Genomic DNA, 141,876 nt, shown 5'->3' with positions numbered 1-141,876 from the left:
AGATGATGTTCTCTGACTAAATAATTCAAAATTTGGTAACTATGTTGAACGCATATATCGCATCATACTTGAGATGAAGTACACAGTAGATACAGTTAAGTCTGCCTCATGTTTTGACTTACATCAAGAAATTTACAAAATTGACAATGAGGGTCGATTGAAAACAAAACTTTACGACAAAAGACTTGATTTAACCTTCCAATTCTGAACTTTCAATTTCTATGTTGCAAAATTCCAACAGCTCTTGCATACGGAATATATATATCCAAGTAAGTACGATATTCCCGGGCTTTTATTTCCTATCATGATAAGGATGCTGCTCACAAGAAAGCTATTTAATCAAGAGTTCCAAACGGTAAAGTGGTAATCATCCCTTCGTACATTTTTACGTTCGCCATCACGAGTTGGTTGACCGTTATGGAATAACCGTTTCACAGATGTTATCGGATATGTTCCTAACGTAGTAACTACAATTCCCTTTTCTTTTGATGAATTTGACCTACCGACTATTTACCGGAAATGTGTGTTTAACTTTAAAAATTTTGTAATAACAATGATTTGAACATTTCTCATTTTACAAAAATGAATTTGAGTATCCATGATGCCTCTTACTTATATGTTGGAATATACCCTTTTCTATTATTTCATGATAATGTTTACAAGAGAGCTACATGTATATGTATATTTATATAAACTTACCTCTTGCCATTGTCAAGAGAAATAAACACAAAACATGTATGATAATCATTTCTGTTCTATCTGACGAATCTTGCGTATCACATTGACACTAAACAGGTCTGAGCATGATACGGACTGCATCGGCAACATAAAAAAAACAAAAACGTATTATCAACGTATATTTAAAAGTACTGATCCATTAGTGAAGAATTATTATATAATCAAAAACTGCAATGTATTAATTCATAATAAGACTAATAAATCAAATAGTTTTTCATTACTTTGCAACATGTCAATATAATAGTATTCTATTTCAATATTACTTTCCAATAGCTATAACCTGTATTTAGTAACCTTTTACTTTCCGTAGAATGTCCCAAATGGCATTAGTTTCTAAGCATGTGTTAAAAGATTATTATATTTAAAAGCTAGGACAGCTTTAAAGTACGATGTTGTATTTATAAATGTAAGAGTGCTAAACAATCTACATAAGGTAAAATAGAATATCAATAGCAGCCGTGTCTAATTATGGGCATACGATACAGTTTTGATCCGGTATTTATATTTTGATAACAATTTCGATATATAGACTATTTTTTACCGGATTGAATCAAATATGTAATAAAAAATATACCTTCATGTGCTACTTTTTGAGTAAAATGATGTCGAAATTTTGTATATTTGCTCAAAATTCGGATTTGTGGCCGTATTTTCCCTTTCGAAAGAAAGGCATATTTGTTTTTAAGTTAAACACAAATTGTTTTTATTAAATAATTTGTAATTTCTGTATTTTATAAGTATCCTAAACAATTATACATTTTTTGTTCAGAAATATCTCATATTTATCAAATGTTCATGAATGTAGAAAAAACATATTTTTTATGTACATTTATCACATGCTAAACAAAATTCACTATTTACGTTTTCATGAAAATTGGTACACATAATATTTTTACGTAATCAAACCAAATGGCATTTTGCAAAAGAGTGGTCAATGGACTCGTTTTCAAGTTAAATAAGTTTGAATGATAAACATCAGTCGAAAACTGAATCTTTTTCCAAATAAGTCATACTTTGACGTCGGGAAAATAAAAATTTACGTTAACAACGTCATTACCTCCTCTGTAACTGTATCGTATGATAAGGAATGATAAGCGAAAATGTGCCTTACAAAGCAACCATGAATCTGTGAAGCAGGTTTTCAAAATGCAGACCTCTTATACGTTCAGGTATTTCACATCCATTTTTTTACAGAAATATTCTTTATAAAGCACAAAAATGTCAGTATTCACCTCAGAAACTAACAAGACATTTAAATAGACTTATTAAGAAGGGATATAGTTACGATACTGTTGTCAGGTCATTAAAAATTGCATAATTTGGCGTTAATATTGATTCACTTATAGGGTCTTTACATCGGAACTAAACACATTTATTCAAAAACCAGTTTTTGGCATGAGACGGGTTATGTTCTTCTCATATATGTTATGAATGTATGATACTAAACCAATAACGGGAAGGATTGTGACTGATATTCATATGATGAAATCATAATCTTTCAATTAGTTTAATTGAGGTCTGGAGCTGGCATGTCAGTTTACTGCTAGTAGTCTGTTGTTATTTATGTATTAGTGTCATTTTATTTATTTTCTTTGGTTACATCTTCTGACATCAGACTCGGACTTCTCTTGAACTGAATTTTAAATGTGCGTATTTTTATGCGTTTATTTTTCTACATTGGCTAGAGGTATAGGGGGATGGTTGATATCTCATAAAAATGTGCAACCCCGCCGCATTTTTGCGCCTGTCTTAAGTCTGGAGCCTCTGGCCTGTTTATTTTGTATTATTTTAATTTTAGTTTCTTGTTTACATTTTGGAAATTAGTATGGCATTCATTATCACTGAACTAGTATATATTTGTTTAGGGGCCAGCTGAAGGACGCCTCCGGGTGCGGGAATTTCTTGCTACATTGAAGACCTGTCGGTGACCTTCTGCTGTTGTTTTTTCTATGGTTGGGTTGTTGTCTCTTTGACACATTCCCCATTTCCATTCTCAATTTATTTCACTTCGGATTTTTTCCCCTGTTTTTTTTATTAAAGTTAGTCTCTTAGTAAATAATCTTCTGTTAATGATGGTTAATATTTTGATTTACATTCTTTTATTATAGTTAAATATATATAATATGATTTTCGTTTGTCAAAAATTCACGTTTTAACGATTTGACAGACTTTAGAGTTTACAATTTTACAATCGGCGTCTTCATTTCGATCATTGAGTTGTTATACTTTATTTGTCGAAAGTGACGAACAAATTCCAGATTTTAATACCATTTGACCACGGACATAAAAGTGTGACCAGAATCGATTATGAAATTGAAGCATAATATTTAAAATCAAATAAACATGTTTTCACGAAGGCAATGACATTTGTGACTCTATAACACGTACCATAATTTAAAAGAGAAATTGTATTGTGGAGTTATATTTCGTTAGAGTCAATGATAATATACAATATCAGTTCGGATGAGGGATTGGTTACAACGCTGTATTGCTAGACTTTTTGAGATTGTTTAATTGCAGGAACAGTTTAGAAATGTTTTAGGCACTTGCGATTCAGTTTGCTCTTAAATATGTTTCACGATAACCACTCGATTAACATAGGAGATGATATAATGTTGCAGACAGCTGTTGACTCAAAAATCCAGTTCTACATATATACCGTTTTGGTTCTACTAAGTCACACTTTGTATCTGCATGGGACAATATTTACATCATCAATGTTTGTTCTGTTGATTCATAACGATATGAATACAGTAAGGTTTGTTACTTGGTCGGACAGTTATTTTGAACAACAATTTTCTCGTATCAGTAAACGATATATACGTATTGTTTGCAAGGCAATACAGTTTCACTTATGACGAGGACTTATGCATCCTGCCATTGTGCTATTATCAGTGTTGATAAGTTGCATAGCATTTTGTGCTTTTTTGTTGAAACAATTGTTTTTTTTTTCATAGTGATTATAATACAATGTTGACAGGTGCTTTCCAATGTTTGTCGCTTTTTACGTATTGTGTCTGCTTATTTTGCCCACACATTGTTGTCAATGAATTGAATGTTATGCAACTGTCTAACAAGTAAGAGGATTATCTATTTATAAAACCAATTCTTAACCGCCACATTTTTTTTGACATAAACAAATACCTATATATGGCACGCGGGAACCACATAAATGAGATAATCACAATTTATCGGGGATAATGATAGATTATCGGTCGACCATTATAGATGTACGGCGTAAAGTATACTTTACGGTTGTAAATGCATTTACGAAATTATCGTCGACAATCTATCATTATCGATCATAAATGCATTAACAGTCGACAATCTATAATAAAGGAACGCGGGAACCACATTATTGGATAATTACAGTTTAACGGGCGATTCGTAAATGCATTTACGCCCTGTTTTCGATAGCAATTCATATGTACCCAATCACAATAGGTTATCGACAATGCTAATTAATTTTGTCCAATCATATCCATCGATTCAAATGACAACGCGTTTAAGTCAAATTGATCGTCTAGCTAGATCTCAACAACCGGCAATTAATAGTATTTTAGAATACTGTTTATCTGTAAAAATTGAGACGAAATTATATTACATGCAAGTTTACAGTTATTAATTATTATACTTATAATAATTTTACGGTGACAAAGTTAATAAGTTATAACTGGTACTAATTTCATATACATGGCAAGTCGTTGTAGAATAATTTACTTTCTAATTTCTATATTAATGCATCATTTATCATTTTTAATATAACAAAATATTTTTTTTTATATCAAATATTTTATATTAAAAAATCGTGCATTTTTTTTTATCATTAACAGAGACACACATATATATAATATATATGTACCGTGACATATATTGTTTTTCCGGATTGAATACCATAGTATTGCCCAGTGCTTCTGTTTAAATAAAGTAATTTGTTTAGTTGTAAAAACAATTACCAAGTGATAATCCATTTAGAACTTCACCTCCAGCTTAATTTCAGGTGATTAATTGGAGGGCAATAAATTGCGCAATCGCACACCTGTAAATCCAGTCACAACTCGGGCTACAGAACTAATTAATGGAAAATCGGACACATATAATTTTACTGTGTAATTAAGAAGCAAACCTTAGCAAATAAATGCGGTACAGAAAAGTTTCTTGCAATATCAACTGATCATTACCAGATTTTAATTTTTAAATTAAAAGAAATGCCGAGAAAGTAGCTTTTTATTTGTTTGGTGTATATAATAACCATAAATCCACTTATTCATGGTATGGCATCAATATTTCTGACCTGACACTACGTACTTTATATTGCTTAATTCTATAGAATTTAATATGCAATGTTTTGGGTTCTTTCAGGAATATTCCAAGGTAAACCCTCATCAGAGGCCGACAAATACTGTCTAGTGAATATCTAATTGTACATAATTAAATAAAGTTTATCAAGAGAAACAAAAAAGAATCATATAGACGGTGAAACATTTGTAAAAGAAAGTAAGCCTCACAGGCAGACAGCTTAATCTGAAAGAATCAAAATATTTTAATTTGGCAGAACTATAACCAATGAATATCTATAGACAGAATATATTCAGAAACAAATTTTGTACATGTTGCTATTGTTTCTAATAATTCTCGCAATTTGTAAAAGAATTAAATTCAAATAGTTTTTGTTCACCGTCTTCTTTGAATATATTAAATCCATTATTTCTCGTTCTTTTGTGCAATTTGATATTATTTTTGTAAGATATTGCTTTATTTTATTGTTTATTATTATGGTCATTGTCAAATATAGCAATATAAAATATTTCCAGGAAGGCAACTCCGCCCATTAAAACGCCAACGATCTGTTGTATTATAATAGCATTACTTCCATAGGTAGCTCATTGACAATCATATTATTTGTAATCAGGTTGCATGGTAACTTCTAAGGTTTGATACGATTGGCGAAGAATTATATATTGTTGATTGCTTAAAACCCAGTGGCAAGTATCTCATGTATGTGTAGGATGATGGTATAGTGATGATATAAGGTTGTTTGCTTTTATAGTAGTATAACTTCTATAGTTCACTGACAATCATATTAGTTTCCATGTTACCTTCAATGGTTTGAAATAGTGATGAAATATTGACTGTTGGTTGCTTAACGTTCAGTGGAACATATTTCATGTATGTTTAGGACGATGAAATAGCTATATATATATATAGTGATGACCTAAGGTTATTTGCTAGTATAATAGTATAACATCTATATTTCATCGACAATCATATTAATTTGTATTTATTTTCCATGTTTCCAACTAAGGTTTGACTTGAAATAACGACGAATTATTGATTGTGATTGTTTTAATGCCAGTGACAAATATTTCATGTATGTGTAGGACGATGATATAGTGATGGCCGAAGGTTGTTTGCTAGTATTATAGTATAACTTCCATAGTTCATTGACAGTCATATTGATTTATAACTAGTTTTCATGTTCTGTATAAGGTTTGAAATGATATAGCGATGAAATCTTGATTGTGGTCGCTTAACATCTAGTGGCACATATTTCATGTTTTTTTAGGGCTATAATATAGAGACAAGGCTGTTTGGTAGTATAATAGTATAAGTTTTATGGTTCATTGACAATCATACTAGTTTGTACGTAGTTTCCATGTTACCTTCAATGGTTTGACATATTAATGAATTATCGATTATTGGTTGATTAACGTTCAGAGGCAAATATTTCATATATTCTTAGGACGATGATATAGGCACGGAGATGACATAAGGTTATTTGCTAGAATAATAGTAAAACTTTCATAGTTCATTGACAATCATATTACTTAGGTCTTTCTACCTTTCCGTGGAAAGACCTATTGATTTTGTTCTGATTATTAGGTCTTCCCACCTCTCCGTGGAAAGACCCATTTATTTGGTTTTGATTATTAGGTCTTTAAACTTTTCCGTGGAAAGACCTATTGGTTTTGTTCTGAGATTTATTGTTTTTCTTCCGCCACATTTTGTTCTTACGTAGTATTGTGGTTTCGCAAGATGTCGCCTAGATTTTTTCGCATATAATATCGAACAGTTATTGCGCTTTTGAAACTGACCCTGTTAAACCGTACACTTTACATTGTAAGTGTTATCTCCCCGAACACTGTTTTCCTTGTGTCCACTACTCCTTCACAACCGTAAAAAATTACGACAAATTTATTTTACCAAAGTGCTTGCTATATCTTCAAGATGATGAGTTGGATTGCACCAAAGTTCTTTCCCCTTATGCATTTGATATAAGTGATATGCATATAAACTCATAAACCGTAAGCCGTATAAACATAGAGTCGCTTTATTGAAGGTCCTTGGGTCCCAACTTAGAAAATTAGGTCAAGGACAAGGTCATGTTCAAATTTTGACATTCACTTCAAACTGCTTTTACTCAGAAAAATGTTCGGGGTAAAATTTTAAAAAATGTGAGCAAAATGTTACATACACTGTAAGTCGAGAGTATTCGTCGAAATTATACGCTTAGTATTTTGGGGGGTTTTCATGCCACTGAAATGGAAAAACTAACAAACTAACTAATTATAGCTTCAGTATTTACATCTATCATGATGCGTGCATGCAATTTATCTTTGTAAATCATTCAATGCCCACAAAAACCCATCTAGCCCTCCCTTTTTTTTGGAATCCAATTTCTATTTTATTAAAAAAAAATGCTAATCCTTCTTATTTTATGAATAAATTTCTTTCTGAAATACAAATTTATTCCTGCAAAATAAAATCTGCTCCAAATCATGTACATGTAAATACATTCAAATAAGAGAATTGATGAATATCCTATAGTCAAAGCAGGTACTTGATGAATATCCTGTAGTCAAAGTAGTTACTTGATGAATATTCTATTATCATAGCAGAAACTTCATGAATATCATATAGTCATAGCAGTTAAATGATGAATATCCTATAGTCATAGCAGGTAAATGATGAATATCCTATAGTCATAACAGCTTCTTGTTAAATATCCTACATTCAAATACGAGAATGGATGAATATCCTATAGTCATAGCAGTTACTTGAGTAATATCATATTGTCATATCAGGTACTTCATGAATATCATATAGTCATAGCAGGTACTTGATGAATATCCTGTAGTCAAAGCAGTTACTTGATGAATATTCTATTATCATAGCAGGAACTTCATGAATATCATATAGTCATAGCAGTTAAATAATGAATATCCTATAGTCATAGCAGTTAAATGATGAATATCCTATAGTCATAACAGCTTCTTGTTGAATATCCTACATTCAAATACGAGAATGGATGAATATCCTATAGTCATAGCAGTTACTTGAGTAATATCATATTGTCATATCAGGTACTTCATGAATATCATATAGTCATAGCAGGTACTTGATGAATATCCTGTAGTCAAAGTAGTTACTTGATAAATATTCTATTATCATAGCAGGAACTTCATGAATATCATATAGTCATAGCAGTTAAATGATGAATATCCTATAGTCATAGCAGTTAAATGATGAATATCCTATAGTCATAACAGCTTCTTGTTGAATATCCTACATTCAAATACGAGAATGGATGAATATCCTATAGTCATAGCAGTTACTTGATGAATATCATATTGTCATATCAGGTACTTGATGAATATCCTATAGTCATATCAGTTACTTGATGGATATCCTATCGTCATATCAGGTACTTGATGAATATCCTATAGTCATAGCAGTTACTTGATGAATATCATATTGTCATATCAGGTACTTGATGAATATCCTATAGTCATAGCAGTTACTTGAGGAATATTCTATTGTCATAGCAGGTACTTGTTAATTTTTCTATAGTACTAGCAGTTACTTGATGAATATCCTGCAGTCATAGCAGTTACTTGATAAATATCGTATAATCATATTAGTTTATAGTTGAGAAATACCATATTGTCATGTCAGGAACTTGATGAATATCCTATTGTTATACTAGGTACCTTATAAATATCATACTGTCATAACAGTTAATTGAGAAATGTCCCATAGCAATAGCAGTTACTTGATGCATATCCTATTGTCATAGCAGGTACTTGCTGAATATCGCATAGTCATAGCAGTTACTTGAGAAATATCATATTGTCATAACAGGTAATTGATGAATATCCTATTGTCACAGTGGACACTTCAAGAATATCATACTATAATAGCAGTAACTTGAGGAACGTTCTATAGTACTAGCAGTTACTTGATGAATATCCTGCAGTCATAGCAGTTGCTAGATGAATATCCTATAGTCATAGCAGTTCCTTGATGAATATCCTATTGTTATAGCAGGTACTTGATGACTATCCTATAGTCATAGCAGTTACTTGATGGATATCCTATTGTTATAGCATGTATTTGATGAATATTCTATTGTCATAGTAGTTACTTGTTGAATATCCTATATTCAAATAAGGGAATTGGTGAATATCTGATAGTCATAGAAGTTCCTTGATGGATATCCTATTGTCATAGCAGGTACTTGAAGACTATCCTATAGTCATAGAAGTTCCTTGATGGATATCCTATTGTCATAGCAGGTACTTGAAGACTATCCTATAGTCATAGAAGTTACTTGATGGATATTCTTTTGCCAAAACATGTACTTGATGAATATTATATTGTCAAAGCAGTTACTTGATGAATATCCTATAGTCAAAGAAGTTCATGATGAATATCCTATTGCTATATCAGGTAATTGATAAATATCATATACTAACTCAAAGCAGTTACTTGTTGAATATCCTATATTCAAATAAGGGAATTGATGAATATCCTATAGTCAAAGCAAGGACTTTGTGAATATCCGATCGTCATAGTAGTTCCTTGATGAATATCCTATTGTCATAGCAGGTACTTGATGACTATCATACAGTCATAGAAGTTACTTGATGGATATCCTTTTGTCAAAACATGTACTTGATGAATGTTATATTGTCAAAGCAGTTACTTGATGAATATCCTATAGTCAAAGCAGTTCTTGATGAATATCCTATTGCTATTTCAGGTAATTGATAAATAGCATATACTTACTCAAAGCAGGTACTTGTTGAATATCATATTATCATAGCAGGTACTTGATGACTATCCTATAGTCATAGCAGTTACTTGATGGATATCCTATTGTTATAGCATGTATTTGATGAATATTCTATTGTCATAGTAGTTACTTGTTGAATATCCTATATTCAAATAAGGGAATTGGTGAATATCTGATAGTCATAGAAGTTCCTTGATGGATATCCTATTGTCATAGCAGGTACTTGAAGACTATCCTATAGTCATAGAAGTTCCTTGATGGATATCCTATTGTCATAGCAGGTACTTGAAGACTATCCTATAGTCATAGAAGTTACTTGATGGATATTCTTTTGCCAAAACATGTACTTGATGAATATTATATTGTCAAAGCAGTTACTTGATGAATATCCTATAGTCAAAGAAGTTCATGATGAATATCCTATTGCTATATCAGGTAATTGATAAATATCATATACTAACTCAAAGCAGTTACTTGTTGAATATCCTATATTCAAATAAGGGAATTGATGAATATCCTATAGTCAAAGCAAGGACTTTGTGAATATCCGATCGTCATAGTAGTTCCTTGATGAATATCCTATTGTCATAGCAGGTACTTGATGACTATCATACAGTCATAGAAGTTACTTGATGGATATCCTTTTGTCAAAACATGTACTTGATGAATGTTATATTGTCAAAGCAGTTACTTGATGAATATCCTATAGTCAAAGCATTTCTTGATGAATATCCTATTGCTATATCAGGTAATTGATAAATAGCATATACTTACTCAAAGCAGGTACTTGTTGAATATCATATTATCATAGCAGGTACTTGATGAATATCCTATAGTCATAGCAGTTACTTGATGGATATCCTATTGTCAAAGCATGTACATGATGATATCCTATTGTCATAGCAGTTACCTGTTGAATATCCTATATTCAAATAAGGGAATTGATGAATATCCTATAGTCAAAGCAGGGACTTGGTGAATATCCTATAGTCAAAGCAGGGACTTGGTGAATATCTGATAATCATAGTAGTTCCTTGATGAATATCCTATTGTCATAGCAGGTACTTGATGAATATCCTATAGTCATAGCAGTTACTTGATGGATATCCTATTGTTATAGCATGTATTTGATGAATATCCTATTGGCATAGCAGTTACTTGTTGAATACCCTATATTCAAATAAGGGAATTGGTGGATATCCGATAATCATAGTAGTTCCTTGATGAATATCCTATTGTCATAGCAGGTACTTGAAGACTATCCTATAGTCATAGAAGTTACTTGATGGATATTCTTTTGCCAAAACATGTACTTGATGAATATTATATTGTCAAAGCAGTTACTTGATGAATATCCTATAGTCAAAGAAGTTCATGATAAATATCCTATTGCTATATCAGGTAATTGATAAATATCATATACTAACTCAAAGCAGGTACTTGTTGAATATCATTTTATCATATCATGTACTTGATGAATATCATATAGTCATAGCAGTTACATGATGGATACTATTGTCAAAGCATGTACTTGATGAATATCCTATTGCCATAGCAGTTACTTGTTGAATATCCTATATTCAAATAAGGGAATTGATGAATATCCTATTGTCATAGCAGGTACTTGAAGACTATCCTATAGTCATAGAAGTTCCTTGATGGATATCCTATTGTCATAGCAGGTACTTGAAGACTATCCTATAGTCATAGAAGTTACTTGATGGATATTCTTTTGCCAAAACATGTACTTGATGAATATTATATTGTCAAAGCAGTTACTTGATGAATATCCTATAGTCAAAGAAGTTCATGATGAATATCCTATTGCTATATCAGGTAATTGATAAATATCATATACTAACTCAAAGCAGTTACTTGTTGAATATCCTATATTCAAATAAGGGAATTGATGAATATCCTATAGTCAAAGCAAGGACTTTGTGAATATCCGATCGTCATAGTAGTTCCTTGATGAATATCCTATTGTCATAGCAGGTACTTGATGACTATCATACAGTCATAGAAGTTACTTGATGGATATCCTTTTGTCAAAACATGTACTTGATGAATGTTATATTGTCAAAGCAGTTACTTGATGAATATCCTATAGTCAAAGCAGTTCTTGATGAATATCCTATTGCTATTTCAGGTAATTGATAAATAGCATATACTTACTCAAAGCAGGTACTTGTTGAATATCATATTATCATAGCAGGTACTTGATGACTATCCTATAGTCATAGCAGTTACTTGATGGATATCCTATTGTTATAGCATGTATTTGATGAATATTCTATTGTCATAGTAGTTACTTGTTGAATATCCTATATTCAAATAAGGGAATTGGTGAATATCTGATAGTCATAGAAGTTCCTTGATGGATATCCTATTGTCATAGCAGGTACTTGAAGACTATCCTATAGTCATAGAAGTTCCTTGATGGATATCCTATTGTCATAGCAGGTACTTGAAGACTATCCTATAGTCATAGAAGTTACTTGATGGATATTCTTTTGCCAAAACATGTACTTGATGAATATTATATTGTCAAAGCAGTTACTTGATGAATATCCTATAGTCAAAGAAGTTCATGATGAATATCCTATTGCTATATCAGGTAATTGATAAATATCATATACTAACTCAAAGCAGTTACTTGTTGAATATCCTATATTCAAATAAGGGAATTGATGAATATCCTATAGTCAAAGCAAGGACTTTGTGAATATCCGATCGTCATAGTAGTTCCTTGATGAATATCCTATTGTCATAGCAGGTACTTGATGACTATCATACAGTCATAGAAGTTACTTGATGGATATCCTTTTGTCAAAACATGTACTTGATGAATGTTATATTGTCAAAGCAGTTACTTGATGAATATCCTATAGTCAAAGCAGTTCTTGATGAATATCCTATTGCTATATCAGGTAATTGATAAATAGCATATACTTACTCAAAGCAGGTACTTGTTGAATATCATATTATCATAGCAGGTACTTGATGAATATCCTATAGTCATAGCAGTTACTTGATGGATATCCTATTGTCAAAGCATGTACATGATGATATCCTATTGTCATAGCAGTTACCTGTTGAATATCCTATATTCAAATAAGGGAATTGATGAATATCCTATAGTCAAAGCAGGGACTTGGTGAATATCCTATAGTCAAAGCAGGGACTTGGTGAATATCTGATAATCATAGTAGTTCCTTGATGAATATCCTATTGTCATAGCAGGTACTTGATGAATATCCTATAGTCATAGCAGTTACTTGATGGATATCCTATTGTTATAGCATGTATTTGATGAATATCCTATTGGCATAGCAGTTACTTGTTGAATACCCTATATTCAAATAAGGGAATTGGTGGATATCCGATAATCATAGTAGTTCCTTGATGAATATCCTATTGTCATAGCAGGTACTTGAAGACTATCCTATAGTCATAGAAGTTACTTGATGGATATTCTTTTGCCAAAACATGTACTTGATGAATATTATATTGTCAAAGCAGTTACTTGATGAATATCCTATAGTCAAAGAAGTTCATGATAAATATCCTATTGCTATATCAGGTAATTGATAAATATCATATACTAACTCAAAGCAGGTACTTGTTGAATATCATTTTATCATATCATGTACTTGATGAATATCATATAGTCATAGCAGTTACATGATGGATACTATTGTCAAAGCATGTACTTGATGAATATCCTATTGCCATAGCAGTTACTTGTTGAATATCCTATATTCAAATAAGGGAATTGATGAATATCCTATAGTCAAAGCAGGGACTTTGTGAATATCCGATCGTCATAGTAGTTCCTTGATGAATATCCTATTGTCATAGCAGGTACTTGATGACTATCCTATAGTCATAGCAGTTACTTGATGGATATCATATTGGCAAAGCATATACTTGATGAATATTATATTGTCAAAGCAGTTACTTGATGAATATCCTATAGTCAAAGCAGTTCATGATGCATATCCTATTGCTATATCAGGTACTTGATAAATATCATATACTCACTCAAAGCAGGTATTTGTTGAATATCATATTGTCATAGGAGTAACTTGACGAATATCATATAGGCAAAGCAGTTGCTTGTTGATTATCTTGCAATCATTGCAGTTACTTAATGAATATCCTATTGTGATAGCAGTTACTTGAGAAATATAATATTGCCATAGCACGTACTTTATGAATATCCTATTGTCAAAGTAGGTACTTGATGAATATCATACTGTCATAGCAGTTTAATGACGAATATTCTATAGTCAAAGCAGGTACTTGTTGAATAACCTATAGTCATAACATGTACTGGATGGATATCCGATAGTCATAGAAACTACTTGTTGGATATCCTACCTTAAAATAAGAAAATTGATGAATATCGTATAGTCGAAGCAGGTACATGATGAATATCATGTAGTCATATCAGTTACCTGAAGATATCCTATTGTCATCGCAGATGCTGGATGAATAATCTGCAGTCATAGCAGTTACTTGATGAATATTCTGCAATCATAGCAGTTACTTGATGAATATTCTGCAATCATAGCAGTTACTTGATGAAAGTCCTATTAAGATAGCAGTTACTTGAGAAATATCTTTTTGTCATAGTAGGTACTTTATGAATATCCTATAGTCAAAGTAGGTACTTGATGAATATCATACTGTCATAGCAGTTTAATGAAGAATATTCTATAGTCAAAGCAGGTACTTGTTCAACATCATATTGTCATAGCAGTAACTTGATGAATACCCTTTAGTCATAGCAGGTACTGGATGGATATCCTATATTCTTAGCAGCCACTTGTTGGATATCCTACATTCAAATTAGAGAATTGATGAATATCCTTTAGTCAAAGCAGGTGCTTTTTGAATTTCCTACATTCAAATGCGAGAAAGGATGAATATCCTATAGTCATAGCAGTTACTTGATGAATATCATACTGTCATGTCAGTTTAATGAAGAATATTCTATAGTCAAAGCAGGTACTTGTTCAACATCATATTGTCATAGGAGTAACTTGACGAATATCATAAAGGTAAAGCAGTTGCTTGTTGATTATCATATAGTTATAACAGGTTCTTTTTTAATGTTCTATTGTCATAGCAGTTACTTGATGAATATCCTGCAATCATTGCAGTTACTTAATGAATATCCTATTGTGATAGCAGTTACTTGAGAAATATAATATTGTAATAGCAGGTACTTTATGAATATCCTATTGTCAAAGTAGGTACTTGATGAATATCATACTGTCATAGCAGTTTAATGACGAATATTCTATAGTCAAAGCAGGTACTTCTTGAATAACCTATAGTCATAACAGGTACTGGATGGATATCCGATGGTCATAGCAACTACTTGTTGGATATCCTACATTGAAATAAGAAAATTGATGAATATCGTATAGTCGAAGCAGGTACATGATGAATATCCTATAGTCATATCAGTTACTTGAAGATATCCTATTGTCATCGCAGATGCTGGATGAATAATCTGCAGTCATAGCAGTTACTTGATGAATATCCTGCAATCATAGCAGTTACTTGATGAAAGTCCTCTTAAGATAGCAGTTACTTGAGAAATATCTTTTTGTCATAGTAGGTACTTTATGAATATCCTATAGTCAAAGTAGGTACTTGATGAATATCATACTGTCATAGCAGTTTAATGAAGAATATTCTATAGTCAAAGCAGGTACTTGTTCAACATCATATTGTCATAGCAGTTACTACAGTTTAATGACGAATATTCTATAGTCAAAGCAGGTAATTGTTGAATAACCTATAGTCATAACAGGTACTGGATGGATATCCGATAGTCATAGCAACTACTTGTTGGATATCCTACATTAGAATAAGAAAATTGATGAATATCGTATAGTCGAATCAGGTACATGATGAACATCCTATAGTCATATCAGTTACTTGAAGATATCCTATTGTCATCGCAGATGCTGGATGAATAATCTGCAGTCATAGCAGTTACTTGATGAATATCCTGCAATCATAGCAGTTACTTGATGAAAGTCCTCTTAAGATAGCAGTTACTTGAGAAATATCTTTTTGTCATAGTAAGTACTTTATGAATATCCTATAGTCAAAGTAGGTACTTGGTGAATATCATACTGTCATAGCAGTTTAATGAAGAATATTCTATTGTCAAAGCAGGTACTTGTTCAACATCATATTGTCATAGCAGTAACTTGATGAATACCCTTTAGTCATAGCAGGTACTGGATGGATATCCTATATTCTTAGCAGCTACTTGTTGGATATCCTACATTCAAATTAGGGAATTGATGAATATCCTTTAGTCAAAGCAGGTGCTTTTTGAATCTCTTACATTCAAATACGAGAAAGGATGAATATCCTATAGTCATAGCAGTTACTTGAGGAATATCATATTGTCATATCAAGTTCTTGATGAATATCCTATTGTCATAGAAGTTACTAGATAAATATCTTATAGTCATAGCAGCTTCTTGTTGAATATCCTACATTCAAATACGAGAATGGATGAATATCCTATAGTCATAGCAGTTACTTGATGAATATAATATTGTCATATCAGGTACTTGATGAATATGCTATAGTCATAGCAGTTATTTGATGGATATCCTATTGTCATAGCATGTACTTGATGAATATTCTATTGTCATAGCAGTTACGTGTTGAATATTCTATATTCAAATAAGGGAATTAATAAATATTCTATAGTCAAAGCAGGGACTTGGTAAATATCCGATCGTCATAATAGTTCCTTGATGAATATCCTATTGTCATAGCAGGTACTTGAAGATTATCATATAGTCATAGCAGTTACTTGAAAGAAATCCTATTGCCAAAGCATGTACTTGATGAATATCCTATAGTCGTAGCAGTTACTTGATGGATATCCTATTGTCAGAGCATGTACTTGATGAATATCATATTGTCATAGCAGTTACTTGTTGAATATCCTATATTTTAAATAAGGGAATTGATGAATATTCTATTGTCATAGCAGGTACTTGATGAATATGCTATAGTCATAGCAGTTATTTGATGGATATCCTATTGTCATAGCATGTACTTGATGAATATTCTATTGTCATAGCAGTTACGTGTTAAATATTCTATATTTAAATAAGGGAATTAATAAATATTCTATAGTCAAAGCAGGGACTTGGTAAATTTCCGATCGTCATAATAGTTCCTTGATGAATATCCTATTGTCATAGCAGGTACTTGAAGTTTATCATATAGTCATAGCAGTTACTTGAAAGATATCCTATTGCCAAAGCATGTACTTGATGAATATCCTATAGTCCTAGCAGTTACTTGATGGATATCATATTGGCAAAGCATGTACTTGATGAATATTATATTGTCAAAGCAGTTACTTGATGAATATCCTATAGTCAAAGCAGTTCATGATGAATATCCTATTGCTATATCATGTACTTGATAAATATCATATACTAACTCAAAGCAGGTACTTGTTGAATATCAAATTGTCATAGGAGTTACTTGACGAATATCATATAGGCAAAGCAGTTACTTGTTGATTATCATATAGTCATAACAGGTTCTTTTTGAATGTTCTATCGTCATAGCAATTGCTTGATGAATATCCTGCAATCATTGCAGTTACTTAATGAATATCCTATTGTGATAGCAGTTTCACAAGAAATATAATATTGTCATAGCAGGTACTTTATGAATATCCTATTGTCAAAGAAGGTACTTGATGAATATCGTAGTGTCATAGCAGTTTAATGACGAATATTCTATAGTAACCTATAGTCATAGCAGACACTTAATGAATAACCTATAGTCATAGCATGTACTTAATAAGTAACCTTTAATCATAACAATTACTTTGATTTAAATCATATAGTAGAAACAGTTACTTGATGAATATCATGAATATTCTTTAGTCAAAGCAGTTACGTGAAGAATAACCTACAATCATAGCAGTCACTTGATTAATATCCTATTGTCATAGCACTCTGTGTTTTTTGGTTTGTTAGATGTATTTTTGTTTGTACCCAACTGATGATATAAGCTTTTTTCCACTAAATTTAATAGTTTATTCTTATGTTGTACTGTTTTATCACTGTCACATGATATTAGGTGGGTTAGTGTCTTCGAATAAGTTTTAACCCACCACATTCTATATGTGCCTGTCCCAAGTCAGGATCCATTCAGTGGTTGTCGTTTGTTGCTGTAAAACATATTTGTTTTCATGATTCCGTGCATAAATTGTTTTTACATTTGTCATTTTGGGGCCTTTTATAGCTATGCGGTATGGACTTTGCTCCTTATTGAAGGCCATATGGTAACATACAGTTGTTAATTTCTGTGTCATTTGGTCTATTTTGGAGTTGAATCATTGTTGGATATCCTACATCAAATAAGAGAATTGGTGAATATCGTATAGTCGAAGCAGGTACATGATGAATATCCTATAGTCATAGCAGTTACTTAAAGATATCCTATTGTCATCGCAGATGCTTGATAAATAATCTACAGTCATAGCAGTTACTTGATGGATATCCTATTGTCATAGCATGTACTTGATGAATATCCGATAGCAGTTACTTGTTTAATATCCTATATTCAAATAAGGTAATTAATAAATATCCTATAGTCAAAGCAGGGACTTGGTGAATATCAGATAGTCATATCTGTTCCTTGATGAATATCCTATTGTCATAGCAGGTACCTGGAGACTAACCTATAGTCATAGCAGTTACTTGATGGATATCCTATTGCCAAAACATGTACTTGATGAATATCCTATAGTCGTAGCAGTTACTTGATGGATATCCTATTGTCATAGCATATACTTGATAAATATCATATTGTCATAGCAGTTATTTGTTGAATATCCTATATTTTAAATAAGGGAATTGATGAATATCCTATAGTCAAAGCAGGGACTTGGTGATTATCCGATAGTCATAGTAGTTGCTTGATGAATATTATATTGTCAAAGCAGTTACTTGATCAATATCCTATAGTCAAAGCAGTTCATGATGAACATCCTATTGCTTTATTAGGTATTTGATAAATATCATATACTAACTCAAAGCAGGTACTTGTTGAATATCATATTATCGTATCAAGTACTTGATGAATATCCTATAGACATAGCAGTAACTTGATGGATATCCTATTGTCAAAGCATGTACGTGATGAATATCCTTTTGTCATAGCAGTTACTTGTTGAATATCTTATATTCAAATAAGGGAATTGATGAATATCCTATAGTCAAAGCAGGGACTTGGTGAATATCCGATAGTCATAGTAGTTCCTTGGTGAATATCCTATTGTCATAGTAGGTACTTGATGACTGTCCTATAGTCATAGCAGTTACTTGATGGATATCCTATTGCCAAAGCATGTACTTGATGAATATTATATTGTCAAAGCAGTTACTTTATGAATATCCTATAGTCAACGGAGTTCATGATGAATATCCTATTGCTATATCAGGTATTTGATAAATATCATATACTAACTCAAAGCAGGTACTTGTTGAATATCATATTGTCATTGGAGTAACTTGACAAATATCATATATGCAAAGCAGTTACTTGTTGATTATCATATAGTCATAACAAGTTCTTTTTTAATGTTCTATTGTCATAGCAATCATAGCAGTTACTTAAAGAATATCCTATTGTGGTAGCAGTTACTTGAGAAATATGATATTGTCATAGCAGGTACTTTATGCATATCCTATTGTCAAAGTAGGTATTTGATGAATAACATACTGTCATAGCAGTTTAATGACGAATGTTCTATTGTCATAGCAGTTACTTGATGGATATCCTATTGTCATAGCATGTACTTGATTAATATCCTATTGTCATAGCAGTTACTTGTTGAATATCCTATATTCAAATAAAGGAATTAGTAAATATCCTATAGTCAAAACAGGGACTTGGTGGATATCCGATAGTCATATTAGTTCCTTGATGAATATCCTATTGTCATAGCAGGTACTTGAAGACTATCCTATAGACATAGCAGTTACTTGATGGATATCTTATTGCTAAAGCATGTACTTAAAGAATATCCTATAGTGGTAGCAGTTACTTGATGGATATCCTATTGGCATAGCATGTACTTGATGAATATCATATTGTCATAGCAGTTACTAGATAAATATTTTGCAGTCATAGCAGTTAATTGATGAATATCGTATAGTCATAGCAGTTAGCTAAGAAATATCATATTGTGATAGCAGGTACTTGATGAATCTCTTACTGTCATAGCAGTTACTTGGTGAGTATCGTATAGTCATAGCAACTACGTGTTGAATATCCTGTATTTTAAATAAGGGAATTGATGAATATCCTATAGTCAAAGCAGGGACTTGGTGAATATCCGATAGTCATAGTAGTTGCTTGATGAATATTCTATTGTCATAGTAGGTATTTGATGGCTATCCTATAGTCGTAGCAGTAACTTGATTGATATCCTATTGCCAAAGCTTGTACTTGATGAATATTATATTGTCATAGCAGGTACTTGATGAATTTCCTATAGTCAAAGCAGTTCATGATGAATATCCTATTGCTATATCAGGTACTTGATAAATATCATATACTAACTCAAAGCAGGTACTTGTTGAATATCAAATTGTCATAGGAGTTGCTTGACGAATATCATATAGGCAAAGCAGTTACTGTTGATTATCATATAGTCATAACAGGTTATTTTTGAATGTTCTATCGTCATAGCAGATACTTGATGAATATCCTGCAATCATAGCAGTTACTTAATGAATATCCTATTGTGATAGCAGTTTCTTGAGAAATATAATATTGTCATAGAAGGTACTTTATGAATATCCTATTGTCAAAGTAGTTACTTGATGAATATCATACTGTCATTGCAGTTTAATGACGAATATTCTATAGTAACCTATAGTCATAGCAATAACTTGATGAATAACCTATAGTCATAGCATGTACTTAATAAGTAACCTATAATCATAGAAATTACTTTGATTTAAATCATATAGTAGAAACAGTTACTTGATGAATATCATGAATATTCTTTAGTCAAAGCAGTTACGTGAAGAATAATCTACAATCATAGCAGTCACTTGATGAATATCCTGTAGTCATAGCACTCTGTGTTTTTTGGTTTGTTAGATGTATTTTTGTTTGTACCCAACTGATGATATAAGCTTTTTTTCACTAAATTTAATAGTTTATTCTTATGTTGTTCTGTTTTATCACTGTCCCAGGATATTAGGAGGGTTTAGTGTCTTCGAATAAGTTTAAACCCACCACATTCTATTTGTGCCTGTCTCAAGTCAGGATCCATTCAGTGGTTGTCGTTTGTTGCTGTAAAACTTATTTGTTTTCCGGTCATGACTCCGTGCAAAAATTGTTTTTACATTTGTCATTTTGGGGCCTTTTATAGCTATGCGGTATGGACTTTGCTCATTATTGAAGGCCATATGGTAACATACAGTTGTTAATTTCTGTGTTAATTGGTCTATTTTGGAGTTGAATCATTGGCGATCATACTACATCTTCTTAATTTTTTTTATGAAAGTCTGGTTCTTCTTTTTAGCTATTGAAGAGTCATGTTAACTGCACAAACAACGGGAATATTGGAAAACAACCTTTAATTCTTATTTTTGGAAAGGCTGATCTGGCATATATCTAGACAACAGCTTCGTGATCAATAAAGCAATTTGTTGGGTTCAGGTGAACCTGACGTTGGATGTTAGCAGTATCCAATATTGCAGAGAATGTTGAATTAAAGTCCTCTGACTTCCCTAGTAAAATTTCAAAGACTAGTGGAAACATCTCGCCATCAACAAGTTTGTTTTGAGTGAAGAATGTAAATGAATTTTCCTTTTTTCTAAATTGCACTCATTATTTCTATATCTATTTAAAAATTTACTGAGAAAAAAGTAATCAAAATTACGGTATATAGCTCTTATAGGCAGCAACCATTTGAATTTCGGGGGAGGGGGCAAGGATTTTTTTTCTGGACAAACTTTTTTTTGGCGAAAAGACGAAAACAATTTTTTTCTTTTAATTTTAGAATTACATATAGTGGCAGCTGAGAGTGAAACACTCTTTTTTTTCTCAGGGTCAAAAACAAATTTTTTTTCCTCCCAAACCTTGAAACAAATTTTTATGGAAAATCAAATGGTTGCTGCCTTATAACATGCTCTCAGATAAGAAAAAGAAAATATGGTCACCGAACTTTTTTTTGCTACATATTTAAATAGGTAAATTCACATCACTTTCTGTAATTGTAAAAATACTTTATCTGAGTTATCTCCACTTATTTGGCAAAGCTGAAAAAAGTTACAGCCGTAAATAAGAGAAAAAACATAATTTTCTGTATTAACATTAAAAGTCTTACACATTTGAATCACATCATAGTAAAATTATACTTCTCTCAAAAATTTGCACTTTACATTAAAGATCAAGATCAATTGTTATCTGCTACATCAAAAAAGTTGGAGGAAACACCCGAATTTTAAGTTCTTATAGGCTAGGGTATAATATGGCAAGCCGTTCTCGTCAAAACTATGTTTAAACCTTTTTTTCGAAAAAAATACACACTGAGATTTAAAAACCTAAAATAACACACTGAGAAATCAAAATTACACACTGAGATTTAAAAAAATAAAAAACACACACTGAGAATTCAAAATTACACACTGAGATTTTAAAAAGATACACTGAGATGAAATAAATTGAAAAACACACACTGAGAATTGTTAATTACACACTGAGAATTGTTAATTACACACTGAGATTTCAAAAATACACACTGAGATTAATATGCAAATTACTAATGAATATTCATAAGATGAATAATTCAACAGATTAATATCTTGATCTGAAGAACTCTTGTCATTATAATATGAAATGCGATTCCTTTAACCAACATTCGTAATAAATTTCAAGACTTAACATCGCTCATATTCATAAGTTTGTTGCCTATAATTCAGATCATTACTACCATTAATTAAACATGTGTCCCTTTTCAAAAGTCTTCCAACTGTTTCCCTGATTTCGCCAGTTAATCTTTTATGTTTTTGTTACGGCTATAATAGACACTTGAGTAAAAATTTCACTGCATTCTTTTGCAGATTGTTCCAATGTGTTCTTATAATTTTGATAAAGTTTTTCACCATTTGGTTATATTTTGTAATAAGAGTAAGTGGGTATCTTTCTTGTTCTTGTATTTCTAAAGTTTTTTTTATTAATAATTTGGAACCAAATCGAAGGACTAACGAGTTCTGTCCCTTTGTTGTTTTAAGCTTGTAATAGATTCAGATTAAGTATGCTAATTAGATATGAGCGCATAAAAAGTGCGCACAAATCTCAGTGTGTAATTTTAAATTCTCAGTGTGTAATTTCAAATTCTCAGTGTGTGTTTTCAGTTTATTTATTCTCAGTGTGTCTTTTTGAAATCTCAGTGTGTAATTTTCAATTCTCAGTGTGTAATTTTTAATTCTCAGTGTGCGTTTTTCATTTTTGTAATCTCAGTGCGTCTTTATGAAATCTCAGTGTGTAATTTTTAATTCTCAGTGTGTAATTTTCAATTCTCAGTGTGTAATTTTCAATTCTCAGTGTTCGTTTTGAAGTTTTTAAATCTCAGTGTGCTTTGTTGTAATTCTCAGTGTGTAAATTTTACGAAAAATGGTTTAAACATAGTTTTGACGAGAAAGGCTTGCCATAGTATAACCCTTCAAACTGAAAACTCAACGGTCTAATCTATACGAAAAACGAGAAACGAGAAGCACTTACATAGCTATTTTTGCATAGGTACTATTTCTGTACCAAAAAATCTGTAGTACTGGAAATCTACTTTTAAAATTCAGTACTTTTTTGTTACTTTAAAATTATTGTAATATTTAGGTACCTGTATTTTATAGTACATGATTTGTACTTGAAATTTTAAGTACTAAAGATTTTTGGTTACACAGTTACATTTTCAGAATTTTGAAAAGACAACAACTGAACAACAAAGGGCAGGTGCAAACAAATGCAGCGGGTTTATACGGGTTCAAAAGCCCTAATATATCAATAATTACCGGGACTTAAGTTACCAGAAAAAAAACTAGATTTTAATTTCCATCAAAACGGCTCACAAAGAGCATAGTACACTATATGACATAAATAAGACAATAACAATAATAGTATAGTCTAGTATACATATAGTTTGAACATCATGAACTACACACATATATAAATACAATTATATTCCTTCCTTCTCAGGTGAACCCTAACAATAAGTTCCTAAATATTAAAATGGCAATGTTCTTAATGTGATTAGAATCGTATGTGTTGATTTGGAGCAAAATATGTAATTCTGTCAGAAAAATATATGAAGTACCAATTTTAATAGCTAAGAAAATATCCTTTTGAAAAATGATGAGAGCATTTCAACATTTGTTAAACCTAATAATTTCTAAAACTACTTCTCGTCTAGAATATGCATGAAATGTTTGCCACTGGACGTTAAGCAACCAACAATCGCTCAAATGTTGCTTTAAAAATGAATTAAACAATACAAGCCACAATTGTATTCAAGACAGCAAGTATGTTGTCTGTTTTTATAGTAAACATTTACTGAATTCGTTTTTGTTCACTGATAATATATTCCTAAGACGAGTTCAAGTATGTCAATTAATTCATAGGGTATCATGTGGTAGTTGAAATTATCCAGTGCAATCATTTTGTGTCCAACGGACGGTGTCTTTAAAACATATCCACTGTCTGCTGTTCCGTAGTCTGTTAGATCGCGTTTTTTTTTAAACTTTAGCCTCCCACTTCGGCAATACCAATTCATAGAGGGGAGAAGGGCGGTTACTCGGGACAATTTTTTTTTTTGTCAATTCATAAAAATATCGTTATAAGTAACAAATTTCTGTATTCTAAGATCTGCTGTGACATCACAACATTGAATTCACCAAGGTATACTTTAGCTTTTATCTATAGATGTCTTATTAAAAATAATAATCACGGAATCTCAAAGTATTTTCTATGTTAAACATATATAATGTCTGAGATATTTTCTTATGCAAATAAGTTTAAAATTTTCATTTTTTAAAGATAATAGAGTAATCAGATATGTAATTTGACACATGTCTTGCGGTTCATCGATTTTCGGTAAAATCACAGAAAAACCGGCAAGTTTAACATTGTTAAATACTTCATTTATTTTTTATTCTGTTTATTTTATTATTTTGAGTTTATGCATTAAATTTCTAACATAACATGGATATTTTTTTAACATGTAATAGTACTCCTTCTTGTCAAGAGTGTCATATTATAAGTCCTTAGTGCACTTAGGAGTCCTAATCAGTGTTAAGATACTAACTTCATAAAATATTATATGAAATGATATATAGATTTTTGTACATAAGAAAAACCCAAATAATTACACAAAAAAAAATAACCATAGAGCATAAATCTTTAAAGATTTCTTGTTTATGAATGTTGAAAATTTGTTTCTTACTGTTGAACAGTCACGAATTAATTTATAATTGATTATAACATTCTTAAAAAAACTTTTACTTCTTTTTCCCTGTTATGTCAACGTTTATTGGGGCCAGTTGTTTTTGAAATTTAACTTCTGACACCTATTAGCAATATAACAGGTAAACATGTGATAATCTAGCCACCTGTAATATGCATTTACCTGTAAAAATCAAACCTTTTAGAGAAAAAAATACAAATATACATGTATATGATAATAAAAGGTATTTTACTGTGTAAACGATAGAGAAAACAAAACTTTATTTATGTGTGGAACTTTTAAATTTTACAAGAAGCTTCAATATTCGTGGATTGAAAATTGGAAACTATGTTCCTCTTGTGTTCATTCTGTTGCACGAATAGTCCGATGCACTTTACCATCATAGTCAATACAAGGATGTCTCAATTTGTGAAGTACGAAATTCATTTTTTAAAACACCTGTTGAACATGTTTAAGAAAGGGTAACTTTTGCTTTAAGGAATTAACTTCAAGGAATAAACTTCCAAAGAAAAAAGTTGACCGCCAATCAAAATCGATTTTACAATTGGCTAGCATTTCCGGTTTTATCTAATATTATCGAATTTACGACTTGTGTTTTAATTCACTTGGTCGAGGTTAACTATCATTGTCGAAACAATTCACCTTGTCGACTGTAAATGCATTATCAAAGAAGTAACTATCATTGTCTACGCGCGAGTCACATTAATTAGACCATCTATGATGGTCGACCGTAAAGTATACTTTACGCCGTACATCTATAATGGTCGACCGATAATCTATCATTGTCGCCGATAAACTGTGATTATCTATTAATGTGCTTTACGCGTTCCATACCTATACCAAGACAGAAATATGACCGTTGTGTTCCATTTGTTTGCTGTTTTTTTTATCTAGTCATTATTAATATGTTTATTTTGATAATTACATCTCATTAAGTCACTAATTGTTAACTTGGTAGAACATAATTGTTTTAAATATCTCAAATAACAATTTATTCACCAGTACGATTTACTGTAACAGACATCTCTTTTATGTTGGGATATTACTCTATTGTTAAAGATAATGGGCGTAGGTTGGTACCTATTTGAACGTTTAAACCCGCGGCACATTTTTACATTATTCGTAATTCAGGAATCTGATGTTCAATAGTTCTCGATTGTTGATGTGGTTTATAAGAGTTACTCGTTTTTCGTTCTTTATATAGAATAAACCGTTGTTATTTCCGTTTGGATTATTTCACTCATTTTTTGGGTCCTTTATGGCTTGCTGTACGTTGTGATCAAAGGCTTCGTGATGAATACTGTAGTTTGACGTTTACGGTTTACGTTTATGAAGTGTGACTTTAATGGAGAAAGAGTTGTCTCATTAGCACTCATACCACATCGTCTTATATCTACAAATCGAACTTATTCGTTGTAAATGTAATAACAAATAATTATTTCCAGAAAAGTAAAATACGTTTCCTCCTAATATATATCTTGCTTTTTCTTTTGCATATTATTCAATATATATAATCAGAAGTAGCCTTTTTAACGTTTGCACAGGAATGTTATATTTGATTCTTATTTATGTATCATAATCATCAACATAAAACGTACAGACAAGCATTTCAGTTCTGTTGGCTCTGGTTTAAGGCTGGAACACATCACCTCGAATGATAGTCGACTCAATGTTTGTCGTTTGTTTATGTGTTAAATATTTGTTTTTCGTTCATGTTTTTTACATAAATAAGGCCGTTAGTGACCTATTATTGTTAATGTCTGTGTCATTTTGGTCTTTAGTGGATAGTTGTTTCATAGGCAGTCATACCACATCTTCTTTTTCATATATCAATGTTACCATATTGTACAATTCAGGAATGTACATTGATAGAGGTAATTATGACGTCGATACGTTTGATAATATTATGAATAGAATCACAGTGACCGTAATCTTCTCTTTCTTTCGTTTTCAAATGTATGCAACCATAAGTTTCGGAAAACCAAAATCGTCGAATATTTGATGATTGATGTCTCAAATTCATTTATTCGAAATACAGACAATAAATTAGAGAGAAAAAAAGATTGCAATATTTTGTTCAAAGTTTACATAAGATAAAGTTAATATTTGATGTCATGTGTGATCATATTATGTAACTTATGTTGCATTGATGGGGGCCATTGATGTTTTGCACATACATGGCTTTCGATATGTTTGGTTTTGAGTGTTGTTGATGACAGTAAATCACAAAAAGCGCTTCAAAAATACAACATGAATAAAGTGTTATTCTTCAACAGTTTTTAGGATTGTTTTCGCCTATAAACAATCAAACACCATCAGTGCTGACCACGTGATATTGTTGCCAAGTATCACTATTGCATTGAACAAAATATATCATTAAAGGAGTAACTCTCGATATACGTTGGCTATTTTGAAATAAAAGGAATTATATTCCATATTTGCAATCTTTATTTGTTATATATACATCGTACTGTATACTAGTATCAGCTCTACGGTATCACTCCACTCTGTTATTTGATCACACACTTGGCATTACCTTTGAAAAAGGAAACAAATAAATGATATTTGACCAATGCATCTAAAAATTTCAACCAACAATAACTCCACGTTTACTTCGCTTGTTTTGGTTTGAACGTTGCTTATATAAAATCAATGATAAAATTGAGAATGGAAATGGGGTATGTGCTAAAGAGACAACAACCCGACCATAGAAAAAAAACCAACAGAAAGTCACCAACAGGTCTTCAATGTAGCGAGAAATTCCCGCATTAGGAGGCGTCCTTCAACTGGCCCCTAAACAAATATATACTAGTTCAGTGATAATGAACGCCATACTAATTTCAAAATTGTACACAAGAAACTAAAATTAAAATAATACAAGACTAACAAAGGCCAGAGGCTCCTGACTTGGGACAGGCGCAAAAATGCGGCGGGGTTAAACATGTTTGTGATATCTCAACCCTCCCCCTATACATCTAGCCAATGTAGAAAAGTAAACGCATAACAATACGCACATTAAAATTCAGTTCAAGAGAAGTCCGAGTCTGATGTAACCAAAGAAAATAAACAAAATGACAATAATACATAAATAACGACATGCCAGCTCCAGACTTCAATTTAACTGACTGAAAGATAATGATTTCATCATATGAACATCAGGCACAATCCTTCCCGATAGGGGTTTAGTATCATATCATCATAACATATATGAGAAGAACATAACCCGTGTCATGCCAACAACTGGTTTTCGAATAAATGTGTTTAGTTCCGATGCAAAGACCCTATAAGTGAATCAATATTAACGCCAAAATATGCAATATTTAATGACCTGACAACAGTATCGTAACTATATCCCTTCTTAATAAGTCTATTCAATGGTTTTGTTAGTTTTTGAGGTGAATACTGACACCTTTGTGCTTTTAAAGAATATTTCCATAAAAAATTGGATGTGAAATACCTGAACGTATAAGAAGTCTGCATGTTGAGCTATATTTACGAATGATGTCCTTATACCGATGATAAAATTTAGTAAATGTTTTGACTAGTTTGTGATATCGAAAACCCTGGTGTAATAATATTTCAGTAATACATAAATTTCTCTCGTTAAAATCTAAAACATTGCGGCCTAGGTGGTGTTTAGACGTACCGTATTGGTATGTCTGGTGTATGTATATCACACATTCAATCTACAATGAACAAAAATGGCACAGCCGGGTATTGTAAAGCTTTTGAGGGACTTTTAATGTCAAATGCATATCCCTGGGCGACGAAATTATCAGTTTGTGAAAAACACCGTGTGTACACTGACTTATAAAAGTGTTTTTAGTCTTTCATGCTGTCTAGTCTGAACAATTTTTGTAGGTTTTAAATAAAAAAGGAAAACCGTCAAAAAATGTATGTAAACGTATAATGGGCTTTGCAAACGTGTCTCTAACGATAAAGAAAATGTAGAATATGTGTTCCATATTGTTGTTTTTTTAATATTGTATTATACAAATTCATGACGATTTAGATCTTGGCATTTCGTGTAGACACCCGTTTCTTGTTGAAACCTAAACATGCGGTCTTTATTTACCAATGGTGTTTTTGTCGTTTGATTGCTGTCAAATTGAAGTATATCCCATATCTCCTATAGTATGTGCTTTAAAATCAGCTTATAAGAATTCATAATTGAAAGGGTTATTTGCATGAGTAAAGATCAATTCCATGAATATACTGATATATTAATCGGTGTGAGCTGTACCACATACATTGTACTTATATATGAACCTAATTAATTGCGATCTAAAAATGTTCCTAAAAAGAAATAGATATTTAGAAAAGTTTTTATAAATTCCAATGAACACAAATCTAATCTAAATCCTATTTTAATTATTTCGTAATACTAAAATAGGGTGGTTTTTTTTGGCACAAGTTTCATTTTTTTTTCATCTAATATGTCTTTGACTTTAAAACACTGATATAAGATATATTATGTTCACAAAGTATTATAATATTCCCAGTTTAAAAAACAAAAGACGTTTTTTCTATTATCTTTTTTACAAAGTTGTTAATTGTTTAATTTTGTCGTAATTTACTAGTCAGTCAGTCAGTGTCGGATTCCAGACGACATTGCGTACGCTTTGCCCTAACATTTGAAAAGATATAATTTAGGCATAATTGTTTTTTTTTATCTTTGCTACACTCGATATTATTGCTTCCGCTGTATCAAAGCTAATGAATAAGTCCGAACAATGTATAGTAATATTTCTTTTCATGACTTGTTTATTCTCTAATATAAACTATTTTTATCTGACAAGTCAACACATGGACTTTTTATTAGTCTAGAAAATTCGCGATAGTGTTGAGTTCCATCATGTTAGTGCAGGTTCGAGAGCTTAGTGCACCAAAGCGGCCTATGTGGTTTTTAGACTTACTGGCAAGTCCCTGGACCACAACCGTCCTTTCGATGATCAATTTGTTAAATTGCTGGGACTATCATACTAATAGTATTCCCCGTTAAATCAGAGCTCTACCGTGAAATAGTAATTGTTATTAATATTATTATTTTACTTTTACGCTGTCTTAATTTGTAAATAGTTATTAAGTATAATATTGTGTCTTGTAAGTCAATTTCGGGCAGGATATTGTTTGTTCTATAGTGTATGAATAATTTTATTTGCAATCAATTTATAATTCATTATAAAAAAAACTTAACTATATGGACCATATGTCATCGCATACAAGACAGCTGATTGGATAAATGTGATAGGTTGTTACGCCTACATTGAGACTGATGTCCAATCGAATACCAGCAGACACATGTCAGTAAAAACAAATTGCAAAAGCGTGGATAAATTAGAAATTTGTTTGTGTATTCGATATTTGAAAAATAAGTTAGATAGTCACTATTCGTTTTTTTTAGGTGAATTTCAATAACTATTTTTTTCACTTTCTTATTAAAACAGAAAGGTATTTAAATATGAGCGTACCACATGTTACGAAATTTTACAAGCATTTTATATAAATGTCATACCACCAATTAAAAGTCCCTTTTTGTTCAACCAATTTTTACAATTTTCACAGCTTTCTAAATATTTTATCTTAAGTTTCACTTCATAGAAACCAGGTATATCATGAATCGTACATGTATCAGCTTTCTACATGCCATTTTTCAACAGATAATTAAAATCACATAAAAAAGAAAAGGTCTTCCGAATAGAGGTACCACTAAAAATAACCCCAGGTTTTCTGGAAATCTTAAATTAGTATACCATGGAGTGCATTAATCCTCAATTTTGAATGCAAACTCATAAACAAGTAAATTTTAGCTCAAAATGGTCTTAATATATTTCTCTTACACCAAAAGTTTCATTTCTGCCAATTTGTTTGTTAGTTTAAGTAAACAATGTCATCAAATGCACTATTTTGCTTTCGAGTAGGCCTACTTTCGTTCTAAATTTGAGGGAGTAATTGGTGGTATGACACCTATAGCGACTTATTTTTTCCGGAACGTCATATTTTCAATATTTCACAGACCTCTGAAAAAGTTAGATCATACAGGTTTTATCTACCATTTGCATAAAAACGCTATCAAATTATATTTAAAAATTGTAAAAGATTAAGAATATTTTATATATGTACTAAATAATCTGAAATAAAATATAACATATTTCTCTCTGCCTGGATGTAATTGTAAGCAATTTCCTTACTTTTTTTTTTATCTATTTGCAAATGACGAAAAATTCTCCTTAAACCATGAATCATTAAACAGACAGACTAACCTTAAAGGACAAAATACTCGCGTGTACTACCATCCAAGGAAATGAGTTTCTATAAAGTCAATAATCTAAGTGGTCATCGATGTGTAATATTTAACACTGGACATTATTTTTAGAGCAATGCAATACATATATTGTATACTATCAATCAAAATTAAAGACTTTTGAATGTAACAATATGATACAAATCCATTTAATTTACTGATTTTTTATATATTGTTTTTTATCTAAATGAAAATGTTATAAATTACTCCCGGTTAATATCATTAAGAAGATGTGGTTTGTGTGCCAAGGAAACTCTCCATCACGTCACATGGTATAATTTAATTAGAGGTCAAAAGTACGGCCTCAACACGGAGCTTTGGCCCTCATCAAACAGCAAGCTATAACGGTCCCTTAAATGACTAGTGCAAACGGTCATTTTGCTACGTTATTCTATAGCTTTGTGGTAAATTCCGAAATAGCAACTAAGCGTCTCACTGTTTTTCAAAATAAGGAGTAACACTGGTGCTTACAAAAATCTGATACGCAACATAAATATAAACCGTACATTACATTTTATCAATCGTGTCTTAACTAACGTTGTTTGATATGTTTCTATGATATGATTTACTCCTGTATTTTGTTCGTGCAAAAAAAAAAATGACGATAAAAAAAATTCAAGAGAGTTATCGACATTGGTATTGATATGTAAATAATGGTCAATATAAACTATCAATTAAATGTTTAAACTATGCGTATATTGTTGTTGCATTAATTTGAAGAAAAAAAAATTGTTTTATTTGTAAATGTATTAATTTAACCCGGTGTAACCTTATACATTTTACATAAAAGATAAAACATGGAACTTAATTCACTTTTCCGTCCACGAATGGGTAATTATTTAGTTAGTTTATGATCATCCGTTTAAATAATCCGTTTATTAAAATGTAAATAACTTTCACAAAGCATCTGTCATCTCTGTAATATTTTAAAATATAAAGTAAATAATATACTTAAAATGTGCGTTTTTTGACAAGTATAGATAAGAACTATAACTCTACATTAGAAAAAATTAAAAAGTTAAAGAACATCTTTGAGATATATTACTGATCATTATATCTTTAGAAGCGGAATGCATACATACACAACAGGACAGGACTACTTTCTGTTAGAAAGCATGACTGCGAAGTTTTTATGACACATTTTCCGGTTACAACAATTAATCTTTTCTCATATAACCAATGAAATGTTAAAGATTCTATCGGAAATAAATGAGTTGTTTTTAAAGCTTGCATACTTTTTTAAATGAAATAATTATACAGTCATATTACAAGACTACAAAAGAATATCAACAAAGATATAGATATTTTATTCATAAAGGGGGAGTAACCCCTGATAAAAACAGATAAAGTGTCTCCCGTTTTATTCAAAATATTTAAAATCTTAACACAACTGAACACGATCTTACAGCAACTAAACAGGATTTCACCTTTGGTCTTATTTGATATGAACGTGATCTAATCAAGTCTTATTTGAATGCTAGATTAATCTGTCTTGTTTATATTGACACGACTTATCTGACTGAACACGATATATCTTAACAGAGTCTGAGTGTCTAAACAGGTCTTAACGTTTTTCTCTAGCGGTAAATTAAGTCGATTAAGACTTGATCAGACCAAAATGACCGTGTCAGACTTAAATCTGGCTACTAATGTAATGAATGATTTTCCATAGAGTTGTTCGATACAGTTCTGATGAGTGTTTTGTAGACAAAAAACTCTCGTTTAGACTACAAAATTGTAATTCTTCTATCTTTCATGAGTTTATTTCTTATGAAACTAGCTTTAAGTCGTTGTGTAGTCTATCTAATTATATTAACGGGTCTTTTAGTCGAATGTACATGCATTTCGGTTACATTAAATAATAATTAGATACATCGATTATTTGAATTTCTGGCTGATGTAAAAATCTAAAGAACATCTTTATAATTAAGAAAATAGTTTTCGTTGCATGTGCATAGGGTAGTATATGTAAATTTATATATTGCACATCACTTACGGAACAATCTATTCCACCAAACCCAGTTGGACAGTTACATTGCCGTTCAGATCCAATACTCTGGCAGGTACCACCATTCATACATGGCATTGAATCACAAGGAGTCAATAACACTAAAACAATATGAATACAAATGATACATGTTCTGACGGTAAATGAATCGTAAATCATTATGATTCTGATATAAAAGATCCTTGACGTAGTACTTACATGACTTAAGATGGTGTTTATTTAAGTTGGTTCTTGTTTTAGGAATACACAACGATTTGTCTACAGAGATAAACCATTGATTAAAAGGTTGATTTTATACATAGTACAAAACTGGTAAGTGGACTATTTATATATCAATATGGAATGTTGTTATCATGAGCAAAATTGCCTTCACAAAAACGATATTAAAATAACAACACAAACGAGAGTACTAAGTAGATAATAGATAAGTAAAAAAGAAAACTATGTTTCATATTGCAACTCGTAAAGGAACATCGAGATATTTTAAAAAGATTGTTCGCGAAAAGGATACTGTGTGCACATATTGACCCTATTGTCATTTTTCAACACAATGACGTTATAGCCTGGGAACAATACTAATTAAAAGCTGTTTTACTTACAGCCTTAACTTATAATGAATTAATTATTTAATTGACAAGAAGAACAAAAAAGGATGGGATTTAGAATAATAAAAAGGAAAATTAAACCAATATGATATGAACATACCGAAAAACAAACCAATTGATTGAAACAATTCATAAAAATATATATTGTTGGTACAAATAAACGAAGAATCAAAAGAAAAAAGTACAATTACAACAATACTGAACTCCGAGGAAAATTCAAAACAGAAAGTTCCTAATGATATGACAAAATCAAGTGATAAAACACATCAAACGAATGGACAACAACTGTCATATTCCTGACTTTGTACAGGCATTTTAAGGTAGATATCATGTAAGAAATAATTCAGTTGATACAGACACATGTATTTTATAAATCGATGTTTCGAGGTAATTTATGTATACAAGTAAATATACATTATTCTAAATAATAGGGATGTTCTTGTACCGACAGAAAACCCTGGCCGTTTTGGCATAACTTGTTTGAACGTTTGGTCCTCGATGCGGTTCAAGTTTGTACTTGTTTTGGCATTCAAACTTATTATCTATGCGTCACTAGTAAGTCTTGTGTGGACAAAACGTACTTCTGCCTTTTGTTAGCTATTATTCGTGTGTTTCTTTGTCAATCGGTTCTCCTACTTATTTTTATTGTAGTCCTGTAAGGTTGTGTTGTTATTTTAATGTTATAGTTAACATGGCCATAAAAGAGGAAGGTTCCGCATGCCACAAATCAGGTTCAACCCACCATTTTTTTCTTTAAAAAATGTCCAGTACCAAGTCAGCAATAATTATTATATGAAATTCTACATACATAATATCTTTTACAAAAAATCACCCTACAACAGTTGACAAGCTGTATATGCCCGCGATTTCGCAGGTGTGTTCTAGTAATGATTTATAATACAATGGACAGCAGTATTGCAATACAATAACAACAACTGTTTGTTTCCATAAATTTAGGGTGCTAGCATGTCCTCCTTTTATTCAACATATTGATATTATACGTAACAAAATTTCAGCAGTTTTGATACCTCATGCTAACTTGTACAACAAAATTGTTTGACCACATTGACCAAAACTGTCTATATGTGCACTTTAATTTGTAAATCTTTATGGCTGCATTATAATTCAGAAGTTTTTTTTTAAATGTTGCAATGGATTTAACCTGGCGCCTTCATGTCTTAGAATTCCTGGCGCTCCTGTGAACATTTTAGTAAGACCACAAATGTAAGCAATAATATTGGAAAACAATTAATGCAAAATGTTGTCCTGATAAATTGAGAGTGTCAGCATTTCATCTCTGTATTCATAATATTGAACAGTAACTAGAGAGACAAGAAATAGTAGTTCAGGATGATGTGTAAAACAAAACTATTAGGCCGCATCATACCAACACTAACATGTCTGAATTCATTTGTACTTTATAATACAAAAGTATATGAGGTTCTCTTCTGGGAATAGTATACTATTAATCTTTAATTTCGGTTAATTGACTGTGTTTGTAGTTAAACGACAAGTGGCAACTATTGCATTCAAGTGCACAAATCTCTCGACAAATCTGACGAACTTGACGAGATTGTTGATTGTTTTACAAGACCGTACATACCCGGACACTGTACAATTTTCGTTAGAATATTCCGCGGAAGATAGAATAGTAAATCCAAAGCAAACAAGTTGAATAACAATGAAATATCCATGCATGCAGGTATAAATTTAGGAAGAGACAGGTAAAAAACGGGGAACGAAGCAACGTCGACAATGATATTTATATCCCACGATATAAGAATATTGTTCCGATGCGTTATGATAACCTTTCTTTCCGCCTTCTAATAAAAAACAAGTTTCATTGCCTTTATGATAGCTCTATGTGAATGTATAGCCATTGTTATATGTATATAGGAATATATCAAATAAAAAAGAAAAATAATTTTGTTGTATAATATCTATAGTAGAGTCAGCGAGTATAGACATTTGCTATACGGGGGGAAAACACTGCGGTTGTTGTTTACATATTTGAATTAAAGCTCAAGTCTGATATGAAAACTCTTAAAAACGATAATCTGTCATAAGCAGAACTGTCATCAGGTCTGGTCAAAAGCAGACTTGTCCACAGGTCTGGTCAGGAGCAGAACTGTCCACAGGTCTGGTCTAGGGCAGACCTGTCCTCAGGACTGGTCAAAAGCAGACTTGTCCACAGGTCTGGTCTGGGGCAGACCTGTCTTCAGGAATGGTCAAAAGCAGACTTAATTGTCCACAGGTCTGGTCTGGAGCAGACCTGTCGATAGGTTTGCAGCAGTCCTAAAAAAGCAGACCGTAGGTCTGGTCCACCAACGACGAAGTTAACTTGCTTGTCTGCTTAAAAATTCTCAAGTTAACTTAGAAAACAGTCAACAAGTCTGCTCCAAGTTATCTTTTGTCAAGGTTAGGGCTGCAGCTATCTGTACAATATAATTAGAAATCTGAGTGCAGTACGATACAATAGAAATACATATAAACCCAATAACATTTGCTTTTGGTAATTGAAATGAGCATGTGAGTATTTGTGTCTGTTTGTGTATTAAGTACCAAAACTGGCAGTGTTAACATGATACATGATTAGGATAAAAAAAGTTTCAGAACTATGAGATGATGGCTTGTGACTTTAATACAGTTTTTGTAACATATAACTAAATATCAGATTAAACAAAAAAAGAATAAGTGTTGTTTAGTCTGGCGTACATACAAATTTAATCCTAGTATCTATTATAAGCTAATTATTAATCCAATATTTATAACTGACTACTGAAATATAAGTGCAAGATTATAAACAATTTATATATAAACTGATTTTTGTATAATTTAATATATTTGTTACCTGTGTATGGTTTTGAATAACAATTGACGCACAATTTCACGTTAACTACTTCATTACCTAAAATCACAATTTGAATGATAATATTTTGAATACATAACTAAGAAGATAATCTACGTTTAAAGTTATGTGACTGTATATATGTGTTAAATATGGAAGTATTATCCAAGTTGTTGTGAGTATTTATAATACAAACAACATAGTAGATACAGACACAATTACAGTACGGGCATCTCAGATCCGATCCGATACCCGATCAACGACACTTGTTTCTTTACTGCTTAACCTAGCTTTATATTGTCGCGTCCAGGGTATGTTAATGAAAAGAAGATAGTCAAAGTATTGTATAGGATATCGATTTGTAAATTAATATTGTGTGAAAAGTTGCCTACAAATACCAATCGTCTGAGTATATACCCAACAAGAGACAAATTATACCTTTCTTATATTAACAACTCCACCACCCTTTTTCAAAACATGATAGAGCGAATCATTCACAAGTTATTCAGAAGTAGAATATGGTAAAATATATGTTTAAAACAGAGTTTATAAGATACAATGTATGATTTTTCTTCTTATGAAATCTTAAAATTAATAACCGATTAGTTCAGCCAAGACTTATACGAGTAAAAATGTAATCCGCAAAAGTTAGTTTTTAACGAACAATTGAAAAAGAAAAATTTTGACTTTTGATAAAAAACAATGTTCGTTAAAGGTATATGAGACAGCAATGAGATAAATAAAACAACCTATTAGTAATATTTTTTATCAACCTACTTTCTCCGAGTTATAGTTGTCAGTACGGATAATGCTCAGGTATGTGCTCATATTCAAAATGAATACAACTTTAAAAAAAGAACAGTATGAAATATTTTTGTGTTCACCTAAGTATAGAAATGGTCACATTGAAATGTATGTTAATGTCTAAATATCTTAAATTTGTGTTTTTACTATTTACGTCAAGAAAATCAAATCAACGATGAAACATTTATGATGTTTTATGTGTGAATTTGAATATATCCATGATACTTATGTTGGATTGTACTTTTTTCTATTAATTCAAGATGCTGTTTACAAAAGCTACAGCTATATAAACTTACCACCTGTCATTGTCAAGAGACACAAACACAAAACATGTAGGAAAATCATTTTCTATCTTAACTGACGTATCACATTGACTCGATGTAGGTCTCACAAACTGAACCGGCAATATAAAAGAAGAAAAAATAAAATATCAAAGTATATGTAAAAGTGCTGAGACATTAGTGAACAATTATCAAATAATCAAGAAATGTAATGTATTAATTTATAATAAGACCAATCAATTGAATCATAATTTGATAACTATCCAATATTTCAAGATAATGGCAATCTATTTTAATAGTTCTTTCCAATAGCTATAACAAGTAATTAAAAACCTGTTAATTTCTGTAGCATGTGTCCTGTTGCATTTGTGTACTAAGCGTATGTATCTTCTAAATCACAATTTAAAGCTAGGTCAGCTTAAAAGTACGACGCTTCATTTATAGATTGAACAGTTCGAAACAAACTATACAAGGTGAAGCGAAATCTCATGTAAACCGTGTCTTATTAAGAAAGATAAAGCCGACATGTATGAAAAAACAACCATGACGCAGTAAAACAGGTTTTCCCTTCAGGCTTTTCTCCCTGCCGTTTTGGTTAAGATTAGTCTCTTATGCTAAAAAATACTTTTTAAATGACGTTTTAAAATTTTGATTTCTTTACTTTAATTACAGATATATACATGATAAAAAAATAAGTATACCCATTCCAAATGTAATTATCCGTGTTTATCCTAAATAAGCAAGTCGGGGGTGGAATTAATACACCAAAAACATAGGTCAAGAATTTTGAAGTAAAGTAGTGATTTTGACCAGCTGCAAAAAATTGCAGTTTTGAACTGTGAAAATAATTCAAGACCATTTAACATACACTTCCATATTTTGAGTTAATGCTGATGCAGTTTTCTTTTATTTTGAAATTACATGCCTAATTTGTCCTATAAGTAGTACAACACTCTCTTTAATAATTATTGAAAAAGCGGAGATGGGATTTGGTTTTAATTTTCATTTATTTTGTTAAAGAAATGCACTACGAAATTACTGTGTTCTCGGGCTAAAGATAAAAAGACGTTTTAAAATGATAAGAATAGAGAAGATTATTCTCCAAAAGGTTAGACAGCTTCCGTTTCGCGTATTGCATCCTGTCCTTTGCAAACAGATATCTGGTGTTAAGTCGGTAATGTCACAATAATAAATAAATACAACAGTAGTATACCGCTGATCGAAATTCATTAATCGATTGAGAGAAAAAAGAATCCGGGTGACAAACTAAAACTGTGGTACACACATCAACAAAGACACAACAGAAACGCTAAAATACAACACACACAGAAACAAACTATAAGATAACAATATTAAAAATAAGATGTGGTGTGATTGCCTATGAGACAACTCTCCATAGTATTCATTTTCCTGACTTTGTACAGGTTATTTTAAGAAAAAATGATGAGTTGAACCTCATCTAGTAGCTAGCCAAACCCCCGCTTAAATGGCAATGTTAAATATAACACTAAAATGACATCATTACATGACAGGAATACAATACAAATAAAAGAAAGAACATACAGGACAAAGAAACACACAAATGAACAATACAATGGAACATAACGACAGGCTCATCATTGTTAAAAGTATCAGGCGTATAATTCAATAAACATGAGATACATATAAAAAAAGATGTGGTATGATTGTCAATGAGACAACTATCAACAAGAGACCAAATGACACAGAAATTCACAATCATTTCAGACTACTTACGTAAAGTTGAGACCAAAGTCGAGTACAGAAGATTACAGTTAAGTACCGTCAAGATAATGTTGTTTCGGGTCAGAAATAAAACAGTGGTTTACCATTCGTTAGATGTGTATATTTTGTTTTTATCTTGCAATTATAAAGATAACTTTCCGTTTAGAATTTCCGTTGTAGTTCGTTTTTTTGTTATCTAACTTTTTATATTGATGAAAAATAGATAAAGTACCGTGCGGAGGATGCTGAACTTTGCATACCATACAATCAAAACAAACATGTATTTGTAAAGCTTTTGTTTCTGTGCAAATGAATGTTTTCTTATTAAGGGTATAAACATGCAGCGAAACTAGAAAACATTGTCAATTACATATCAGGAAATGTGGTATGATTGTTTATAAGACAAGATTTTAGCAATTATATGTTATCGTATGGCATTTTACAACAAAGAAAACTCACACAGCATATCAAGCTGTACAAAAGCCGAGACTTTAAAAATGTTAAACAATTCAAACCAGAAAACCAACAACCATCTTTTTATTTGTCAAGAAAACCAATCGAAACACTAGTTCAATTTACTGAAAATAACAACCCCTGGAATACAGGATCCTTAATTGGTAAATAGACGTTTAGAAAGTTTAGGTAATACATGTGTTTGTCATGTTTTCTTGTGAACTTGTATTTTTTGCCATTTCTGTTGTGTTTATCATGAGTACTTCCTTTCAGTATATACCAATTTAGTAAAACAATGCAATTCATGTCGTGTAAAGCTTTACGCTAAACCTGGCCAATGATATATCTAAGATTATCAAGCATGTCAAACTTTGATTTCACATTTACAAGACTCACAAATATATTCGATGTACAACTTCATTTGCATAATTTAAATACAAATGCAACATTTATGGAGTAATTGACGATAAAATATACGTGTATGACAGTGAAACAAAGCTGTTTTAAAGTCCTGATTTTCGACCAAATCCTTACGTGTGCCTGTCAATTCTAAGTCAAAATTATAGATTCGTGAATAAGTATCATTTTTACTTCATCCAAACGCATGCATCGGACAAATAGCTTACAAGGTCTCAAAACTAAATATTCAAGATAGATAATCCATATGTTTTTAAAAGAAGTAACATATAATGTTGACAAATGCATCTTGTGCTTCATGCCTCAAAAACATTTTGTCATTGTATATGGTGTCCAATTGAAATAAAGGTTAATTATTTTTTTAATAAATACGCTTGAATATATTTCAAAAGCAAAATTAACTTTAGTCATTCCAGTCTTTATCTAGATGGTAATTCCTTCAAATAGTAGCATTGTATTTCTAATTTACAGTAAAGCTGGGAATAAGGGCCATATATGGATATAATCGAACTTATTCGTTGTTAATGTATTCAAAGATAAAAAAAAAAGATGCGCATGCTCAAGGGTAGAAGGTCAGCCAAAGCTAGTAGGATATAAAAATGTAATATATTCAAAAACCCGCATCGTTTTGGGCAAATGAAGGATTGAATCTGCAATGACATATAGAAGATAAACATTTGTAGGAAAAATCCGTGTGTTTTAGTGATGACTATGACTTATTAAATGTGGTGTGATCATCGACTCAATTCGGACAATCATTCAAAATGGAGGACTTTTAAAACAACTCACGGAGTAAAAGGTACATTGTTTACATTTGACATTATATATTGTAAGCACCATACACGCAAGTACACAAACCATTAACAATACTGAGTTATCCATACTCAATTTACTCAACTTGCATAAAACTGTTTTACAACATAAATTGATGTCCTCTCCTAGTTTCATAAATTCCGGTAAAAGGCGTATGCGAACAAATAATCCCACCCCAACAAAACGTGAAGATAAAAGATCACGTACAGACGTAATGGATCAACAATACATATACATTAGTTCTCATACTGCTGAAGCGGTACATACACTTTTACCACAATTTACCTTTTCAGATGAAGACATACAAAAAATAGCAGATGATGTAAAGTCCAATATTATTACTGACATTACAAATCTAATGAGATCGCACACAGAGCCACTACTTGACCAGATTGAGCAACTGAAATACGAAAACAAAATCTTAGAGAAGATGTAAATGCTGTTGAGCAATACGGACGTAGAAGCTTAATCCGAATATGGTGTCCCTGAACCAAATGATGAGAGAAACACAACAAAAATTGTTCGAAAAATTATTTCTGATATTGATCCTGAGTTTAAGGAAGTTGACATTCTCAGATCACATCGAGTTGGTAAATTATCAGACCCCGATGATAACAGTGACCCAAAACATCGTCAGATAATTGTTCGATTATCAGAACCTGGTGTCAAGTTCAGATTACTCAAATGTAGAAAACATCTGAAAGAAAATGCAAACTTTAAGTCCGTCTACATCAATGAAAATTTAACCATGCTTCGCAACAATATACTCTATCACTGCAGAAAACTGTTGAAAAAGAACAAAATTAAACAGTTATGGACAACGAATGGGAACATATGTACGCTTGACAAACACGATCAATACTATGATGTTACAACTATGTTCTTTTGCAACCAACGAAACAGGTGTTTTTTTTAATTGTATTTTGTTACTACTATAATATTCATAGTAAATTCCTATGAGGTGAAGGTTATTATATCTAAACCAATCAAGTTTACCATGTCATATACTCTTTTTTCATTGGCCAATGAGTACATGAATTCACACGACAATTATTGATGTCAATTTGTATGTACCACATTAGAGACTGTATCGATTTTTCGGGTCAAACATTACCAGTGTACATGCAGACATTTAAAATTTGAGGTGTCATGAGGGTTGTATTTTTTTTATTTGTATGGCATACACGTGGATAGTTTCATTTTCATTATTTTCTCCACCTTGTTTTAAGTAAAAGTTGTGGTAAACGCGTATTTCGTTTCTCGATATTGTTGAAAAACAGTGAAAATTATTATACCTATACACACAAGCATTAAAATTTTAGTACGCATCCGCGTATATATTTTTTTTTCATGCAAGATTATACTAATTACATTATTTTGTATTCAGAACCCCCGAACAATTATTAAAAAATATATTGTTCTTGTTATGTTCACATATATTTTTTGTTCCTTGATTTTTCTCTTTTTTTTACGTTGTTTTTAAAATTTTGTGACACACTTCGAATCGGACCATGTGTTACTGAAGAATTTCGCCTGACAAACATTATGATCCGTTCATATGTACAGGTCATGCTCTCTCGCGCCAATTTCGTGCATACCTCGGGAGTCACCTACTGGGGGTTGACGTATCATGCTACCGAGAGAGTATTGGCCGGTTTTAATGTGCTGCACATACTGTCATGAATGAAAAGAGATTATCATTCCTTGATATAATCTGCATTTCACTTTTCGCAAAGTACGGTATCGGTATGTTACCAGTTAATATACTGTTACATTTTGTATTTCACCAAGTCGATACACGTAGCATCATTTCACAGCAAGTTGATAAATATGACGCTAGGATTTCCAAGTGTTCACACGACCGTTTACATGATCACTGTGATCTTATCATAGCTTGCTCGTTCAGTATAGTTTGTATCTTGTTATTGATATCCGGCATTGAGCCAAATCCAGGTCCGTTGACTACCGAGTCAAGCTTTAGTAGTAATAGTAGCCAAGATGATGTTTTTAAAAATGCTGTTTCATTTATGCATCTTAATATTCAGAGTATTGTTCCGAAGCTTAAGTTGATTGCCGCTGAATATTCTTGCCATGAATTACTCTCGTTTACCGAAAGTTGGCTTTCACCGCAAGTAAGCAATGAAGCCATTTTATTACCGGGTTATAAAACACCATTCCGAAGAGATTGGGTGGGGAAGGCAAAAGGGGGGGGGGGTGTTATAGTATATGTTAAAGATAATTTCGAATTGCTTTGAAAGGCGAGACTTAGTAGTCTGTGGTATTGAGTGTATATGGCTCGAAGTTAGATTCAAGACCAACAAATATCTTTATGGGACCTTTTACGTCCCACCTAACAGTAGCCCACAGGTATGGGACAACATAGAACAGTCTATCGACCTTGCCTTATCATGTAATTCAGATATCATAGTTACAGGCGATTTTAAAACCAACCAGTTAAGGAACACCACTAATGATATAATTAGCATGATTAAAGCACAATTCAGTCTACATCAAGTTATTTCCGACCAAACTTATATTACAGAACACAGTTCGTCACTTCTTGACCCTATTTTAGTAAATGACCCAGTTAATCTTCTATTTTCTGATGTCGGAGCCCCGTTACTTGATCAAATACGATATCATTTACCTGTAATAGGTAGCCTTACCGAGCCATGCAAGTTACGTCAAGTTTTTAAGCGTAAAGTATACATGTATGATAGAGGTAATTATGACTCATATAGACACCAGCTATCACTTGTTGATTGGGATGCTTTATTTATTTCCAATGACGTTGATGTCATAGCACGTGCTATAACGGGCGAACTTATTGACAAGGCAGATAAAAACTTTCCTAACCGAATTATTACAGTCAGAAAAGATAAACCACCATGGCTTACCGCTGATATCAAAAGGATGATTCGTAAAAACAATCGTATCCATGAAAGAGCCAAAAAACAAATTCTGCTCCGGACTGGACACAATTTCGATTAGTTAGGAATAAGTGTAATAAACTAGTTTTTTTAACTTTAAAACTGATTATTTTTAAAAATTGTCAACTAAAATTATATCTGAAACTCATGGTGGCAAACAACATTGGAGTCTTATTAAATCTTTGATGAAATGTGACTCCAGCGACAGGCGCAACATTCTCCCTTTACAAATAGACGATGATCTGATCTGTGAAGATACAAATATGGCAAAAATATTTAATGATTATTTTTGTGGTCAATCAAATCTTGATGACTCCAATACACACCTTCCAGACATACCTGACACACGAACAGACGAACTCGGTGATATGATAATATCTGAGAACGAGGTAGTAGACATTTTGAAGATTTTGGATGTATCAAAAGCATCGGAACCAGATCGTATAAGCCCAGGACTTCTAACGGAAGCATATGGAATTATGAAATACCCTTTGTGCAGGTTATTTAACCTATATTTATCAGTTGGCAAATTTGCGTTCCGACTGGAAATGTGCTAATGTATTTCAGAAGGACTCTCCAAGTGACTATAGAAACTATAGACCGATCTCATTGATAAGGGTTATCGGAAAAGTCATGGAAAGATGTGGTTTTAAGCATATTCATATTTATCTAATAGCTAACCAGATAATCACACCCAACCAACCAAGGGGACTCAGCCATTAATCGATTGCTGAACATTACAAATGAGTTTAAGAAGGCATTAGATGACGGGAAAGAAATTAGAGTAAGTTTTTGTGATGTAAGTAAGGCATTTGACAAAGTTTGGCATAAGGGGTTGTTACGGTTATTACGGAAATTAGAACCTATTGGCATTACAGGTTCTGTTTTGGCATGGGAATTGTGTCCAGTCTCGGGCGATTAAACCTCCAAATTATTTTTACATTAGTAAGCGATCAGGTCAAATTTATCACTCAAGACTACGAACAAAACATTGAAATATTCTTTGCAGTTCAAACATTTATACTCATTAGCAAAAGATTTGTCATATGATAGCACACATCTTGTTCAACAAGTAATACTTATATCTTAAATAATTGTGTCCGTTCAGAAACATAAACTTTTTTATTGAATTTTCGATGTATATCTTTTTCTTCTTTCTTGTGTGTCACAACCTTATTATGTGGTTTTTTTTCTTCTTTCCATCTAGTGTAACATTGTTATTTTTTTTTAACATTTTACTCCTTGAGTATTACAATATGAAATGTTTTTCTTAGGAAACGGATTAATATAAGCTAACAGCTTGTTTCTGGATCTTTTTATTTCACTTATATTATTATGTACATGCCTATTTGTGTACATTACTTTACCTGAATTTAATTAATAAAATATGTTTACACTAAATGTATTCACAAATATTTATCTCCGAAGAACTAAAGCAAGTTTCATCAAAAGTTTCTTGTTTTTTTTGGGGGGGTGGGGTATTTTGTATGATCCTTGTTAATATGTAGCGCTTATACGATTTGACATGAACGTCATATTTAATGTTATTATATGTATTCGTAGGGTTATCCTTAAATATCGTTATGCTTTGACATACAACGTATAGACAAACATTTCAGTTCTGTTGGATATGGTTCAAGACTGGAACACAACACCTGACATGCTAGTTGACTCAATTTTAACGTATTGTATAATTCAGATACGTAAATTAATAGAAGTAACTATGATGTCAAATAATGATCGGTTATTTACACCACTGGGTCGATGCCACTGCTAGTGGACGTTTCTTGCTATTACAAAACTTTTTTTGAAAAACTAGGAATTTTCTTATTCCAGGAAATAGATTACCTTAGCCAAATGTGATGCAACTTTTTGGAATTTTCGGTCCTCAACTTTATACTTGTTTAGCTTTATAAAAATTTTAATCTGAGCGTCATTGATGAGTCTTATGTAGACGAAACGCGCGTCTGGCGTACTAAATTATAATCCTGGTACCTTTGATAGCTATTAAATGTCTTTTAAATGTATGCAACCAGAAGTTTCGAAATACAAAATCTTTGATGACTCAAATTAATTTATTCGAAACACAGACAATAAAGAAAGAAAAAAGGTGAGCGCTATTTTGGGCAAAGTTTACCTAAGATAAAGTTTATCTTTTATGTCCAGTATGGTCATTTATTTGTAACTCCTTTTGTGTTGATGGTTTGTACATACCTGGCTTTCAACATGTTTGGTCTTGAGCGTTCTTGATGACGGTAAATTAAGAAAAACGCTTCAAAAGCACAACATGAACACAGTGTTATTTGAGGAATTGTTATCGCCTATAAACAATCAAACAATCAGCAGTGCTAACCACGTGAAATTGTTGTGAAGTATCAATATTTCATTGAAAAAAATATATATAATTAAAAGAGTAACTTTCGATTTACGTTGCCTATTTTGAAATAAAAAAAAATATATTTGATATTTGCAATCTTTATTTGTTATATACATTGTACTGTATACTATTGTCAACTTTTCTGATATCGCTTCAGTTTGTTATTTGTTCACACACTTGTCTTTAACCCTACAAAAAGAAACAAATAAATGATATATGACCAATGCATCTAAAAATTTCCAACCAACAATATATCCCCGTTCACTTCATTTTGTTTGAGCTTTGATAATATAAAATAAATGATTATACATCGATTTTCGATCCAGATCTATTGTTCTGATGAGTGTTTTGTAGACCAAAACTCGCGTTTGGACCACAAAATTGTAATTCTTTCATCTTTGATGCGTTCATTTCTTATGATTATGACTTTTATTCGTTGTGTAGTCTATCTTATTATAATAAAGGTTTTTTTCTTACTTGAGTGTACATGTATTTTTGTTCCATTATTTATACATAAGATAATTTATAAACATCGATTAATGGAGTTTCTGATTACTGTCAGAAATTAGAAATAATCCAAATAATTTAGACGATAGTTTTCATTGCTGGTGAATCGTGTAATATATGTAAATTTATCTATGGCACATAAATTTACTTACACTGGCTATGGAACAATCTACTCCAATAAACCCAGTTTTGCAATTACATGACCAAATACGATTGAAACTCTGGCAGGTACCATCATTCATACATGGCATTGAATCACAAACAAACTCTAACACTGAAACAAAATGAATAATATATATTCTGACGATAGATACATTGTAAATTATTATCATTCTGATATAAAAGATCATTGCTGTAGTACTTACATGACTTAAGATGATGTTTATTTAAGTTGGTCCTTGTTTTAGGATTAAACAACGGTTTGTCTAGATAAACCATTGATTAAGACAAAATGTTTGAATTTTAAACTGACACATGATAAAAAATGGTTGATTTTATATATAGTGCAAAACTTCTAAGTGGACTATTTATAAATATATATGGAATATGTTGTTATCATGAGCAAAATTGCCTTTACAAAAACGATATAAAAATTACAGCACATACTAAGAAGTTAATACATAAATAAAAAAGAAAACCATGTTTCATAATAAAACTTGTTAAAGAATATCGAGATATTTTAAAAGAATTGTTCAAGAAAAGGATATTTTGTACACATTTTGACCCTATTGTCATTTTTCAACACAATGACGTTGTAGCCTGTGAACAATACTAATTAAAAGCTGTTTCACCAACAGTCTTAACTTTTAATGAACTGTTTTTTTTAAATTGACAAGAAGACCAGAAAAGGAAATGATTTATGTTTATAAAATGGAAAATTAATCCAATATGATAATAACATACAGAAACAAACAATTGATTGAAATAACATTTCTCTAATTCTATGGAAATTTATCCCTTTCCGAACCCATTGTATAAAAAAATCAACAGATCAGTGGATGATTTTATGGGTTATGACCTTTTTAGCTAACTGGATGATTCAAAATATGCTATAATAGGTGTTAATGAAATTGACAACTTCGTGCAATGTGAAAGGCACCCGAAGAGGGTTTTCGATTAACAAAACAAGACAATGTTTTTAATCATTAGAGAAACAGATTCTTACATAGTTACTCGTGGATTATCGGATTTATCCAATCTCGATAGTTAAATTATAAATTTTAAAGTCCTCGCCGGGGCGGCTCGGACTTTAGAATTGATAATTTAACTATCTCGATTGGATTAATCCGATAATCCACTGGTACCAATGTAAGAATCTATATATATATTGTAGGTATAAATGAACGATGAATCTAAAGAAAAAAGTAAAATCACCAAAAAAAATCGCCGGAATCTTAACTGAAATTAGTTTGCGTCGTTAATTACATAATGTTTTTTGTAATTGAATAAAATCGGACATTAACTTGACTTATATGTCATTTAGACTACGTTTTGTGTTCGACAACATGTAGATGTGTTCTTCCGACTCCGTCTAGATAACCAAACATGACACAACGCACTACCAGATAATTGTACATTGAATGTGATTTATTGAATAAGTTGAAACATAGTTTTGAATTCATATAGTTGATACAATGTGATGTATTTCACAAATCTATATTTTAAGGTAGATATCATGTAAGAAATAATTCAGTTGATACAGACAAATGTATTTCATAAATCGATGTTTCGAGGTAATTTATGTATACAAGTAAGCAAATATTATTCTGAATAATAGGGATGTTCTGGTACCTAATAGAAAACACTGGCCGTTTTTTGCACAACTTTTTTTGAACTTTTGGTCCTCGGTGCGGTTCTATTTGTACTTGTTTTGGCTTTTAAACTTTTTTATCTGGGCGTCACTAGTTAGTCTCGTGTGGACAAAACGCACTTCTAACGCAATACATTTAAAACCTGGTGCCTTTTGTCAGCTATTATTCTTGTGTTTCTTTGTCAATTGTGTTCTCCTATTTATTTGTATTGTAGTCCTGTAAGGTTGTGATGTCATAGTAATGCTATATTTAACATTGCCATAAAAGAGGGAGGTTTTGGCATGCCCCAAAACCAGGTTCAATCCACCGTTTTGTCTTTAAAAAATGTCCTATACCAAGTCAGGAATATGGTTATTGTTATATAATAGTTTGTTTCTATTAGTGTTACATTGTAATGTTGTGTTTCTTTTGTGTCGTTTGTTTCCTCTTATGTTTGAGTTTGAATTCACATTATTAAAATACGTGTCACGGTACTTTTCTATCCCAAATTCATGTATTTAGTTTGATGTTATATTTGTTATTCTCATCGGATTTTGTCTAATGCTTAGTTCGTTTCTGTGTGTGTTACATTTTAATGTTGTGTCGTCTTTTTTATATTTAAGACGTTTCCCGCGGTTTTAGTTTGTGACCCAAATTTGTATTTTTCTCTATCCATTTATGAGTTTTGAACATCGGTATACTACTGTTTCCTTTATTATGCATATATGACACAGGTGTGCTCTTCTTTTACCCACAACACGGACTTTCAAGTTTCTCATGGATATTATATGTAAAAAAGGCCCCGATTACATGAAAACCGTTTGACATGCTTGAGACTACAAATCATTCGAAGGACAAAGCATGCAAATATTTAAGAGAAGAGCGATTACCTAATTAAATTTCATGTTGTCATTCTACTCCCGTTTATTACTTATCGCGATCTGTGTTGCATATAACTATACTATTTTTACATGTATTACACAAAATCTGTTGATTTGTTTGATCTTTAAGTCTCTAGTCTGAATAGTGTTTCTAATAATTATAATATATTGCTTATGTATACCTACTTTCACACCTATCTCCTATAAAACGATCAGCACAGTTACATGATCCCAAGATACATGTCCCACCGTTTTCACAAGTAATACCAGTACACATATCAACAGAATCTGGAAACATTTATGTATATGATATGGATTGAATAGTAACAGTTATGTCAAACATTTTTGTTATAGTATTCTTGGAAATACAAGTTTCTAAGAAATATTATTTAAGAAAAGTATCTGACCGTAGTATTTGATATATATTCCTTATACTTTTGTTATTTATTTCAAATTAAAGGCCAATAATTACTATATATGCTTATGTATACACACCTTCACACATAGTTCCAGAAAAACCAGAAGCACAGAGACACATTCCGTCCTCACATGTTCCGCCGTTTGAACAAGTTATAGTTTCACATGGGTCAATTACAGGATCTGTATGCAAAATATATCTTAATGTATTGATACTCATAATACTTGAGGAATAATGGTTTGTCATTGTAAGACGAGAAAAAAAATTGCTGGCACCTATTATAATGCACAAGTTCATTTACTGTGCATCAGATAGAGCAAATTTAGTTAAAACCAGAATAAAAGAACCATCTTTACATTCATGGTACATAATCGTTTTAAAAAAAGAGCATGGTAATTTAATATTCAACTTAATTTGATTTAAAGTCCATTCCATTTTTTTTCTTTTAGTATGTTCTTGTCTTTATAAAAACATCATATACTTTAAAAATGTAAAGTGCAGTTAACAATAAAAGGAAACTGATACTCAAACTCAATACTCAATAATTTGAGCCAGTATAATGAAGGTAAAATGAGGTAAAATATTCAAAGAAATAAATGTTAATATGCATATAAAACTAAGTGAATCTTCTATGTAATTGTAGAAAATAACTAATTTTTGTATAAAGTATAAACGATCCCACTCATACTTGAGTGATACGGGTTAATCAGCAAGCTATATATTAAGTATTCAAAACTACTGTGTTTACTACTAAAAATATGATAAACATCGTTATAAGTACAGTGTAACCTGCTTAATCCGACACCTGGGCATTCCAACGTCATTCTTTAACCGACACATTTACATGGTCCCAATGTGTGTTTATCCTTGCAGAAAAAAAACTTGAGTATTCCGACACACTGATTAAGCGGACATTACTCTCTGGTCTCCCAGTGTGTCGGATAACACAGGTAACACTGTATATATAAAAAGAAGATGTGGTATGATTGCCAATGAGACAACTATCCACAAAAGACCAAAATGACACAAACATTAACAACTATAGGTCACTGTACGGACTTCAACAATGAACAAAGGCCCATACCGCATAGTCAGCTATAAAATGCCCCGATAAGACAATGTAAAACAATTCAAACGAAAAAACTAACGTCCTCATTTATGTAAAAAAATGAACAAAAAACTAATATGTAATACATAAACAAACGACAACCAATGAATTACAGGCTCCTGACTTGGGACAGGCACATACATAAATAATGTGGCGGGGTTAAACATGTTAGCTAGATCCCAACCCTTCCCTAACCTGGGACAGTGGTATAACAGTACAACATAAGAACGAACTATAAAAATCAGTTGAAACAGGATTAACTCATTAGATAGACAAAAAATATATATACTACTTACCCTCACACGTAGATCCGGTAACATTTGGTGGACATACACACGTTCCGTTTTCACATGTTCCATTCATACAATCAATGAGATTGCATGGATCCTCAACTATTGAATACAATTAAACAAGATGTTCATATGTGTATATACACAGGTGTATTACATTTGTATTGTATCAGGTGTACATGTGTACTATATTACATAGTAGTTATCAAAAGTACCAGGATTATAATTTTATACGCCAGACGCGCGTTTCGTCTACATAAAACTCACCAGTGACGCTCAGATCAAAATAGTTAAAAAGCCAAATAAATACAAAGTTGAAGAGCATTGAGGACCCAAAATTCCAAAACGTTGTGCCAAATACGGCTAAGGTAATCTACTCTTGGGGTAGGAAAACCCTTAGTTAATCGAAAAATTCAAAGTTTTGTAAACAGAAAATTTATAAAATTGACCATATAATTGATATTCATGTCAACACCGAAGTGCTGACTACTGTGCTGGTGATACCCTCGGGGACGAAACGTCCACAAACAGTGGCATCGACCCAGTGGTGTAAATAGTTATCAAAAGTACCAGGATTATAATTTTATACGCCAGACGCGCGTTTCGTCTACATAAGACTCATCAGTGACGCTCAGATCAAAATAGTTAAAAAGCCAAATAAATACAAAGTTGAAGAGCATTGAGGACACAAAATTCCAAAACGTTGTGCCAAATACGGCTAAGGTAATCTACTCCTGGGGTAGGAAAATCCTTAGTTAATCGAAAAATTCAAAGTTTTGTAAACAGAAAATTTATAAAATTGACCATATAATTGATATTCATGTCAACACCGAAGTGTTGACTACTGTGCTGGTGATACCCTCGGGGACGAAACGTCCACCAGCAGGTCATGATATAAAAGAATAAGATAAACGAATCATGACTATCTCATTTAACTTTTTTTCAACACATTTATGTTTTATGTATACAATTGAGAATGGAAATGGGGAATGTGTCAAAGAGACAAGTACCAAAATCATAGATCGAAAGTAAACTGATAAACAAGAGTACACAATACACAACATAGAAAGCTATCAATGGTATCAATTAGGCGTAGACCAGTACATATTATTTTTTATTTTCTATTTCTTTTTATTTTTTTGTTGGTGTTGGAGGTAATGGGTATGTACATGATGTACTTTGGCTAAATCTAATTATGAACAGAGACAACTATAAATGTGATCCAGAAGGTAAATCAAATATTTGATTTCTTGAACTTAGTTCCGAATTTTATTGAACTAAAAATGTGTTAATAATGTAATTAGAGACAATGATTTTTCCAACTATCATGAATGGATCTCCATGTATTGATTTGGAGAAGTTTGATAGTTCTTAAAAAATGTCACAATTACGTTTGGTAAAAAACTCAACTGTAGGCTTTCGAAAATTATTGTTTGATTGGTTGTTTGTTGATAAACAGTCAGCTGCAATTAAACTCATATTGTTCAGAAAGAACACATTTACAATTAAATAATATTAGTGGGCCCTAAAATTAATGCCGTCCAATATGAAGAAGTATATGGATAAATATTTGACCATCCAGCAAAACTGTCCGCGTCTTTGGCAAGGGTTTTAAAGACGATCGGACGAAGACTTGATTAGATTATATCTATCTAATCTAAGCCCTAATTACGCGTGGAGTGATTTCGGAAATGAATAGTCTGGACGGGTTACAACTGTAAAAATATTGTCGATGGCATGATTAAATCAATATCTGTTTTAAACTGCATGTGATCATTTGACTTTTATCAATGGGATCACAAGTGATTTTAGTTTAGAGTACACTACACCATATCGAGTTTATCTCAAGTGAACATGGCCTTCATATACTAACATACAACTACTGTAAATATTTATAGGAAAAGTCGATTATCAGGAGTTAAGAAAGTATCATGAGTCAATCTACAATTGCAATCTACTATCATAATACGTGGGCTTTTGAGTTACATGATCAGATATAACATTGTGTGTCAATAATGGACATTACACGACAGTTGCATCAGCAGAATACAAGTAGTGTAGGCATTTTGTTAATGAATTACGTTCCGTTTTATATAAACCTGTTTCAGAACACGAAGAACATTTATTTAATATAATGTTTATGTAACACGTCTTAATATGACTTACTTTGGCATTCATCACCAGTAAAATTGTCAGGGCACCAGCAAACTTTGTTCCACTTTCCATCATGATAACATGTTCCATTATTTAGACATGGATTTGGATCACACGGATTCAACAAGACTGATTATAAAATAATAAATATATAAAAAGTTTATATTTAGGAAGCCTTATGCCAACATGAATATTCGTTTTTCAAGATATAGCGTCAAATAACTTCATCGCAAGTTTGACGGTTTGGACAACGACCAACTCTCGCAAACATGTTTAACCTCATCAAATTATGAAGGTACATGCCCGACGTAGGCAGCAAGTAACATTTGGTGGTTGCTGTTTGTTGCTGTATATAATATTTTTATCGTTTATTGTTTTGTATATACACCAAGCGGTTAGTTTTATGGTTTAAACTAATTAACAGTTGTCCTGTGTATTGCATAGCTTGTTTTGTGGTGTACTAGCTCATTGGTGAAGGCCATATAGGTACATGCAGTTGATTGTTTCTTTGGCTGAGAGTTGTAAAATATACCATACATGTAGATTGCTGTATAACTAGCTGTATTGTATATATTTGGTGGAAGGATTATATTTATCTTGATAAAACAGTAGACAACTTTAGTTTTAGTTTTTAGAACTACATGCCTGTAGATCTATGTCTCCCTCAAAGATTAAGGCTAAATTTTCGATTTTCAATTATGATTTGTTTTATTTCTTTGTTTGACTACAATTAACGCTTACATCTTGGCATCCTTTCATTTGAATTGTGTATATCCGTCAGGTGGATCAAAAACCAATATTCGATCGTAAAAAGTGTACAAAAAAGAACATATAATCAATAAAGAACACATCAATAGTGTAGGAAAAAGTGGAATCTGTAATATGAGTAGAACAATGCCTTTCTGTTAATCAGTTTTAAACTTACTTTCACAGAAATCACCTGCAAACGGATGAACACAGATGCACTTAATTTCCCATAGGTTACGGTAGCAGGCTCCTCCATTTTGACAAGGATTTGAATCACATGGGTCGATAGCCGCTAGAAATATTATTGTTTAATTAATAAAAACAGAACCATATACACAACGTCATTTTAATGTTTAATTGATAATATATATATGTTGTATCCTGTTTACCAAGGCTTAAGACATTGAAACCTCTTTCCAACTACAGTTCAAACCTAAAAGGGACAAGCAGCACTGATACATTTGGCGCATCGGAACATGATGTGTGAAGACATAGAACGAGTTTCGTTTCGTCAGTAGCTTTTAATAAAAACACATGCTCTTCAAAGTAATGATAATCAGATGTTAACAAAAATAAAGAGAACAACTGTGCCTTTCTATGAAAAAACAATCTAATAATAGAGAAACGGGATTTAAAAAGAATAATACTTTATAATCTTAACGTTGTGATGTAGAATACCTAAGTAGGTAAACCAATTTTTAGATGATATATTCAGTGTTATGAGAATCTCTTGTTAGTTTATTATAATTTGTACCGTTGTTAAATGCAATAAGCTTTAGGTGTTTATCTTATGTTCTAGTCATATACAAAATAACCTACTTTGACATCTCGGTCCACCGTAGCCTTTTGGACATTGACATTGGGCTTTTTCCCATAAGTCGAGTGTACAAGTGCCGCCATTTTCGCATGGATTAGGATCACATGCGTCTGAAAATAAAAACAACAGTGATCAAATTATTGGCAAATACTGAACTTAAAATAAATCATCTGAATAATGCATTAAAGTGATATGATTTTGTAGACATGTAGGAAGTTTTATGAATATTACAAAAAGTTATTCCCCAAAAACTAGACCTATCGTTTTACATAACAAGTTTGCATAGTAAATCTCCACGTGAGTACAGTTCTTCATACACTGTGATAACTAAAACAATATGTATGACATTAGACAAATCGTTTCTTCAAATGAAAGGTTTAATCGGTATGTTCGTGTAGATCTGCTTGCACTTACATTGTTGATTTACACATTTTTAAGAACAAAAAATTAAATGTTTCGAGTTTCTGATGATTTTTTTGTGTCTGTAATGCTCTGATAAATATACAAAATGAAGATTAAAAATAAAACATTGATGACATCAATTGTTGTGTAATACTCTATGTTGTCCTCAGTTAGAAATAAAAAACCAAACAATTAACGTGTGCTTTATTGCTAAATTCATCCGTAGTAAAGCTCGTCTTAAATTCCTGTCATATTGAAGCAAAAATATATACAACGTCCATCCCGTTACGCGTATCTAAAATTTAATTTCAAAACCAATAAACAAAATGAAAAGATGGTACTACTGACCGATGCCCCGTTTATTTGCAACAAAAAGTGTAATTGAAGGGCTCGTGATACTGTTATGCTTAATAGAACAATTGCAGATGCACTTTTATTGAATATGTTCACGTACATGTGTTACAATTCAATTCTGAATATAATCCCGAAACCAAATTAACTGAGGACAAAATTGTGTTTGTTTCATTGATAGTAACCCTAACTAATGACCTTTTGCATTTGTTTATTGCAAATTTGTAGTTTTATTTTCCTTTCCCACATGTCAAATACCTCTAAATTGTATTTCAATCGAACAAGATAAAACTCATCCTTACTTTAAGAACTATACATGTACACATTGATTTTTGTACCTATTTACTACGAAATCAGTTAGCCTTTTCACCTTCGTAGATATTTCATGTGCAAAGTGTAATAATGCGAAAATGTTGAATATCCAAGTAAAAGCTCAGAAACCGTTTAGTTTCGACACAAGAATGAAATATCGTATGGACAATCGTTTCTTTTTATGATAATGTTATAGTATTGTAATCATTACAACTGGACGTTAGGCAAATAATTATCATACAATATAAATGTGCTATTTATAACTTATCACTTCTAACATGATGGGCATTTTCAATCAAACGCTTCTAAGGCGATTTAAAAAAAAATTGTTGAGTTTGACTGTCCCTCTGGTATCGGTTGTCCCTCTTTCATAGATCACACATGTTTTAATTCAAATATTGGGGTTTGGTTTTTGATTAATTAATGCATTAACTATTTTGCTTGACCTTCTGTCATAATCTGTACATTTTCTGTTCATACATTTTGAAACAGCCTTGGTGGTCTTGTTTTGACTTGTTTGCCTCGAGTGCAGGAGGTTGTGGGTTTGACCCTCGGCCAGGTCGAACTAAAGACTTTAAAATTGGTTATTGCTGCTTCTCCGCTGAGTCGCAGCATTAAGGAGTAAGAACAAAGACTGGTTGGCTCGGAGTCAGAATAATGTGTTCGGGTAAAGTGACATGTCTTCCTGTGGACTTGTGAGCTAGCACGTATATTATCCGACTCAGAGTGTTGGTCTAGTACAAAACAGGGTAAAAAGTCATATAACATTAAGATCTTCTTCTGAATATGCATAAACATTTGCCTCTGGACGTTAAGCAGCCATCCATCACATCAACATCATCCTACATTTTGATATCATATGGATATAAATCACGTATAACAAGGTTGAGCTCATTTTTACACCAAATGCAAGGTGAAACATTTTTTAAAACTTATGATCCACAGATTGTCTGTTGAAAGGCAATTAAAATCGTTCTTTGATCTATAATTGTTTACTCTTACTATGTATACAACACGAAGCAGATTAGTTTACAACTGTAATACTGTTATAAAACGCGTAATGTTCTAACAAAACATTATATTTAATCTTTCACTAGCAGTTCTCAATCATAAGTCATATTTGTACTTACTGTCACAGTTTGGTCCTCCATAGTTCAATGGACATGAACAAGTGTAACCAGTTGTTGTAGGTGTACAAGTACCACCATGTTTACAAGGGTGGGAATCGCAAGGATTCGTCTGGTCTATTCATAAATCAGAAAATAATGAAATGTAATCAAAAGTAATAGGTATTTACTATCATGTATGTACCTTTGAGTTTAATTAAAGTACTGACTAAAACAATTGTCGTACTTGTAAGGTCAAAAGCAGAAGAATTATTTAGACCCCATATTATTTTTGTTAATAACGATTACAATATTACAAGGTTCTAAACTTATATTAGGAATATGTGGTCAACCTACGACATTGGAATTCCAAGGATAATAATGACTTTTTAATACTACTTACCGCAGTTATATCCTGAATAACCTGGTTGGCATGAGCAAGTATAGCTTCCAGTACTAGTGGGATAACACGTTCCATGTGCACAAGGAGTATTACTACATGGGTCTTGATCTAAATAGTACATTATGTGTTCCATCAATGAAAAATGAGAATGGTTTGGGAACAAATGTGTAAATCTAGTACATAAGATATAATAGGTAGTTATGGAGAACTAATTTCTAAAAAAAAAATAATCATGGAGTGCGTATAATTAGGAAATTGCAAGTTCGTGATTTTGCCATGTTTTACATACTAGGAAAAATGTAAGTTGATGAACATTTAAATTCGTGTTTTTTTCTGTACAGATAAAATCCACGATAGTAGATATCCAATGAATGAAAATGAATATACAGTTCTTCTTCGTGTACTTCGTGTACTTACAGCAGTTATTTCCTTAATAATATTATTGATAGGAACAAGTGTAGCGGCCAGTTCTACTTGTATACCATACCATGTTCCATCTACACATGGTGGCTGCATTGGTCTTGATACATTAGATTCATTATGTGCTCCATTACTTCCAATAGTGAACAGTTTGGAAAATCAATACATTTAGAAAGCAATTTCTAAAATATGCCAGTAAGGAGAACTACTATCTTAAATAACAGATTTCATGGAGTCCTTAACACTTGGAAATTTCAGTTTCGTAGTTTTGCCATGATGTGCACATAATCCACATAATCCATGACATTTGATACCCTTCGAACAGAAATGAATAAACAATACTATATCATCAACTTACCGCAGTTATTTCCTGAATAACCTGTTTGGCATGAACAAGTGTAGCTACCAGTACTGGTGGGATAACAAGTTCCATGATCACATGGATGGTGGCTGCATGGGTCTTGATCTAACAAATACATAATGTGTTACCTTCTTGTCTATCATTTTTACTAATGTGTTATGTCTGTTTGTGTTTGTTGATACATATGACGATGCTCTGTACTTGTGCATCCCGTGATTGTTCTATGATAACTGATGTATTTGTGTTTTTTTATTTATGCTAATGTGCTTTGTCTATATAGATAGACGAATATGTGGTATGAGAGCCAATGAGACAACTCTCTATTCAAGCCATAATTAAGAATAGTAAACCCTTATAGGCCAAGATACAGTCTTCATTACGGATCATTTGATCACACCGAACAGAAAGCTATAAAGGGCCTTTTGGGGTTTCCTTGTTACATATGACGTGGATCTGTACTTATACATCTTGTAATTAGGTAATTGTGCTAAATATTTGTATTATTGTCTTTCATTTTTGCTTATGTGCTTTGTTTAAATGCCTTCTGGTGTTTCTTTGTTACATATTTGTTTGTTTTTATAGTAATCAATGGTATAACACAATGGTGAATGCTGTTCACTTGTTTTTGAAATTTTTACCTATCTTGTCTGTTTGGTTTGTTCACATATAGTTGTCAATATAATCGAATTCGATGCGACTGTTCAAGTGAGAGGTTTAGCTAGCTATAAAATCAGGTTCAATCCACAATGTTGTTCATACGAAAATGTCTGTATCAAGTCATGAGTATGACAGTTGTTATCCATTCGTTTGATGTATTTGAATTTTGATTTAGCCAACTGAGTATGAACTTTCCGTTTTGAATTTTACTCGTGATACTGAATTTTTTGGATTTTATTTTTTTCTATAATTGGAAATAAAGAATGTTTTGAGAAATTAAGAAAACTGTTTCGATAGAATTGTTAGAATATGTCTATAGGGAAAATCAATTTTGAAAATAACAACTTTATAGAGTGTGTAATGCTTGCCATCTCGTAATTTTGTCGTGACCAGCTACATTATTTATGTATGTGCCTATCCCAAGTCAGGGGCCTGTAATTCAGTGGTTGTCATTTGTTTATGTGTTAAATATTTGTTTTTCGTTCATTTTTTTATATAAATAAGTCCGCAGTTTTCTCGTTTTAATTGTTTTATATTGTCATATCGGGGCCTTTTATAGCTGACTATGCGGTATGGGCTTTGCTCACTGTATAAATCCTGTATAATCTGATAAATAGGTGTATAAAGCAGAAATTATTAGTTTGCATTTGCAAAGGAAAAGTGAATAAACTAAAATACCGAAATCAAAACGTAGAATTCGTACGTAAATGGCAAAATCAAACACATCAAAGGAAAGGCTAACAATTGTCATATTCCTGACTTCAAGAGACAATAGTTAACTGATGTTCTTATTTACTGTACATTATGTAAAAGTTTATTAATTTGTGGGAACTAAGACAAGGAAACAACTAACCAACTATCCTTACAAAACAATTTAATTTGGGTTTGGTTCATCGTTTCTCCCCTTCACTGTATAAATCCTGTATAATCTGATAAATAGGTGTATAAAGCAAACATTATTAGTTTGCATTTGCAAAGGAAAAGTGAATAAACTAAAATACCGAACTCAAAACGTAGAATTAGTACGTAAATGGCAAAATCAAACACATCAAAGGAAAGGCTAACAATTGTCATATTCCTGACTTCAAGCGACAATAATTAACTGATGTTCTTATTTAGTGTACATTAGGTATCGTTCATTAATTTGTGGGAACTAAGACAAGGAAACAACTAACCAACTATCCTTACAAAACAATTTAATTTGGGTTTGGTTCATCGTTTCTCCCCTTTATAAATTTATCGTTTACAAAGATGGTTACTTTCGTTCACTGCATACATTTCTGTACCTTTTTTATATATCAGTTTACTCAGGTGAAAATAACACTCAAAACGAGGTTATTTAATATGTTGATATGTGCACATAAATAAAACAAAAATTGTGATCGACAACTTACCACAGTGTGTTCCAGAATAACCAGTATGACAAGAACAGGTATAATCGCCATTACCATTATTGTAGCAAGTTCCATGTACACATGGATTTACGCTGCATGGGTTTTTATCTAACAATGAAAGATGTATTCTATTTACAAATCATTGATACTTGTTTTGTACAATACAATTATGTTTGCTATGCATCTTTCTTGTTATAAAAAAGACACACACCACATTGTTTTATTTACAGAAATGTTTTAAATATAACAATTCATAGTGCACGCTTAATTGAATCCTTCTATGAGCAATTTGTTTTATAAATGAGTCTTTTTTTTCTGATTCGAAAATTATGCACACTTCTATATCTTTTGTTAATATAAATTGATTTGCAATGTTAATTAAATAGAGACAACATATATATGGAAGTCATTTAGGAGAGGCGCAAGATACCAGAGGGACATTCAAACTCATTATAAGTCAAAAGACATTAGACCAACGAACAAACAATAGTTCACAAAACACGACAAAGAAAAATTAGGATCGAGCAAAAAGAACCTCAACAATAACAAGATAATCATTTTGAAAAAAAATGGACAACACCATGGTCAAAACGAAAATTCCACAACACTACAGAGAAAACAACACGGATTAATAAAAAAAAACCTCCCAAGATAGCTGTCATGTAGAGTACTCAGGAACGGTAAGTAGTTCCTGTTTTTTTACGTGACAGACCTCATACTGCTAGTTGTAATTACACACTTGATTCTAAGGCTCATTCTTGGTATCTCAAATGCGAGTAAAAGAGATAAGAATTTAACTTATGACAGCTAACATATAACTTGACTCGGAAAACCGAATACTTTCTACCCACTCAGTATCACGAGTGTACCGTCTAAAAAAAATTTGTTCAGCTTTTTCCCCTTTCATCAATTTACCTTTTTAAACTAGGTTCAGAAGTTAGAATGGCTACGTCCCAATATACCTGTATGACTCAAATATATCAAACATTGAATAATTGTGTACACTTAAAATACTCATTAAAAACATATTAGGACAACTTACCACAATTTGTTCCCGAATAACCAATATGGCATGTACATGTGTAACCGCTATTACCACTGGTGGTGCAAGTCCCGTGTTCGCATGGATTTACGCTGCATGGGTTTGTATCTAACAAAGGATAATATATTTCATTTACAAAATATTGGTATTTGTAATGTGAAATTATTGCGACCATTAATATCTTACGCAATCATGTTTGTTATGCATCTTTTCTACAAGTAAAACAAAATGCACACACCACATTTGTCACGTTTACCATTAAAATGATTAGATGAAAAAGTACAACTGATTTCCAATCATAAACACTTAAAATGTCAGCTACAAGCAACGCTTAAGATCAACTTACCACAATTTGTTCCCGAATAACCAATATGGCATGTACATGTGTAACCGCCACTACCACTGGTGGTGCAAGTCCCGTGTTGACATGGATTGTTGCTGCATGGGTTTTGATCTAAAAACGTATGATGTATACTCTATTTACAAATCATCGGTACTTGTTTCGTGAAATAATTGCTACCATCGATATCTTATATAATTATGTTTGATATGCATCTGTCTTACTCGTAATACAAATGACACACATCCAATTGTTTTCTTATGGAGCTGATGCATATATTAGATTTCTACCTGGCAGGCTTAACAACAAAGAGATAACATGACAAAAACCATACGATTTAAAATCATTAATACTTAAGGTATCAACCACAAAAAAATACTTCAAATCAACTTACCACAATTTGTTCCATAATAACCAGTGTTGCAAGTACAGGTGTATCCGCCAGTTCCACTGCTTACGCAAGTTCCTTGGACGCATGGATTTACGTTGCATGGGTTTTCATCTAAAGATGTATAAATAAGGAAAATAACCACGTATTTGTAGTTATTTTGAGTATTTATTGTTATTGCCGATATCTTCACTAATCTTGTTTGCAAAGAGTCATATAAAAGATAACTAGCTGTCAAACCTGGTTAAGTCCACAATTTTCAACATTAGGAAATGGCTCTACGAAGTCATGAACTTGACTGTTGTTTTCTAATCGTTTGATGTATTTGAGTTTTTGATTTTGCAATTTGATAATGGTCTTTTTGTTTTGAATTTTCCTTGGGGTTCGTTTTTTTTGTCTTGATAATTTTCTTTTAATTGACAATAAGAGTAACACAAACAGTTTTAATACCGACTATCATTTGTGTTCCATTTGAATCTGATATTTGTCATCGCTTTATTTACTAATTACAATATCGATTGATACATTAACATTTGCAACTGTTGTTCGTACGTAGTGGAGGTATTTCAGATATGACATTTCAATAAGGCACGTTAACATTGAAAGCTTCAGAAGAAAGACAAATAGATTGCACGTCAGCATTGGTCAACACTTTACAGTTTTTTTTTCATACAACTAAATGTGTTATAAATTGCAAATTTACAAACGGAGTGACTAATCCAGCTATTCAGCAGTACTTCTATGATGAATTGTCTTTGTTAATTAGTCAACAAATATTATTACCATTGTAATCAATATTACTTACCACAGTTTGTCCCTAAATATCCGGTGTAGCAAGAACAAGTATAACCACTCCCGGTGTTTTTACAAGATCCATGTGCACAAGGACTAGAGCTGCAATAATCATAGCTATCTGTAATAAAAAAAAAATCACATATAGTAGACGATACCAACATAACTACATGTGTAAGGTATAGTTATATAAGTTCATTTAAAATTCAAATAAAGAAAATATGAACCACCTGCGGACCGCAACAATTTAAAAGAGGTAGATTTGTTTATTTATTAACCAAAGCCAACATTTGCACACACTGCATTGTTTTCAGGTGTCTTACAATCCAGACCAGAAAAAACATTCAAAACAAAAAATTGGGCAGGAAACGCTGATGAAAACGGATAAGCTTTAAATAATTTTCAATGCGTGCTACGTGTCTCTCTTTAAGTGAATTGCAGATATTCTACTCTTAAAATAAAAGATGTGAAATAATAATTTCTCTTTTTTATATGTTAAGAATGTTATTTTGATAGATGATTCCTTAATTGTATATTGTACTGTTTGAAAAATCCCTGCATCAAAATGAATTGTAAACTACTTACTTTAATCCATGATCGGCTATAAAAAGCCCCGACATGATAAATGTAAAATAATTCAAGCAATAAAACAAACGGCCTAATGTTTAACAAATCAATTAATGAGGGGGGAAATGACATATATGAACCAACGACAACCACAGATCTACATGATCCTTGCTTTTAACAGGCACAAACGAATGGAGCGGGGTTGGTCATGTTTTGAGCGTTCAATCACCCCTAACCTGGTACAGTGGTGTTATAACACAACATAAGAACAACATGTTGTAGGGCTGTTTGAAATTATCAGTATGTTGTCATTTTCGGGAAATTTATTTGAGATGTATCGCTAAGAATTATATACAGTGTGAAACAATCATAAATCAGAACAAAAATATATATATATTGATTAATATAATTCATAACGACGTTGTAAAATATGTCTTTCAATTTTAAAGTAAGTAATTCCTTACTTAATCTCCCATAGTATTAAAAATAAATGAAATTAATCTGAAAATAAAGGGCAAACTTCATTTTCACAAAATAAAAGGACAATCATTCGTTTGACAAAAAAAAAGGATCACCCTATGCTGACAGCATAAAAGGTGAAAGATAAATGCAAACTTCAAGTAAAAGCAAAATAAAATAGATATGGTGTCACTGTCAACGACTTTGAACAACTATTGGTCACCTAACATGGTACTAAGTATTGAGCATCGACCAACCAATAGCATAAGCTATAAACGACCCAGGTGAATATGTGTAAAAAGCGTAGCTAATATATGCCACTTATATAGATATCATAGCTTAATTTGACCTCTCCTTGTAACAAAAGACATTGCGGTAATACATTTCCTTGATATCTTCCAAACTCACCACAATCTGACCCTGAATATCCAGAATGACAAGAACAACTGTATCCACTGCCAGTGTTTGAACAAGATCCATGTGAACAAGGATTAGGGGTGCAGTAGTCATATGTATCTGTAATAAACAAGTTTACACTACTTTGTGGTTACTTTATTCTGTAAATGGTCATTGTGCATATACATTTTTAACTTTTGGTCGAACGTGTTAGTCAAAGAAAATATTGTCGTTTAAATTGTTCCAATACAGAAATACAAACATGCTAAATAACGGCGTCCGTTTTATTTACGGGGGTGTTAAAGCAAATGTCTTATAAAGATAGATGTCCATGCGCTTATATAGCTGTTGCTGCCCTTTTGGGTCAAATGCTAAATGTGTTTCGTTCTTTAATAAATTGCATCTTTCAAGTTGCAATAACACAACATCGTGTGCTTTTCAATCTGGTTGGCCCACTAAGCCCACTATTATATTCAATGTTTATATTTCCTCGGCTTTCGTATGCACGAAGTATCAAATTCATAATTTATATATAACATTACACGATTTTGCTGAGAAGAGCAACAAAAACGTTAAAAACGTTATAACGAATTCTGAAAGAGTGGCGAAATATTCCAAAGGGACATTCAAACTTATGTGTAAAAAAAAACTGACAATGCCATGTGACTTACGTACAAATGTAAACAATACTAACGATTAGAACATGTTGTAATTTTGTTTTTAAAAGATTCCGAAACTTTGTCATATATATCACTAGATGTACGTAAAGGAAACTATATTAAATCAAGTCAATCCAAACTAATAGTTCTATTTTGTGCTGATTCAAACTAAACGTTAAGAAAACATTAATGGGTGGCAATTGCGAATGGTGAACCATATGGTCCCTTAAATTTTGGAGTCTGTTTGATTGAGCGGGCTATATAAAAACGTAGCAATGTACAGTCGGTTTTGGTGGGTTCAGTCAGGTGTCTAGTAATGGATTATTGACACACTCGCTGCGCTTTAAAAAAAACTTGCAAAAGCTGCCAAGGGTCTTGCAGTTGAAAAGCTAAATTTATCCTCCTCTTTTATTTCTTCTCTTTCCTGTGCAGTCTTATGTATGGCCTTTTTTTCCCAGTCAGTTTAATTTGCAGAACTTGTCTATTTTCTCGAGAAAATGAATTAACGTATCTAAAATATTACACAATTTTGCTGCAAAGAACACAAATAACGAGAAAAATTATAACGAGTGGTAACTGAATGCATGAATGTTCACAATAATATCCATTTAAATAGGTATAAGGTATTCTGTGAAATTAAAATTGATTCAGCAATTTCGTTGTATATCACTACATGCATTATGAGTTTTTATTATGTAAATAATTCTCATATACTCACCACAAGATGACCCTGAATATCCGGAGTAACAAGAACACGTATATCCACTGCCAGTGTTTGTACATTGTCCATGTGAGCATGGATTAGGGGTGCAGTAGTCATATGTATCTGAAATACATGTGTACATTTAGTTTTGGTTTTCTGGATAAGTCGCTGTTAAATTCAAACAGTGACTTTTTATCTTTTCGTCGAATGACCCAACACATTTTTCAAAACAATCACTTTTCTTCAATCGTATATGGTTTACACACAATAGTGGCCTAGACTTCCTCAATATTGCAATACAAACTTGATTAAGAGGAACATTTATTTAATTGCTTTGGATGCATATATACGTATCAACGTCTTATCGCAATGATAACATTACATAAAATACCTTATACAGATGTTCGCTTTCTCTGTGCTTTTAAGAAGCACCGCAAAGTTTATTTTGCAAGGGTAAATTTCTGTCTTTAACATATCCCCTTTCCTGACTAAACAAAACGTCCAATTATATCAACAACGAATAGTTCTACTAGACATTGGTACTGCATTTACGAAGAAAAAAAGGGTTCAATCTGAGAGGCGCAACAATATCGTTACATCACGTTATAACGAAATGTGATTGCATTTACGAATGTATACAATAACGATACGTTGCTAGATATTTTGTAAACTAATTTGGCAAATTTTGATTTATTATTGTATTTATGTTAAGTTTACTATTATATGTAATCTAGTTCTCCTATACTCACCACAAGACGACCCTGAATATCCGGAATAACAAGAACAACTATAACCACTACCAGTAGTTGTACATGTTCCATGTGTACACGGATTTGGGTCGCAGTAGTTATATGTATCTAAAATAAAAAATATGTTCAATTAATGTTAGTTATATTGTATTCTAATGCAACAACATTTGTAACGTTCATTTTGATTGGATAACGTCACTTTCTTACATGGCATCAATTGGCAATTGATGCTATGGGACGTACGCGCAAGCGCAGACGGCATATGACAGATTTTAAATAATGTTTTAATGTTATTTTCTGTCAGTTTCATTAGAATGGAGATAACAATATTGTATTTTAAGCTCCGACGGCATCAATTGGGGATTTGATGGTCGCAAATAGCCGTTTACTGTCTCCGCTAACGCGTCGCCAGTAAACTTAATTTGCGACCATAAAATCCCCAATTGATGCCGTCGGAGCTTAAAATACAATACAGTTATCTCCTAAGAGTAAAAGTACATTCAAGAAATTAATGTCGACATCTCAGACTTAACTAACATGTGTTTTTCTATTTCGTATAGTTTGAACTCAAATGTGTGCAAAACAATAATTTTTGTTCGATCGAGTCAAAAATATGGTTGCCTAGACTTTTTCTATCTGACACTTCATACATGCTTAAAGGTGGTGACGTTTGATTGATTGTGTTGATATATAAAAACGCAGCAGTGTTCTATCAGAAAAGAGACTTTCATCAACAACTTCACAGAGAGAGATGATTATCATGATTATGGAAAATCGGTTTCATAGATGTAGTCGGATCAGTTCCAATTGTCGTAACCTTAATCCTGTCTTATTTTCCCCGAATGATACCTGACGAATTAGACTGATATCCAGGTTTGTATTTATATGAGCAACACGACAGGATACACATGTGGAACAGGATCTGATTAACCTTTCGGGACACCTGAGATTATCCTAGTGTTTGTTGGGGTTCGTGCTGCCCAGTCATTAATTTGACTTGCTGTATTTTGTGTACTGATGTATGTCTTTTTTTTTCGTATTTTTTTATGGCGTTTTCAGTTTAATTTCGTGCTATGATATATTTTGCCTCTCTTTTACACTCGTTGAGTTTAAAAAAAAAATCGACAGTAAAAAGATGTAGGTGGCATTTTGGTTAAGGCATAAATTAATATTAATTTCAATTATTAATGAAATGTATTTTGTAAAAATGGATTCATCATCATGTTATCTATTACAGTATTGATGTGCTATGCTTACCACAAGATGACCCTGAATATCCGGAGTAACAAGAACAACTATAACCACTGCCAGTGTTTGTACATGTTCCATGTGAACAAGGATTGGGGGTACAGTAGTCATATGTATCTAAAATAAAAATATGTACACTTAGCATGCATAGTTTTGGTTATATGATTGGATTAAATAATATAATATAATACATTTCTACCTTTTGGAATTTATTAACCTTGACTTTTTAACTTGTTTAAAGTAAAGTTTATGGTTTAGCAAATGAGCACCTGTACATCTCAATTAAAAAAGATCGTAAAACCCTTGCCATAGAGGGGCGTCAGTTTTATTGTTAGGGTTGACTAAGTATGCATCATCATCATCATCGTCTAGCAAGAATTGGGGCGTTTAACCCCATTTTCGATTGAAAGGGACTAACTCCCTCCCAGCACTTACAATAAGCCACAATAAAGCCCTGATTACCCACTAGTTCACCAATTTGACCTGAAACTGTCATTTTGATGATAACAGTATTAATAAGAATGAATAGTAAATTGTGTTGTTTTTTCAGACTTATCCACTGCCGTTAATTGGCCGTTTCAGAATCTAAAGCATCATGGGTAATTGCATTGTTCGTACCCCAAAGTGAAAATAGCGCCACGTCATTGGTTAAATTTCCATTGTTTAAGACATTTTTAACCAATCAGGACGTTGTGGTGTACACTTTTGAAAATATTACCCAGGATGCATTAGATTCTGAAACGGCGAATTCAGTGATGTGTATAAAATTTGCTTGCAGTCAATTAAGATCAGTTTTAGCATGTGTTTAGTAAACAATGGTCAATGTTCATCATGTTATTTACATGTACACATCAAAACAGAACTGAATTATCGGAGAAGTTACTTGACAGTAATGAATTGACTAGAAGCGAATTTTATAAACAGTCCTGAATTTACTGCAGTGAATAAGTCTGCGATTGGTTGATCAGACTAAATAAGACTGCATAATTTATTAGTTAGATTATTCAAATGATGCTAGGTTCAACACGATATAAATTTCATTCACTAGTATGTGTCAGTAGTTTGCAGGGCTTAATGTTTGTTCCAATCCGACAAATCCTCTTTACACAGCAGACCAAAATATATCATGATCTGCATCTCGGTCGGGTATGTTTGCAAATATTACCAATAATATTTATTGTTACTATGATCTTGTCCTGCAAATAAGTTAACTATCAATCTGGCAATGTATCTATGAAGTTTGATTAGTTATCAGGTACCAGGATTATAATTTAATACGCCAGACGCGCGTTTCATCTTCATAAGACTCATCTGTGACGCTCAGATCTAAATAGTTATAAAGCCAAACAAGTACAAAGTTGAAAAGCATTTGGGACCCAAAATTCCAAAAAGTTGTGCCAAATACGGCTAGTCGATTTCAGGAAAACAAATGTTATCTATGTCAGTACATTATAAAGTATTTGTTTAAACGAATTCACCCAATGTATCACAAAAGCCTTCATGCATGTGTAGACTACAATATTGATTCATTTTTTTTTTAAATGGATTCCTCAAAACTGTCATATTCATAATCATAATTAATAATTTATAATCGTATATTACAACATGGACATGACGGTTGTGCATATTACTTTATGACTTCAAGTTCTCCAGTACTCACCACAGTCTGATCCTAGATATCCGGAGTAACAAGAACAACTATAACCACTGCCAGTGCTTGTACAATATCCGTTCAAACAAGGATTAGGGGTACAATAGTCATATGCATATGTATCTGAAATAAAATGTCTTATATTGTGACTCATCCAACATGTTCTCTGAAACTGTTTTGAAAATGAACTTTACAGGTTTTTCCTTCAACATTTTTGTAATTTTGATAGACAATGAGGGCTTATGGACTATCATAATGAACCTTGCTCTCTTGTTGAATCCGGTTTCGAATAATAATAAATTCCATGAAAATAACTTTACCTGTTTATTTTCTTTTCATTTTAAAAGATACTTGTTTTATACCAGGTAACTACATGTACTCTCTTCCATGCAATTGAATGTATGTTGAACTCATTTAGACTAGCCATGCCACATTGTGTCAATTTTATTATTTGACACAGAAATTACAATCACTTTTTTTTAACTAGAGACATCAACAAAAACACACCTATCAATGCTATGCATTGCTAGATTTAACATTGGAAGCAATAAAACCACGAAACAATGGTGTTTCCTTGTTAGATAAAAGAAAAAAAGTATTTTCCTACTCTGGTTAGCCTTGAACAATAGAACCGAAATATACCAAAAGGATATCCAAGTATATAAATGGAAAATAAACTTACAAACCTTTGTAAAACAAAAAAGCAGTCAGACCGACTATCAATTTATCAATCGATACATGACATTTAAAATGTATGAATTAAATTGTTGCAAAATTAATACTTACTACACATTGAACCAGAATATCCTGTTACACAATTGCAGATGTAGCTGCTACCATCATATGTACACCATCCGTTTTTGCAGTTAGTAATGCAGTAGTCATAATTATCATTCACTGAAACTAATATATAATCATTGGTATAAATTCAGCATACGTACATATGCCAACAATTACTATAGAAACATAATTTTAAAATATTATCCATGATACTGATTTATTTTAACATGTTTAAAGCCAATCATCTCTCATATAACTCAGTTTTACTCCCCCAACCTAAATACGTAATGCTAGCGTTATAAGATAGTATTGACAGACAATTTATTGCACCTGATGGTCAACAAGTTTGAGCAAGACTGTGTTACGTGACGATAACATATTCCTGTGATTTCTCCTTGCTCACTAGACGACGGAACGCGTATTCTCGTCCGCGAGAGTACAAATGTAATGTATTGGAAAGGAGCAAATATGCGATTACATTACCAAAGAAAGACTATGCGATATTTTGCAATCTTTATTGTTGTTTTACTTTTATATGCGATACTGTTACATTTGAAAAAGCGTATTAAAATAAACCACACCCACTGACCATACATTGACATTAGAACACACTGACTGATCCAATATTTGTAAATTGATACAATATATATACTGTTTTCACGTGTTTGCTTTTAACCAATGATATTCATAGACGTGTATGGAAGGTAAGATAAATAGTCATATCGATCACAAAAGGGTAGCAAACTATGTTGTGCAATATATTTTCAAATAACTGCCACGAGAAAACCAAAATTTGTTGGTAAATATATATGCATAACTTTGAAAAAATTAGTCTTCAGCTGTTTGGCTAAACAAGTACATGTATTCACAGCATTGACAAAAGAGTTATCAAACTGTGGTTTTAAACATTATCAAATCGGTATTAAAAGAGGTACCATGCAAACTGTCGCAAAATGACTATTCCTATTGTTGATTACAAAAAGATACCACACTGTGTTGTAAAACATATATTAATATTGTGAGAAAATATATACAAATTGTGTGGTTTAATATATATAAATATTCATATAGATGATAAACGAGGTACCAAACTGTTTATTAACCATACTTTCGCAAAGTTTATGAAAAGGAACCAAGCTGTGTGGAAAAACAGCATTTAAATTAATATGTTATTGTCACTTGTATTTAAGTTGAATAGTTCAATTCAAATGAGTATAATTCAAAATTGATATTTACTGGTTTGATACATTTAACAAATAGTATTACCTGATATAGATTAAGTGATGGATCAGGACTGTGTGGTTAAATTAAATTTATATCAAAATAATTGTCTCTTTCGTTTGAACGGAACATATCGTTTCAACTGTATTATATGTGTTTGTTAAATTTAACAAATGCCATAATTGATATATTTCAAGTGACGACTGGGAGAGGCTTATTGGTTAAAAACGTTTTAAATTGATATATAATTGTCATTTTGATTTGAGCGAAGTACACACACGTATCTTATTTCAACTGAGAATAATTCAAAATTGCTGTTCGATGAGTTTTACAAAAAGTTATACTTAATAGAGTTCAAGTGATTGGGCGGGGCTGTCAGATTACATGGTATTTATATTGATATATAATAGTCCCTTTAATTCTAGCGTAGTTATTCTATTTATTAAAGCACAAATCAAAAGTATATTACATTTGGTGGTTAAATTTACAAATGCTATTGCTGAATTTCTCAACTGACTGGGCATGGCTTAATCTCTTTGCTAATAATTAATCAGGTCATCTATAGACAGGTGTTTTTGAAAGATTAAATTCAAAGAGGTGTTACTTTTTTTTGTCATTAATCTGCTTGAAATATGTAAACACTTAAAGTGTATATTCAAGTTTAAACGTAATAAAAACATTTTAATTCTAAGCAGTATGAAACGGAGTAAGTATACTTGAAACGACGGCAGTTGAAACATATGCATATGCATGTCCATCTAGAGGCAGTAATGTTTTCACGCGTAGATCAAGAATTTCGTTTATTAAAATGGTATATTCTGATTTAACGAAAGGTAAATAGGGTGTAAATATTCTATTTTTCATAAATAATTATTTGTATTTACGTTAAATATTAATCCCACAATTGTAGAAGTATTTAACAGAATAATGTAATATCAGAAAACACTAAACCTATAGTTTTTTTTTTATAAATTATAAATTATTCTATTCGTCCCATATCTTACATTAGGATAAACTGCTGTTTATTGATTGATTAATATTTGGTGTTAAATACCACTTTTAGCGTTAATGACTCATATATAATTGAAGGGTATATTTTTTATTCGCAAAGGAAGTAGGAGTGCCCGTAGAGGGCAATCAATCTTCGGAAAGAAAGATGGTTATCCTAGTCAATAAAGATTGGAATCAAACGCACTAGCTAAGTACGGGTTTAACAACCTCAGTGTTGACATACTAGTGGTATAGTACATAATATACTTAGACCAAGGTACTGATGGTTGATGACACTGATAGGTTATTATGCAATCATCGTTATCACATACGTCTTCACGTTGACTTTCATTTTGCAAATTAAAAGGTGAGCCTCCACTCAATTAGTTGAAAAACATCTCATAATATAGTATAAAAAAGAGATCTCATTTTCTCGAATTGCCTTATTTTGAACTGTTACTATAGTATTCTGTTTTCCTCCCTTTAAAAGAAAGACGAATACGGAAAAATACGATATTAAAAAAACATATTACCGCTACTGCCACTAGAGCCGCCAAGGTAAGTGCCACTTCCCCCACTTGGTGCGTCGGGAACTGTTTAGAAAAATATATAACATATATATAACACAAAGCATAAAAGAGTGTCACACGGAGACGACCATCTGGCGGAGACAAGTAAAATCTTTTAAATGAGCATTCCCGCCTGGTAACAACAGTTTTTTTTTTACCAAAATCAGGATGAACATGAATATTTTCCCCAAATAAATGAAGGAAAGGAACGTACACAAAAGTGAAAATAACTTTTTAGCGTGTAAAACAAAATATAGGAGAGACTAGCAATAGATGTCAATGAATATTTTGTCAGAACAAAAAAAACCCGCCTGACAACTGAGTTGAGTGTTTTATAATTGTTATATTCGTAATAGTTAATTCAATCAAAGTCACGTTATAAGGTTATCTATTTGATATTACTTTTTATCTCAAATACTATGCATTTCAGATAAAGTTCATGGCGTATTGTATTTTCATCCATCAGAGAAAATAGTCTCAAACACAATTCTATCGTCTAACACACTGAATTAAACATTAGGTTAATGAATTGATTATAACTTCATAATCGCATCTTAAGTCAAGACAAACGTCACTGATTAAAAAAGAATTTTTTTTTCCATGAACATTATGAAAAAATCAATACTTACAATAAGAGGTACATTGACTGTTTGCATTATAACAACATTGGAATCCGTCGCTGATATATCCATCAGATTTGAACAGGAGGTAACAAGTATATCCGGTCCCACAGGGGTTACCAGAACACAAGCTGGTCACTAAAATATAATATCAATTGGTAACGGGTACATATCAGTTACGAAATGAATCATTCTGTCTATGAAATATGTGTATAATATCCTACCTATCACCGTGTAAATAACCAGTTGAAATGTTGCTTACAGTTTAACCACAACACTGTCCGAAAATGATTCTATTACGTGAAACACATACTTTCGGTAAAGCATAATAATTGGCCAAGAATAATAGTTACCAAAACAGTTAAATCATGGGCTCCAAAACGTGTATGGTTTCGGTGCTTTTAGTGACATATTGCTATACAGAATTACAAACAATAAATACTATTTGTAACTGCATTGCATAAAAATCAGTAACCTGTTAAAGAAATATTAGCTAATTGATTTGACCACAATTGTCATGTTGTCATTGGTCTTTTAATAAACATTTACATGCCGGTTCAACATTTATATACGAATCTTATAACATTCAGTCAATGCGGATCTCGTAATGTTTAGTAGAAACATTTAGTAAATACAATGAACGGGAAAATTTTACTGCTGTTTCAAAATATACAAAAAATCTAAGGTACATGTAACAATCTGTAAATGACATAAAAATACAAGGCTCGTACTAGCCTTAATAAAAAAGTGGCAAAAGTATGATAATTTGATAGTATTTGTTACAACTTGTTATAATCAATGATGTTTCTGGAAAACAATCTTTTTTATGTTTAGAACAAAATATTTTTAAGAAATTTAAAATTGAAATCATTGGGAAATACATTATTGTTTCTGGAAAACAATCTTTTTTATGTTTAGAACAAAATATTTTTAAGAAATTTAAAATTGAAATCATTGGGAAATACATTATTGTTTCTTTAGTAACACTTTTTTCTTTGCTATCAAAGTTTTAAGTTGGAGTAAAATTTTCTATTTTACTCATTCTTAATTGTATTGGCCCACATAAAACTAGTGTTCACATTATTAAGGACAAATGGAAAATGATGGATACACTCATCATAGATACAAGGATCCAAGTTGTGTACGCTAGGAGCGCGTTTCGTCTACAATAGACCCATCGGTCAAATTAACAAAGATGGAAATTGTTTGATGATCTCAATTTACATGTTTACATGTTTACATAGGTTACTGTTTACAATATCTATAAAATGACAAAAATATCAGCCACTACGTCATTACTTTTTTTATCAACTTTTTTTCGATTAGCACTTTCACGAATCTTCAAATAAAACCACGCTTGGGATAATTATAAAAAAAACCAGAACAACAAATATAATGCCGATTCCGTACACTTGACGACCTTCTTAAGTTAAGTTCTTTTATCTATACATTACACATTAAATTTCTTTTAAACAAATAGTTTTTCATTAATAAACATAAACCTTTCATAAATTTTTCAGTCATTGTCTATAATACAAAGAGTGTCTTGATAATTCTCCACCCTTGTTTTATTTCTTCGACTTCAAATTAGTTAGATCATTGTATACAAAATGTTAACCAAACACATCTTCATTTGGAGTTGATGAAACATAAAAATTTTGCAGACTTTTTACGATACAAAGTACATGGTATCATCAATTCCATTATGGAATATTAATGTTCTCCAAACAAATACATATAACCAACAACTTAAATGGCTTCTTTTAACAATAATTATCCTCCCCTCTATCAAAGATTCGTATCAATTGTAAAAGCTATCCCTGACATTTGGTTTATTGCATCCATTGTTATCCCATTTAAATTATAAAAAAGATACGTTTGACCACTATGAGACTTGTCACAAACTCAAAATATGAAATCCATCGATGCAGGACAGAGATGATTAAGTATTTAAAAAGTGTCTATAAAAACATTGTTCGTATTTGTATTTTATATAGGACATTAGGCGCAGGTAAACCAAGGTCACAGATTAACTGCTAGTTGAAAATCATTTAGCAAGTAGTACTTCTCTAACCATGCTATACCCTGGATAATCTAATAATGATTGACAAGGACGTACCGATATAATCAAACATTCATCTTCTTAAAGAATACATATCTGATCTTCATTTAAACGATTCGATTCAAACTAGTTTTACAACATCTGGCTAAATGGCGTTAACATTATAAACCAATACAGTTAATCGATGCAATATATGAGTTCTTTTCAAACGGTGAATCGAAAACAATAAACAGCCAGGAAATTTGAAAATATTCTGGCCCTAAACATGCTAACAAACTCAAACATTTTATGTTTGTTTATGATCTCAAGATTTGTTCACAAATACATATACCTTATATCAATTTATTTTGTTGGCATCGTTAGCTATCTAAATAAACAGTTTGCGGTCAATCGAAACCGCTGAATTACAGCAAATCGGAGAGTTGTTGCGTGACAAACGGGAAAGTATGTGAAAAACATTTAGCTTGTTCGAAAATTAACAGAATTCACTGTGTAATTGAAATGTATAACCAATGTGTTTTGGCCATAGTGGTACAAAATCGGAACGTTATTGAAGTGAACATACACTTGGACAGGATTAAGAAAATGAATATGGCATATACATTATTGATATGATTTTAAAATGAGATTTGAAAAAAAAACTGTGTTATTCAAGGATTTGAATACAGCATGCACTGTGATATACCACCGTTGCAAATAAGATAAATCGAGTTTTTAGCGTCTGCTAGTGTGTGACAGCAATAAAGCCGCATTAATTCTCATTTAATTGATTTTTTTAACACATTTTTTCTACACATTTGCATTATGTTTTAGATAATAAATATAGATTATATAACAGTTAACGAAATATATTTTTTTTCTTTTCTTAAACATGTTAAATGACCCCACAAAATTAGAATTCAAATTTTCCGAATGGATAAAGCGGGAAATCATACAACCTTGTTTAATCTGGCCAGACTTAGTTTTAATGCACATTTAAAAATTAGAAAATTAGAAAATTAAGTGGGCCCAAAGAGATGTAAAACCCATATCCAAAAGTATTTTGTTCAACCATTAAAAACAAAATGAATCAGTTCTTCCATTAACCGTACCACAGAGCTTCATTTGTTTATAAACAAAAAAATAACACGAACAAGGAAATCTAAATAGTTCACTTTATAACAAACGTCGAAAAATGGCTTAAAACTGCACTGTTGATATATATTGACAACTTGTATTATTAAGAATGAAATTATTTAGCAAACCAATACTGAATGTCTACATGCGGCATATACATGTTTGTGTAGCTATACCATGTATACATTGTCGTTCAGATAAATATAATGTGTTTAATCAACGATGTCCTTTGATAAAATTGTAACAAAAGACAACATGTGAATTTTGCATATTGTATTTGCAAGACTTTTGTTTGACTATGCTATTGATGTATACAAAATGTTGACTTTTTTTTCTTTCTTGGATGTAAATACAATCAATTAATCTTAGGTTTTATAATCGGAAAAAATGTCAAGGAGATTTCGCTTTTCTTCTTATTGTTACTAGTTATCTAAAACGTAAGTGGACTGTTTTTCGTGTAACTGTATGTTTAGGTTAACTCCTACTTAAGCTGAACATGTGCTTTAAACTTTAAAAAGTGTTTACAACTAGCAAAAAAAAAATAGTATCATACTATAGGAGAACTGTAAAAAAATATTACATATCATATTGTAGAAGAACAGATGGGAGCGAGTAAAGTCAAATGTCTCAATCGAAAGTCTAGGAAAATATTCAATGATCTGATGGCTGTATCCAACCTAAGTTTCTACGTTCATTAATCGTAAAAAGGAAAATACAATTAAGCGTTAAAACAAAAACTGAGTGAATAGCAATAACTCAAAAGGAGCGATATTAAAACAAGAAAATTAATTGTGTTAGGTTTCCTATTTTTTAAGTATAAGAAATTAATGAGACAACTACCAATAACAAACACATGTGTGTAGGTCACGTTTTAAACATTATTGCAAATCCAGTGCAAAATTAAAATATTTTTCTCCTCGCATATATATTACAGTAAGTAAAAGTTAAAGTACAGTCAGAAGTAACATGGAATAGTGTATCAAACTGTAACAAAATTGTCACAAGTTTATTTATTATTGTAGGTACTTACCAAAACCATCAGCGCCAACAAAGACAACAACAGCAAGTATAAGAAGTTGAAACATCGCCATCCTTAACAAAAACTGTCTCTGATACAGGCGTGCCCTTGCTTTTAATATAATCAGCAAAGGGGCTTTTTAGGGATAGCTTGATGACAATTTTCTCTAAAATTTTCTTAAAATGTTTTAAGTTTACGTATTACGTATGTATTTCATCATTAAATTTAAATAACATCTGAAAAGGGATCTAGACAATTCTGCACAATTGATTTTTTTACTATAAAAAATATATCTTTCCCTTCTAACAGCCTCTAGTTGGTTCCAATGTTTACGCTACAAAATACTTTTTAATTAGAAACCATTTCTTTCCTTGTTGCGTGAAAATAATAGATCGCTTTTATTTAATATGAATTAACATCAAAGACAATTATATATCTTAGGGCGTTATGTCCTTATAATTTGAATGTCCACGTGTTACATATTTTAAGTGATATTTTGCATCTTTTAAATATAATTCAATAATTTATCTTTGAAAATTATATATCGAGTGATTGCTTTTTGATAGCTAACACGATGGGCTTTGAATGACCAATTGATGTTTCTGTTATGACAATTTCCTTTTAGAAAGAAACGAAAATATTCAAATGCAATAATAAAACAACAAAAATAGAATAGTTTTGAGGTTTAAGTGATTTGTCGTCAATCATAAAGAAATACCAATTACAATAGCTAAACCATAAGTAGATTTTAACACATTTAACATATATCCTGGCAAAATTTGTTTACCCGATCGACCATTTTCAAATATTGCTTGACCACTTTTCTTAGTAAAGTCCAGTCATACTCCCTTTTTAACTTAATATATAATCATATAAATATTGAAAAACAATTGCCACCGACAGTTCAACTTTTCATTATTACAACATAGTTTGGTTGAATACCCGTATATCTGAAGATGTGGCGTATAAACAGGTCAAACTCTGTGACATTTTTCATTGATTGATTTGGGTTGATATCGAATATATTTGATGAAAATGTGGACACATATTTTTCGTGTCCTTCACTGGTCAATATTTTAACATGGAAGAAATCGCATACTTTTTCCTTTTTTTCGACATTTGATTCATAGTTTTAATGATATGTGTGTAATATACCTCAATAACATATGCTTATACATGTAAAACATCATACGTCATTGACCGTTTCTGATAAACAAAGTTCAATGACACAAAATAGTTATATGATTGATGAAAATAGAATATCAATTGTATAATGAAATAAAACATATCGGTCAATCTTAAATATAAAGGTACAAAATGATAAAATATCATATTTTGTCGTTAGAATTTAAATATGTGACGCAAATATATATTAAATAACTCCAATCGGAGCAAAATGAAAGACATTTAAAGTTAATAGTACAGACAGAAAACAAGTTCATAAATCTTTAACGTGTACAGTTTTGTATATGCCACATCGTAAAATTCATATTAGTAAAATATGGATTGATTTGGTTATTATTTAATTATGTTCATTTTTTGTTCATTCTGAGGTCCAATCAGAATCCGAAATTTAGAAATCCAAACTTCTAGAAAAGTTGTAAAAAACTTCTAAAAAAGTTTAGTAAAATATGGATTGATTTGGTTATTATTTAATTTGTTCCTTTTTTGTTCGTTCTGAGGTCTAAACAGAATCCACAATTTAGAAATCCAAACTTCTAAAAAATAAAATATTACAAATATTTTAAGAGCACATACATCAGCCCCTCTTTTAATCAGAATTAAATCAACGGTACGAAGATTTCAAAATATGCATATTACAACTGCGTAGTACAGTCAATGAAAGAGTTATCATTTCATTTTATATACATCCTCTTTTCATTATATACAAACCTTTATTTCTCACCTATATGGATATTTTGTGTTTAGTTTGAGGGTTCAAGTACAACAAGCAGCCGTTGTCTGCTATATGGGCTTTGCTCATTGTTGAAGACCGTACGGTAGCCTATAGTATGCATGTCTGCGTCATTTGGTCACTCGTGGAGAGTTGTCTTATTTGCAATCATACCGCATCTTCTTTTATATATCATATTCATTGTTAGCACAACAAAAGAGAAAAGAGAAAAATCGAGGACCTAAAACTCGGAAAGACATTGTCAAATACAGATACAGATACATGTAACATGTGTAAGGTTATATATTCTTTGGGCAGAACTTCATTTGTAAGTTCAAAGTTTGTTTAACAGTTACTTGAGTGATGACATTTAAACTTCCAATAGCAGTGGTATCGACATTGACAGTGGCTTTTTATTAATTTGTTATAGCTAAATAAAACTACCAATGTTGACTTTAAGAGTTCCGAAACACACTAGTATTCCTTGTCTGGTTTAATTATAATGATATTATAAGTTCATGGTTTTGCAAAAGAAAGGTGAATTTTTTTTTAATTGATTAAGTTGCTTCATATACTATTCTTCATGTATATGTATTTTATTAGAAAAACAAAAAATCACTGCCTTATTTACTTTACTCAGCTGACACCCTAAATTAATACTAAGCTTAAATTTAAATGATTAGAATCATAAAATAGAACTGAAAGATTCAAAAGAAATTTGAATAACATTGAAAATATTAGTCACAATTCAGTTTGAGATTATTTGATCAGCTTGTTTTATTTTAATTTTAAAGGTTATATAAATGTCTAACTGTTGATAAATATGGTGTTGAAGTAATATTGATGTTTATTGTGAAATTTTGGGTTTACATGCTATAAATTTGAATGCACACATTTATAATTTGAAACAGTTGTTTAAATTTTCAGATCCTAAATTGATAAAATACAATGTATAGATACAAAAAATACGTCTTGGTTGGTTAAGACTTGGTCGAGTATAGTTCAGACTAGGTCGAGTATGGTTCAAACTAGGTCAAGCATGGTTCAAACACATTTGAAATGGTTAAGTAAAAGTTCAGACTATTAAGTATGGTTCAGACTACAGTGGAGTATTATCAAGTATATGTCAGACCAATACAGACTGGTCGAGTAAAAATCAGTACAGTCGAGTACAAATATAGGCCACTTCAGACTTTTACTGGTTTGTAGCGATGCCGTAAGATATATTTGAATATACTTTGATAACTTGATTTTGGATGTTACTCGTCTTCTGATTGGCTGAAGTTGTTTTGTTTGTCAGCTCATAGACATAATTTTGTCCCATGACCATGACGTCATCAAAGTTTTTTCATGGGTTACCCTGGTTTAAAATGGAATTTTGAATTAAATTATAGGAAATGACTGTAATATTTTTTCTGTATATTCGCGGGTTATTCAGTGTGCATCACATTTTTGATGTTATTTCTCATATAGGTTACAGTCATTCCTTAAATGGATTTGAGTGTGTAAGTACCGCTTAAAATTGAACAGCGATCCTCCCATATACTGAATATCATTCGTATCAGTTAACTAGCGGATATTGATCGCTTGTGTTTTTACCGCTTGTGGTTAAATTGTAATATTAAAACATAAATAATACAGAAACAATACGATAAATGTACATAATTATTAATATCAAAAGTTGTTAACTGTTCACAAATTAATACAATAACGGGTATAACTTGTGCAGATGATATTGTCAACAAATTAATTATGTTTTTTAAACAATGCTTTGATATTGGCCACCATTCATTGATGTACATAGAAATAGGCAATCGGGTATACGTTTTATCGGATGTTTATTACTAGTTATACGATGAAAATATACTAAACAGAATAACAATATTCATATAAAGTCGGCAATTACTATCATTCATTTTTAGATAAGGGATAATTTTAAGCTTATTCTTCAATTCAATTAAGATACATTTAATTTCCGTTTTTTTTACCCATTGTTTTGCTTGACATTAGAGCGTCCTAGTAAGATAGTTTAAATGAAGAATAATCCGCAAATGTACAAAAAACACAGAAATTATCTTCTTGCATTGTTTTGGACACTGAATTGGATATATATTTTTTAAAATAATTGATCATGTACACAATTTGGTGTGCTACATTAAATAGGTTTCAACAGAACATATCTGTGTTTGTTCTATGAATAAAATCCTTGACTTATTTTTTTACATGATGACACTTGCTTTCTTTCAATCTCCATTGCTAAAGTTTTATACCGTAAATATACATTCAGCGAGTTCAAGTTAATAGTACATATAAATGACAGTCATAGATATGATGAAGTTTAGTGACCCAACTTAATTGTATGACTGACGAAAATATAAAACCAATTGTACTTTAAACCGTAAAGCTCGTTCAATTGAAATTATAACGGTACAAAAAAAGAAAACTTCGACTGCTTAACTATTAAAATTGACATTTCTATCATTAAATTATCATTCACATGATTCAGTTCACCTATAATGATTTGTCAAAAATATTGAAATACGATTTAGTCCAAATGTAATATAAGAGTGACAATTTAAATTGAAATTAAATACTTTTTATTAAGAGTAAACACGCATGAGGGCTTTATAGTGCAAAGTTGTTATGTATATCACAACATGCGAATCATATTAGTGACGAAGAGACACAAATGCTGAATACACCAAACAATTAACAAATTTAGTATGGACAAAATATTTTTATTTTTGAGATCCTATTTAAGATTATATCAATCTTATGAATGAGGATTAACCAACATATCTCTATTTCTTCTCACATAGAGGTCTTTACACCCACAATTATAGAGTATCTTCTGTTATATTTTTTCTTTAGTTAAACACGTGACCAAGTTTGGGATTGGATGTGCAAAATTACAAAATGATATGAACATAATCATTTAGCAACTACTGAAATCAAAATAGGTCTCAAGCTCTAATGAGAGTTTTTCACTTTATTCTAGTTTTTGTATTATGTAAAACATCTTTGTTTTACCTGTGTTTGCTTTTATTACAAATGACTTGATTTACATTGTTCAGCCGATTATTCATGTGAATTAACAGAAAATCCTGAGTCAACGTTGTCATCATTCATCAAAGGTTATTAACACTGAAAAACTATATTGACTTACATTTGTTTACAAAAATACAGATGAAAAAGGGTTTCTAACTGAAAAAAGGCAATCACGTTCGGCAAAATACGATGTACATTAACGTGAGCATAACCAAATAAAAAAATCGAAAGTGGAAGACAGAAAAAAAAATCAGCGTAGTTCAAACTATAAGAAGTCCTAGGATAACATGCTGAAAACGTGTCGCATAATTATTATATTTTTTTCCAAAAGCAATACAGCTTATAGGTATCAAGTACATTAAATATAGTAAGCAACACATATTATAAATTATAAACTCATAAATCGAAAATAAACTGACAACGTCATGGCTAAAAATGAAAAAGACAAACAGACAAACAATAGTACACATAGAAAACTAAAGAATAAACAACACGAACGCCGCCAAAAACTAGGGGTGATCTCAGGTGCTCCGGAATAGTAAGCAAAATCTGCTCCTCAATTGGCACCCGTCTCGTTGCTTATGTGATAACAAATCAGGAAAATAGTCTAATTCGGTAGGTCACATTCGTGAAAGGGAAGGGGATTGTCGTTACGACGTAAGGAACATATCCGATATCATTTGTGAAACGGTTATTCCATAACGGTCAACCAACTAGTGATGACGTCCGTAAAATGATTTCAACTTCACCATTTAGAACTCTTGGTTTAATAGCTTCTTTATGAGCAGCAACCCTCAGATAATGTATACTTTAGCATTGGTCAAACACTTTTTAGATATGGTCTTCAATGTTTTTCCTTGTCTTACCTTACTTTACCTTTTTAACCTCTTTGATTCAAGCCTCATGTTGACAAAACCTGGTTCTTGCGTAGTAATTTTAATATTGGTACCTCTTTAATGTATATAAAGTCACTTGGTCGATGACACTGTTGTATGAGGTTGTTTGCAAAACTATAGAAATGTTGAAACAATAAGTATTTTCTATCCCAGGGATATATCATTTAGGCAAAACCTTTTGGAATGTCGTGTCCTAAATGCTCGTTAAATTCTTCTTCTTTTAGACTTTTGTAACTGTTTTTTTTATTAGAATGACACTGAGGAGTCTTTTGACGACGAAACGTGCATCTAAAGTGCACAATTTTAAATCATGTAATACTTAAATTCATTATGATTATTGGGTTATATATGTTCAATGACAATGATGATAAAATTTTTATTTAGATTTAATTTAAAACAATTAATGGCATCCATAAATATCTATATAACACTATCTGATACCCCATTGCACAAGGGCTATTGGGTTAAGTTCGTACACTGGTAATGATTGCTTATACTTATGTTCCGTTTATAATAAATAATAGAACGCATGTAACATCCACCGAATCAATGTAATATTTTCACAGCCACTATCATTCAAGTCAATTATTCTAATTTGATTTTGTAGAAAATCAAACTTTTTTGGGACACGATTTCCCCCCTGCAATGTGTTATAATAGACGTTCCTGTAATTGGTTATCAATAAAGTTTTTCCATTGAAGTCATCGTTTATCTTTTATCATCTTTGAGGGAATATGCACACAATCAATAATATTGCTTCAAAATAAAAATCCTCCGGTATCAGCGACCAATGGATGAAAATATATATGTAAATAAAAAATAAAAATGAAATTATGAAATGTTTGCACCAAATAAAATCTTTATACATGTTATAGATGACCACAATATATATAGACTTTTTTCCTGTTATTATAATTGTAGATGTTCAAAATGATGAATAGCCACCTAGAAAATGTTAAAACAAATGGCAATGTTGCATTATTTTTAAATAAGACTAGTGCTGTACTCTTGATGATGAAAGGTCTTTGGTTTTGTAAGCAGTTTTAATGTTTGCACAGCAAGACTATACTTATAAAAAGATGTAGATGATTTTCATTGAGACAAATTTCCACAAGAGACCAAATGACAAAGAAATTAACAACTTAAGATCACCGTACGACCTTCAACAATGACGAAAGCATATACCGCATAGACAGATCAGATAGCATGTTTCATTTTTACTTTTTGATACCTTTATTCTACATCATATTTAGTTGTTTTCCCTTCAAAACGTAACACTTTATACATTCGTTCGTTCTTGAGTCTTTCGAATTTTCGCTCGCCTTTTAACACTGGTTCCATGACCAGAAATATAAGCAAAAATTGAACTAATCTTTTAGGTGTCATGAGGTATACCTATCTAAGACAAGATCTCCAAAAGGTACTGCTGTTATATTAGTACTTATTGAAAGAATTTATTTCAATGTCATGCCTTTCTCTATACTTGATTCTTTACAATATAAAACTTTGATGATTTACTCAGGTTGAATAAGAAACTAAGGCTATGTTTGTGTGCATGTACATTGTAGGTTAACCATAGTATGTCGGTTTCAAAGTTGCTACTGTACGGTTACACAACTTATCTTAATGTCTGATCTGACACTATATCTCTAATAATGTTTGCTGACTATTATCGTCCAATTCACTGTAATTGGTTTGACCTCGCTGCTTCAGTTTAGTGAAATTTATTTTGTTTGTTTGTCGAGATTCGATAAGCAGCTTGCATTTATATTTTATCACTTATCGATATGTGTGAGAAATATTGTCAATAAGACAACTCATCACCAACCACTAATGAACTCACGTATTCTTGTTTTTATATATCTAAAAAATGTGTGAATGATTTCGTTGCTACAAAATAAGATAGTTTCATCAAACAATGGACATGATTGCATAACTATTAGTTCAAATAAACAAATATCAACATGATTAATTAAAACAATATCAGTTTTTCTATAGTAAATAATGTATTTTATAGAATATAATGACAGAAAACGAAATATCAAAAAGGACAGCCGAGATATACTTAGTTATAAAATTGCAGAACATTTCCTCATATACATGATATTGTGATAATATGTATACAAGTATCATGATATGCCCAATACTTACTTGTTTTAACGCGGCCTTAAATATAAACATTTAAAAACGATTACCACAATTTTAATCATAGATATAGAAAGATGTGGTGTGGGTGCCAACGGAGCAACTCTCCATCCAATTAACAATTTAAGGTCAATGTACGGCCTTCAATGCGGAGCCTTGGCTCACACCGAACAACAAGCTATAAAGGGCCCCAAAAATAGTATGAATACCTACACAGTTCGAATTTAGAATTATATGATATATTTCCTTCCATCTCTGCATAATTATACATATTCACCCATCTGCTTGTATATATAGTCATTAAAACGCTAATCTATGTATATGATTTTATAGAGTACATGTACAAACAATAAAACAAAAATGCAAAATTGATATGATTTATTAAATCAAAGCAAGCATATTATTTTCTATTTCAATAACCAATAAGTAACTTTAGAAACCGATATATCGAAGCAATGATATAGGAAGCAAGCATCCATGATAAACTATGCATCATGATGCATTAAAACACATTTACAATAAAATAGAAATATTTAATATGTGAGAAAATCGAATATCTTAATCTTATTGTACAACTGGTATCTTCTCATTCATACATTGTTAAATGTCATTTTGTGGTTAATGTAAAATTATGTAAAACAAATAATTACCTTCTTGTCTCTTTATTATTTGTTAAAAATAAAGAAAAAACATAGTAAAACTTAGCTAAATGTATGATAAAGTTGATTGATCTTCAAACTTTAAAGAGAATATCAATCGCATTCGAACAATAAATTGGATTATAAAACATACAGCTTCCCTGAGGCTTACAATTTTATATCGGCATATCCATTGTTAAATGATCCTTTCGAATGAGTTCCATGTATAAACAGTATATACTGATCGCCAAAACTCCGTTTAACTTAAAATTGGACATATACACAGATGGAAATCAGTATTTAATTTTAACTTCATTGTATATTAACAATTATCACAGAAATAATGTGAACATCTAATGGCCATGATTAAAATATATAGCTGTTTTTAATAATTTGTCAAAAGATAATTTATATTAAGATTTTGTTTTCAAAAATATATTAAAAAAATTGTCACAACGCTTCTTTTTCACACAAAATTGTCCGATTGTGTATAGTTTATGCAATGAAAATGCAATTGTGTATAGTTAAACGAAAACTACCATCGAAATATAATAAGATGCAATATGAACAAATAATTCAATTTAAATTCTTGGAGAGAAGAAACAGATAACATTTGGTAACCGAACTCGTGTTCTTACTAATTGATAAAAATTCACAACACATTTTAGTATATGTATTACTTTATTAGAGCTATCTTTCTTACGTATGAGCTACCTCCCTTTATCTGGCAGGTTAAAACAAATGTATATCAAGCTGAAATAGTCTGGGTTTTTTTTGTATACAACAACCGAAAACCGGATAAGACACGTGATTATCTATATTGATATTAATCGTCTTACACATATATCATATACTTGTCTCAAAATTTACGGATTTCGTTTAAACATTATTAAAGTTATAGATCCATTGTTATATGTTATTTCAAAGATGGGGAAAATTACCCGATCTTTATCAAGGCCAGATGCTCCTGACTAGCCGGCTGTGGAGATGTTTTGTGAGATAACATATCTAAGATGTAGAATGTTGGATCCTGATTATATTTTCGAATATATTTAGTATCAATATAAGCTAACTATTAAAGGACAGATATCGAAAGTTAACATTTACTTCCTCGGAAATACTCACCAGACAAAACAACTTAAAGGAGATTAACTAATATCCAAAATGATGACATTGCAGTATATTATCATATTCAATTCTGATTAGGTTTTTACTACATGTATTTGACTAATCTTTTAACCAATACATGGAATTGGTATTTTTTTCTTGAATGTATCGGGCCGGATTTACAGTCCGTTATAACTATATCATAATCGTTGTGGGATAATGTGTATATATAGACATAGTAACATTTTTTAAAGAACACGTATTCTTACCGATGTTTGCATCAATGGTGTCGATATGTTTACATCACCAAGATAGAAATGGCATCTGACAAAGTTACTTTTTTTTGTCAATCACTGTTAGGTATACGGAGGGCGAACAGCAATCGCCACTGAAAGAAACTAACAAAACATGTCACTAATTAAGGAAATCTCATTTGCCTTAACAGTTTATATTCTTTGTTGAATTTTAACATCTTATATACAGGTGAATTCTTTAGTTAAATGAAACCTCTTTATCAACTATTAAGATCAAGAAGAAATGCAGAGAGTGTTATTTAGCTTGAAACAGTAAGCAACATTTAAATCAAGAATATTGAAAATAGGTTTCGAAAAAATATAACTAGCTATTTGTTCGGAGATAAAGTTCAATCATACTTGATTGATACATATAGAAAACGACTTAGGTAATCTGTAGCTATGATACAAACTCAATGATTAACCTGCAAGTTAAGTAACAATTGTTTCCTGTAACTTTAATATTTCAATAGGCGTCGGAAATTGTAATCGTATAGCATTGATATGTAGTTCGAATCTTGCGCCGGATGTGGAGAAAACATGCCAAAGATCTGACCTTAGTTGTTGACGTTTAAGACAAGGTTGTCAAAAGTATCAAATATATTAAAGGAACAGACCGATTGCATTTTTCATTGAGCTGCGACTCCTCTGAAACCATACAAATTAAAAAATGTGTGTGATATGACTAATAAATATATTGATTTGTCTTTGAAACAATCTCTTTTTCACAGAAATATTTTGAGAACATATTCAAATTTTGAGACGGCTATCGATCCGTGCCTTATACGCTTTCGCGAACTGCCAACCTAATTAGAAAACTCTTTGCTTCAACACGATATTTCTAGTTCACAGTTAATGAAGACATAAAACATCAAACGGTAATCGAGTTCGCCACGGGTAGTTTTTTGGTAGCATTTCATAGTTTAAACGGCATGTTATAGTGTGATTCCACTTGAGTTCCGACCTTTGTTTGCGTCAATGGATTATATCTTGGGAACTATGAAAATTTAAATATTGATTTTCGAGTTATTTCTAGTTGCCCTAATAGTCATTCGATTCTCAAACAAAACACAATGACTGATTATTAAATCCGATACACCGTTTTTTCGTTGTCTGTGATATTATATGACCATCATAATGTATTGAAGCGGACACAACTCCCCATTATTCAAAATTTTATATATTAAGTATGGTTTTCAAACTTAAGTTATTTTACGCCGAAGCAAACCATATCAGAATATACTATAATGTATGTCCGAAGCATGTTTTATTTCGTAGTTTTGAAGGATTGTATTTGTTATTAGATAATATAACAAGGATACATGATACAACTGTTAGAATAGGCCGTACAATTATCATTGAATCTATTTTTGAAAGTAAGTTCAATACAGTTTCAATTTGTTTGTCTGTTTGTCATTTTTTTTTAACCTTATTCATGACTTTATTTCTAAAATATAGTATACTTTACGATTTTTAGAAATATTTGTGGCTGAAAAAACAGATAAAATATAAGATAGGCAAGAACGTGTCTACACGCTGATACTGTCATAATCGGTTTGTTGATTTCTTTTTTTTACATGTATTACACGTCAGTTCGAATAACCATTTCCCAAAAAAGAAGGTATATTGTTGTTTGTTACTACCTAGTATTGATATGTATCGGGGATACATGTACACTGCTTGTTTCGAAACTCCAACCCTTTGATCCAGATATAGATGACAGTTCACTTGAAAATAATATCGTAGCTTGTTCATTCCATGTTACTCCAGAACACGTTGTGATACCAACGTTATCACACTTTCTAATTAATTGATCAACAACACAGGATGGCGCAATATTCGGACTTATCTAGATAAAACATGAACATATTATGTATAAAGGAGCCTCATGAACATAAACAAGTTTCAATATTTTCCTCTATGTTCTTGAAGCATATACACACAAACGACACGCTTTTCATTTAACTTTCCTGAACTTGTAACCCAATATTTTAATGACATAACTACTTTCATTATTCAATTGGTAAGCTTCTTCATTATGACAAATGAACTTCTTAAGTATTCGAAATATTGATACCGAGTTTTTATCTCGTCTTATAATAACCTTTTGCAAGATAGGTGTTACATCGGTTTAATATAATTGAGAGAAAAAAAAACAATTATATGAGTCCAAAATACAGGCAATATGAAATTCATTTGACAAAAATTTAGAAAGAATATATAAATGCGATTATGATTTGTAACTCATCAGGAAGATTAAAGATCGGAAAATCATTAAACGTGCAATCTACAAAACATACTTTACAAATACCATATTTCTATGAGAGTCACAAAACCAGCGGACGATAAAGCTCGGACTACTCTTATTGAGACACATGATCTATAATTTATGGGCTGTTGACTGTACATATGAACACACATTTTTTTCTGATTGAGTTGAAAATTAAATTGATGTAATGTTTAACATCTATTATAGAAGAATAAACATTACACTCAAACACGGTATTATACGATTGGAAAATATATCTACTTAACGGTTAAATTTCAAGCGTATTTTATACTTTCACTTAAAAAAAGGTAATTGTTGAACAATTATTGACTTGAATAAACTATTCAGGTAATGTTGATATCAGGCTAACGTTAAAAGTTATTCAATGCAATGAAACGCATGTCGATTAAAAGGTTTTGTCAAATCGCTATAACGAAAACTATTCCGGAAACTTACATAGATTGTTTGACTTTCCTGCAATATAATACTTGCTGATACATCCTGACGAACTGTCAATGTGTAGGTCCTGGAATTTAAGTTAAAGATGAGTGTATTAATATTCAATGGTTATAAAGCAAACAAATTTACATTTTTTGCATATGTGAATTGACTGTTTCTTGCTCCATATATTGTTTGCAAAGCATTTAATTATTTATTTGCATTCTTATCTGAACTAACCTAATCTATTTACAAGCAAAAGTATTAACTTATTGTTTATCGATTTATTATGCATGTAAGCTAAAAAAAACAACGTTGAAAATATGTTTAGATACAATAACTACTAGACGGATGATGTTATATCTGTGTTTTTAAGATAAATGCATGAAATCAATTATAATGCGATTGTCAGTGTTTAATATAATCAAGCCATTAGAAATATTGTTCAAAATAAAGTTTAGGATAAAAGTAAACACATAACAGATAACTGTCGAAGTACTGGAAAGTTATATAGCATTACAGGTAATCTTACACAGTATTATTAGGACTAGATCCAAGTATCTGAAAAGTAATTTTCGTAAATCCGTTGCTATCAATTATTCTTGTAAAACGTGTATCACCGTTCAATAAATATCTATCATCAGTTACATCAATCACAAATCTGCCATTCTCTGATCCTTTGTTTTCTAAGATGAAGGTTACATTACCTACAGTGTTCATATATAGATCTGAAAAAATAGAATATAAAGAACAATCAAAAGACAGCTGATTTTTGCAAACTACTGATATTTTTTGCTACATTCTTTAACCTTATGTGCCTGCAGATTTCTTCTGATCAAATAAAGTGCGTCTATTTGTATGATAAGGCATTACTTCAATGTTCCTTTTTAATTATTTTTTTTTTTTTTAGTTTAATCAATGTATCGTGCAAGTTTGCATTTCCCTACTCTGTTGAAGACGTGACTATATGAGATCTTTTATGAAAAATGTCAACTCATACAGAATGTTAAAACTATATTTAAAAGCTTTATGATAGGGTCGACTACATTTAACTGCTGAGAAAGATGAATACGAAGACTGGAAAGTTGCAATCATTATTGCGATCAATTATTCCAGGTTGAAGCCGTCCATTTTTGTCAATGCCGTGGAACGATTTAGATATACAGTTAACCTTCTTGTTAAAAAGAGGAGCGAGAGATACCAGAGGGACAGTCAAAGTCATAAATCGAACCCCATCAGAAACTTGGGGCGATACCAGGTGCTCCGGAATGGTAAGCAGATTTTGCTCTAAATGTGACACTCGTCGTGTTGCTCATGTTAGTACAAACCCGGTAATACGTCTAATTCGGAAGGTTTCCGTCGTGAAAAGGGTAACGTGATTTAAGTTACGACATACGGAAAATATCTGCTATCATCTGGGAAAGGGATATTCCATAACGGTCAACTAACTAGGTATGTCGTTCGTTAAATGTACGAAAGAATGTTTAATATGCAGTCATAAGATAGATGAAATAGAATTGAAAGCTACACATTAAATACAGTCACATTTAAAATTGAGTTGAAACAGGAAATATTAGGTACTTTTTTAAAGATTGTATCAAGGTAAAAATTCTCATCATTTCATAACCTTTAACCACTTCTAAACTGTTTTTAAGCTTTCTAAATTTCTCAAAACAGTTTTTTTTAAATCAAGACTCAAATCAATACTATATATGCGTAGTTTCACATACCAAGAAACACAAATAGTAATGTTATCTTTAATTTATGAATATTAGGGTTTTAATTCCTAGTTAAAGAAAAATTGGTCAGAACTGACCACCAAACCATCAATGATTCTGTAACGAGGAGTACCCAAATTGCATCCATGCTTAAATTCTAATCGTTAAATGTCGAATAACAGAGCCTTTGTTTTCTTTTGAATTTTTTTTTTTTAACAACTGGTTATTTTTCCAAGCTTACTCTTCATTTTGTTTTAAAATGGATACTTGTTAACATATTGTATTTGCTAATTTTAAAAAGATGACGTTTTGATGACGTCGCATGGCGACATTTCCGTACAATTTGCTGTTTCAGTAAAACATTCATCTGTTGATAAATACTGTGAACTTTTCGTAAATATTTGTATATGTTTGCATATGTTAAAAGACGTGCATGGTATCAAATCATTTAAATACAAATGGTTTAGTCTCTAGGAAATCATGTAAGATTTCCACTGCTATGTTTGCTAAATAGTTGCAATGTGGGTACTCGGTGCAATTTAGGTACTGTGACGTTAATGGTGTTATATATGAGGGAGTTTGTTATATTACCGTAATAAAATACTATCAGTCTTTAGTCATCTTGTCATCCAGTTCTGACAGTTCGTATAAGGTAGGGACGTCCGATTAAGATTAGAACTAGCCTAATGACAGGATTCCCTATTTTGCCACTACAAATAGGAAACACCTCATGGGTCCATACCGGGTTTAAATGGTGGTTGTGTTTTTAAATTGTTTTGTATATTTAAACTTGGCACAGAGGGAATTTTTGGGGATTTGAATATTGCATTTCAAATAATCTTTGTTCCAATAAAAAAAAATTCAGATTTTAAATAAAATCAATCGATGTGTGCACTATTGTTATATACATAGTAACCATTATATCATATCGATAGTACATAGAATAAATGAAATAAAAAAGGTAGCATGTTAACTTAATCAAATACTCACATTATAAAAGATATATCACTTAACAAAACAACAACTGCATGTTTCAGTACATTGTCTTAATGATAACATCGGAGGACAGGAAATAATAAGGAAAAAACCTTTGTCATATTATTTTTAAAGTATTGTTAACTGAAATATGATATTATAAAATTACCGGATCATTGTCCAATTACTGTATAGTTTGACTTAGCTAAATATATCATTTCGTGGGATAAAGAGGATGAAACATTTCCTTGTAAGGGAATACGATCTCTACTATTTAAATGGTATTTGTGCACGAAATGTTATGGTTATGCACTTTTTTTTATAGCCTATTTATGTTCATACAAACCTGAGGAAAATCTGTTTATCAATGGAATATGTGCATAAGTCAGTAATTTCGTCTTGCGATTTTATATCTGTAAATATTCTGTTTTATCCGTTTAAGTCGAATCAAGATGTCAAAAAAATGTTCATGCAATATGAATTGATTATGATAATGGCATGAAATAGATGGTGATTTTTTTAAAATTCAAGCAGGAAATGTTCATCCGAAATCCATGCAGATGACCCCCGTGTCTTTCGCTTCAGGTTGTTTGAAAACATATTCTTATTTGATAAAGCGCAGACACGATTGATCTTCTCCATTATCATTTGAAGACAAAACACATATAACATGGAGAGGAGTGGAACAAGCCGACTTATACTTGAACATATTCCCAAATGAAAGGATTACTTTTACAAAATGTATCTTATTTAAGAAAATGCACGAGAAGTACAATAACTGCCAACCATTCATTACCCATGATACTGATTTAAGATGTAATTTTATGATAATGATGGAACAACCCATGAAAAAAGGATTAAGCATTTTGAAATTCAGGATACATTACTTTGATAACATTATCTCTCAGAACATATAAAGTGTTAAATAAAACCGCATTGTCCCTTTGTGTAAAAATTGTATCGAAATAAAGGCAGATACCACAAATTCGGCAATGAACAGTTCAAACATACAATATTTGGTACACCATTTAGTTTTATATTGAAACTCTTCGTGACAGTTGAACAGACGTGTCTTTTGCATAAAGACTATTTGTTTCAAACTATATACTTAACGATTAAACCTATACTTCACTTGGGATAACAATTTTAATGAGTTGCTTAACAATTCTATGCATGTTGCTATCTTCATAGGTGATGATTGTTTTAATTTGTTTGTCTTCGAAATGTTGTAGTTATTGCCAAAAAACCATGAACATGTTTAAAAAATTTGATCTGTGGGCAGTAAGAAAACAAAGACCACAGATACAAAAGGCACATGCAAAGTTCATCAGTCGAAAACTAATTGAAAACCCAACGACCTTAGCCTTAAAAAATGGCATGAAAATACAGAAGACGTAAATTCGAAAGGTCCACATAACGTTACATACAAAAAACCTCGAAAATTAGCAACTGGAATCCTAAGAAACGCCTCAGAGGGGTAATAACTCAAGGGTTACTTTACTTACATGTTGTACCAATAAGACATACTAACGATATATTTTTAGATATTTTTAGATATTGTAGTTAACGGGAGATAATCGAATTTGAATCATAATAATCTTGCTTTCAAATGACTATGCCTAGAACGTATGAAACGGAAGAAAGGTACACAAATTGTCAATCATTGAATTTTGCAACTGAATTGTACAAGTTGTGCTGATGTTGTATTGTAACATCGATTTCCAAGATTGTGGATATTTTGCTAACATGTTAAACTCAAAAGCTCGAAACTGTAGTTCGGTTATTGTAGTTCTTTGATATCAGTCATCTTTGTGGTTTTTTTTCTATTGTTTTACAGTAATGACCTTTTTGTTTTCCGCTTGAACTATTTTAAATTGTGTCACCTTTAAACGCTATTTTACGGTATGTGTGCATCACCAATATCCCTTTAATGGGGGTACCCCTCAATTTACGGTTTTGGGTTGTTACCTTAAAATCAAAAAAATTACTTTTTGGTTAAATTTCCCGCTATTTTCGTAAGTATTTTCTATGCACATATCATTAAGGATCATCGGAATGATGAAGACATACATATAATGCCATTTCCAAGTAAAACTTTCAACTTAAAGTTGGCTTTTAGATAGAAATTTAACGCGTTTTTCTTTGAAAACGAGAAAACATACGATTCAAAAACAGTATTTGATATTTGAGAGGACCAAACATTTTATTGCGATACTGCATGCAAATTTTGTTGGGCAAATTCCAAACAATTTTGTCAAAAACTAAAAAAAAAAAATCATTTCTACCTTTTTTAATTACGGAAAATTCCTATCCGTCAATCAGCTCCACCATTTATTTTTCCTTCACAATGAATTTGATAGTTTCGATGTGATAATGTAGATTTTGTAGGAAAAGTTTATTTTTGAGTGATTTGAATATAATTTATTATATAGTAGTTCTTTCGTGTATTTTCTGTAAATAAGTTATATTTATGTGTGTGACAAGGTGATGCTACAACCAACTTCCCTTGATATTCTGCTTTCCTTTGGGCGAATTATCAGTGATGTTACATGTATGAGACTTGCACCAGAAGGCAAAATTGTTGCGTCTTTAAATTAGATTGATTGATTGATTGATTTTTGTTTGCTTAAAGTCCAGTGGCAAATATTTCATGCATGTTCAGAACGAGAACAAGTTAACAATTAAAACAATAGGTAGCTACGGACCCCTCAAAAGAGTGAGTGTTGCAAGGGTTCTTAACGTGCAAAGAACATGGCGCTCTCTTTACACGCGACATCAAATTAAACGTCCCTATTTTGAACTTGATACATCCCGCGCAGCCAAACTGACGCCTCACTTCGTTTTACTGCCGGTCAGGACAAGACCAAGTGACCATATTTCGTTTCCCCAGTCACCCTTGGGGAACTTTAGATTAGAAACAACAGAAATCCATATATGTGATCAAACTGATCGACATGTATCCTCACAATCTGAAACTTGTATACGATCTCGCACTCAGTTTCTTCCTTATAGTTTGGATATGAAAACAGGTATTTTGTGTAAAAGAAAAACATTTAAAAAAAAACAGAAAACTACACAAAGCTGATCCCTCTTCACGTGTCTTTTAAGTTGTGCTAATTAATGTGAGTAATCATTTATCCATGCATTACCAAGTACTTATTGAAGTCAACACATGTGCAGTTAGGTAAAAGAGTTACTGAAAAAATAGAATTTGAACTTGCTGTCAGTTCATTGATAACGATTGTTAGTGATGATCTGTTCTTCCATAAGAAAAAGCCTTTCTCATGTAGCACATCCTCTACATATACCGATCACTTTTACGCAAGATTGTCTCTGATGCCTAATTACCAAACTGCCAAACTCCAGAACTAATCAGATATTGTGACACCTTACAATTCAGACAAGGTGTGGCCAAGGAATATGAAATATAGAGTTTAGCTCTGATCTCAATATAGGGGATGCCATATCTACTGCAGGAAAATTGAAGTCTATGTTAAGACTTTCAAAATTACACCAATGTATGTCTGATAATATCAAGGATACATTAAAAAAGAACAATTACTTCGCTCTGCCGCCAGTGCTCTTATGAGCTATGTCCTCGTTTGGTCATCTTTATGGATATGATGCCCGCATAGCTTCTTAATAGATAAGGGAAGATGTGATATGAGTGCCAATGATACAACACACCATCCAAGTCACAATTAATAGTACACCATTATAGGTCACAGTTTATTCTTCAACAGGGAGCCTACCTAGGCTCTTAAATTCATTTGTTAGTTAATTGATGAAAAATAACACAAAGACGCTTCTGAACCGTATATTGTCCCTAAAGATAACAAAAATTCATAAATGTATGGCTATTACAAAATCAATCGTTTCTGTAGCAACATTCGCCCCATTACATTTTGGATTGACCGTGCAGATATATCATGCATATGCATATGGGAATATGGGTCATGAACATTGATCGAAACTTTGTAGTCACATTGCTTTTGTGTTTCCTATACAAATGTAAGACTTTATCTGACGATGTTGACCGAATCAAGACGGTATTTACGCTCCAGATGGCATTTGTACTCAAAAACTGTGTTTGCTTTGAACAAACTCTGTCCTGCGCCGAACTTGTTCTTGTAAAAAAATGGAAGTGTGTTGTTATGCTACTACGCGTACTGAATTCGCATATGATAACTAAGAGATTGATTAATGTTCTTATTTAATGAAAACTTGAGCTATTGTGTGTCGTTTTTAAAAGTTGTATAAGAATCATAACTGATTTTGAATTACAACATTAGAAAATTGGCATTACATTGTATAATTTTTCATCCTTCCCTTAAAAAATTGATGAGTTAACTTTTTTACCAGGATTATTCCACTAAGACAATGTTCATGCACCAAACTGACTTTGTTTTTTTTGTAAACCTTGCATTCGCCTCGGGCTACTATGGTATATTTTTAGTTATAACTGATATTTCCAGACTTTGCAAATAGACAATATGTATGTATCTATAACTAGATACTAATTTTCACAAAATACACAACCTTTTAGATGCAAAATTGAAAAAAACTGTTTGAACGCTTAAATTTTGTTTTTTTCAAAGATAGAAAAAATATTGAAATAACTTTATAGACTAGTGTTTTATAGTTTAGAAAATAGTTTTGTAATATACTGTAGTGAAACACTATACACAATATAAAATTTACGGATGTGAAAAGGTCAAGGCCACTTCTTTTTATGCTATGTCATAAATCGGAAAAAAATCAGAAGGTTCCAAGTCAACGCCATTTTGTAATGGCAGCTCTTCATATAAGTAGTCAAATTTGTCGTTTTAACAACGTTTATAGCATATGCTTATGATTGAATCGTTTTTGTAGCATTTCTGATTGAATAAATATCAGAAAATGTCTCCTTTTTGTCCATGTGGTTGAAATATTGATATTTTTAGTTCTGACCTTTGACCTCAATTTTACAGAAATATGACCACTCTAGATTTTTACGACCCAACTTTTCTTATTAGGTCTTTTCACTTTTCTGTGGAAAGACCTATTGTTTTTTTATCTTCCGCCAAATTTTGTTCTTGCGATAAACATTTGTTTCACAATATGTCAATTAGATATTTGGTATATGTTATCAAACAGTTTATGCGCTTTTGAAATTTACCCTGCGTAACCCAATACTTTCGTTGTAGGAGTTATCTCCCCAAACACTGTTTTTCTTGTGTCCACAACTCCTTTGCAACCGTAAAAGATTACGACAAATTTATTTTATAAAATTGCTCGTTATATCTTTCGCATGATTTGTCCAATTTCGACCAAAGCAATATGAACGCTCCATATGAGAGTTATTTCCCTTTTTGTATTTGAAATTTTAAAATGTATTTTAAACTGGAACACCATATTTGATAGAGACCTACGATCTTTTGATTTGAGGTCCTTGGTCCCAAAAAATGAAAATTGGGTCAAGGTCACAGGTCAAGGTCATATTCTATTTTTTTTTTATTTTCACTCATTTTCATTAACCTTATAAGATATCAACAAATTATTTTGTATAAATTGTTAGTTGCGACATGTGGAAACTAAATAATTTCAGTTAAAATGGTGCGTAAACAATGAATGGGAGTTTTAGCCCCTATCATATCTTAAATTATGTTTAAAGTGATATAACTTATTAACCATACATATTAGAGACTAGGGTCTTTTGATTTGAAATCCTCAGTTTGTGACCTTGAAATTGAGGTCAAGGTCATAGGTTAATTTGACGTTCTAGATTTTGACCTTTGCTTTAAATTCAAATCTATACATCATAAAGCCATATAAACATGATAAACTGACAATTTAGACTGATTTTTTATATTCAAATATCAAAATAGATATTAACTGGTGGAAAGACCTTTAATTGTTCTCTGAACAATTGGTTTTTAATTGTACACGTTTTCTTCTTTCCATCGATATATAATTTAGGTGTGTGTTCTTCCGGACCATTACAGTTTTAAAAAATGAACTCTAGTTGCAGTACTATAATGTTGTCTGAAGTTTATTTCTATTGTTGCTTTTTGTTGATGTTTTGTTTGTTATGGTCGTTTCGCAAAAAAAATTGTTCGAATATATGAGTTGATTGCACTTTTTGTCAGTTTTGTATTTTCTATGATATGCTTGTATAAGAAATGAAAATATTTTTTAAAAATGATTGAAAAGTCCTATTTATGTTAATCGTTAAGCAATTGAAATCGTAATCCAACAATGAACACGAATGATCCTAATGTTATCACCAGTACCAACTAGATTTAGCATAGAAAGCGAACGAGAGTCAAATGACCTAAAGCCACTATGTTTACACTAATATAACTGAGAACTGTATGTGTATGTATTATTAAGAAAATAAACCATATATGTAGGCTTTGGATATTCAAAATTATCTTATCTACCTGTATGACATAATAATATATCAAACAAACTGCCTCATAAATAAGGCTGTTAGTTTTCTCGTTTGAATTGTTTTACATTTTCATTTCGGGGCCTTTTATAGCTGACTATGCGGTATGAGCTTTGCCCATTGTTGAAGGCCGTACGGTGATTAATAGTTGTTAATTAATGTGATATTTTGGTCTCTTGTGGAGAGTTGTCTCATTGGTGATCATATCACATCTTCTTTTTTTATATTGTAGTGAAAAACTTCCACTTTTGTCAATGATTTGTACAAATTCAATGACGTTTGTACTATAAATAAAGGCAACAGTAGTATACCGCTGTTCAAAACTCATAAATCCATGGACAAAAAACAAAATTGGGGTAACAAACTAAAACCGAGGGAAACGCATTAAATATAAGAGGAGAACAACGACATAACACTAAAATGTAACACACATAGACTCAAACAACTTCTGATATTTGCATTTTACTTTACAGTTAAAGTTCTTGAGTAAATGGGGAAATTCTTAATCAAGGCACACTGATTAGTTTTGATTTAAAGTTACTAGAATACTTTATACAATGAGCTTTATTGGTGGACAACGAACAACTTAATAAGTTCTTTGTGTTTATTTGTACAATAGTTCTGAAATAGTGTCTTGATGCCTGAAATGGATGAAAAGAACAATTCTGAAATCTGTAAAAGTCTGTTTCATCTAACCTGTTACATATGTCAATATATCGTGCTTTTAAAGTTTGATTTTTTGTGTATGATATAATGTATACACAACATTGACGGCAGTACAACTGAGTTGTTACTTTGGAAATCATACCTTGTATTGAAATGAAAAGAAAATTAACAGTTTCAACACGCATGGCAAATTCTATAATAATCGCGTAAATAAATTGTTCTTGCAAAACATACAATACATGCACAACAACATGCAATGCTAGACTGACATCTTTTATTTCAAAATATTTCTTATATGTTATACATATATTTAAAGATGCAAAATTAATATGTTTATTTCTATTAAATAGTTAGACAATATTGTAATTTACCACTTTTATTTATATTCTCTATAAAGTTTCGTTTCGATTATTCAAATAGTTTCAAAATTTAAACAGGGAGAATGCAACTTGACTAATGTTGACAGAACGTTGTTTACAAATACTATACATGTACCATTATGTCGAACGGATAACCTTGACACTATATCAGTTTTGAAAACACAATGTTATCAGACAATAATATGTTTCAAAAATATTTACCTTTGCATGTTCTTCTTTTATTTACATGTAGTACTGGTATATATACATTTACTTTGCTTTATACACAGGCATAACAGTGTTCCTCTGTTAACTAGCAGACCTGCATATCAAAATAGTAACGAATGTTTCTTACATTTTTACATTTTAGTCATTCTATGTAATTGGTTCAATGAATTTTCCCTTTTTTTCTCCAAAACAAAAAACGACACTGGATGTTTGAAATTTATCTATGATGTAAATCCTTGAATGTTTGATTTGATTTGTTACCTAAAGACGTCTTTGTGGAATAATCGGATCTGAATATATAGATCAACATTATATTTGTACTGTGTGTGTTCATGTTTTTCAAATAGATAGATAAATCGGACCTATAACGTATATTTCGTATCATATGATTGCGGAATTATGAAATTTGTTCTCTACATCAGTATTAGCAGACTATTAATACATACAGAAGAGTAATTCAGCCCAAGCGGTCATAAATGTCCGAATGTATAACGAAGAGAACAATAATCCAGCACTGCTGTGATCAAATTATTTATCACTGAAAATCCCGTAGTTTAGAAGTTATCATTAGTTCATGTCTTTGGTATTTTTTGTTTTCGTTTACTTTGTTGATTCAAATAATACCGTTTGTTGTCTCTGTTAAATTGGTTCATATTTTTCATGAAATGATCGCTTGTAGCAGACTTTATGGTATAGATTGTTCGTATTGTTGAAGGCCGTATGGTGCCTTTCGTTGCTGACATCCTTTTCATTAGAACCGAATTGGATAGCTATTTCATTGGCAGTCTTACCCTTCACATGTTTTTATACAAAACATGTATTTGAGTTCAATCTCTGGAACACTCTACATGTATCACAGCTTCGTTATTTAAAAAAAACCTCCAGCATGTCATGTTGTTGAATGATGTTCTAGTTTCGATGATATACAACCTTATAGTATACTTTCGATCATTTTAGTTTTCTAATGGTAAGGAGATACGGTGACCCAATGTCTTGTACAAATTCAGAATTATGACAGATGTTCTCAAAGAGCTCGTTTCTTTGTATGTTGGCGTTTGTTTTTGTTGCACTTCACTGTTCCTGTTGTTTTTTGTTTTCCTCTTATTATTGATGTGTTACCTCAGTTTTGGTTTGTGATCCAGATTTGTTTTCTCTTAATCGATTTATGACTTTTAAACACCGGTATACTACTGTTGCCTTTATATATCATTGCTTACATCTACTATATTTGAATTCTGGTAGATAGTTGTCAAATTGACAGTAATTCTATTTATCCTTTTTTAGATAAGCAATATTATGAAAACCCATATGATAAATGTCAGAGGTAGGAGTAAATCTTTTTTTTTTAAAGTGTTTTGTTCTTGACGTTGAATCAAAACTTACATTATAATAAATCAAAGAACTCTTAAATTAGATATATTCTATGGATCTCACGTATGTCCAATTGTGTGTATGCCATTTGGTTTGCATTCCCATATATAAATGATTAGTAAATCGTCATTTGACTGTTTTGATTAGGTTAAGTTTCATCATATATTGTTGTAATATGTGTAAAATTTAATTGAATATGATTGAAACTTACCATATAGTCTTCATTATTTTACAGGTGTTGCTGATCAAGTTTAAGAACAATTTAAAGATATAAAACCAAAAAGAAAATGTAACAATAATCAAGGTACATGCAGTGGTAATAAAGTTCAAAAGACAGCATATCTCTTTCTTGAAAATTATAAGTATTGATTTGTTCTTTCTCTATATTTCAGCAAATAAATTCATTACATAATAACAAGAATAATTAATTGATTGAAAATGAAAAAAAAAAAGAAACTTTGAAAATCTACAGCACTTTAAAGTAATCCTTTATATCACTACTGATACTTCAATCAATTCAAAAATTATTGATAAAACTCACCGTTATGCACATTCAAATAAAACATAACATTGATATATATACAATGCACATTAAATTAGAATAAAAAATGCATGATATTCGCTGATTCGATATCATATTGTTTGGGAAAAATTACTAATTTCTTTTTTGTGCATGCGATTGATAGTAGCATGATCTTTTTACGATTAATTTTTGGTGGCAAAGATGTGAAACCAATACCAGTATCAGTGAATAACACAAATAAGAAAAACATGAATTAACAATCAAGTCAAGTTTAGTATAAATGATGTAATTGTATTTATAAGAAGTAATACATTGATAAGTTATCTGCACAGAGAGGTTGCAAATATATAGGCAGAATTATTAACATGATTAACTTATACTTAGATGTTGGTTTACGCATTATAATTGTGAAATAAAGCAGATGATTAGTTTCAATGCTAGACAGAGCAGAACAAATCACATAGTGAAGGGTACTATACATATGTAACTTTACGTTTTACTAATAAACAGATACTGATACAAAATAATAGAACTGATTTTAAACTATGAACATTTTATCTCATGTACACAATTATGAAATTAAAATAATTGTAACCAAGATTTTTTTTTTCTCGAATGTAACTTATATCAGCCGATTAAAATGGCTTGCAGCAGGATATGGTTACCATTTCAGAGCATCTGAGATCACTCTTAGTTTTTAACGGGGTTCGTGTTGATCAGTCTTTAGTTTTCTTTTTCTTTTTTTCCTTTTTGTTTACTTTTATTTGTCTGTTGGTTGATGCTCTTAATAGTTTTCCAATTCAAGTGTGTTGTGTTGTTTTTATACAAACAAAATGCACTATATATATCATGTACTTTTTTGTCGTTTGTTTCGGGTTGTTTTTTATTTACCTATTTATTTGTCATTTCATTTGTTTATTTGCGTTTTTCAGTTGTTCTTTTGTCGGATTTTGAATCACCTGTATTATGATCTACGTTTTCTAAAGGTCATCAAATATGCAAGTCTTATCACAAAAATTTCGTTATATACATACACCTGATACATAGGTAATTTTCTTACATGAAATACTATATATACTGTCGATACGGTTGGTGTCGTTATACAGAACAATGGAACCAAGTCCTGGTGATGTATTACTGACTGCTAGTTGATTGTTATTGGAAAAGTATATGTTGTTACCAAAGATGTCAATAGCGATGCTCTTGCAAATTGGTGCATTGCTTACTTTGCAATTTGTATTTATGATCGTTTTTAAATCCGATCTATCAACCATCACTGAACTCAAGTCGGCAGTGTGCTCTTCTATCCAATATAGTCTTTCTTTTTCTGTGTCTGAAATATTTTGAAAACGTATTTGGTTTAAGTCGCGAAAGTATGGAAGGCTATGTATGACCCCCTTAGACAACTTACCTTGACAATGCATTTGTGATCCTTAGTCTAAAAAGAGAATATCATATGGCTCTTTCATTACCATATACACTTTATTTTTTAAACATATACCTCAAGTACAACTAATATCTCCGAAGATATGTTTCATGGGACGTGATGTAATACAAATTCGGGTGATAAAGCTTATGTAACCATGACTGATATTGATTAATTGACGATATACAGCTTAGTGATATTATAACACCTTTGCAATCATGACAAATATCGATATCACCATTAATGTCTAATACAGCACGATTGTCATCTATTCTTGTACACATACAATTTACATGTACCTGTATTAATCAAGTCGTTATCAAAAATTACAATTCGAATCGCGAAAAAAAGAGGGGCGAAAGATACCGGTAGGCAGTCAAACTCATAGGTCGAAAATAAACTGACAACGCCATGGCTAAAAAAGAAAAAGACAAACAGACAAATACTAGTACACAAGACACACCATAGAAAACTAAAGACTAAGCAACACGAACCCCACCAAAAACTGGAAGTGATTTCAGGTGCTCCGGAATGGTAACCAGTTTTCAGATTGCCGAATTCATAACAGAGGACTCTATTTATATCATTTCTTAATTTCACGTACCTATATCAAAACAGATAACATCAGAGACTATATTTTTAATTACTATTTGTCCAGTAAAATCCAGTCTTGATTTATATATTTTCGAATAGCGTTCAACGAAATACATCCAACTGAAAACATGAAAAGCAACACATTAATGTTTTATTACAAACACAATTTTATATTGTCAACACATTCATGAAAACATAATAATGTACAGCTAAGAGAGTACAGTTTGATTATGTATTTCTTCACTTAATTTACCTAGCTATAAAACCAGTTTTAATCCTCCATTTTCCTCATCAAAAATGTCTGTGCCAAGTAAGGAATACGATACATGTGATAGTTGTTATCCTTTCGTTTGATGTTTTTGAGCGTTTGATTTTACCATTACATTTGGGACTTTCCGTTTCGAATTTTCCTCGGAGTATTTTTCTTTAACTCATTTGTATAGAACCATTGTATCTTCTTTTTTTTTTTAGATAGCAAGCATTTAAATTAAAGAAGCCATTAAAGAATTAATGTTTCATTGTTTTACATAAAACTCTTTCGAAACAATGTCATCAAGATTGTATTCTAAATAACCCTGATGTTATATGATAATTATCAATTTAGACGTCATAATGCAGATTGCTTGTTTATTTGTGCACATCACAATTAACGATATATATATATATATATATATATATATATATATATATATATATACGGTAATACTAGAAAAAGGTTCATGAAAATACCATTGAAAGAAATGCAGGCATGGATGTACATTACTCACAAAATACCTGCGTAAATTGCACGTCTAATGAATAACTTTCAATGATGAATAATTCTTTTTTGGAAGAATCATCTAAATGTCTTTTACAAATATACAATTTATATTAGATACATATGGTTTACAATCTTTATGTTTTATGCATTGAAATCATTACTTTGTAAAAATAGAATACGTGCATATTATTTGAATATTGATACAGGTCGCCTTCATAACAAAAATGAAAAGTATATGTAACGAACATTTAAATTGAAGATGAGTGTTATCTCATCTTTATATGAAAGAAATATGAAAATATACGTAAAAGATATAAAAACAATTCTATTAACGAAATCCTTTAGCTTTAAAACTTGTGCAGATATTGTCGCTGCCAAAGAACTTCGTTATTCAAAATTGTGTGCGTCATACTCCGTACTTTTATTTAAAAATAAAACATATCGATTGTATATGTCATTTATTACTGTATTGTCTATATTTATATATATTTCTCTAGTTCTTAGCCGATTTATCGTTTTCCTAACCTGTTGATTATTTGTATTTAATCAACGTGGTTCGTTTGATCTCAGTTATTCATTGGTCGAAATTTCGATTATGACGTCAAATGTTCTTGCTTTCTTCTGAATTTCCTATTGTGACGTCATGAAAAAAGGCGACCATGCCTGATGACGTCACACAGAAAGAATACATATTTTTAGAAGAAGGAATTAGTTTGACTGCATAATGCATAAAAATCATTAGAGAAAATGAATCCACCACCAAATCTCGTGTTATACGATATTTATTCACTCGAGACAGTCTGATCTGTTGTTTCACCTATTGTGTTCTATTTTTAATTTTGATATTGTTACTTACAGTAAGTTTGCATGGCGAGTTATACCTTTAAAACAGGCGACGCTAGCCCAGGGGACTTGCTAGGTCTATATACTTTTCATTCTATTTTCTTGTGTTAGTTTGCTACATTGAATTGTCTCTCATAAACTATTCACGAGACAATTCATATAAGCAATGAATCACGTTCAAATTCCATATTTGTAATATCGAGAACAACTGGACTATTTTTGAGGTTCCAGAATCTTACATATATAATACTTTTTAATTTTTTAGTATGTATTGAACCTACAATGAATGTTTTCAATCATAACATTTATAAAAAGCATAAAAATAATTTTAAAAATACCTATTTTTAACGTCAAGTCGTATGACAAATGGATAACTAAGACTTTGTGATATTACTGTCACATTTGATCCGTCTAAATCGCATCTAACAATCCTTCCAACATTTACAGTATTTTCAGTCCAATAAATATGGTTATGAATGGAGTCTAGAGCCAATCCAGTTGGTCTATTGCCAGTCGTAACAACCTTTTGTACTACTATGCACCCTGTAGGGTATCCAAATCTGAAATAAACATGAACAAGTTTAATTTGCCTTTTTTCGGGGGTCATTTTATTATTCATACATCAGAACTAAAATAACATTACTTCATTTGGTTAAATTTTCATTAGGTACGACGTTTTAAACCAAACAAACTTTTTGGTGTACACTTACCCAGCTTGATTTAGGTTCTGAAGCGGCGAGTTGTAGAGTTGTATTCAGTTGAAATGGTGTGTTACCTCTTTTTGCAAACATTCATATGAAACTGACAAATAGATTGGTTGTCTTTTTTCGTATTGTACCATAACAAAGTACGCATGTACGGTCCAGTAGCTATGTTTAACTTTTTTTAGCTGAAAATTTCTACAGGGATCATGTAGTCTTTCATCTAAAGTAACGAAACCTATTATTTTAAGCGTTTCGAAAGGAAAAATGAAATATCCTTTAATAGAAGTTGTTAAAAATTCGCAATCAGGTTTTGAATACACTAGATAATTCAGATTTTGTAAGCTACACTGCAAAGTTTACTTAGGGACCGTACTTTCATAATAGTTATAATATAAACATCGACAATTTCAACATTTATGTTTCACACGGGAAATTCTTTCAAACATTCAAAACGAAAAGAAACGATAACCCTCCTACAGTGTTAAATGTATAACCTTAATGGACAAGCTTATTCAATGGACAACTATTTTACATGGGTCATATCTAAGTTTACGAGCTCTATACACATCAGTTTCGTAATAATGAGGAGGATTCTGGTATATTCCATTTTAAAAGGTTGGTAAGTTGGTTTCGTTTATACAATTACCTCATTATGTCGTTGTTGAAATATCTTGGAAAGTAAACTTGTCTATTTTTACTATCATAATCAATTGAATACGCTGTGTCTCCAAGTTCATACAATACAGTCACTGTGCGTGTTTGAAGATCAATTTCCTTAATAGAGGCATTTTGTGTTGCAATCAAAAGTTTTCTCTGTGCACCTGGAAAGCATTATTCCAAATCATCACTGAACAAATATTTAACAAGATTTTTAACATGTAAAAACAGAGACTTTATAGTTTGACTTGATAATTTGTTGGTGACACTATTTTCTTTTAAAAATGATGACAACTATGCTACATAATTGTATATCTGCAAACAATCAATACTATTTTTTGATAGCCGTGTTAAACATGTTATAATGCTTTTTTCTTTTACAAATTGTGACTTGATGGAGAGTTGTCTCATTGGCACTCATACCTTATCTTCTTCTATCTATATAAAACCTGTTGTGAGCTTCACAATGTAATAGAACTGAACAGATTTATTTTTAGAGAAACATTGTGAGTGTCATTTATGATATTGAATAACTCCCATATGCCATTGACATGGACAAAATAAAAATTGTCTTAAACTCTGAAATGAAACCTTGACATAACGAATAGGAAATTAAAAAGTTGCAATATCGACTGATGATGCTGGTTCAGAAAATATGATCACCTTGTTTTTCGAATCACATTTCATGCAGTGAAATATCTCGTCATGCACGAAAGAGATAACAGGCTACAACCTTAAGAAAACGTTCCACATCCACAAAGAGATGCTATAAATCAGACATTCACTTTTGTCAATAATGTTTCAGTGTAGGTGATTACGTGAAATAAATACTGATAATAGTTTGCCAATGTTAGCGTGTATTTTGTAAACTATTATAAAATTGAGAATGGAAATGGGGAATGTGTCAAAGAGACAACAACCCGACCAAATAAAAAACAACAACAGCAGAGGGTCACCAACAGGTCTTCAATGTAGCGAGAAATTCCCGCACCCGGAGGCGTCCTTCAGCTGGCCCCTAAACAAATATATACTAGTCCAGTGATAATGAACGCCATACTAATTTCCAAATTGTACACAGGAAACTAAAATTAAAATAATACAAGACTTACAAAGGCCAGAGGCTCCTGACATGGGACAGGCGCAAAAATGCGGCGGGGTTAAACATGTTTGTGAGATCTCAACCCTCCCCTATACCTCTAACCAATGTAGTAAAGTAAACGCATAACAATACGCACATTAAAATTCAGTTCAAGAGAAATCCGAGTCTGATGTCAGAAGATGTAACCAAAGAAAATAAACAAAATGACAATTATGTTTTGATAGAAATTTTCATAACACAAAAAAAAAAAAAACAAAAAAAAAAAAAACAACCTGTATACCTTTTTTTAAAGTTAATACGAAGACAGTCTATTCAGAGTAAAATGATCGAGTTATTCATGCTTTAATTTCTGTAATTCGTGTATGTAAAGTAATTTAGCTTTTATGAATCTTCATCATCGTAAAATATACTACATTATTTACAAACCCTTTAATAGGGGAAGTATTGTCACATAGTGCCAGTAACGCCTACAGGAAGACAATTAATAGTTTTAACTTTTAACTCTTAACGTTCGATTTAATGTTTACACAAAGTGATAACGATTGTAACTGATAGGGTACAATATAATCTTGATAATGACTACCGTATCATCAAAACGGAATTACTGTGATAAATTTTGCTCTAATGGTTTCCAACAACGCCGCATAAAGTGTGCCTATTAAAAACATGTCTTGCTCTCGGTTATTTAGTTATAAAGACTTATATCCTTACATGCAAGGTGTCGAACATATGGTCCATGGATGGTCAACATATTTTGTTGGATGATACACAAACGAATGTTGACAAGCTGGGACTCTGCTTATAAAACATTTTAAAATTTAAATAATAAAAACATGCATACTATACTCAAACCTACTTTTCAACTCACCAAATAATATTCTATTTTACTAAATGTATGTACATCAATCTTAAATCATCAATACTCACATACAAAACTAAAGGTGAAATCAAGTATCAAATATTGGTATAGCCAAATGTGAACGTCCATAGTTTTGTGTATTGTCTGACCCTAAAATCATATACCTGGTATCACAGGTAAAATATTTGACTATGAGCGGATGACAATGTGTCGGTAATAATTGTATGTATAGTTGTACGGAAACATTATTTTACACAAGTACTTGATTAACATCTATCTACTCTGGTTACATGTGAAATATTTTGTTTTGATAATTTTAAATATGTGTTTTAAAAGAAACTGTACACCTTTTTAGAAAAAAGGTATACAGGTTTGTTTTTTTTTGTTTTTTTTTTTTTCATTCAACCTTGAACTTACAACAACATATAATGAAACGTCGTCGACATCGAAAATAAAATTTAAAATGGGTGGTTTTGTTATTAAAGATGTGTATTCGGTATTCCATGCTACCAGAAACATAATATAAACGGGATCGATCTGATTTTAGGTTTTTGATTGCTATTGCAATAAATGAATTAATATTGGGAAAATTCAGGTTTAACCTTTAAAATATATAAAACAATATGCTACAGCATTTCAGCCTTATACCGCAGTCCCACTAGGCCAAGATCACACTACGATCTGTGAAAAAAAATGCAAATTTTGATGATCGTAGTACGATCGTGTAGATCGCAGTAAGGTCGTATCACGGTCGTGATGAGGTTTTCAAGATCGTGATGAGCGTGACCAACTTTCAACATGTTCAAAACAATCTTGGTGCGGTCGTGGCGAAATCAGGTCGTCGTAGAAGCGTAGTGAGAACGCACTAAGATCGAATTAAGATTGAAAAGGTCGCTGTACCATCGTAGCGAGAGCGTAGCGAAAGCGTGATTATATTCAGAAAGACGATCAGAGACTGCGCTACGATCTCATAGCGACGTTATTACGACCTCACTACGACCATCACGTTCTCACCGCGACCAAACTACGCTTCCACTACGACTATACCACGCTGTTCACGTCCATAGTACGATTCTAGCACACCCTTGCCGTCCTCATCACGCTCTTCTTACGACCTGACTACGTTCATACTACGACCATCATTCTCACAGTCATTTTCACATAAACTATATACCAGGATCGCCAGTACTTCAGCTTTCATTTGATACCCTAATTACTGAAATATATGCTATACAGTTTCAGATTTACCTTTATGCGTAGGAACTGTTTTGTTTTAAAAATGTACTACTTTCCAGTATGATCTTCTCTGACCGGGCCCGATTAGGTAGTGTTTCATCTAAAAAAGTCTATTCAAATTATTATACCAAAATGACTTACTGTAAAACAGTTGGAAGTTTTGATGAATTTATCATATACGTTTAACATATTCAATATTTAAGCACTCCTTGATTTCCTTATAAAAGTCATATGATAACAAGTATACATGTATTTGTCTTTTAATGATTTAGGACGACTGTGGATAACAAAAAATAAATCGTGACATTGAAGTGGTACGAGTTATCTGTACGGAAAAAAAACGGTTCTTTTTCCCAGTATAACTATCGTAGGTGGATGATAGAGCTGGTAAAATATCGTGTTTGAAGATAAAATACCTTACAAAAAGCGTGAACGAAACTATTATTCTATTATGACGATATGTCATTTTAAAAATGTGTTTTATGATTTAATCAGTCCTTACGAGGATTAGTAATAAAATTTACAAATCCCAGTATAAATAACAGGGGAGGGGATGTCAATCTTTGAAATAAACATAAAACATTATTCTTGATGCCCGTCCAAGACTTTCTGCTTATTCCCTTTCACTTGAATAAAAAAAGTACCCAAACATTTAATAATTTCTTCTTGGTCGAATGTATGTTGTTCTATTTTCTACAGATCAAATATACACAAGTATTAAGCCTTCTGTTTGTCATTCCTGTACAATCTTGTATATTTACTGTAGTGTTATAAACTGGCCGTTTCTTTGTTATAGACTGGAGGTTAGCTGAATTGGCTCCGAAAATCTATAATAGGGCAAATACAGAAACAGCCAGTTCATAACACTTTTATTGAATGTTTTTAACTATTCGATTAAAGTAAGAAACTTACCGTGAAAAGAAACAGAAATTCATATTTGAACTTGTCTTTCCAAGTCATAATGCATTTGTTTATCAAAATTGATGTAGTTTCTGATTTTTCATCCAAATACTTAATCTATGCTATTACAATTCATTTTATCTTGCAAATATCAAGTAGCTGAGAAAAATAAATCAGACAGTTTAACCATTCAAGATTACACTTTAATCGTCTGCGTTCTTATGGTTGATCAACGGAAATTAAACAGTGATAATAATTGAAAGTTTTACTTGAGATGGCTGTAAATATTTTCGTTTCACGTCCTTAAACTTCTTTTACGTTATTTTAAGTTTAAAATTTGATACAAATTTATCGTATGCATAAAGATACGTGAAAAGTTAAGTAAGGCGTAAGAAAATTAAAACCGGGAGTGATCGTTCCGTATTAGCCCATGGGCCATACCGCATTTTCCATATTGGACCGGTCCGAAAAAATATTAACTCATGATTTATATCAACAGGGCAGCATCATCAGTATTGCAAATGCTGATTTATCCGTGTAAGGGCTGAATTGCTCATATAATTTAATAATACATAATCTTAACTAGTTTTTTTATGTTATTTTCTGTTTTGATACAGTAAAGATTTCACACATTTTGTTGTAGCATTTAACGGACAATTCGGACACAAGTACGTGTAATTACAACTTACGATGTCTTCTCTCGTCCTTTGTTATTGTTGCTTATCACATGTAAGTCTAATTTCGATATACTAAGATATAATATGTTAAACTTGGCAATGTAGCAATTTTGTTGTAATGCCAATATGAGTTCATCAAAATTGAAACAAATCTCCCATCTTTGTTGAATCAAATTCATTCACATTTAATAACTGTTAAACAATAAAAAAAAACACACTTTGAAATCCATAACGTAATACTTTTACTACAGTATTAATAAAAAAAAAATCAATATTTAGTATACAACTCACCTTCCTGCACTGTCCAATTGAAACAACATAGTATTATAAATAATGTATATTAAAATTAAAATACAAATGGTTTTTTTTAACTACTCTTTAAATATCGTTTAGTTTGTAGTAAGATAAAAACAGACTATACTTGTAAATTTTGAAATTGACACATGAACATTTTTTTTAAGTTTTAATAAATGATAAGTATTCAGTCAAGGTTTGAAGCAGGTTTCAGTTTTAGTTCACTATACGTCAAAGAAGAACATGAATAACCATAAATATTATACAATTAAAATGACAACAGTAATCAAGTCAAGTTAACTATTAAATAATTATATATGTGTGTATATATAACCAGGAAAATCAACAACAATATAGCTACTTGCATTGATTACAATAAAACATTATATGCAGAAGCAAGCACACGCACCTGCATGTTAACTTGTCATTTACTCATAGTGGTTGCACATATAAAGACATTGATATTAAGTCATGAATATATCTGAAAAGGCAATATCACGGTTTTAACAAAGCAATAGAGCTGAAGTATACTATATAACTAAATTAAGATGGATACAAAGGTATATATATATAATTAATATCATACAATGATTTGTGTGATGTAAAGAATAATGAAATTTAAATAATATAAACATAATCATTTGTTGAATTATGTACTGAAATGTGTAGTTAACATATATTACATCATCTGCTAGTCTTCTTATAATTCGTTCAGTGTGCTTATTTTACTACTTAAATGTTGGTACCAATGCTACCTCCTAAGATATGATCTCTCACGTAAATAGTGAAACGTTAGTTGCAAATGAAATTTCACATTATATTTTCAATCCATAAGTACTGTAATGTTCTGAAACAACGATTGCAACGTAATGGTACTCGTTTATTGAAGTTATATAAGGGCCTTTTCAGTTAATGAGCATACTCGTTTTTGATTTTCGAGCATTTCTTATATAATTTAAACAAACGAAACGCGCAAACAATGTGTGTTGGTTATGTTTTTTTTATTCGTTTTTTTTTTTTACTTTCAAATTGTTTATTTTATTACGTTCTTTTGTTTGATTTATTTTATGTTCGTTTATGTTGTTATTTGTAGGGTTTTTAATCTTTATCTCTTTTATCATGTTACATATTTACTAAAGGTCATCAAGTATGTAAGGCCTATACTTAACATTAAGTTACATTTATAAACATGATACATCATTAATTCACTTACATGAAATACTATATATACTGTCGATACGGTTTGTGTCGTTATACAGGACAGTAAAATCCGTTCCTTGTGATGTATTACCAATTGCTAGTTGATTGTGATTGGAAAAATATACGTTCGTACCAAAGATGTCAATAGCCTTGTTAATGCAAGATGGAGATTTGCAGTTTGTTTTAATGATTGTTTTTACATCAGATCGATCAACCCTAGCAGAATTCAGGTTTCCAGTGCTATCAACTATCCAATAAATTCTTTCATTTTCCATGTCTGAAATATTTTGTAGACAGATAAGTTTAAAGGCCCGTTTGTTTAAGAAAAGAAGTTTTTTTCTTAATCCCCTACCTACCGCTGCCAAGAAATGACCTGAATTTGAGATCACAAAACTTAAAAGTCGTAATCGCAAGTTATCTTATCGAAGACAATTTGTGTGTTAATGAATCTGATACTTTTAAAGTTATGACATGGTTTAATCACCTATTAAATTTTTCAGATTGCCTAATTCGTAACAGCGGATTGAATTTATATCATTCCTGAATTTCACGTACCTATATCCATACAGGTAACAGAGTTTATATTTTCAAGCAAATGTTGTTCAGTAAAATCAAGTCTTGATTTAGATATTTTGGTAAAGCGTTCCACAACATACATCCAACTGAAAAAATGAAAATCACCTAATTACGGTTTTCTATTACAAATACAATTTTATATTTCAACACCTTTCAGAAGAACAAACTAATGTACATAGATAACACTGTTTGATTATGTTATATGGTATTTCCTCACTCTATTTGACCTAAGACTGATCTCATTGGTAAAGAACCATTGTATCTTCTGACTTTTGTTATATAGTGAACATGATAAAATTGAAAATGGAAATGGGAAATGTGTAAAAGAGACAACAATCCGACCAAAGAGCATAAAACCGCCACCAATTGAACTTCAAAACAGCGAGAAAATCCCGCACTCGATGATTTGATGAATATATCTAAATTACGGAAACCATTATAGAAATAATAGTTTCAGTGTTATTACCTTTTACATATACTCCTTTGACAAAAAAATATTTTATGACGATTGTAAACCCAGATGTTATATGCTATGATAAATAACAAACCAAAAGAATCATTAATAAAATATGTATTTGCATAACATAACGATAAAAACAAGGAAAAACTTAATTTGAACAATGATATAATGGAATGTACAATGGTGTATGCATATATTTCAGATACTAGAGTTCCGAATTATCTGATCCATCCATCTTTAGATATTGTTTGTCCAAAACAAGAAAAACACAAGCAGTCAAATACCGTCTCCTACATTGTATGGCGTTCCCACATCTCAGTGCATGTTCACACTATACGGCAATCATTAACAGTGATGTGCCCCTGAATTAAAAACTGCTCCAACAATGCTATAAGGTAAAACGAAGGAAAATCAACACCGGCTGCATAAATTAAACCATCACGATCACAAAATGTGTTGAACGATACGATGTGTCGGTGCCTCAACTTACAAGTGACATTTTTTAATATATAGATATCAGTTAGGTCGTCAGCTCTATATCGTTGTATTTTATTCTTGATTGTGATATGTTTACTGGGTGTAAATTCGCATGGCGGGTTAAGAATATATGCAGATGTCTCTAACCCTGTCGAAACCCCCGGTCTAGATACTTCCGATACGATTTCCTTGTTCTTTGTTTGTTACATGCATTTGTCTCTTCCTAATTGATTCATGAGATTAAAGGACATGCTATCACATACACGCTATAAAAACTCGAGCGACAACAAATCTTAACTTTACCATTTATGGAAATACAAATATACATAAAATGGTTAAATAAAACCATATAAATAAGTATAAACAAACCTACAAGAAATCAAAAGTTTTGAAGACAGTTATCAATAACATCACACCTAATATATTTCAACTAATAGGTACCTAAACTCAAATTTATTAGATTCAATTTTAAATTCTTACGAAATTAGGTTTAAAAACAAAGAACACAAGTTCTTGTTCGTATACATTGATAGTCTGTTGGTCTTTTTTCTTTTTTATCCATTGCGTTGTCAGTTTATTTTCGACTTATGAGTTTTAATGTGCCTTTGGTATTTTTGCCTCTCTTTTATCGTATAGTATTTCGATATAATTAATGTAGGCAATCTTTCACGTTCAAATAATTACATTAGATGTATGTTTCATTATAATACTTTATTCTGATTAGCTAACAGCACATCACGTGTTATTCCGTAAGCAATTGTATCACTCAATAATACTTTTCGTTCACGACAGCACGTGGTCCCACAATAAAGTGCACAGCTGAATTAAATAAAAACAATATAAAATTCGTTTTTTCTTGATCATAGCTAAATAAATGTAATTATAAGTATTGAATGCTTCTTTTTGTAACTTCATAGGGTTGTAAAAGCGTTGACCGTGCGCACATTTTTAGAATGAAGCGCTTCCGCGCTTCATACAAAATGTACTTCGGTCAACGCTTTTACACCCCAATGAATTTACAAAAAGAAGCATTCAATTCTTAAATATAATGTTTTATTGCATGTAATAGCTGCAATGGTAATACATGTGTAAAATCAAAACTTACTAGACTACTATTTTAGGTTCAAGTTTTCTAACGTATCTTATTTTTTAAAATGTTTTAATATTTGTTCTACCTTGTTAAAAATTATAACATTCAATAAACAAAATATTAATTATATACCTATTTATAACGTCAAGTCGTAGGACAAACGGATAATCAAGATTTTGTGCTATCACTATCTTATTTGACCCGTCTAAATCACATCTGACAATCCTTCCAAAACTACCAATACTTTCAGTCCAATAGATATGGTTACGAGTGGAATCAATAGCTAATCCTGCTGGTCTATTGCCAGTCGAAACAACTTTGTGTAAAATTATGCAATGTTCAGGGTATCCAAATCTGAAAAAAGTTGAAACTACCAGTTTAAATCGGCTTTTTTTTCAATCTAAAGATTATAAGTAATCTCATTGTTCGTACACCAGAATGAAAATAACGTCACGTCATAGGTTTGATTTCCATTAATAAGAACGTTTTAAACCAATCCCAACGCTTTGGTGTACACTTTTGAAAATATTACCCAGAATGCATTAGATTCTGAAACGACGAATTGAAACGTGGTATACATTTGAACTGATATTTGACCTCTTTTATTGCAAACTTTCATATGAAACTGACAAATATATTGGTTGGCTTTCTTTTCTTATTGAACCGTTAAGCCTCGGTCACACCTTACCGGATAACACAAACGGACGCCTAACGGATAAAAATAAAAGTTGTCCGTTGACAAAATTGTTATCCGTTGGGAGTCCGTTGATGTACTGACCGAATAAAACGGACGTGTAACGGATGCATAACGGACACACACCGGATATGCAACGTACGAGAAACGGACACGTACCGGACAGACCGGATGTCGAACGTACATCCAACGGACGAGTACCGCATAAAACGGACACCTAACGGAAGCGTACAGGATAAAACGGATGAACAAGATATACGGAAAAATCAAAAGCGACAATAACAATACATGTAAATCGCATAAATATTCAAAATGTTTCTGTGTAGCTGGTTTTGGTTTGTTCTTCTAAATTCCGCCAAAGGGCAGTGTCTGGCCTGAATAAGAACTGCTTGATTGTGAAGACGTGCCTATACTCTAAGATCGATTATGATTGATAAGAATTCATGAACCTTAAGAAATCTGACATACCAATAATTGTCATTTCTGACACGGCATTTATCCGTTTCAGGTCCGTTCATCATCCGTTTTATCCGTTATACGTCCGGTAGAAGTCCGTTTCTCACCCGTTCAACATCCGTGTTATCCGTTAAACGTCCGATAGAAGTCCGTTGGTGAATTTATCTTCCAGACCTCCAACGGATGTATAACGGACACGTAACGGATACACAACGGAAACAAAACGGACGAGTACCGTACAAAACGGACGCCTAACGGACGTCTAACGGATATTGTATCCGTTGGACGTCCCTTCAAAGTTTTGAACATGCTCCAAATTTTCCACCAGACAGAACGGACGTCGACGGATAAAACGTACGCTTAACGGACATGTAACGGATATGGACGGACGTCTAACGGATAAGAACGGATATGGACGGACGTCTAACGGATAAGAACAGATATGGAAGGACTTCTAACGGATAAGAACGGACGTCTAACGGACATGAACGGATTGAAAAAAAAGTTATCTGTTAGACGTCCGTTCGAGCTATCCGGTAAGGTGTGACCGAGGCTTTACAAATTAAGCATGTACAGTTTAGTAGAAAGATATATATAATGTTGTCTTTGATTTAAAGCTACTGTTTACGATAAACCTATTATATCCATCGTTTTATGTAGTAAAGATGAAATATCCTTTTGGAAATTGTTCAAGGGGCGCAAGCGAGTTCTTTTACTTATCGTACACCTATACTCAAGAATAATTTAACTATAATGCTATGGTTACTTAGGTGTTGTTCTTATAATAAATCTAATATGCACATCGACAACTCTAATATTTCAGTTTCACTCGGGAAACTCTTTTGATAACTATTTACACAACTGGGTCGATGCCACTGCTAGTGGACGTTTCGTCCCTAGGGTATCACCAGCCCAGTAGTCAGCGCTTAGGTGTTGACATGAATATCAATTATGAGGTCATTTTTATAAATTTCCTGTTTACAAAACTTTGAATTTTTCGAAAAACTAAGGATTGTTTTATCCCAGGAATAGATTACCTTAGCCGTATTTTGCAAATTTTTAGGAATTTTGGACCCTCAATGCTCTTCAACTTCGTACTTATTTGGCTTTATAATCTATACTATTAAACGAGAATACCTCATTTTGTGTGTCGCTTCTCTTCCGTCCACAATAAATTAATTATCATGCCTTTGTGTTCTATAGGTAACATGCATTGTCGCATTTGTCATCCATTCTTATGATTAGTCAGATCGAGAAAAACGACAAAATAGGTGTCCGGATATTGTTTCCGTCATCAGACCGACTTTTAGTCATAGATAATACTTCCGGTTTTAGAATGCACAAGAACAACCAATCGTATGATAGATTACAAAAATGAAAAATAAATAAGCCAATCAGAGCGTTCTTCATATCATGGTTTTTAGATCGCAAGAACCACAACTATTATACCTCCTTAGAGACAATTATTTTTCGCGTTTATCCATTTGTAAATACGATTATACTACTATAATATATAAAGACTCTCTGTATTTTGTCTACTGTTTTCTTTGAAATAATTACTATCTAAGTGATCGTACCAGTTGTATTTAAATCTATTGTTGAAAGTGAAAGTAATGATTTGGCCAAAATGAAAGTAGGTTAGAGATTAGAGGGAGGGAGGACTTTTTTGGAACGTCTGGATCGAGTGTTTTAATGCTTGGGATTTCGGGATTGACCCTAACGGGATCCGGGAATATTTTTGTCGAATTTCGGGATTTCGAGATACGAATTTCGTTGAAATCCGCACCTCGGGATTTCATGTTTTTAAGCCCAGGATTTCGGGATCAGGGCTCCTCCGACCACTCCCCAAATTAGCCTTAGTCATTCATTCAAGATTCAAATCATACCATTTGCATATTAAAAGGGCTCTCAAAGGGAAAAGCACTTATGGATTCTCAAAGAAGCATATGTTATTAGAATGATAATGGTCTATAAGCAATTTCATTTATTTAATGTTTGAAGCGGTGCAAATTTTTAATTTAATTTGACTTTTACCAAAAAATGCATTGTTACAAAGTGGAAGAATAATTGTGGTATAAGGCCAGAAACACGAAAATAATTGAATTTAACAGAAAGGAAATAAATAACGGACCTTGGAAAAAAGGGAGAGGCTTTTGATACCTTATATGAAATACTCCAGACATAATATCTTTTACAAATATTCAACAGTTTACAAGCTGTGCATCTGCCTGCTATTTCGCGGATGTGTTCTATTTTTTGAGCATCACTGATGAGTCTTATGTAGACCAAACGCGTGTCTGGCGTACTAAATTATAATCCTGGTACCTTTGATAACTATTTACACCACTGGGTCGATGCCACTGCTGGTGGACGTTTCGTCCAAGAGGGTATCACCAGCCCAGTAATCAGCACTTCTGTGTTGACATGAATATTAATTATGAGGTCATTTTATAAATTTCCTGTTTACAAAACTTTGAAATTTTCGAAAAACTAAGGATTTTCTTATTCCAGGAATAGATTACCTTAGCCGTATTTGGCATAACATTTTGGAATTTTGGACCCCCAATGCTCTTCATCTTCGTACTTATTTGGCGGTATAATTTGTTTGATATGAGCGTCACTGATGAGTCTTATACAGACTATACGCGTGTCTGGCGTACTAAATTATAATCCTGGTACCTTTGATAACTATTTACACCACTGGGTCGATGCCACTGCTGGTGGACGTTTCGTCCCAGAGGGTATCACCAGCCCAGTAGTCAGCACTTCGGTGTTGACATGAATATCAATTATGAGGTCATTTTTATAAATTTCCTGTTTCCTGTTTCCAGGAATAGATTTCCTTAGCCGTATATGGCAAAACCTTTTGGAATTTTTTATCCTCAATGCTCATCAACTTCGTACACGTTTGGCTTTGTAAATATTTTGATATGAGCGTCACTAGTAAGTCTTATGTAGAAGAAACGAGTGCTGGCGTACTAAATTATAATCTGGGTATCTTTGATAACTATTTAAACAAATTATTTGAAAAAACGATTTCTCTCCTATAGTGTTAAATGTTTAACTTTTATGGATAAGCTTATTCAATGGACCAATATTTTTTACATGAGTCATATTTAAATGTACGGGCTCTGTACACAACAGTTCCCTAAAAATGAGGAGGATATATTCCATGTAGCATAGGTTACTATGTTGGTATCGTTTATACACATACCTCATAATGTCGTTGTTAAAATATCTTGGAAAGTAAACTTGTTTATTTTTGAAATTGTAATCAATAGAATACACAGTAGCTCCAAGTTCATACAATACAGTCACTTTGCGTGTTTGAAGATCAAACTCCTTAATGGAGGCATTTTGTGTTGCAAACAAAAGTTTTCTCTGTGCACCTGAAACACATTTATACAAATCATCATTGACAAATATGATTCACAAGAACTTGAACAAGTATATACAAATGGTTTCTAAATACCCTTTCAATGACATTATTTTCTTTTTTCAATAGTGACGAGCTGACAAACATGTGATATAATGTCATACGAGCAAGAGAACTATAATAATTGCTATTAAAATTATGATTAATACTTACAGGTCTCATAACGAGTGAGTATTGGATATCCAATAACAAAACGAAGATTGTTGGGTTAAAAGTGTTTTGCATATGTTTGAAGAAATCATAGCAGTCCGTTGTCATGTACGAAATCTTTATCGTATTAAATTTTGAAAGTTATCAATGACTTACAAAATAGGGAATGGAAATGTCGTAATATTTTCTCATGATTGTGGTTAAGCCAATCAAATTAGCCCATTTTTCGTATTACACTCCGTGAATTGATAACAGACCTCAACCATAAGAAAACAAGTTCAATGCAATGCTACTGAACAGACATTCTATTTCATCAGATTTATTCTAAATACCTTACATGCACTTACAATTTTGGCCCGAAGAATATATCATTTGTCTTTCAATACCTTGTCTTGATATTATTACAAAGACAAATAATTATTAAATAGTCTTATAATATTTAATGAGTTAACTACTAACTTAAATAGTTTGAACATAAAACGTTATAATGAAACTAACGGGCAAGTATTTTAGCATACTTGGTTAATATCATGTGACTTAATTTGACATTGTATTGGATGATAATTAAATTGCTATTGAACGTTTCTATCGATCTATAGCTGTTTTCAAGTTGTCAAAAAGATCAACAGTAATCACTACCAAAGTGAGTCTATTGAATGCGTCGGTTATTTTGAAGATCTTGTATTGCTGATTTTGTTTTGTTGTTTATATTGTCTGGTTATTTTGATAAATATGATTATACGTAAAGGGCAAATAACTGCCACTTAAAGGGAAGACCTATTCGGAGCAAAATGATCGGGAGGTTCACGCTTGTATTTCTGTAAATCTTGTATTGATAGTAATTTAGCCTGTATGTGTCTTCAAAAGCGTTAAAGATAATATGGATACTAAGCTGTAATTGTTAAATATTTAAGGAATGCCTGTAATATTTTTTCTGTCTATGAAGAAATAACAGAAAACAATTGGTGCATACTGAATAACGCGCGTAGCGGTTTTTTTAACAGTGTGCACCACATTTGTTTATGTTATTTCGAATAGACAGAAAAATATTACAGTCATTTCTTATAAATTAATTCTAATTTCCATTTTAAACAGTAGAAAACCATGAAAAAACGTTGATGATGTCACGGTCACATAACTAAATTATGTCTATTGGCTGATAACAAAATAACGTCAGCCAATCAGTAGACGCGTTACATCCAAAGTTAAATTATTGTCATATAATGAAAGTAATACCTTCACGACGAAAATTAATAGTTTCAAAACGTTTAGCTTCTGGTTGTTCCTTTTTTAAATTTAGCCAAAATGACAACGATTTTAATTTAGAGGTTGCAATATAACATTAATAATGGCTAACGTGAGTATTACAACATGAATACTTTGGTAAGAGTTGATTTAGAGGTTCCAGACAACAACCGACAACAGGTGCTTATTCATGACACTTCGTACTCTCGGTCATTTGGTTTAGAAAGTTATAAAGTGTTTCACATCTAAAGCATGACAATTAATGCATGTGAAGGGTCAGCATATTTTTGTCCATTTAAAAATGAATGTAAACAAGTGTTGACTCTGCTTACAAACCATTTAAAAAAATTAACATGTATACTTTGCAAAAACATCCTCATAGTTTTAACTATACAAAGCTATCGCTATATAACACTTTACTTTACTAAATGTATTTAAGTTAAATTTAATTCAATACTCACCTACTAAACCAAAGGTGAAATTTAGTATCAAATATTCGTATACTAGCCAAATTTGTACGTCCATTTTTTTGTGTGTATTGTCTGACCCTGATGTCAGACAACATCAGATACTTGTATCACAGGTAAAATCATTGGACTGTGAAAGGACTTAAAAAAACAAATTATCAGTTATCATTCAAATTATAGCAAAACTGAAATATGATATAACAAAATCGTTTAGTTTACAACATTCGGCTCTGGTGACATGTCGAAAATGTTTCTTAAAATACTGTTATTATGTGTATTAGGAGAAACTTAACCTCATTTGAAAAGGGTGGGTTTGTTATAAAATATGCGTTATACATTCTATCAGAAAACATGACATACACGGGATCAATTTGATTTAAATCATTTAAGTTCAGTATTTTTATGATTTTACTTTTTGATTATTATTTCAATAAATGTATGAATACTGTACATATTCACTTTTAACGTTTAAATATACATACATGACATATAAGAATATTCGATTGCATTTCAGTATAAAGTCTCCTCGGAACTTTTACATGTCTTTTTTAAGAAATGAACTACCTCCACAAAATAAATAGATAATACATTTTGACTAGTTTATTGACAATATTCACTTATAACTAAATTTTGTCATCAATTGAGTTATCATTATGGAAAAAATATTTCTGAACTGAAAGAAGTATGTAGATGATTTTGCTAATTATGTGCTTTTCTCTAAGGCGATCTTGTCAAACAGAATATTTTCTGGTTATTATTAACAAATGCGTATAGACATCACAACGTTTGCTGATCTATAAAGATCTTATGACGATATTTTATTGAATGATTGTGGGAACATACAAACAAAACCTGGAGTGCTTTTATATATTTTATGTGACAATGACAATAAGCATGACTAGAACTCCAAATGGTCGTAGTGTGAACGTCATTAGGTCGTAAGACGGGCGTGCATGATGAGGACGGCATGAGCGTGCTAAAATCTTTCTATAGGTTTGAACAGCCGGCCATCGGGGTGATCTTAAACTGACACACCACGTACTTGTGGGATAACCATTAAATACTATCTACACCAATAGAAGACATCGTTAGGTGTATCGTCCTTCTTGTACCATGTTTGTAAAATCGGTCAATAAAAACTATGTGCTGTTATAACTGTATATAATATATAGGCATTTGTGCGACATCCGGGTGACCTTATCCTTATCCTATGTTATTTTATATTATACATGTTTATATTTTTGAGATGATCGAATCAGGTGAGTTGGTGTGTTCGTATGCTTTATATTATTGTACTTATTGTTATGGGGAAGGTTAACTTTCTGATAATAAGACCTGTCTATCACGGCCAGGTTGGGAAACTGGATAAGAAAAGGCTCACACTAAATCTTTACCGATACAGTGTGTTACATGTCTTCCTTTTTACACCGTTATTCATGGTGGTACTCCTACTAAAAGAGCAAGATACAGAACATACATATATCTAGTCAATAATATTAATAACCATTCATAAATATAAGAATATAATGAAGAAACAGGTAGCACTACCTGCCCAAGGCCTTATAAACTACAACCTTGATCGTCTGAACATTGACCTGTTCCCTCCGTAGAAACAGTTTGAATACAAGTAAGCTTATACCAAAGTTAACCTCATCGTTCAACATTTGTAAAATAAACTTTACGAAAAGTGTCCGTTTATAAATTTTGAAATTATTAAGAAACTAAGGTTTCGACTCCCTCAGGCAAAATTGGCTTGACATGGATTTGCAATTGGCTATTTATTTTAGGTATTTTTGACATATATCTCTTCAACGGTTTCGGTACTTATACATTTTCGGATTTCAAATGTTTAAAATTGAGCATTCCTGATGAAGGTAAATCCAGAAAAGCGCGTCGGAAATTATTAAACGTGTTGTTTCCATTGTTTTTGTAGAAAACAGAACATACAGAATCACCAATGTAAAATCTGATTATAAGTGCAAATGTTCCGCACCCAACATTGCATAGTTATTTGAAATCAGCGTTCAACGTGTATCGCTTTGACAAAGTCTGATCCGTTTATGAAACAAGCAGGTTATATTCATATGAGAGCAACATATAATGGAAATTAATGAAAGTTTTTCCCAATCATTCAACAACACAATCAATAAATTAGAAATAGGCTTTGGAAAAAATACGCGTTGTACTCCTTTTCAAGTTTCATTACTAAAGTGTAATAGATGGATGTTTACAGAATTGAAAATAATAGGCGAAACATTTAATTAATATAGATAACAACGAGCCAAGAACATAGAGAGTTAAGAGAAAGTAGGAAAAAGTGAGGCGCTTTACTATGAGGGATAGAGAATAGTGGAAAATGAAGCATATAACAATAGAGAATAGTGTTCTATTATAAATGATTCCCATGTCCCAATATATAAGATTTGGATTGAACAGCATCTCCAAACGAGGTGCTAAAGGGAAAAAAGACAAAATGTGTAAACAAATTTTGTTCCTGCCTAAAGCATTGCTTATATTTCTAATCTATATTCTACAACTTGTAGTTATCACCAGCTTTAATAATAATGTCTTGACAAATAAAATTTGCCTTTTCTACAAATAAAATAATTCATAAATGACAAAATACTTTATTCTGCCTCTGAACCAAGATGATAAGCCATAAACTGACATTTTCGTTCTATTTTCTACCTTCAACTTTGTAATGGGTTTTTTTTTGGGGGGGATATTTTTTTTTTTTCACAGAATCAAGCTTTAGTTGCCGATACACTTAACGATCAAAATCCTTGTATACCGTGAGACTATTAACAGCTATACAAATTATGTCAGGTGTCAATATAATTATAAATGAAATATTAATGTATCTGTACATGCAAAAGCCACATCTAACAATGGGGTGTAACATGCACAGAATAGAATAAATAAATATCTTGTGATATATCAATCCCTTATCAGTGTTATCATTTCCTGAGATGTCATGACAATATTTCCATAGTCCACATGTAACCTTATCATTTGATCAGTTCTGCCATGTTGCATGTACTAAATCAACAATACTTTCATCCCTGACCTGTGATCAAACTGACACCAGTCCTGGGAAGTTCTTATCTATATAGGAACATGTGTTAATCATTTAGAATAGTGTTCTATTATAAATGATTCCCATGTCCCAATATATAAGATTTGGATTGAACAGCATCTCCAAACCTTGTTACTAATTGATAACATATCAAAATACTGCAAGTGTCACCTTAACTAACAACAGACCAATGATCCTTATCAATACTCAATTAGATAATTTACCCTCCTCCCTACCATTAAAACAATTTAATTATTTCTTTGAATTCTAAAATGTTGAAAATCAATGTTTGGAATGTGCATTATTGTTTGGAAAATTTCACTGAATAAAACATAGGACCCCAAAATAAAATTGTTCCGTCAAATTTTAAATTCAAATTTAAATTTAAAATATATATTAACCTTAAATCATATCATCAAATTTCAACTACAAAGATTTAATGATAGTTATTGGCAAATTTTATCAACACCCATGTAAACTTTTTGTAATATACTGGGATAACTAATTAAGACATTGTAAGAAGCACATGATACTGACGAATGACACAACATCCAAATACCAGATAAAGCTACTTATTATGACAGATGACACTTTAATCCAAGTATCTTTACCATAATCAAACTTGCCATATTTACCAAACAATTAATCGAACAACTTTTATTGATTATAGAAAATTAACTAATTTTACAAATTCTAACTAACTTTATTGTTGTAATTTATATTTTTATTAACACAACAAATAATTACATATCACTAAACTATATCACTAACATGCATGCTATATTTCACACTATTAGCTCATAAATCCATTTAGGTTCTGAATAAACATGTTTCTTCCTGTCTCATTTAAATGTACACTATCTACAAGTCCTCTCTTTGAAATATTCGAGTTATCAATATAGAAAAAAATAAACTTTCTACATAATTCTTTACTGTGTGTATTGAAATCATTAATTCGAGAGTTTACTACATCATTGCATGTTTTTATACATCCAGAGAAAACAAATGCTATATCATGCTTTGTTTGTAACACACGTAAAGAACTGAAAACATACTGTATATCTTTTTTTGCGTTTTTTAATTGGATGTCTCCAGGTTTAAAATGTTTATTTAAATCATTAGTTCCAGAATGAAAAATAACAACGAATACATCTAACACATCAATCAGACGTATCAAACAATGAAAAGAATCCATCAATTTTGCACCACCATTTGAAACTACATGTACATTATCATAAACATCTGTCAAAAATCGAATTATAGAATCTCCAATGAATAATACTGGAATGAAATTTTTGGGATTTGTGGAAATTATTTTTGAAAACTTATCTGCACATGTATTATTGTCTCCAATGAAAGAAAATTTTGCGGCACATAAATTGCACTGAAGGCCTTTTTTATCTGGTAAAAACCCTTTCTTTGAAGGATACAATAAAACTCCCTTGTCTCCTTTATAACCAATAGTAACAAAATCTTTAGCATAAGATAAAATAACCGTAAACCATGGAATCACCGGTTTAAAGTCAGGAAAAATTAAAGTGCATGTAATTTTTTCTTGTATAATAAATTTGACAACTGCTGAGATTAAACAGAATGGTGGAAATGCGTAATAAATTTCACTTGACTTGTAAATCTGTGCAAAGGCATCTACACCGGACGATAATGGTGTTTTATAAGGAGTAAAATGGGATATTTCAAAACCTTCATTATCTAACATAGCATTACTATCTAACGAAAACATATCAACTGAATGTGGTCCAAATTTTTGTTGTATGTAAATCCAAGTTCTTTTTGAAATAGATGCATTTGACTTAGAATATACTCTAGACAAATAATCAGAAGGGTTTAGGGAAGTATGAATATAAGACAAAGAAAGATTACAATTTTGCTGAAACGTAAACTGAAAAATTTCTTTCATTATTTCATTGATTACGTTGTTTTTTGAGTATTGATTATTCCAAGCATAGACTACAGCTTGATTATCTACTTCTGCAGTTACTCTCTTATTCATTATCAGTGGTTTTATACAAATGAGGGCGTTTTTTAATGCTAGAGCTTCCTTGATCATGATAGGTAGGTCTTTAGTTTCAACATTCCAATAATCAGAAAAATCATGTCTTACTCCTTCATTATTAAAAATAGCTCCCCATTTATAATCGGACGCATCAGAAGAAAGTGACAAAGATAATACATTATGACGTTCGTTAACCCAAGGGAATGGTTTTGTCCAGTTGTCTATGAAAATTGTAACTCTTTTCGTAAATCTTCATCTATTATAATAATCATTGGACCTTTAATAGCCTTTGAAATTGCCCTATTACACGTTGATGTATATAATTTTGCTCCAGGAATTGCCAAAGACAAAGAAATGCATATTCCTACAAATTTCTGGAGAATAGTAATTGGACAAGTTGATTTTTTAAGGATAGATTCTCTAAGAGCACAAAACTTTTCCTTACGTTTTTTGGTTATAAAAAATGAAGCTTTAACTGAATCTATAATCATTCCTAAAAATACAATTGACTGATTAGGAATCAAGACTGACTTGTCAATATTTAGAAAATAACCTAAATTTACAAACAATTTCACAGAATATTTTATGGCAATATTTGACCTCATTAATTCATTATCCAACCTAGGTTCAATGTAACCATTAAAAGATTCAATTAACCTATCATCAATATATAATAAACAAGAAATAGATTTCTTTCTTAAAAAGGAAATTGCCTGTAAATTTAAATTATGATAAAAATATGCGGAATTCTTCCTGCCGAAAGGGAGTGTATTACAACAAAAATAATGACCTCCCCATTGAAAACCTAATAACATTCTACTTGATTCTGTCACAAAAACATTATCATACCCAGATTTATCATCTAATTTTGTGAGATAAGCATTTTGTTTAATTGTTCTAGGGACGTCCACTAAAGTATCTAAATTAAATGGGGTATCTTTCATAAAACAGTTTAGATACATGTTTTAGATTAATGCACGATCTAGGTTTCAATGGTTCTATAGTTATTGGTGACACAATGTGAGGTGGCTTTACTTCACCCAATTTTCCTAGATACGATATAGCACAAGAACGTAGCCTTGATAAAAGCTCTGTATTAATAAAATCAACATGGTGTTCACAGTTTGAGGCATTTTTAAAAATACGTGTAGGTGGATAAACATTGTTGTATTTTACATTCCAGAAAATTCCTTTAAATGGTTGCATGAAATTGTTAATGTCAACAAAATCGTCTATCCAATTCTTCATCTCCTGGTTTTTGTCCAGAATTTCCCCCCACAACTCCTTATTTTTGTGAACAAACAAAACGTGATGGGTCCAAAAAGTAGAAATCTTCATCAAGATTTTCATCTAAAACATCCTTATTGCAGTCAAATGTTCTCATATCCTGTGTCACTAAAATATTTTGAAAATCTACATACTGTACATCATGATATAACCTTGGATTCACTAGAGCAGGTAAAAAATCAATGCTATATTCCCATGCATAAGGTCTAACACGATGATCAGTTGAAGAAAGTTCCTGTAAAAATAATACGGGATTGATCAGTTATTTTGGACAATCTATTTTAAAATGATTAATATCTCCACACTTGAAACATCCAGTGTAATTTGATGGGGGTTTCCTCTGTTCATTTCCTGGCATCCTACGAGGATTCTGGGCAAATCTTTGGGCCATAAATGGGGTACTCGGCCTAGGGTTTAATACAGACTGCATACATTGCATCATTGTTGCGAATTGTTGAAACTGATTCTCGTTTCCAAAGTTTTTTGTTTCAACCTCGTCTTTTTGTTATTTTGTACTTAAAAGTTCATTTCCATGTATCTTTAAAAATTTCTGTTCTTTTTCAAATAATTTAGTCTCAGCAGGTGATGACAAAAGCGAAGTGACTAAAAATCCCACTCTTTCATGACTTTTATGGCACAGAAATCTCTGTAACACCATTGAATAAAGTTCTCTATCATGATGACCAACCCTTCTAGCTACCTCGTCCAGGTGCATAAGTTTTAATTGTAAAGTATCAACATTAATTTCTCTTGACCTAGCTGCATATTCTTTGACCTCACTCAGAGCTTGTTCTATTACATCTACATTTATCCCTTTTTTCAGAAGTTCAATTTCTGCTTTTAACTGGGTTGTCTACAATGTGATCAAATAAACTAATTAATCAGTTACCTTTTTAAAATGTTCAAAGTTATTGTAGCGTTGGTATTTCCCAGTTAAGTGAGAAATTTCAGAATCACTCAGTTTTGACAAAGACCTTGCAGACACTGATTTTTCATTGATTTCATTAGTTACTGTATAATAATTTAGCATTTTATCCGATTTCCAACCTACATGTGATTTTATGCACTCAGAATTTAAACCTAGCCATGTTAATGTCAAGGCACACCCACTTCTTGTACTATGTGGCGTTTCACCTTCCCATATATTCAAATCTGTTAGATGAGATTTTAAACGAGCATTAGCAGCAGCAGATGTGAAAGGTATATCAGAAAGTGCCATACAAGATGGTGCCAATGGTCGAAATAAAAAACCACCTACAATCTCCAATTTACTCACTTTACAAAAGTCTATATATTATCGTAATACAGTCACAGGACAGAATTCTGTATTAACAGAATTATAAATAATAACTACCCTGGGGTCACTTATATCTATTGTTTTACCCTTTATCATGGAAATTATAACACCTTCTTCTACAGGTAACCAACGAACTTGATCAGTCAACGCTGAACCGAGATCTCCTGCTCTATCACCAGTAAAAGACAGTATGTTAAAAAAGGTCTTATCGCGAATAAGTATATACTTTTGAAATATTGCTAATTTTTTGTTTGACATCTTATATGAAATATATCTTGAAACAAGTATTAACTTATTTGAAAAAAGTGGCACTGCATGTTTTGGTGATGCGGCTGCCATTGATTGTTCTAACTTTATAGCTGATAAGTACTTTTTTATAATCGAAGATGCTGCTGGATTACCTAATCCTAACATGTCATTCCAATCTGTGCCACGACCGTGATCACGAAAAATTGCCCTTAGTTGACCAATCAAACTATCAACCGATCCAGCTTAAAGTCGAAGGGGACATCCACATTGAAATTTTCCTTTGACTCCCCTATTTTTACATTGTGCTTTATGAATTTGAGTTTTTCCACTATCATCTTTGTATACCAAGAATTTCCTAATGTCAGATGGTAGGGCGTCATTTAATGATTTTTGAGGATTTAAATCACTTAGAAATGATACAATACTTTTTTGTAATACTAGTTTCTGTTTGGAATATTTTGTACTCTGAAGTAAAGAATCTAATTCAAGTATCCTGTCATTTAACTCTTCTTCTCTAAAAGACATCTCTCCTGACGCACAATTATCACATGTATGCTGTAAAATCGGAAACAATTTTTACTATTGAACTAAAATTAACATGAAAGAAATATGTGTACACATTATTTAATTAAAGACGTATACCTGTTCACTTTGACTTTGATGACTTTTATGTGTCACTGTTAACTTTAATAAAGTACCAGATAAAATTTACAATAATATATAATATCTATCATGTCTATTTGTCGTAAAAATCTTAACTTAGACCGTCTCAATAAGTTACTTAAACTATTTCACTGAAATACACATGCCTTCATCTTCATACCGATGTAAAATTCATAAAAACTGTTATTTCCTTAAAATAACTCCTGAATTTTTACTATTTTATTTTAATTGTACCTTAAACTTTAATATATATACAATTTTTTAACATCTCACTGACATGAGATCAAAACTACCACAGTTCTTATTCCTTATTTATATGCCCACTGTGAACTTTCTATGTTGTCCTTCACACACCATTTTTTTTTTAATTCTCTATACTATACAAGTATGCCTGCTCCCATAATTTTTTTTTTTTAATTTTGACCATTTCATTGAAATGAGGTCTAAACTACCACAGTTCCCGTTCTAATATGCATGCCCACTGTGGATTTGATATAAAACCTGCATTACAACTCATTTACTTTTCGAAGGTATTCTGCATTTTCGAATCAACAGATTCACAGACACACCTGCTCAGGAGTACCCCTGATGCCAAATTAAAGCCATATTCAACACTTCTATTCATTCACCAGAGCTCAAACTCTCTGCTACCGTAACCTCTACTTTTACATATACAATTAACTTCATATGGCAACTTGTAATGCATTTAACCACGGAGCATGAAAATAAAGTTACTTCACCAATAATTGCATAATTTAAACTTACTGTAGGTTCTCCAGATATCTTTTTACTCGGTGAGCTATCATCACTCCCCGATTTTCTCTTTTTCTCTTGTCTCCTACTATCACTAGATTTGGCATTTGCCAATTCTATGCCAATATTGCAAAGTCTTATTAAGTCACTACATTCTAGTTCCTTCTCCAACATCTTTTCCACTTTGGCAATTGACACGGACAAACTTTTTTCTAACCGGTTTTTTAATTTTAAAACACTTAAAGTTCTTAAATCCTCCTCCTCTTTAAAACTATTTAGTTCATCATAATGAATATCATTATTATACGTCATAATAAGTTCTAAATACATTTCAGCACTAAACTTTGATATTTATTTGTTCAGCAGCATGATTAGAAATATATATATAGCAAGTAATTAATCTAAAGATAAACGATGCTGACTGACCAAAGCCTGTGATCAAACTGACACCAGTCCTGGGAAGTTCTTATCTATATAGGAACATGTGTTAATCATTTAGAATAGTGAGGCACTTAACTGAAAAGAATAGATAATAATGAGACGATTAACAATAAAGAATAGAGACTAGTAAGGTGCTTAACTATAAAGAATACACAACAGCGAGGCGCTTTACAATGCAAAATAGAGGATAGTGAGGCGTTTAACTACACAGAATAAAGAAAAGTAAGGCGCTTAATAATAAATGAAAGAGAACAATAGAAAATGAAGTATAACGAAAAGAAACAAATTGCGTGGAAAATCATAGAATACAGAAATGAAGGATCCCACATTCAGACCCTATAATAGTACTGAATTCCAATACTCATTTCAGTACAATTTAGTTGTTCTATATGAATGTTCTTGTAATTTATAATTCTTATCTACTGTGATCTGATTAATCTCGTTTTTTCATTTAATTTGAAATATTGTAATTAAACTACGGTTAAACAAATATAACCATGATTATAGATGGTATCTTTAAATTAATGTTTAATAATTTAGGTGTTTTGTAAGAATTTCAAGTCAGGTAGACGAAATATAGTTGGAATGGAAATTTGATTAGATATGTTACGTAAATATTATTCCATCTTGCTTATTTAAAAAGAATTTTATACAAGCAGGTGCTAGGGGCCATCTTAAACTTGCAGTGAGGTGATATGTTGTTGCTCATTGAAACCCTCAATGTGACAATGCGATGAATAACAGCAATAACACTGCTCCATTGCTTAGTTTGGGTTTTTTTTACTGACTTTGTGTTTATAGATTGTACCTCATAACCATTGTTATTTCATTTCTAATCTGTAAGATATTCATTGGAATTTTACAATAACTGTCGATTGTATTTTGCAAATTTAATAGATTATCAAATTAGTATTAATTAAGACAAGAAATGAAGAATTCAGGTATACATGTACATGTTATTCTATATAGCAACATCAAAACCGATCTTTTAATTTTGAAATAAGAAAATCGCCGAGTAAAACAGCTCACCCCAGTCCTGATCACAAAGAAGAAGGTTGGCATGCATAAACTACTTAACAACTCGCATCTAGCAAGAAACATTTAATCTCCTTTGCATATCTCGTTTCAACCGATTTGATTGCATATGCAAGTTATAATGTCATATATGTATGATGTTGATACAAAATGTAATGATCACCCCATAATCTTTTTGTACGCTACTGATACATTAAACATACACAAACAACGAGCCAGCCAGACTTTAAATCATATGTAATAGATGATATAAAAATAAACACCTTTCGAGAAAAGGCTTTTAGAATAAAGGCAACAGTAGTATACCACTGTTAGATAGTCATAAATCAATTGAAGGAAAACAAACCGGGTTACAATCTAAAACTGATGTAAACACATCAACTAAATTTGTATAAGAGGAAAGCAACGAAACAACAGAAACACTGATCATGAAGATCAACAAAAAACAAAAACAACAATGCGACACACACAGAACTGCATGTGATGTTCTGTTCTCTGATGGAGCAACGATGGAAAAGATTTGAGATGATTTTAAGAGGATGTGAATAAGTCTCTCTTTTTTAATATATATATATATATATCTAAGCACCTTGTTTTTTTATTATTAATTCTTTTTTATTAATTCTTTTTGTCATTTATTCTGCATTTTTGTTTTACCGATATTCTATATTATGTAAACTTCACAAAAAAAAACCTTTTAAAACAACCACACAAATCACTATGCATTTAATATAATTGCTTTATCTTATCTTTTCATCTTGATGTGTTTTACTGCGTGCATAATCTTTAGCGTTTTACATTGTAATAGATTATGTCTGATAGTACCTTCAAATTGCAAATATTAAATGCGTACACGTGATATGCAATTAAAATAACGTAAGCCCTATGTAGACATACATTACAGATTGTATGTGTGTAGCTGAAGCTCGGTACCGGTTGCGGCCAGTTCTTGCTGAGTTGAAGACCCATGCGTGGTATCGGGCTGTTTTCTCCTATTTGGTTGGTTTGTTTCTTTGAAGCCTTTCCCGTATCCATTCTCAATTTGTTTCTCCATTTAAAAACAAAAAAATAGTTCTGAAATGCGACTGACAATTTGCCGTTATGATTACTTAGTTCAACTTGTAATTAAATGGTTTGATATACAGGCAATGTTCCTACTATTAGTTTTCACGATGCTTACATTGCTTAAATACAACAGACGATACTCATAAAGTTATTTGTTATCTATAGTTCAATGTGTTAACTTTAATTTCGAGTTTATATTATACATTAAATTATTCAAATACAACAAACAGTCCATATATAGTGAAACGTTGGACTACTGATCGGACAACCCCAGTTACCATGGGCCTAAACTCTTAGCAGGACATGCATGTACATCTGAATACCGAGTACGGAAAGAACAAGAAAAAACATAGATAGTTGGTTGCTGTTTGTTTAAAGTCTAGTGGCAGACATTTCATTATAATACAGGACGGGAAAGACAAGGGAAAACTCAAAATGGTCGAAAATATATAAGGCTGGCAATAAGGACTGGCATTAAACAGTGAAGGCTTCTTATATAGTGTAAACACTAACCTGTTAAAGCTATTTTGGTGTTTAATGCTCTTCGTCATTGTATATAAAAAGGGCTTTCAACAGACATAATACAAGCGTCACTGGTGAGTTTCAATGAAACCCGAGCATGCGTCGAGTGTACCAAATAACAACCGCTTTCTTAGATAAGATCTCTTAAAATTGGTTTTCAGATTTTACTTTTTTTTGATCGATTGATTGTTGGTTGTTAAACTTTCAGGTGGCAAATATGTCATGTATATTCAGGACTTTTTTGTAGGTTTATGGGTGTATTTTTTTGTCGTTTATAGTTTTTCCCCATGACTGTGTCAGTTTGTTTTTGGGTCATCAGTTTGGCTATCCCTATCATATCTCTCGACTTTTTGTATATTCCTGTGATCACGGTTTTTGTCCAATTTTGAAACATCTTGCATTTCTTTAAACAAACTACAGTGCTCTTCAATTGCATACTCCATTTTGCCTTTTTAACTGTTTTGGTTTCGAGCGTCACTGATCAGTCTTTTTGTAGACGAAACGCGCGTCTGGCGTAAATACAAAATTTAATCCAGGTATCTTAAATGAGTTTATATACATCAACTGAAATGTTGAAATAAAAAAAAAAAACAACATTAGCCCTGAGCTAAAAACATCCTCAAAACTTCATAATGACTAAAACTTCGCAGCATCAGTCATTATTCTTTAATAAATTTCATCCCACGTGTATGTTATCGTGTTTTCATCTAGCGTAGTTGTATTTAAAAAAAATTCTCGCTACTATATCATTAAAAATGTATTATAATATTGGGAATATTTTCAATTAATAACAGAAATATCGTTTAGAAAGTCAATTAAACTGTGCGTTTGTAATTTGTAATCAAGTAAATGGGTTAGGTTTTAATAATAACATGAATAACTGCAAACACAGAAAACGATTATTACAATACAAATAATTGTAACATTTAACATAAAACTGATTTTTTGTATTTTGAATTGTGAAAGTGTGATGCAATGTTTTCAAAGCGGATAAGAGAAGCGTTTGAAAAATTTGCACGATATACAACATTACATGGAATTAACAGAATTGTATCGAGCAAGCACGTTGTAGGGAAACTTCTCTGGACTTGTATTGTGCTGACTTGTATAGCAGTATGCTTCATGCAAATATATAAACTTGGTGTGCAGTATGGAAGGTAAGTCTTGTGATCATAGAACTGTAGCCAATTCAATAAAGAGTTGGTTTTTTTTTTCTTATCTTTTTTTCGTTTTAAAAAGAGACATAAATTACACAAACACTTCCAAATCCTGATTATTAAATGTTAATATATGACATTGGTAAACTCTTTTTGTTCTTACTGTGCTATAATCGGATAATGCACAGATCAAAAACACTATTATTGTAAAGTGACAGACCCTGGATTTTGAACGGGATCACATTTAAGTTTGTCCCAAAACAGCGTCGGGCATAAGCTTTGTGATCCCGTTCAATGTCCACTCATTATTTTTTAGTAAAGTCTGTTCCATAAATGATCAAGCAAAGATCAACATAACTTTTTTGTGTAATGGTTTTATACGACTGCAAACAATTGATCCTGTCTAATATTTTTTGAAATTGAAAAATCAAAAGCAAAATTGGTGGTTGGGGATTTTTTTTTTTTTTGGGGGGGGGGGGGGGGGGTCCACACTCTTTTCTTCAAGATTTATCAAGATTTCAATTTATAATTAACATTATTTCATTTTTTTTTTGTGGGGGGGGGTCTCATATCTAAGTAAATGAAAAAACCCAGTTAAAACAATATATAATTTATTCAAGTACAACTTTTATTACGTAGTCGTAAGAAAAGAAATGGAGCATTCATTGATTTCCGTATTAAGAAAGCATATATATGGCAGATACACTAAACATTAAAGGAAGAGTTGCAATCATCATAGCTTTCATTGGTTGAACTGTACGTCAGTCCCCACGGAATTCAATAAATTTATTCTAACCCAGTCATGTAAAATGTATATGCCCAAGTCTTTCAGAGAGGTTAATACTAAACATTAAAATATAAATACATATCTTTAACCAATGAATTCAAAATACCAATATCTATTTAATTTCACAAATATTTACTGTATGAGCATCATACATGTCATGTAAGTAATTAAATAAAGAAACATGCAATTCATAATTTTAAACAACAAATGAACAAGGGAAATAACAAAAACATTATAATTCTGTCTGCCATATACATTGCTTTTTAACAGGGGGAGGTTAGGCAGTATTTTTTCAAGCCAAATTTATTTCATATTTTTTTGGTAAATATTTAATGAGGAAGATGTGGTGTGAGTGCCAATGAGACAACTCTCCATCCAACAATTTATAAAGTAAACCATTATAGGTCAATGTACGACCTTTAGCAATTTGATTAATTTATTTAATACTTTTTTATCATGAAGCCAGCTATAAACATTATAAAACTGATTATATTAGTAAAAGAGGGACGAAAGATACCAAAGGGACAGTTAAACTCATAAATCTAAAACAAACTGACAACGCCATGGCTAAAAATGAAAAAGACAAACAAACAACAGCACACACGACACAACATAGAAAACTAAAGAATAAACAACACGAACCCCACCAAAAACTAGGGGTGATCTCAGGTGCTCCTGAAGGGTAAGCAGATCATGCTCCACAGGCGGCACCCCTCGTGTTGCTTATGTGATAACAATCCGGTAAATGGTCTAATTCGGTAGGTCATATTCATGAAAGGGAAGGGGATTGTAGTTACGACGTAAGGAACATAACCAATATCATTTGTGAAACGGTTATTTCATAAAGGTCAACCAAATCGTGATGGCGTCCGTAAAATTTACGAAGGGATGATTTCAACTTCACCATTTGGAACTCTTGGTTTAATAGCTTCCTTGTGAGCAGCAATCCTCAATCAAGAAAATCATGAAAGGAAATGCAAACACGAGAATATCGTATCAATTGGGAGATATATACCCCGTATGCAGGTGCTGCTGGAATGTTGCTACTTAGAAATGGAAAGTTCACAATTGGAAAGCTGAAATCATCTATTTTGTCGTAAAGTATTCAACCGACCCTAATTGTCAATTTCTAGATGTAAGTCAAGATATTAGGCCGACTTAACTGTATCTGTAGTATTCTTTATCTCTAGCTCGATTGGATAGATGCGTTCCACATAGTCACCAAATTTTGGTTTATTTAGTGAAAAAACATCATCTATATAGCGAAACGTAGAGTTAACGGATATCGCTAACTTCTTAACTTTCTTCCTAAGAAGTTCCTGCATGAAGACAGCCTAATAATAATAAAGAAACAAGTCGGCAAGTAGAGGGGCACAGTTTGTTCCCATTGAGATGTCGACAGTCTGTTGAAAAACAAGTCCCCCAAACTTAACAAATATGTTGTCAATCAAGAAATCAAGCATCTTGATAATATCAGTTTCAGCGATTTTGTTTTCGAATCAGAGTGATCCTTTACAAAGTAGGATTTATCCCTCTCCAAGACAAGATACTTGTATCTACGTTGGCCATTCTGTTTTACCAAGCAAAGCAATACCAACTCTTTCAATTTGTCTTTTAGTTTGGAATGTGGAATACTAGTGTACAGAGTAGAAAAGTCAAATGGTTTAATACTGTTACAAGATGAAAGAGAGTTAGATTGTATGTACTCTAAAAGATCTTTGGAATTTTTAAGTATCCACATCTTATTCACGCCCCCTCTAGAATAGGCAGTTTCACAATAACTCTGAAGCCCGTCTTTGATTGCTGATAAAATAGATGTTAATAATTTAGAAAGAGGTTTCGTGGAGCATTTGGAAGACCCAGCAATATACCGCTGTTTGTAAGGACACTTATGTAGTTTAGGTATCCAATACAGTGATAGCAGATCCAGTTCTTCATCTTTGGATAAAATTCCAAAGGAACACAGAACAGACCTATGATTATCCAGGATTTCCTCTTTGGTAAGTGTCGTGGGGGTATATGTTTAGTTTCCAAGTGAATTGTCACTACCTAATTCGTTTATCAAGTAGTTAATATAATGAGTTTTACATACAAAAACGATGTTGTTTGGGGCTTTATCTGCGGGAACAACAACATATTTGTCATGAAGGTAGGATAAGTGTTTTGCAACATTTGGGTCTTTAAAGATTGACGTAGCATGGGCATTGATAGACCCATTCAGTTTCTTAATTCTGGTTTGTATTTACGACCTCACTGCCTTAATCCATTCGGAAAGAGTGTCTACGTCTTCCATCTCGCGCTTAGCCCATTGTCTGGCATATTCCTCAACTGAATCCATCAAAATTTTAAAGTTGTATTTCCAATTGATGGATTTAGGCCCACGATATTTCGGACCTTTCGATAACACATTTAGTAACAAAGACAACAACATAGTCTCTTTCATATTCAGTCAACGAGCATCACCATGCATCATATATAACATATCCGGCGAGGAGGAATGATTTTCTTTAATACAATGACTGTACCTTTTACAAGAAATAGATGCATATAACAGAATAAAAGGTAAAACTAAGCAAAGGTGTTTGGTCTATTCAAGATAATTGTCTATGTCTCAGGAAAATCAGTTGTGATTGTATTGTGCATTTCAACCCAATGTAAAATATAGAGTTACAAAATGTATTGTCTATTGAAACCTAACGACAGGTAGAAAGTTTTAAAAGGGTGTGTTCATTTCTAAATCGCAACTTTCTTATTCAACTGATCAAAATATTTAAAATTTGGGAATGGTATGCTGTGGTGAAGACTTTAATAAAGAGACACATGTATCGATTGTTGTGCATAAAGTAAAACTACTACAAAATCAATCGTCCCACGAGTAATTGCCGAAAAAAGTGGCATTTCAATTTTGAGATGGTTCCATTTATAACAGACCTACATGTTTAAGTTTAAGTTTTTGTTCTGTCAGCAGGACTGAATGTCATTTTTTTGGCGGTGTGTACGGCTATTCGAAGTTGATAGACGTCCTAAATAATTTGAAATTTGCCAATTTCATTATTTCATACTTTAGTGGAAGATATTAGCAAGCAAAATCGAGGGAATTGTGCAAATGATGATACAAGCATGAAAATTACCACAAAGCATCATTATTATATACTTTGTAAGAAATAACTGCTGGCCATTAAAAAAAAAAAAAATTTCAAGATGGCCACGGCCATTTTCTAAAATGGCTGTTTTCTTTAGTTTGAAAATACTGATTTTTCTTGAAAACTTTTCTTTGAACTTCTTTTAGTAAAAACCAATTACCAGGTTTGGTGGCTACCTTCCTTACATCACATATTTATTAAAAATGAATATTTGACATATCCAGTATTTGCGCATGCGCGAAAATGTATCAAAATTATTTCAAAAACATTTGAACTATTTACTATATATTTAGTGTTTTTTTGATTTTTAATGATCTTATGAATTGGTTTAATAACATTTTTCAAGGTTATGATACACAAGTGTTTCACACTTTTGCGCATGTGCAAACTATTCATAGCAATCAAGAGCGATTTGTATGCACTACCAGGCAATTCTCAGGTATTCGATGGTTAAGGCGAAAATGTAGTTAATCTGGAGAAAAATCAAATGTAACTGCAGATCAGCCACGTTTGGAAATGCCTAAGCAAATTCAGTGGGTTTGGCCTGATTTGTAAGGAAAATTTAAGTGTATCGTCATGTTTGGTGGATTGCACATTGAAATGACTTGTTATAATAGTCTGGGTGATATATTGCGTGATAGGGGATAGACATGTTGT

At 31.7% G+C, this 141,876-nt stretch overlaps 2 protein-coding genes across 5 annotated transcripts; both read right to left on the bottom strand.

The window, feature by feature from the left end:
- Window positions 1–47,026: 47,026 nt before the first annotated feature.
- On the bottom strand, window positions 47,027–78,519 carry LOC139495748 (fibropellin-1-like). 2 transcript variants are annotated; one of them, XM_071284117.1, is made up of 25 exons: window positions 78,445–78,516; window positions 74,246–74,374; window positions 73,581–73,640; window positions 70,843–70,959; window positions 70,066–70,179; window positions 68,415–68,522; window positions 67,158–67,265; window positions 66,424–66,531; window positions 65,059–65,166; window positions 63,638–63,745; window positions 62,839–62,946; window positions 62,451–62,558; window positions 62,105–62,212; window positions 61,063–61,170; window positions 59,009–59,116; window positions 58,231–58,338; window positions 57,852–57,965; window positions 55,659–55,766; window positions 55,018–55,131; window positions 54,105–54,221; window positions 51,945–52,040; window positions 50,618–50,722; window positions 50,309–50,410; window positions 47,606–47,725; window positions 47,027–47,133 (listed from the first exon to the last, which is right to left on the bottom strand). In XM_071284117.1, exons 1-25 carry the CDS (start codon window positions 78,503–78,505, stop codon window positions 47,114–47,116), a joined length of 2,565 nt encoding a protein of 854 aa, XP_071140218.1. In that variant the 5' UTR covers window positions 78,506–78,516; the 3' UTR covers window positions 47,027–47,113. The 2 variants fall into 2 exon arrangements, with proteins under 2 accessions (XP_071140218.1, XP_071140219.1); XM_071284118.1 differs by lacking the exons at window positions 65,059–65,166; window positions 66,424–66,531; window positions 67,158–67,265; window positions 68,415–68,522 and having other exon boundaries at window positions 78,445–78,519.
- A 23,808-nt stretch (window positions 78,520–102,327) lies between these two features.
- LOC139495747 (low-density lipoprotein receptor-related protein 8-like) lies at window positions 102,328–123,864 on the bottom strand. Of its 3 annotated transcripts, XM_071284115.1 has the most exons (12): window positions 123,725–123,854; window positions 121,647–121,821; window positions 117,415–117,636; window positions 115,235–115,341; window positions 114,693–114,956; window positions 113,889–113,960; window positions 113,198–113,377; window positions 111,621–111,708; window positions 108,404–108,578; window positions 107,392–107,613; window positions 105,461–105,570; window positions 104,341–104,763 (listed from the first exon to the last, which is right to left on the bottom strand). In XM_071284115.1, exons 1-6 carry the CDS (start codon window positions 123,786–123,788, stop codon window positions 113,944–113,946), a joined length of 849 nt encoding a protein of 282 aa, XP_071140216.1. In that variant the 5' UTR covers window positions 123,789–123,854; the 3' UTR covers window positions 104,341–104,763; window positions 105,461–105,570; window positions 107,392–107,613; window positions 108,404–108,578; window positions 111,621–111,708; window positions 113,198–113,377; window positions 113,889–113,943. The 3 variants fall into 3 exon arrangements, with proteins under 3 accessions (XP_071140215.1, XP_071140216.1, XP_071140217.1); XM_071284116.1 differs by lacking the exon at window positions 113,889–113,960 and having other exon boundaries at window positions 123,725–123,864; XM_071284114.1 differs by lacking the exons at window positions 111,621–111,708; window positions 113,198–113,377; window positions 113,889–113,960; ... (3 more) ...; window positions 121,647–121,821; window positions 123,725–123,854 and adding an exon at window positions 110,441–110,565 and having other exon boundaries at window positions 102,328–104,763.
- Window positions 123,865–141,876: the final 18,012 nt, after the last annotated feature.

This window comes from Mytilus edulis, chromosome 11 (assembly GCF_963676685.1).
Source record: "Mytilus edulis chromosome 11, xbMytEdul2.2, whole genome shotgun sequence".
NCBI lineage: Eukaryota > Metazoa > Mollusca > Bivalvia > Mytilida > Mytilidae > Mytilus > Mytilus edulis.
Note: the sequence above shows the minus strand (reverse complement) of the source record. Positions and strands in the feature narration are given on the sequence as shown.

Coding starts and splice junctions, on each gene's coding strand:
- LOC139495747 (XM_071284114.1), bottom strand. CDS start 110,501: ATGGACGTTCACATTTGGCTATACCAATATTTGATACTTGATTTCACC. Junction 108,579..110,440: donor TTTCACCTTTAGTTTTGTAT/GTGAGTATTGAT, acceptor AATGCTTTCCAG/GTGCACAGAGAAAACTTTTG. Junction 104,764..105,460: donor TGTTATCTGTTTTGATATAG/GTACGTGAAATT, acceptor AAAATATTTCAG/ACACAGAAAAAGAAAGACTA.
- LOC139495748 (XM_071284117.1), bottom strand. CDS start 78,505: ATGGCGATGTTTCAACTTCTTATACTTGCTGTTGTTGTCTTTGTTGGC. Junction 62,559..62,838: donor TTATTATGGAACAAATTGTG/GTAAGTTGATTT, acceptor ATACGTTTTTAG/ATCAAAACCCATGCAGCAAC. Junction 61,171..62,104: donor TTATTCGGGAACAAATTGTG/GTAAGTTGTCCT, acceptor TTTCATTGTTAG/ATAAAAACCCATGCAGCGTA.